This window comes from Molothrus aeneus, chromosome 6, assembly GCF_037042795.1.
Source record: "Molothrus aeneus isolate 106 chromosome 6, BPBGC_Maene_1.0, whole genome shotgun sequence".
Taxonomy (NCBI): domain Eukaryota; kingdom Metazoa; phylum Chordata; class Aves; order Passeriformes; family Icteridae; genus Molothrus; species Molothrus aeneus.
The window spans coordinates 44153061-44297239 of NC_089651.1; positions in this window are offsets into that span (position 1 = coordinate 44153061).

The following is a 144179-nucleotide window of genomic DNA, read 5'->3' on the forward strand; positions in this document are numbered from 1 at the left end:
GGCAACAGGAAACAAAGCAACCATTCTGTTTTCATGTTGTTCTCTTCCTCATCACTCATATTGGCTCCTATTCAGCAGACCTTTGTTCATTTTAGTTCTTAAGGAGAGAGAGTTTTGGGAGGCCTGGGCACCACTAGATGCAGGAGAGGAACTTCCCTGAAATAGCTGTATTAGCTTATGTTCAGCACAATTCAGTGCCTTTCAAGGGGACCTTCCATCTCCTTCAAGCTGATGAGCTCACCTAAGCCAGGCTGTACATCATTAACTCCTGTATAGTGCTTACTGTCTGATCCACCTCTAAGTCACCAGTGCTAATTAATCTCTTGAACTCTGGACATTTGCTTGGCTCAGGGACTCATTCTCTGACAAAACTCACAGGAAATGGCTATTGTATGGCTTTTACATCCTTTCAAAATAGCCCAGAGGCCTGAAAAAACCCATAACATGCAACCATATCCCATAAAGGATGTTTAAAACGGTTTCTAACCTTTAATACCTGTACATTTTAAATTATATGTTTGATACTGACCTCAAAAAGTGGTATAAAAAATAAATAATGAATTATCAGATAACAAAAATATAGGAATGAAAATAACTATGTATAAAAATATCTGTGGCCAGAGAAGAAGAAGAAGCAAAATGAACAAAATTTAAAGAGTTCATGTCTGGATCTCTTTGTTCCTTTCCCTTTGAAGTCAGCATGTGACATGTACATAAAAGAAATGGTCTTAAATTGCATTTTTTTGAGAAATCAAATGAAACAAATTCCCCACTGCTAATGAAAATATCATGAACATGAACAGCCTTAATGTCTCTAGGCTTTCTTTATTTAGCCAAGTGGGAAATAATCATGCTTTTTTTCTGGCTTTTTATGACTTGTAGGAGATAAAAACCTCTTTGTCCTCTAACCTCTTTGGCTTTGAATATTCCATTATACATGAGTTTACTTATGTAGTCCATTAACAGATCATCAATTTTCTATTTTTAGTATTAATAGATACAATTAATTGACATTATTGTTTTGTTATTTTTATATTTTACAGATTCAGATTTTCAAGTTCCTTATGTTCTTGCTAAGAACAAAATTGCCTTCTTATTTCACAGTCCATGAACTGCATCCCAGTAGCTTAATGAATTCTGCAAAGCTGTCATGTTCAACAGGACACTTCAACCCCAAACACTGCCACCTGTACTAGTTACAACATGAGCACTGCTCCATTGAGAACTCACTCTACAAAGAACTGCCACAACTGGCTTCTCAAAAACTCGACCTTCCAAAACAGAGCACAAGATTTAAAGAGCCTTTCAAATCAACTTATAGACATCATGGGTTTCCCCATGACGAAAAAAACAAACACACAAAAGAACAATCAAACAAAAACAAGAACAACAACAAAACATCAAAACAAAATAAATTTCAGAGGTTGGCACTTCAAAAGAATAACAGTTCTTTGAAAGAAAAAAAGATGTTTTGACATGTCTTTCATGTGCAAGAATCAGAGATGTTTCTTTTAAAAAGAGATCACTGTTTCACAACTGTGTTAATTTAATATTGCCTGTTAATATTTCCCATTTTTGTATCTAATTTCTCTATTTTTTTTTTTTAATCTATGCTTCTATAGTATTTATTATTAATTTTTTAATATTCTCTTCCTCATTTTCTTGTCATTTTTATCAAGTGTTAAATAACAAGTGTTGTTGAAAGCATTTTTCAAATTTCAAATATAGAAATTTTAAGATCATGTTTACAATTTAGAAAAAAAAATCCAGGAATTTTTGTGCTTATTAATATTATTATTATCATTAGCCTCAGAATTCCATTTTCAATCCTTTCTTGATTCATGCCTTATATGTGATTTGTATACAAACATATTTAGACAACTGAAATGGTTCATATTATATCTAATACACACAAATACAATATAGTGTTTGCTAATCATCAAATTGAGAGATGTAAAAAATGAAACATTTTTTATTTAAAATCAGTTATATGACTTAAAACCAAGTAGAAGTTTTTAAAATATTTATAAAGCTGGTAATGACAGCAGAGCAGTACTAAATATATGACTCAAAGTTTTTACTAGATTAACAAAGCTAATAAAAAGCCATCCATAATACAGATGGAAAGAATCATAGAACCGTAAAGGTTGGAGAAGCTCTCTAAACACATCAAGTCCAACCCTGAACCTAACACTGCCAGATACACCCTTGGCCCTAAGGGCCACATGCACGAGATCTTTGAGCACTTACAGGTATGATGACTCCACTGCTTCCCTCAGCAGCCTGTTCCAATGCCTGATCATTCAAAGAAATTTTACTTAATTCCAATCTAAACGTTCCCTGGCATAACTTGAGGCCATTTTGTCTTGTCCTATCACTTGGGAGAAGAAGCCAACCTGCACCTCACTATACCCTCCTTTCAAGCAGATGCAGAGAGTAACAAGGTCTCCCCTAAGCCTCCCTTTTTCCAGACTAGGCCTATAAGTCAAGATAAGGACAGAGAGAAATCACTCATCAAATATAGTCATGGGAAAACAAGCTCAAATTAAATATATTAATTGAATTTATTGCTAACAAAATCAGAGCAGGATAATTAGAAGTAAAATAAGACATTAAAACGTCTTCCCCTCACCCCTCTCTCCTTCCCATCTCTGCCTCCTCTCCCAGCACTGTGGAGAGACAGGGAATAGGGGCTACGGTCAGTTCATCACCTGTGGTTTCTCCTGCTGCGGAGGGAGGATTCCTTGCCCTGCTCTACCATGGGGTCCCTCCCACAGGAGACAGTTCTCCATGAACTTTTCCAATGTGAGTCCATCCATGGGCAACAGTACTCCCCAGTCTGCTGCAGCGTGGGTCACTCTTCCACAGGGTGCAATCCTTCAAGGACAGGCTGCTCCAGCCTGGGCTCCTCTCTCCACAGGGCTCCCACAGGTCACAGCCTCCTCTCAGGCATCCACCTGCTCCAGTGTGGGCTCCTCCCTGGGCTGCAGGTGGATCGCTGCGTCCCCCATGGACCCCCACGGGCTGTGAGGCACAGCTGGCTCACCACGGTCTGCACCAGCTCATCGTGGGCTGCAGGGGAATCCCAGCTCCAGCTCCTGGAGGACCTCCTGCCCCTCCTGGATTGGCCTTGGTGTCTGCAGAATTTCTGCAGAGGAACACGTTCTTCTCACATGTTCTCATCCCACTGTTCTCTGGCCACAATTAAAACTGCATAGTAACTTAATTTTCTTAAGTCTGTTATCACAGAGGTTTTATCACAATTTCTAATTGGCCCAGGCTTGGCCACTGGCACATCTGTCTTTGGAACCATTAGGCTCTGCTGGACATGGAAGAAGCTTCCAGCAACTTCTTCCAGAAGCCAACCCTGTAGCCAACTTCTACTACCAAAGCTTGGCCATGCAAACCCAATATAACAAATTAGAACAGATTATGACCTTTTAATAACCTAGCTTTTTTTCTGCATGAAAGAGAAACTTTCAGTTTCAAATTTATTTTGACATTTTGGAAGGATGAAGTAATGTAACTTTCTGAAAGAAATCTTAAAACTTGATTAACTTCTGAAGCTGTAAATAACAAACACTGCTAAACTGTGTTCTATGGAGCTGTAAATAATCTTTTAAAATGTGTACTAAAACATCTCTAATTACATGACAGAAATCAAAGTATCTTTGGTCATGTATCTGCCACCTGGTCTTGATATCTTGGGATTGGAAAATTCAGATAAAACTGGATTAAGATAGACTGGGGTAAAGTAACATTTTAAGAATTTTAACAGCTGTGCAGTGAGGAAATATGACTTTTTTTTCACTGATTATAAGATCTTTCACCCTTGGAAATTTCATAACAGGTGGTTATATCCTCTTAGAAGCAGATACAAGATTATATGTGAATGGTATAATAGTGGTTTGCAGTCTAAAAAGTCTTGAATTCTAAGTAGTCCAACTCTAAGTACTTATAAATAAAAGCTTATCAGTGTCTTTGAAATCACATAGGTGTCTGCATATCCAGAATGAGTTGCTTTGTTTCATGCATAAAAGGAAGCATTAATAATTAAAAAAAAAAAACTATGTAAAATCCAGAACAATTTCTGAGGTACAGGATTCAAATATCTTTAGAAGAGAAAACTATCAATTTGCAGACATTGGTAAGAAAAACGGTTTGTTAAAAGAAGCTGGAAATCTGATAATTTCTTCCATCTAGCTGATCGAGGGTTTTTTGGTTTGTGTTTGGTTTTTCTCATAAAGCTCCATAAGTACTCAAAATTCTCCTCTAAAATGATGGAATGGTTAAAAGAGTAATGGAATGTAGAGAACAGAAAGCTTAATGGCAACTGTCTCCATAATGGAGAGCTAAGTAAGTTCTTCAGGTGTTCTTTTGACATTTTAATTGGGAAGGATGTTTCATTAGACATAATTTGAATATACCCATGAATATTAAAAATTCCCATTAAAAAAAATTCTAATATTGCGGAAAAACACTTTGAGAAAGAGAATAAAATCTGAATGACAATAGGCTTGGTGAGAAATCATAGTTAATTTTTGAGATCATAGAAAAAAATATGGACTCTTCATTAAATGGGCAGAGAATGAGGTTTAATGTAGTAAAATTCACAAAAGAAACCCCAGTAGAAATTTAGAACACAGTGACCATAAAGGCTACAGGACAGTGGTACAAAAGAAATGTAACAAAAGATAATCATGGTTTAACCCCAGCTGGCCAATAAGCACCACAGCTGCTGGCTCAGTCTCTGTCCAGATGGGATGGAAAAGAGAATCAGAAGAGTAAAAGTTAGAAAACTCATAGCTTGAGACAAAGACAATTTGATAAGTAAAGTAAAAACCACATGAGCAAAGTAACAACAAAGTAAACAAAGCAAAACGAGGAATTCCTTCACCTCTCCCCATTGCCAGGTGTTCAGCCATCCCTAGCAAAGCAGGACTCCATCACATCTAATGGTGTTTTTGGAAGACAAACATAATTGCCCTGAACATTCCCCCCTTCCCTCTACTTCACCCTCTCTGGTGAGGTGTTGTGAGAAGCAGGAAAGGCCTTGGTGCTGTGTAAGTACTGCTCAGCAGTGACTAAAATACCCCTGTGTTGTCAATGCTGTTTTCAACACAAACCCAAACCACAGCCCATACTAGCTACTATGAAGAAAATTAACTTTATGACAGCCAAAACCAGCACAATCACTATTAAAATGTCAAGTGGACAGAGGAAAAGGGAGAAGGAGTCTAAAAGACAAAAATTCATGTATCCAATACTCAAAAGAAAACTTGCTCCATGACAACAGTATTTACCCTTAACATATATGTATGTATATAAGGAAGTACATTCATATTAAAAAACTACTATTGCACAAAAAATAAAGATATTGATGTGACAGCAAAACAGAATATATCACGTTCCTATTACTATTAGAATATGTCAGAAATAATACCTGCAATTCCCAGGGAAATTTAAGGCTGAAGGCCATTATCTTGTTATGAGAGAACATTCTTCCTCCAGGTGGAAAAAGTCTTCTGAGGAATTTGAATACTCCTTCACTCCTGACACTAATGATATTGCTACAGAACATGGCTAACAGCTCTGCTAATAGAAGATCAGCCATGGGCTTTTGTGTCATTTCAGCTTTATAATTCTAACAAATATATTTATTCCTATTAATATATATTATAGGAATCAGAAAGACTAGCCACTCATATTATAACATAGTTCCAGCAGTGAAATTCTACATTAATTTCTTCAAAAAAAAGGAAAAGAGAAAAGAGAAGAAGAAGAAAAGGGAAGGGAAAGGAAAGGAAAGGAAAGGAAAGGAAAGGAAAGGAAAGGAAAGGAAAGGAAAGGAAAGGAAAGGAAAGGAAAGGAAAGGAAAGGAAAGGAAAGGAAAGGAAAGGAAAGGAAAGGAGCTATAAAACAGTATGAAGAAGACCAGGTTCACAAGTATTTCGTAATATACCATGTGACTTTTAATATGCTGCTGAGGAAGACTGCAAGGGAGGGAGGCAAGCAACACTGGTTCAAAATAATAGATGCTTCTGCAAGCTGTTTTTTCTGGGGGGTAGGTTTCTTTCTGTAGAGCATGATATGAAAAGAAACAGTTTACTGACAAATTATAGATGCAGATTCTGTGAGAGACATTTTCTGTCTTTTCTTTATTTTCACTTCTGTATAGTGTTTACTTTTGTTTTCTTTGGTACCTTGTTAACTTCTCAAAGAAAAATGTTCCAGTGTTTTTTGTAGGAAAATAAAAGTAGAACAAAGACTAATAAGTATGTTTTACCATTAAATGAACACAAAGTTAATAAAATAAAATAAAATGAAATAAATTAAAATAATAAAATAAATATAAACTCATTCAACCAGCTTTTCCAGGTCTTCTACTTTATGTGCAAGCTGTACTGCCACACAAAGTTCCACATTCATGTGAAGCAAATTGTGGAAAATATTAAAACAGGTAATGCTAAAAAAACCAGCCAATTTTGTGCTACATGATTCCTACAAAAGCATGGATAAATCAGTACTGATCAATAGAGAATCCTTTCAGTTTTACTATTAATAAGGGAGAATGTACAATCTAAAGCACAAGGAAGTAGTGTTTCCTTCCTCCATCATATTGGTTTCTCTTAGAAGAGAGAGAAAAAAAAGATAAAATGGGAAAAAATTAAGTCATCATGGGAACTTCCCAGCTCCTGCAGGATCTGTGGGGTTTTGCCCATATTACAACCTGCCACGGCTTCCATCACCTGGTTTGCCTAGCTGAAACACATTATGACTGCACATGCAGCCTGAATAATTTGAATTATTCATGGATCTAGGCACCAAGGGACATCACAAAGTGCCTGAACCACAAAATCTAGCTGTATCTAAATAAAATGCAATTATGTGTTAGAAACTGGAGGATCCCCATTTGCATTGTAATGACTCAAATATATCTATAGAGTGTATTGTCTACGGATGAATTAATCCAAGGTTAAAAGAAGTACAACAATAAATTGGTTTAAGGAAAAGGATTCTTTTTAACCAATGTTTTTTTGCTTAATTTGCTACAAGTATCTGAATCAAAGGTAAAGTTTTGGTTTTGGATTAAGTATCCAGAATAAAAAAAATTCTCAAAATTTGAAACTTTCCACTTGACAGTTTCAAAATAATTTTTCTTAATATATGTTTTTCACTTTTACTCTTCTGATACTTTCCTCCATCCAACTAGGGGTTGGATGGAGGAGAGTATCAGAAGAGTAAAACAAGATTGAACAAGGTTGAACAAGATGCTATGCTGGGTTTAGTTGCCTACCAGGGTTGATTCACAAGATCTGTGAGGAACATCTTAATACTAGTTCAACTCAATTTAAAATTATTAAACATAGAACTAGAGAAAACTGAGCAATACATAACCTAAAATATATTTTGTCCACTTCAACTGTTGTCTATACTAACTAGAATGAATCAACACCTGAGGATGTAGATTCTATTCTATTAGTTCAGACAAAGCACTTCACTTCTAAATAGTTGATGGAAGATAACATAGATGTATTTCATATGAGAAAATCATGTGTCAATATTAAAAATCATACATGACAGATTATGGTAAATTTCTTCATAAATACTCAGACATCAAGCAGACACACAGTAAGAATATTTTCAAGACAGCAGGAAACAATGTTTATTGACAATGGCTGTATTTCTCTTGTCAAAAGGGAATAATCTTCAGTCTAGAAGCATCCAGTATGATCAAACATGGAGTGTAGCCTGAGGCTTTAACAGATTTCTGCAATTGTCTTCCTTACAGTGTTCAACTAAAAATCAATACTGAAAGAAATCTACTCAAGTTTGCATTTACTGCAAGCACAGAAAGAATGTGGAATTCCTATCCATGTATTAATTAAATGTGATGGCAAGCTTTTGTGTCATAGTGAAGTGACTAAAGGAGCATTAGTAAATTGTTATATTCCTTCTACTTCTTTCATGGATTTTTTTCTAATTTATGAACAAGATACTTTAACATTTCAGAAATATACAGATAAAGAACTTAGTACATTTACCTTAGTACATTTACCTTAGTACATTTACCTCCTCACCAGAGCAGGACAGAATTAATACTTGCCCATGGCACACTCATGGATGAGGGCTGGGTATGTGGTCCAATATGTGAAACATATTGGCCCGTTTGGACTTACAAGACTTTCAGTATTTATATCAACCCACCAAATCATATTCATGTCAAATGCTAGCTGTCCAGAGTCTCTTTGTGATGGCACTTACAAAAGAGATAAATAAATTGTGAATGATGTAGGATTGAATCTAGTTTAAATCAAATAGTCTGATACACTGAAAAGAAGGAGTAATTAAAAAAATCTGGTTCTCTTCTTGAAATTATTTTAAACTGCATAGAAGACCTTCCTTTAGCAGTGAAGGGAAAAACAAAAGAGTTGTTTCCCTGAGCAAAGTAAATACCTTCAGCTGTGCAAATAGGCTTCCCTCTTTTACTGAATCTCCTGAGGGATTTGGGTAGTTGGACATTGGGAGGACTATAATGCAAATACTTTGGCATGCAAATTTGCTCAGCTTAGCTGATCCTGGTGTGCCTGTGATGTTCCCATGTCCATATTCAGCTGAGCGACTATTTAGCTAATTGTATGCACAAGAACTCCACCAAAACTGTGGCCATTAACATGCTTAGTCTGCCAGATGTTATTAGTTTTAGAAAGCATGTGTTATGACCTAAGACCAAAGTCACCAAAGAAAAGAAGCGGATTCGCTTTTGCTGCCGGCTTCAAACCTCCAGTGATCTCAGTGCAGCTGTGACAACTTATCCCAGTGGCCAAATTACTTTTCACGTAAGACTAAAACTCAGCTCAAATACTGAATCCCCGTATTAATATCATCATCACAAGTGAGAGGTGTTATGTTACTACTTACTTATTGCACAACATCTGATAATTTTTAACTTTCTGTCCTGACCTCTTCCTTATCCTGAATCATTTGGAAATGTCACTGTAGAATAGGTAACCTTCTTTATAGCACTGATCTAAAGTCAGTCCAGATGGTGCCAGCTAGCAGTTAGTAACTATTTGTTAGTTTGCAGGAAATAAATGAATGCCACAGCTGCTGATCCCAACCACCAGCAAGCCAGTGCTCACATCACACAAGAAATGCACTAGAAAACCAAAAAGCATAAGTAGCACCTCATTGGAAGTCCTGGCACAAAGACCAAAGGCTGCACATGAAAGGGACATGTTTGAAGTAATAAGATATAGACAGCTTACCCTGTCCCATACTTTCTGTGAAATGAAATTTGTTCCTAATTATTGCAACAATATTCCAGGACTGTGACAGTGTGGTAACCACAGCCCATAGACTCCAACCTGGGTTTGATGAACAGTGGCACATTTCAGCAGTGTCCCTGTTCCAACCCCTATCATAAGTAATTTCCTTCCATAAAGCCATTAAAATGAGAGGAAAGACTATTTATCTCTCCCCCTTTGAGTCTCAGATAAGCAAACAGCTTTAATGTTTGAAAACAGTTTATTAAATGCTGTTACCCACACAGCTTAATAAACACATTGAGAGCATTTCCCTGAGGAGGCTGGGAATTAAAGCACACCTGGCCTTTCCTCAGCCTCTTCAGCATTCTGATAGCAAGAGAGATTAACAAGTCAACATTTCTTCACAGCAAAATCCTGTTTGCCATATATTTAATCAATTGATCCAATTCTAAATCCTCTGTTACATCTTTTCCCTCCTTTGTGATTCAGTAAAACTCCTACAACGATTTGAATTTTCAGTGTCCCAGTTTTAAATACTTTTTATTTTTCCCTTTTCTTTGTAGAAATGAGCACTCTTACTACTCTATGTTATTGCAAATGAGAAGCACATGTTCCTGTTTGAGCTCTTGAGATAAACAGAGGGAACCTACCAGGTCTGCCGATCAAAGCTTGTAGAGGGAAAATATCTTATAATTTAGACTTCTTTTTACAGATAGAAGCTCTGCAAATGGCATATCCAGCAAAAAGTGGGGGGGGGGGGGTCATTATCCAGAAAGACTTATAGAAAATTTTAAAAAAAAGGTCAAAAGGTTTTATCAAATCGTTACTGAAAAATGTAAAATGTAAAAAAAAAAAAAATTTTCTGCTGAGATTTTTTTCATTAACTGAAACTTGTGCTGAAAAAAGCACCTTTAATACTGAAGTGAAACATGGAAGCTGAGTATTAAATAACAGGTGAAGTTAAATATCATGAAGAAGATACTACAAAGACAATATTTAAAAATTGAGTAGAGCCAGGAAAGAGCTTGCAGTGCTTATATCTACTATGCTTAACATTTTATTGAGCAAATTCCTGCAGTGCCAGTCCTCTCTAATAGGAAGGAAGATAGAAATAAAGAGCCAATAAGTGTGTATGCATGACCACAGATGCACACGTACGTGTTATATAGGTAACTGTGTTAATGAAGAGATAGTTTAGTTTACACTAAAATCAAAATATGTATGAAGTTCTATCTACTATCTCAAATATAAATTTGACTTCAGTCTTAGTGAGAGTGAATGTTTTTCTACTTTTTTTTCCTGAGAATTTAAGGAACTTTTTTCTCTGCTTAAAAACTTGCCTTTCTGGAGCCAAATGAAACTTTCTGTTTTCCTTTTTCTTCATATTCTCATACTCAGTACACTGCACAGCCTTGTGAAAGAAATTGCAAGACATTATGGACTACTTCTGTGTTAGCAAGACACTGGTAATACCACATGCCATCTTGTCACACGTCTAAATAATGCTGTCACTCAACTGTCTTGCTGCATAGAAAAGATAAATGACTGAGTAAAAAAAACTCTCCTGGTAAAGTCTTACCTTGACAACATGGGAAAGAAAACAATGTGAAAAGAGAACATTATCACTGAATTAGATGGTGTTCTGGTGTCACCAGCCTCTCCACTCTTTGTACTCATCCTTAGACAAAGTTGTGGTAAAGCCAAAAAATCTTTCCAAGTTCTGCATTTCTTTATGACAGGGCATTATGAAGCCTTTGTTTCTCATTATGATGGAACTGAATAGAAAACACAAAGAAAATGGGTGTCAGTTTCTCTCTCATGTATTTGTTTGCAAGAAAGACTCAAATGTGCCTTGGAAGCATGAGTCCACAGCTCCTCTTGTGCAAAGATTTCTAAAATTCTATAGAAAGAAGCACAGTGTCCAATTTGTCACTTTCTTTGGAAAAAAAAGTAATTGAAAAATATAATTCAACTTAGTATGACAGTTTTGAAAATATTCTGTACGCATCTACATTTTTCTTCTATGACACAATCACTGATCAATGGCTTCCTTCGAACTCTTCCTGATGGAAGCAAATCCTTGGCCTAGCTTTTTCCTGTCTTCCAAATGTGTATTTAAGATGTAAACCTTCTATAAACTACTCGGGTTTAATTTATTATTGCTGTTTTCAATGTTGACTCCTGATGTGCCTCCATGAACTTGAATTTCAAAAAAAGCTGAGGAACACAAAGAGAAAGTTTATTTTATTAGGTACAGTAGATTCAAGCTGATTTTAGTGGATATTTGATAGGTTTTCCACAACTGAAAGACCCCTTTTAGCAAGTTCCACATTTTCATGTAGACATCCTGGAATTCCTTCACTATGCTGAGATGTCCAGTTAAAGGCTGGAGGACTATATAAATAGGTGTATACCAATTTTTGTTCCTATATCCTTCTAAACAATGGGCCTTCTTATACTGTTCCTGTTTCTCAGATGACCCTTTCAGTGTCCACGTGTCAATATCCAGATAAAACATTTAAAAAGCAAACAGTTAAGGAGATGTTCAGCCGACACCTATCTTCTCACCATCTAGCAGCATTGAAAAAGCTCTACAAGACTGGCTATTTACTTCTCTGTAAATCATGGGGCAGAATAAAACTGAAATAGCAGTAATAACTGTCTTGTAAACTTTTGAGAACAATCAAGATAAAACATATACCCAATGTAAACATGACCAAATATGGCCAAACATACATCTGCTTAGAACTGAGATGCTTTTTAAAAGTACATCCAGTCCCAGTTAATTCTTTCTCATATCTTTGGGTTTGCTAGGTTCTGTAGAAAGGAAGTAGTTGGCCATCCCCATATCAGAAATCTTCTCTAATTAGAGACCAAAGGCAAAGGTTTTCTGTGAAAACAAAGCACAAATAGTGAAGGGATTTGTCAAAGATTTCACAGTCTATTAATATTAGACGAAGGTATAGAACACCAATATTTTATTATAAATTTAGCTGGTTCTAGATGACAGCTTATCTGACAGCTGTGTAATAAGCACACATTTTTTACCAGCGGTTGAATGTCCAGATTGAAAATTATGGCTTATTTTGAAGGTCATAAGAGATATTAATTGAAAAAAAAAACAAACCCCACCAAAAAACCAAACAAACAAAAAAACCCCAAACAACAACAAAAAAAACCCCAAAACAAAACAACAAAAAAACCACCAAAAAACACACACAAAAAACCCCAAACATTCTATGAAGTAAAAATCCATATATTACTTGGGTTGAGAATTTTTCCTGGAGAGAGTCTTGCTGGTAACTGTAAGTTATGGTTTTAATATAGTTCTAACCCAAAGACCCATTGTACATTATCTCATCTTTCAATATTTTACTGCTTTAAATAATATGAATTTGACCATAAATATAGAGCAAATCAGACATAAATCTAGGACCATAGGAAAAAAACTCCAGGAACACAAGTTTTATAGATTTTTTTTCAATGTGTTATTTTGCCTTTGCATAGCAAAATGTCTGGAATATATAAAATTAATAGAGACAAAAAATGATAACAAAATTTCCCCCTCCTCTCCTCCTACAAACTGATTTCTCCACAAAGAAATGCACAAGTCAAAATATTGATTATATGTTATCTATTCAGCAACACGTTTCTCTGTCAACCAAATATAAACCATATATAAAAACAAAAAATATGAGTCACATGAGGACTAGATGTAGCAATTCAGGCTTGCCAGGTTAGTGGTAGTGTAGCTGAGTACAAGGGAAATGGTGCTTTCAGCTTCACTGATTTCAGCTGACATCACAAAAATTTCTCTAGCATTATAGAAAATTTACAGTGCATCTAAGAAAAAAACCTGTTTGTGTTTGTATTTTTTTTTCCCCTATGGTATTTTTACTACCCATGTAAAACACAAACCATTAACATGACCAAAAATTTCTAAAAGAAAAGTCATCTCTCATAGTATTTTATGCACTATCACATATGTACTTAGAAAGAAAAGACGAGAGCATCTCACTCCACTTATTTACTTCACCTTAAATCCCCAGGACAGAATAGTGCTAATGTGTATGAGAAAACCAGGATAAAAAACAGACAAAAATCTGAAATGCTCTTGTGTACTTGGCTATTTTATCAGAAAAAAAAAAAATTACACTTGTTCTATGGTTTTGCAGAAGATGTGGCATTTCTAGATATAACTAATGATACTTAACAATTGTTGTTAGTACAACCTTATTAGTCCCCTGCTTCCTCCTTAAATAGATCAGACTTGCTTAAATTATGAAAGAATTTGAGACATCCAAAACCCACTGATGTTGAATGACCCCACAACAGTATTCATACTTAGCAGAGGTCTTCCTGTGTTCTCTTATCTATTTTGGCCCCTCCAGACCTTCTTTTGTTCTCATAGCTGTATGGATTATGTTTTATAAATTATGACAGGCTACCAATAGAAAATCAGTCAGCCAGGAAGGGCATCACCTCTTCTGCCTGCAAAACTCAGATTACTTTGGCAGCTTCATTATCGTCTCCATCTAATCCCACCTAAGAAAGAAAACTTTGGTTTTGCATTTTCCCTGTCCCTGTCTTGGCAATATTTCAAATTTATGCTTGACTTGCTAATTGAAATAAGTTAGTAAGATCTCTGGATGATCACATGGAAGATACCATCTATCAAAAACTAACATCATGTGCCTCACTCTTTGGCTTAATGTCATCATTATAATAATTATTGCTATTAGGGCAACAAGAAATAAAGAGTGTTGATCTGTATGTAATTGTTTTATGAGCACCTGGAGAGACACTGAAGGATATCATGCAAGCCCATGACTTATTCTTCAGCATAAGAAATCTGCAATCTGGGAAAGAAAATAAGGCAAGGGAGAAAACCAAGAAAAAACAAATGAAGATAATGAAAGCTGATACTGGCTCACAATCCCAAGTTTTAATTTTTTTTCCCTTCTGTACTCTGTATTATCCAGACCACACTTAAATGAAAAAAAAATCTGAAATTTTTAGTGGCAACTAATAAAATCTACTTAAGCAAATATCCACTGTTGTAAAATGTCAAGTTAACATATAACTGGTATCACTAGAACTTTATTTTCTGTTTGAAAATGAATAACAGTACATATATTTCCTCCCATTCATTTGGGCAGCAGTTTTATCAGATTAAAAAATTCTCAGCTTTGATCTGTCATTTACTTTCTCTAACATTTTATGACATTAGTTGCTTTTTTTTTTTGCTGCAGTAGAACTAATGGCCAAGTATTGTTCTGATTGCAGGAGACTATGTGATATCCAGTGAAAATCTGTCAGTAGAGCAGGCTGCCCTAAATGCTTTCTGAAAATATGTTTGAACTTTCCCATCATTTTTGCAGAATCAGTTTTGACCCTGTTCGCTGGAAAACAACAGGATGGCAATTGAGAAGGAAATATCTAAACCTAATCTTTCTGGTGTTCTTAATCTGGGCTGACATAGTTCTACAGGAAGCAGGGTAAGCCCATTGCTGGAGTTTTGGAAAGCACACAATAAAAACAGAACTACAAGGAAAAACAGCACAAGCTTTACTAAAAACTATATTGTAGTCAATGACATGTTAGGCAAAAATTAAAGATGATTTCACTTGTTTTTTTAACACCAAAAATCATCATCTTACACATCTGTTGCCAGACAAAAATACATCATATAATAGCAAAAATAATATGCAAAATACTGGTGATCTAAGGACATTCGCATTTTTTCTTATTAAAGAATGAAAAATCAGAAATTTTATTGACATTTTTACAGTTGTCATTACTGAGCTACTTTGAGTTCTTTTATGTGTTGCTTAATGATTGAAAATATATGACATTCAATCTTTGCTAGCTAATCTTCATGCGATGTATAAATCACATGGTGTTTTGGTTTGTTTTTTTTTTGTAGGTATGATTAAATAATGGTGTATGCCCTTCTAAAGGGACCATTTGTATGTTTCAATTAAAAGATATTTTCATCAATATTTATACATGAAATACTAGAAACCATTCTCTTCATAATTAAAATAGCTACAACTTGTTCTCAAGAAAGTCTGTATAAATTAAATGGAAAAAGTTAGGGAACATAACAGCAGTAAATTCTATTTTGAATAATATACATCAAATATTTTGGAAAATATCAGTCTTCTAATGTGTTTATTAGAACAAGTATACAGAAAAGACTTGAAACATCACTGAAATTAGATAAATGAAATTAGAATTTATTGAAATTAGAGAAAACAGCAAAATATTACTTGCTTGAAGGAGAATTTTATGTAAAATAGCAACATAAGAATATAAATCAAGCCAAAATCTCAAAACCACCCTCTCCAGTTGCTTTCAGAATATTTTTAAGTACACACTGCATCTGTACTGCAAATGTCACAATAATGCTTGAGGATGTTCCTCTAATTGAAAGTGCTTAATTCCTTCACTTCACATTACTGAAATTAAGGATAGTTATATTGAGTAACTGTTGTGAATGTGTCTTATTGATGTCAGTGCAGCAGTGAGAAAAGATTAGATGGACAAAGAGGTCCTAACCACCTCTTAAGCAACTAAGTCCATATTTAGATTGAAGAAATGCTTGAAATCCCCCACTCAATTACCAAATAACCTTAGAAGGTTCCTTCCTAGGAGTTTACATTTCTAATCACTGCTATGTTTAAATTACCTAAGTCTTTATAAGCCTAAGCAATTCAGCACCAGACTTATCAGGCATTTTGGAAAAGACTATTTCAATGAAGATATATTTAGGTTTACTGAGTACTTCCAGGAAGCTTAACTTGGAAGGCATACATGACAGGTTTTCTCTGATTGACTCAAAAACTCCAGGAAGAAAGAAATTTTTTGTAGCCAGTAGTCAAGCATACAGAACATGGAACAAGATATAAGAATGATACTCAAAAATGGCATATTCTATTGAATGTATCTCTCATCTCACAGAGCTATGTGCACATCTCCTGATTATTATCTGTCCCAATGCACGTCTCTCTGTTTTCCTTCAAGAAGACTTATTTTTTTTATTAATATTCTATAAAGTATTCACTGAATAACAGAAAGACAGAAAGATAGACTTGATAGTTTGGGAACTGGATCAGTCAGTGTAGCCCTGGTTTCCAACTCCTGCTTCACCTCCAAAGAATCCGGCTTAATCTGTTGAGAAGCAACCCCAGTTAATGTTGGTAATTGATCCAGGGTGCAACGAGTTATAATTCTGACAAGCAAAGTTGATCTAATTTCCTCTCAGCTTTGCAATTTCCTCCCTTTTCCTATCCTATTTTCTCTTGGTTGTCACAATGACAAGGCAATTCCATGGGATGTTAAAGTCTGGAAATGCAATTTACTCAAATGGCTTCAATGTGAAACTAATGTAGCCTTTTGGTGCCATGGGATGTGAAAGGAAGTCATCTTCTTCTAGGCAATCCTCTTCCCTAGCTGTTTAGGACCAGTTTACTAATTTTCAAAGTTTTGCTTTTTCTTTCAATGGGAGGGCAGGAGTTAACTCAATTTTATCACACTTTTTCTATTATTATTATAATATTCTATAATATTATAACATTATGAAACTTGAAGGACTTTGACCACGTAAGAATTTAGCAATATATGTTCACATGTGGTAACAACTGCACTATATTCAGCTGACAATTTCAAACAATTCATTGGGCAATGATTTGCATCTACCTTCCATGCACACTGAATTCATTGTTGTCGGGAAGAAATTATATCTTAAGAATGTTCATTTTAGAGGGAATTGCATGTGGCATACAGCAATGCTGGAAATCCTTTTAGAATGTCCCTATTGCTTCAGTATAGACACATTGCTTTATATCATGTGGGATAGCTCCTGATTCTTCCCCACAGTGAAGCTCATGCAGCACAATAATGATTTTGCTTATGAGCACATGTTGATGAACAGGGAGATAAATTCAATACAATGAGTTTTTCAAATTGTGGTTAGCTCCTGAAACAGCTATTAAAGCTTGCCTGCTCTGAATTTCACTCCAGTGATTTATTTCCTTTTCACTAAACGATCATTGGACCAACCAACAATTTCTCTTGTCATTTGTTCAAGTCAGACTCTAAAATTCCTACCACAGTTACCAATGCTATGGTTCATAGTCTGACGCCATAGGATGTTTATTGATGTTGTCTTTCACATGTCCTGAGGTGGTTTTAGTGGGATGAGAAAATCCCTGACCTAGAATGCTTCAATCTCTGAAAGAATGAAGAAACACACACAGAAAGACATGACTTATTTATACCTGGAAGAAAGACAGTTCCCATCTTAATCCAAGATTGGCTTCTTGCTTTACCTTATCTATACTGCCTTTGATTTAAACTCTAGTAAAAATCTAGAGGAATTGTCACTCTTATATTAGTTATTAGAGATTAAATAAAAAAACCCAAAAAAACAAAACAAAAAACCCACCAAAACCAAAAACAACAACCAAAAAAAATCAAAAACCAAGCAAACAACCCCCCAAAACAAACAAAGCAAAACAAAACCAAACTGAACTAAACCAAGCCAAACCAAATCCCCAAAGAATTAAAAAATAACCCAAACTAACTTGTAGAGAAATATATGGGATCATTAAAACAACATGCCTGCATAGTACCATTGTGAAACTGATTTATTTAACTCATTCAAATGAATTTAATTGCATTTTATAATAATTTTTAAATGCTTTGTATGTCACAGCTATATAATCTTCCCCAAACAGAAAATATAAACCTGACTTTTAATTTAGTCTTCAGGTATTTTAAATAAGAGCTCTACTTAAAACTAAAATTATAGGCATAATAGTTCATGGGATCTAGCCAACTCGATATAGTTAAAGTACCATGGGACTCAGAGTGACTAGTTAGTAAATTAATAAAGCTTCATGAAATGAGAACCACAGAGAAAATTGTGTAAATTTCTGCACAGATAACTGTTACACTGAATAACTACCAAAGAAAGCAGAAAACTCCAGCAATGACATGTTCAACTTATGCTAATTTACATATGTAAATTTCCCTAGGTAACAGTCTCTTCAGCTACAAATTTTTTATAATAACAGCATGTCAAGCAGGTCTCATATCTGCAAAGGAAGATTTTAAGCCTGTTAACTTTTGAACATAAAAAGAATGGAAAGAACCCTGCTGCCACCCTTCTCTAGTTTTTTCCTTCCCTCTTTTCAAATTTGACATTCAAAAGTTGGAAATTAATTTACTTCAATATATTTAGGGTTTATTTTAATATTTCCCCTGAATTTACAGTTTTAGCAGAAAAGTGTATGGTAGCAACAGCAAATTGTATGATTCCTTTCAACAGCTGGATCACCTGACTACAAGCTGAAGAAGTGTGTCCAGGTGGCCAAGAAGGCCAACAGTCTTCTGTTTATATCAGAAATTATGTGGTCAGCAAGAGTGATTGACCACCTGAACTCAGCATTGCTGAGGTCACACCTTGAATAATATGTTCATTTTCGGGGTTCTCCTTACAAGGAAGATATTGAGGTGCTGGACTGTGTCCAGGATGGGCAATGAAGCTAGTGAGGAGTCTAAAGAACAAGTCTTGAAATCAACATCTGAGGGAGCTGGAGTTTAGCTGGAAGAAGTCTTAGGAGAGAACTTACAGCTCTCTACAGCTATCTGAAAGGAGGTTTTAATGATATGGAGGTCAGTTTCTTTTCCTAGGAAACAAGTAATGGGGAAAAGATATCAAAGTTGAACTTGAGGACATTTAGATTGTATATTGGGAAAAATTTCTTCACAGTAAGGGTTGTCAAGAGTTGGAAAGGGCTTCCCTGTAGTGGTGGGGCCACCATCCCTGAAGGTGATATTTTCCATACCAGACATGTAGACATAGCACATGGGGACATGGTTTAGTGGTGGATTTGGCAGTGTTGGGTTAATGGTTGCACCTGATGAACTTAAAGGTCTTTTCTGACCTAACCAATTATATGATTGTGATTCAAGACTTCAGGGCAAGACAAAGAAAGAAATCTATAAATAGAATCTGTCATTCAATTGATAAACCAATCCCTCTTTTCCCATGCTGGGCACAAATGTTGGTCTCCATGTTTAATTTCAGTGCATACTTCCTTTGCGAAGAAAGTAACTGAAATTAATTATTATTTTGAGATTAAAAATAATTAATCTCAAGAATTACTGAAACTAATTCAATTAATTCTGTTCATCTTGCTATTTGAGACCTCACAGCAGAAAGAGGAAGAAGTGGAAAGACCTATTTTAGTTTGCCTCTTCCTTTCATTTTGCTAATATTTTCCCCCAGGTGAACCTTTGTCAATTAGAGGTAGTCAGAGTAGTAGCATCTCTGCCTTTGCAGCCTTTTCTCCAAGGATAACACAAACATTAATGAACAGGTCTCAAGGCTGTCCCCTGACTACCATACACTCCTCTCTTTATGAGGAGTAATTCTAAAGCCCCTTTCTGTGCTACATGACAAAGTAGACTGTGTAGGTCTTGTACTCTGGATTATAGAGGAACATTCTAGAATTTACAGCTTTAATGTTTCTGAGATCAAATGCTTCATATTTTGCCAGAAGTAAGAAATCTGAGTCCCCAGACCTGTCCTCTGAAAGAATTTTATTCTTTCTCTCAAGTATAGATGAAGGCTGAGCAGGAAAGACAAAAGATTTCCAGTCTGATGTTCTGAATGAACGCTGGATAATAGTTGGAAGTTTGAGCACAAACTGGGGGTTACATAATGTGGGCTGTACTGAGCATAACAACTTCCTTTTCAGTTCTGTTGATCTATGACTTTAAGCAAATCACCTTCAAATCTAAGCCCCTCTAGAGAAATGAACTATGTTATATCCCTCAGTTGAAGGAGCTTAGGTCAAAAGTAAGTAGTACTATTATTATAACATTGCAGGCTGACCTGTAAAGGTGAAGAGAGAAAGTAGGTAGAATTTCTTGAATTTTCTTACTCTCTGAAACCCAGATGGCAGCCTAAAAACACTTGACTTCTGAACTACTGACTTCAAGTATTATTAGCAGCCCTTTGGCCTCCCATTAAACTGTAGCCCGAAGACTTCACATTGTTAAGTGAAAAATAAGTGCTCCACTCCAAGCTGGCTCAGCCATGATATAAATATGAAGAAAAAGAAGAGGAGAAAAAGGAAAGAAAATGAAAGCTGCTGTTGCAGAGGAGTGAGAGGGTGGCTGTTCCACAAGTCAAGACAAGCAAAGGACCCAAGGATCACTGCAGGATAGGTGGAACTACAGACAACCAAGATAGTATGTAGGCTCAGAGTCCATCCAGGAAAACCTGTCAGTAATCTACAGCAGCAGAAATAGGACTAGACAGGCTGACCTATGACACTGCTCAGGCTACCCTGGGTGTCCAGGCCTGAGCTGACATGGAGATCCAGATCCAGGGTAGAATGTGTGCATGGGTAAGGATCCTGTGAGGCTAGTCAAGGCAGGTTCTATGGGTGTTCTACGGCCCTTGAAAACTGAGAATAAAATTTCTATATGTGACTTGAAAGAAGGCATTTGTATTCTGTAGTTGTGCAGAAGTATTGGCTGAAAAGTACAGAACAGCCTGCACCAGGAGATGGAAGTCCTGTGCAGGGACCCAGATGTATCAGAGCACAGGTAACTTTCTCCAGCTCCTCTACCCTCACTGCCTGGTTGGAAGGAAAAAGTGCATTAGTTGGGAAGTTCTAACACATATTAAGTCTATCTATAAGAAAGTGACTAAATAACTAAGGATTTCTATATTCTTATAGAAATCTTATAGGCTTCCTCTGATACCTACAAGAAATAATATGTTCCTCAATATTCCTGTGTCTGAACGAACATTATTTTTCATAATGGTTTCTATTATTGTCTCTTTAAACTTTACATAAAGGTTTCAAAAATTCTGTAGCTTATACTCTGAAACGGGAATATTAACTATTCTTTAGGATCCTCTTACAAAAATGCATCTAGTCACACGAATTCAGGTAACTTGGGAAGTTGGTATTTTTTCTAACATGAACAGGGTTTGTCTTGAGATGAAGGCCTCATTTTTGACATCTTTGAAACTTGATGCAATTTTGGTCATTCTTTCTTTAAACTTCAATTGATTTTTACTTTTGGTTATAGACCCAGCCATTTACCCTTTTTTCAGTCAGTAGTGCATCACTCCAAATACCCTATTTATATTAATACTTGAGGCATCTTCAGCCATGAATATCAGGATTGGTCTCAGTAATCCAGACAATTTATAAGCCTATTGGCAAAAGGATTTATATGCTCCCAGGCTTTCCCATTAAAACACTGATGGCAGGTTTTAATCAGGAAAATATGTGTATATATATCTATATCATGTAATTGCAATTCCCTCAAGAACTCCTTTGTATTTGCACAGTCTCACTACTAACATTACAATAGCTAAGGGTCTGCCTGTCACTATTTCCATTGTAAAAACCTGCTCTATTCCCATAATAAAGGGGCAATAACTCAGTCATAAAAAACCACATGGTGCTGAAACATAAATCACTACTAGAAGTAGATCCTGATTCAATTAAATAGTTTAACTGAACAAGCTTTAAAGAATGATTGGGCAAACAGTTTGGATGGAGAAAGCAAGAAAAAGGGCTAATTCAAGCATAGTATGTTGTCTTCATCTGTTGAAGGTCACACACCTAGTCTTTTTCAGGTATTTGTAATGCCCCTTTCTTTTTCTAGACTTCGAATTTGATTCTAGCCTCCTTGTAGAAAGGGAGTTGGGATACTGAAATCTGTGGAGATTAGGAAAGAAACTATTTATTTGCATTTGTAGAGGACCTCTCATCAAGGTCTTAAATGCAGATGACTGAAAGTGATTGGAAATGAGTAAAAATGGAGGATTATTAAAAAGAAATGTACAATGTAAAAATAGATTTGAAAGGACCATGAAAATGTTGTTGAGACATTGCAAGTAGATATATCTCAACTGATTATTTAAAAGAAAAAGTAGCTGGGCAAAGGTACTGTTAGCAAGAAATATAAATGTCTTGAGAGCTTCATGTGCCTTGTACCTTTATTATTTAAATCAAGACTGAGATTTTAGCTGATAGTTTATTGAATAGTCTCGAAGAACATTCACTAACCAGACTAAAAATCAGTGACTTTGCCCATATCACTGAAAGCTCCTCAACTAATCATTCTTTAAAGCTTTGATGAATATTTTTGAATATTGTTCAACAGATGAAATTGCTGCTGCTATTCTAAGGAGACTACTTAAAGCTCCTTAAACTTCAGCCTTATGAAATGGTGTCTAACACTGAGCCTACAATTTATTTGTCTGTTATGTATTGAACTGTTCCTGTTTGTGTTTTCTTTTAACACTGCCCAGATCAAAACACATCATTCCCACATCTTACTACTGTCCATTTTTCTAAGAAATAAAAGTGGTTATTACAGACCTACTTAAGACATGCACATCTTGGAAGCATGTGCCTTTGTTGAATAACCCACAGATGGATTGCATCTCAGCAGCATATAGAGTTATATGGAATTTACTCTATCTGTAATGAAGAGTTAGGAGGGATGAGGTAGAAAAAAGAAGTTCCATGAAAAGCTTTCTGCATGTCTCACTAATTAATTTTACTGAATTAAAGTGCTGTAGTTGCACTTGTTTAAATTGTTCTTATAACTGTTCTCATAGTCAATGATAACTCCTAGCTCATCACCTGCAAGCACACACAGTCCCAACAATTAAGGATTTTATTCCTTTTACTGGTTTTGTACAGAGTATAAAAGCTTTGAATAAAACAATGCCAAGCAAATAAGTAACCTCCTCTCTCTAGGCAACTGTACTTTCAGGGTCAGTGGAAACTATCAACAGTATATATAGAAGAGGAGAATTATGCTACGTGTTCCCTGTTCTTGGCAATCTTAACCCTTTAATTATTTGGTTTATATTCATCCATAAAGGTAGTTAGAAAAAGATATGCTTTTAATTCCCCTGCATTCCTTCTAGTTAGCAATCAGTTGGTAATGCCTATGCTTTCTTTGCCTGCTTTCATTTGCACTGTGGTCTCAGCCTTCAAATATTCAACATTACAAATTGATTTCACACTGACATGTCACTCAGACAGTGCGAAAAGATGTGAAGCTCAAATTAAATCACTTATGCTGAATACCCTGACTTTTTCTAGGTATAAGTTTCAGTTTCATAATGTTGCTGCAATGTAGCTTGTGGTGTGTTAATATCATATATTCCAGCTATTAAGATTTAACATGCATAGCAGGGTTTTTATGGGTGAGGGGTTTTGTACAAGATATGAGGCATTTTAAAGCACCTGCTCTGGCATTTCAAAAAATATTCCCTGAAAAGTAATGAAATACACCCACAGTAAGCTACTAAAAAAATATGTAAGTCTCTATGCTGACCTACTCTCTACTGAATGAGAGTACTGGACTTGCCTGAGAAATAATATGGGATGGGATATTTCAATGTAAAATAAAATGCTTAGCAGTCTTATCCACACGTAGATAAGAAAAGTCATACACATCAGTCTAAACACACCCTCCTTAGTTTCTGCTCCAAAGACATTGAATAACCATTTTACAAATTGCAGTCTAAGTACCGAATTCTTTAGCTGCTTTAGAAAGTGATTTAAAGTTTGATATTCCACCCATTCATATACTCTATATGGAATTTTAATAATAAAAAGAAATTTTTACTGAGTGAAGATAGGTGAACCACAGAAGCTCCCCTCTTAATTCCTATTCCACCTGCCCACACGTTAGATTTCTGGGATCATCTGACTCTGATAATCCTTGTCTAGCTGAAAGACCATAAATTTTCATTCTGTGTATTACAAGCAGTGATATATGAATGTCATATTTTCAGTTGATATTGAAAAATCTGTGTGTTTATCTTCTGAATCCATGGCAACTCAGAGTTTATTAAATTAAGGCTAGAAAGCACAATAGTGAAGTGTGTAAACTATGAACATTATTGATAGCTTCTGCACTGTATTCAGATAGTACAGACTGAACCCCCACGTTCTCCCTTGCAATGAGCTGAGTCAATTAAAGAGAATCTCAGATTGATGATTCACAGATTTGAAAGCCAGAAGGTAGTAGCATTTTAGGGCAGTGTTTAGTCTGTCCACTTGCATAACACATGGCCTGAGATTGTCTTGTATCTTTTTCATACTTGTTACAAATAGTGTCTTGAGTAGAAATATCCTGACTCGAGTTAAATAATTTGGAGATTAATAGCTCCAGTACAATATTTTGTATATCTATATAATATAAATTTGATGTATAATATTTTTTCAAAATATAGAGATATTCAATGGTATTTAATGAAGATAGAGAGATATAGAGATATAAATATAGAGATATTTAATGGTATTAGAGGCACCTGGAAGAATCTTGATATTTGTATTTCATTTGCTCTATGTTCCCTATAATGTTCTGAATCTGTTCTTCAGCCTCAATTTTCTCTTTCACCTTCCCAGCACATACATCACTGAGAGATGTTTGCATTCATAAGTGGTATCATAGAGTCTTTGCAAATGGAAGACCCAGAAAAATACTGACAGGCTCAGAGAAGTTACTGTTTCTCTGTTCTTTTCTCCTCTTTCCCTCCCTTCTGCTCTTCAGGATTAAAAGGTTAAGTACTGATATAATTTTACAAATGTGATATTTCTTGGGGGTTGTAAAGAAATTTTCAGTCCAACAACAGGTGCTTCATTGGCTCCACTCTTCCATTTCAGGCTCTTTTTTCCTTCTTCCAAAGAACTTTCTACATGCTGCTTTGCTTAATCATTTAGTAATAGGCAAATGAGATGCAAATTATTTTACACACTCACTGCTTTTCCATCTGTGTTTCCAATTTAAGGGGGTAGGAATGGCAGGGGAAGACAATTAAAACTAACAGGCTATGCCTATGCTACTCAATTAAAGAAGGTCAGGAACAGTTCTGGCCATGCTGGATTTTTGTCCAAACTTGTGACTAACCTTCTCTTGGACACATTTTTCTTAGAGAAAACAAGACAAAGAGGCATGTAACAGCCTGCTGAGGTTCACTAGACACTGGAGGATTCCCCTACCCACAACATAAACAAGCCCACCCACCATCTCATCTTGACTTGCACTAAGTAACCTTGAAACCTAAAGCCAGTAAGGGTCCCCAGAAGAAAAGAACAATGTAATTTCTCCCAGGTTTCAGCAGGAGCCACACACAACTAATCTGAACACAATGAACTCATTGCAGTGTTAAAGCAAAGGGCAATGTTCATTACACTCTGACCTGCTCTCTCACTCACACTCTGAAATATTTTAGGCAGAGTCAAAATCAGAAAGACAAGTATTTACATTACATTATTAATATTGTTTTTCTAAATTCTGGGTAATTCTGAAGAGTATGCAAACTCTTCAGAAATGAGAAAATGAAGGACATTTATATACAGAAATCTAGATGGAGTAGCCTCTGCTTATCTGTTCTTGAAATGCCTGCTTTTCTGAGTCCTTTAAACAAAAAATGCTTTTATAAATTTTTCCTCCAGTCACATATGATATATGGAAAATCATTAAATTCCTGTCTTTGTTGAAAGACTCATTATTTGATTCAGTCTTATGAACATCCTATAACATGATAAAGCACCAATCCTATCTCAACTTTGTTTTCAATAGGAGCTGATCACAGCATTTGGAGAAAAGATTTTGACAAGATTGGATGACAGAGACTTGTAATTACCAGGTTTTTCACAGTATAACCTCTGGACACTTCTAGTATTTTTCACAATATGTGGCACTGCCGGATCTTGATGTCTCCTTAAATTCCCTTTCTTTTTTCATTCATGGTACTCTGAAATCACTTATAGTTCAGTTTTTTTTGCTTTCCTCTCTTTTTGGAAATGTTTTAGCTTGATGTTATGAATGTGATCATCCTGTGTTTGTTCTGTCCTTATTTGAAAAAGATCCAAAGCAATTCCTAGAAATTATATGAAGCTGAGTTTTGAGAAATTCATTGCTTTGCTCTAAGTAGTACCTCACATTGAAAGATCTTGTTGAGAGTTGTTGATTAGAGCTGAAATGAAATTAAATCCTGCATTGATTTATTAGGAGAGTTTGTTCAGTTCACCTGTTGCATAACTGATGTCTTTAATAGCTTTAATGTTGAAAAGCAGAAACTGAAGCGCTCTGGAAAAGGTGGGATTCCCTACAGAGGCAATGGGCTGCAGTTTCTGAGTGTCCTGATTTCAGGCTGCTTCAGTTGCCCCTGCAAACTGCTTTGAGAAGGGAACACACAGAAAAGTTAAACTATGTCAAAAATTTTATAATTTCTCTTCCAAGAAAGGTTTATGTTTCAGAATGTAGAAGATATGTGCAAAATCTACCAAGGCTGTCAGTCTCTAAGCAAATATAAGTATATGCATATGGCATGGGGGAGGAATTTTAAGTATTATTTTATTTGTACTGTGTAAGCAAAATGCCTAAATAAGCCCGTGGTTAAAATTCAAATATTAAAAAAAGAAGAACAGGGGAAAAAAAACAGGAAAAGGGTCATATATATGTCCCTGTACATATAATTTAAACACATTTCCATCTCTTGCTGGAACTGATGGATGCTCCCCACATAAATTTTTAATTTGGAACCAATTGTGCAGTCTTTATTCTTACCTGGAAAATGTGAATACATAAAACACTACCTACCTTCATCTATAAATGAAGTTATAAAAATGAAGATATGAAGTCCAGCATGTACAGACTGTCTAGAGCAGATGACCATCAATTTGTATTTGTGCATTCCACTCTTAACTTCATGGTGTTTCTCTATTTTCTGGAATACTTTTAGCTTTCTCTGCACAATTGAGATAAGACACTTAAATCTCAGTACAGCCCTGCTAATGAATTTCCAGTGAAACTCTCCATGAAATGGTTCTCTTGATAAAAAAGTTGTGTAAGTTATTTACAAGCATTCATACTTATTTTGTTTGGATTGTAAAAGCACATAGGTGTACACACTTAGTTGACTTCACACTGTAAAGACATGCTGGAGCAGAGTTAGCTTCAGAGGTTACGCATTTATATAAAGCAATTCTGCCACTCACTGCTATTCTCACTGCTTGACACACACCGATTCACACATAAGATGAGCTAAGTTGTTTTTAATGCAAAAATGTCATCTCAAAACAAGGTAAATGTTCTCATTTATTTTTAAAATCCACTCCTATATTTCATGCCTTTTCTAAATTCTACCACTTCGTCAGATATTGAAGACAGCTAAGATGTCAAATCATTAAAGGTACAGAAAAAAATCACAGAAAGAAATCCATGTGATTAGTATTAAAGAGACATACAATTTTTAATTTTGTGATATAATACCCAATGGAATTAATGGAAAAATGTAATGTTAGTTCCATCAACTATTGAATGTCAGCTACGATCTCATGTCACAGATAGATGTCTTGTCTTTGTATTTCTATTATTTCTAAAGTGAACAAACAACCTAAAGAGTGTTATGTATATATATGTAAATATGCAGCATTCTTTTTGCATTTCTATTTTGGATGTAAATTGGTTTTTACACTGACTTTAGCATGGTTGAAACAGCAGGACAAAAGGAAAGAAGCAGCAAACCATAGCTTATTATGTCTACTATAAATGATGATAGAGTATTTCATGTCTTTATATCTCTAATGTCTTAGCTAGTAATCCTTCCTTTTTATTACTGAGGTTTTAAGTGCATCAGGTGTGTTAGAGGAGTGTAATACTTGTATGTGTGTTTTCTCTTAGTCTTTATCTATATGAAATCACATCATCTGATTTGATCTTTTTTACAGGACAAAAAGTTCTTTGTTCATTTGGTAAAGAAATTTTATATTTTCCCCTTTAAATGAAGAATAGGTGATTCATTTAAATAAAAATGTTGCTTTTTCTCAATTATACTCCACTCCTACAGCCATACATGCAAGTTGTAGCATGTATCTGGTGTTTTCTTGGCTTATTAGTTCTTATGTCTCTGTCTACATAACCAATGTAAAAGAAGTAAAATGCCCTGGAAGGTTTTAAAAGGGATAGTCTGACATTATGCCAAATAATACAAAAGCCAGAATTACTTCAGCAAGAACAAAAATATCTGTAAAGTGAATTGAAGCATTTCTGGCCTGTGACAGAAACTGGTCATTTTCTATCACATTAACTTTGAAGCTTCATCTTTATTTCAAACACAGTAGATGTGTATTATTTTTCAAAATACCAGTTAACTTGTCCTATAATGACCTCAATCCCTACTTATTGCAGGAAATATCAAATTAATGCTTGCCCTCACTTGTTTTAATAATAGTTAGAACTGTAAGGTAAGTCAGCAGATATTTTGTATTTTTACAATGAAAATCAGAAAGTTGCAAGTCTGTGCAAAAAAATATGTATCTTTTAATTGAAGGTATATATTTAAAAAAATATTTAAAGATTTTAACCCAGTATCTTGTCATTCTCAGGACATATCATATCAGTGGGTCCAAAGGAAAACTCTGAATGGTGAAAAAGAGGGAAAAGAGATGATCTTACAAACTTCACAAGAAATATGTAACATTTAAAACAAAATAGATGATGTTTCGGTGTTTCGTAAAGAACTTTTGTTAATATTTTCACAGTATATTATTAAATGGACCCATTGGAAATTTTTTTTAAAAATAGAAATCTCTTCATCATAATTTTGAATAAAAATATAAAAAAAACCTTCCTGGGACAGAAAATAGATCAGATTTTTTAATATCTCTTTTTAATTTTATGTTGAAGCTCTTCCTGGTATTTCCTTATCTCACACAGAGCATTTTTGAGGGCTTTCTGTGTTAGGTCACTCATGAACTTTTCAACTCTGTGTACTCAGCTTCCATTCTGAAAGATGCTCATGGCCACTGTAATATAGTCTATATATAACTGGTTGCTGTGCCACTGTGTTCCTAAACAGTCAGCTGCTCACAGCACTGTGGCGTTGCAGAGTCCCTCAGCACACATGACTTACAGTTTATAGGCACACTGCCTTGCTTTTGGGGACACTAACAAATGTGCTGCTCAGAAGTCCAGTTTGCTCCTTAGTTGATGTATGCCATAATCAGTGGATTATGAAAATTTCCATAAGCATAAACAAAGAGTAAACTGCTGACTCTTTGCAGATGCTTGATTCAAAAAGAAGTATTGAAATCTATATATTACAGTTTATAGATGTAATTTGAAGATGTGAATCGACTTTGCTAACAGATAAGAACACTGAGAAACGAAAACTCTGAGATGTTTACTAAAATGTGTACATTTATCATAATTAGTTGTTCTTATCCAATTCCTCCACAGTTAGACATAAAATTGAAACCATTTTGGACATGTTTGGTACAGATGTCAATTGGCAAGTTTTGTCACATTTTTAATGTCATCACTATCATGTACCTGAGTACATTTCTGCATCAAATCTGTAGAAAAAATAAAAAAAATCCTATCAACCGGCCTTCACAGGCATTTCTTACTTCAGGAAAAGCCTGGTATAAATCTGACTGCATGCCATTGCTTAAATTATTTGTTCACCTTATGTCTTAACTATTACAGTAACCTTTGCCAACATTCAGTGAAACATTAGTAATGCCTGGTACCATTGAAGATGCCCTTCAAAAGATGCCTATATCAGGAGGTGGATTTGACTAAGGATATTCTATATTACATGAATCTGGTAGACTACAGGCTTGGTAGAAGCTTCTTTGTTCAACTGCTGGTACTAATAATACTTTTTATTTAAATTGAAATAATGGTAAACATGGGAATTAGTGTTCAGGGGGAAGCAAATGTTTTCCCAATTGGTTAGACTATATGAAATTTGCATGTTTTATGATTGTAGTTAGCAATAAAATAATTTCTTTAACTTGTATGGAATTAATGAGGGCAGAACTTTTTATGGATGATCCTGGTATATTTAGTACTTCAGTAGAAGCATTATTTTTCCACTGATGTTCAATAAGATAAACTCAATATTTACTGGACAGAAGTCTTGATTCAGACAAATTTCATCAGGAATATAACTGCCTTTAATGCAGAAATTTAGACTAGCAAACTTACCAATAAAGAAACATGCTTGGAAGATTTTCTTGACAAAACTTCTTAGAGAAGACAGATATCACAATGAAGAATGGGTTCTGAAAATGAGTTTGAGTTATCAGAAAATATATGTGAAATAATAAAGTAGGACATTTTTAGATAACTCAAACTCATTTTCAGAACTTATTCCTCATTGAATTGTCTTACATATATATCTTGTTTATGTTACTAAATTATTTTTCTTTTGTAAGCCTCTAAACCTTCCAGGACTTTAAAGTGGGATTCAACACAACATGAGAAAAGTAAATCCCAGAAAAGAAGAGGGAATTAAAAAGAAATAATTTTTTTTAGAAAAGCTTTTCCAGCTTTAAAATTAACAAGGTTATGCTATCATGTGTAAATACTAAAGTTCTGAATAGCTATCCAATAAATCTCATTGATAGCACCTAAAGCACAGTTTGTTGGCATAAATTCTGGTATTTGAAGGGGACTTGTCTCCTCTTGCCCATGCTTTATTTTAATTTTTGTTTTTTTCAATAGTATTTACACATACAAAAAGATATTGAGGTAAATAACTGGCAATAGTAATATATTAGATATTATTTTTAAAAGTATTGCATTTTGCTTTTAAATTTTTGAAAACAAAGTAGAAAAATAACCTTGATCTTTTGACCAAAAGACCTATTACTATTTCCCTCTTCGTTATATTTTCTTGAAAACCCCTGCTTTCTCAGCTCTGTTGGATGGATAATCTAATGTTTAGATGTTTAGAATAAGTTCTTTCCCTATTTTTGTCCTTCCTCACATTTACAGCTAATTATGAAACTCCTTAGGATATTCCTCCTTTATGCCACTGCATCCTGCATACCTTCTTCTGCATTACCCGAAGTCTGAGCACTGAGTTAACTCCTGGTCTAAGAAAGTGTTATAATGGAATAAATTAAGCTTGACAGCTTGTTCTGGGTGTTCCAAAGACAGACCATCTACCTTGTCAGGTATGCCACACATCATTAGTTCTTTTTCTTATTAGGATTGGTGGTACTTTGGGACAACATCTTTAAACCTAAGTGGAATATTAAATTCAATAATTATTTCAAATACAGAAGCACACTAGGAAGACATAGAACTGTCAAAATGAGGAGGAGCCACTGAAGAGCTGGAGTACCTCTCCGATTAAGACAGGCTGAGAGTTGGGGTTGCTCATCCTGGAGAAGAGAAGGCTTCAGGAAAACTTTCCAGTACAAGAGTGGCCTACTAGAGGGCTGGAGAGGGACTTTTTACAAGGATGAAATGCATTTAAGTTGAGAATTGAAGATGAAATTCTTCAATTCATCCAGTGAGGATGTGAGACACTGGAACAGGCTGCCCAGAGAAGTTGCGGATACCCCTATCCCTGGAAGGACTCAAGGCCAGGATGGATGGGGCTCTGAGTAACCTGGTCTAGTAAAACGTTTTCCTCCTGATGGCAAGGGAGTTGGAACAAGATTATCTTTAAGGTCCCTTCCATCCCAAACCATTCTGTTTCCATATTTAACAGTTTATTGCAAAAGTTACATGAGGATTCAGTGCATAATTTCAGGTCTTAGAATAGGTTCAAGCTTGGTTTTATGTGTATAGGTGGGTTTTCATTTAACTATATTAAATTCATAGCAGAGACATAGCGTTGTTCACTTTCCTGTTCACTCTACTCAGTTCTAAGACCATAAATTTATATTTATTATTTGGTATTCTTTCCATATTAACTTCAGATTCAAGAATGTACATTTATTCATCAAGAAGATAACTAGAATAAAATTTCCTGTTAACACGTTCTCTTAAGGCTGATTTTACAAAATCAATCAAATCAAATTTAAACCTATGGGAAAATAATATATTCCTAGCTAATATAAGAGATACATGATAAGCAATTAAAAACCTGTAGGGATAGAACAATGTCATTTGGTATAAGATCTTCCTTATCCAGTGTATTACTGTTCTATGAACTCGTCTTCAGTTGTTGATATTCAGCTGGCCACGCCAAGAATATTCTTTTTCACAAAGAGCATTGAATTTATCTCAGCAGACTGTCCAGGCAATTCAATTTTGTTAATAACTGATGAAAATCTATCATTTGGCAATGATGGATGGATATGGCACTTCCTCCAGTCCAATTTAAGTGCCGATATAGGCAGCAATGGTAATTATTTTAAAAGTGAGACACAGTGTGTTGTCTCTTTCCATTAAAGTTAATGTTGAACCACCAACTTGCAGAATGGCACATCCATCAAACAAGAAATCTTAATGCATGAGAAATGTGTCCATCACTGTTTTGAAATGAACAAAGATGTTATCACCACTATGTTTTATATCTATCCAGTACCTTTTATTTCATACCTTAGTCTCTATTCATAACATACATTTGCAGGTGGACATATAAGGAAGATGTTGCTTGGAGAAGTGGAAGATCCCTGAGAGTTTCAAGGCTAGGTTAGATTAGGCTTTAAGAAACCTGATCTAGCGAAAAGGGTCCCTGCTTATGGCAGGATAAGTGGAAGCAAAGCATCTTTAAGATCCCTCCCAGTCCACACCGTTTTACAGTTCTATGATTTTGTGTGCATGGGTACACTCAGTTTTCAGACTACCTTTGGTAGGAAAACCTAAGACCTTTTTATTTATTTTTTTCTAAATGTATGTCTGAACACAAGATAGGAAGAAATACTAAGGGGTGCCTTAATGGCAAACTATCTTGATAGTATTCAGATAAAGAAAACTAACATTAAAAGCCCATACATTTTCCTTTTGATATTGACTCACTCTCATGAGATACAAATATGCCTTTCCAAAGTGCTCAGTCATATTTTTAGGGAGCAATGCATAACTAATGTAAAGATGTAGCTAGCAACCCATCTCACACCAGTTATATTTGAAAAAGCTATATTTAAGAGAATCTGGAGACTATATGAACTATTTGGTCCTGTTTACTTGATATGTAACATGTTGATGAAGGTGGTAGTTACCTACATTGCAGATTTTATCACTATCATACATACTTCCTGCATTGTAATATCCTCAGTATCCAGGATGCAACAACTTTTGGAAAATTAACTTCTTTTCATGCTCTTTCTCCTTTACAGTAGTCTTAAAGTTGAAGTAGATCTATAATGTTGGGACAACTGAGGAATGATACAGCGGAGGATAAAATGAACTAAAGAATGTAATCACCCTTATACCTCAATTTCTACCTGATTCAGAAGGGATGTAAGATTCAGAATGTAAGACTGAACTGTCAGTCTTACATTCTTTAATAATGTTGTTTTTTTTTTCTTTTATTTTAATTGTACATAAGGCAAACACAACTTATAATAATGCAATACCTATCAACATTAGCTATTTCAGTCTAGGAAGAGATTTTTTTTTTAATACTGTCTACCACTATCTCATGAAGACACAATATATGTTTAGATTGCACAGAATAATACTTGGATAGTGTCAGAGTAATTATACCACACTCATTTGACATTTCTTGGCATATGGAGAAGGCAAATTTACATTCAAGTGCTAAATTAACCATTTTCCTTAAAATAGATAAAAAAGGACCCTACTGGTTTTTTATAATTTATTTCATCACTTTTTTAAAACACCTAATTTAGCTGTAATTTTTCTTATCTCTTTAATGCTCTACAATAGCTCTCTGGCTGATGTGACATGGCTATATAACAAGTTCCCTTTCAGTAAAGTATTTTAAGTGTGTCTATGTGCTGAAAAACAGGCCATGTCCTCACTTGCAAGTAGTTTTTTTAAGTCCTATTACATTTGCATTTTGAAGGACAGGGTGGGTTTAAAAGCTTTGAATGATAGAGTTGGACAGCTGAAAAGAGTTGTAAAGAAAGACAATCTTTCATTTTCTTACTTTTCTTACTTAAATACACAGCACTTGATTGTTTGTCACAGTTGAGTTAGCTACCTGATGTACTGCTAAAAGTGATGATAAGCATTGGGAAAGCCTATATCAATCTGTTAATCACATTGGTTTGTTGAAATTCCATCAGGAAATTAATAAAACAGACTCAGACTTTCTATATATTCTGTTGTCCTTCCCTGTGCATGATACACCATGGACACTGCATTACTCTTCATAGTCTGTAGCTACGTCTGGAGCTAAAATATCTCTGTATCATCTGTAAAACCTTTTCTGTTTTCATATGACTTTTTGTCAGCCTATGAAATAAAAATGTGGAGATGAAACTTAGGGGATTTCAGAAACTCTTCATTTGACATTTGAACATTAATGTACCCTTTATTTCAAAGCCAAGAAAAGTTATTACTATTATCCCAGAAATTTATAAAATACAATAATTTCTTCTTGAATGATGTGACACTAAAGTTTTGACTCCATTCCAATTCTGTATTTTAAAATTCTCTTAAAAAGCATGTTGTAGATGACACTGAGATTTAGGACACAATTCATAAAGCTTTAAAGAGCAAAAAATAGGTCACCAGCCATTCATTATATGCTCTTCAGATGCTGGAGTAAAAATCAAACCTTCTTAGAAGATCTTCAGATGAGATTTTTTTTTCACAGAGATTAGTATTGTGCCTTCTGAATTCTGAGCAGTAGAATGCTTTGGGTTTTCTTTTTTTTTTTTGGAGGATGAAGAGGAGCAGGTTGAAATTAGAAATAAAATTCTTGGCTGAAAAAGGAAATCCTCCTGCTACATTCCCTCACTGAACTGCAGATTTTTCTGACCAATAATATATCGGACTATGTCATGGTTTAACCCCAGCCATGCCCCACACAGGTACTCGCTCACCCCCTACCAGCAGCATCAGGGACAGAGTCAGAAGGATGAAAACAAGAAAATTCATGGTTTGAGATAAAAACAGTTTAATAGGGAAAGAAAAAGCCATGCTACCAAGCAAAGAAAAACCAGGAATTAGTTCCCTGCTTCCCATGGCAGGCAAGCATTCACCCATCTCCAGGAGAAAAGGGCCCTGTCACATGTAACAGTGACTTGGGAAGACAAACTCCATCACTCCAAATGCCTCCCCTTTTCCTCCTACTTCCCTCCGCTCTATATCCTGAGCGTGACGTCACATGTTTTGGAATATCCCTTTGGTCATTTTGGGTCACCTGTCCCAGCTGGGTCTCTTCCCAACCTCCCATGCATCTTGAGCTTCCTCACCAGCCTGGCAGTGCAGAAAGGAGCAAAGGCCTTGGCTGTGTGCAAGCCCTGCTCAGCAATGACAAAAACATTTCTCTATTATCAACCTATTTGTGCTCAGCACAAATCCTAAACACTGCTCCATACCAGCCACTGTGAAGAAAATTAACTCTACCCCAGCCCAAACCAGCACAGATTGGAAGAATCAAATAATTATATTAAGTTCTCTGTAAATATACATAAATGGAACTAACAGGATATGCATCATGCAGCTCACCTTGGCATTATTTAAAGTATGATAATAGATTATGATAATATTCCTACTAATTTCTGTCTCCTAATCTTTTTTTAATAAAATTTATTATAATTAACTGAGTATAAAAAACTATTGGCCACTCTTGATTTCTCTGAGCTTTTTTACTGCATGCTAAAACTATGCCAGAAAAGTATAAATACCATGATCAGACATATTTCTAAACAACTATAAACTAAGTAATTTCAAAGAAAATTTAATGGTCAGTCAATCCAACCTAAGCCACTACCACTCACACCACAGAGTCTCACACTAAAGACAGATATATCAGCAGTGAAAATAAAACTTTAGTCCAAGTACAAGTCAACTGCAGAGCCCAGATGTAAAGTGGGCAGAATATTACTTTAAAGGAGAATCTAGTTTTACCCACTGATGGAAAAAATCAAAACAAATTATCATGCACTAAAAACCTAGCTCTAATTTAATAGGCAGCAATGTTAAATAAATTCCAGAGCATTTCACAGTTGCCTCTATTTTTTGAATTAGTGTTAAATTTTTCTTGTCTTTAAACAAGAAACATAGATGACAGTAAAAACTTTCATGAAGAATGCACGAACAGTGCACTGCCTATTGGCAAGGAGTAGAGGACAACTGCTGTGGCATAATTTGAATTCTATTTTAAAGGTGGAAAAAAATCCTACAGAAAAAAAATTCAGTACATTTAAAAAGTAAACAAAAATAACCTAAATTTAATAGACACAGTATAGAGTATACTTTTACAGTTGATTTTATAAGATTTCAGTCATGTTTTATTTTTATAAAGCTAGCAAAAGAAAAAATCAGAAATATATAAATTCTGAAAGTTCAATTCTATAGAAAAAAATCAACAAAACAAAGAATTTTATAGTTACTTTTACAGACTTTGAAAATAGGAACAGATACCTTTTTTTTTAAGAAGCTAATGTAAATTTGTATCATATGCATTGGAATTGTTTTTTTCACATTTTGACTTTCATTATTTTCCATTTTCTTCCAGAGTATCTTCTGAAAAGTTAGAGTAAATGCATAAGAAATAAGAAAAAATGAGTTCTCAAACCAATATAAGGAAAAGGGGGGGCAGGGGGGAGGGGGCAATAATTTTTCAGTGTCAGCAATATATCTTATTTAATTTTTTTTCAGTAAAACAAGATCTTGAAGAAAAAAAATCTGTGTATTAGAAGATATAAAAGTTCTTACTATAATCATATTTGTTCTGCAAAAATAGTAATGCACACCCATGGTTTTGAAATAGCAAAGCTGTCCTTTAGTTGAACAAATAGGACAAAAGAGGGCAATTCCCTCAACTTCAGTAAGAATTAAACTTTGAACACAGTTCATATGTAATACTTAAAGTTCTACCAGAGGAATATTGTTTTGACTGAGCCAGCAGGAGCCATGTTCAACTTATCTCAGCTGCCAAGTGTGCATTTTATGTCCAGAGAGAATTTCTCCCTACTGTAATCTATGGAAAGTTCATGAAGTTTAGTATCTTCTAGAGAAAGCAACAAATTACTGTAATGGATCCAATCAGTTCTGCTCTACTGCACTTAGGAAGGAGATTTACTTCATAAAGATCAGGTAATACCCTAAAATGTGTTTAACTTAAATATCACACAGTACTTTCATCAATAAATGATACAACTCCTCTATTTGCAAAAAAAATGAAAATCAGATCTGTCTTATAAGACTTAGCACTGTATGTATCTGTGCCATATTTTCTAGTAATACTTAAAAAATTTACAAGTGATTTAAAAAGTATTCTATTCTTCACCTGGCTGTAAATCTGTAAAGAATCATTGTGCTTCACAAAAGGATTTGAACACAGAAAGTTTCTAATCACAATTTCAGGTATTCGAAAACTAAGCTTTTATGCTGGACCCTGAACACCAGTAATTTTTTTAAAAGTTGTTATTTACTTCATTTAAAAATTCTACTTGCAATATATCTGTATATATTGTAACCCAAGTACCTTTGTAAGCCTGTCATCATATCCTCAGCCCTCCTTTTTAAGAATATTAACTGCTATTTTTATTTTTAGTAGTTCACACCAGCACATAATGTAAAAGAACAATCAGGCAGCAACAGAGAGACTACTTTATTCTCTGAGCCGTATCAAGACACAAAATACCTTGCTGGTGTGGTATGAGAAATTTACCAAATGTTCATGTTCAAATAATGTGTTAATTCTATTTAGATTTAGCTTTAATTTATTTAGGAATCAAATCTATCCCTGCCTAGAGATTTTCCATCAGAGTTGCATTAATCTCTTAAGAAGGGATTAACAGCTGTAGACAGAAGTGCTCATCAAAGTTAATTTTAAAATACTGTCTATTATATTAGTCAACCTTAGCAAATAGAATTACTGCCATTCATATCCTCCAGAAATCTTTCTCAAAGGATTCCTCATTGTTTAAAGGGTTATTAAAAAAAAAAAAAAAGTACAGAAGGAAAATGTAGGGAGGAAATAAGAGATTGCAATCACCATTTTAATTACTCTATATAATTATGTATTGCTGTAATTGTTTATAAAGTCTGGGTTTTATAGGAAGCAGGACCTTTTTTTTAAATCCAACTCTAGTCTTGTGATAACCATCGTTACTTAAAATCTGAAACATGTGCAACTTGCAATCAGCTTGATCACTTTAGATATATACAAACTCCAGTCTCAGACAGAGAAAGAATTAAATTTCAGCTTTATAGTGATGCATGGTCATAGTTCTTGCTCCAGTGAATTGGTGATATGGATACTAAATTATTCTCTTTACAGTTACAGTCTCATCAATTCCTACATCTTCATCTCTTCTTTCCTGATTTTCCCTCTGAATATCCAACCTCAGACAAGCCACTAGAAAGGGTAATAGCAGTTTACCTTGGTTAGATGTAGACTGAGACAGACAGTGTGCATATTCTGCAGAAGAGAAGTGTTCTCTGACACAACACCAATGCAAATTCATATGGTGTGGGTAGAAATTTAGGCACATTTAAATTCACTTACCATTTCAGAAAGAACAGTGACCTCAGGTAGACACAAGGAGCTGGGGGTTGCTCTAGAAGATCCCAGTTATGGAAACCACGAGGTCTTCAACAGCAAGTGTATCTGACTATAACAGAAACACAACTGGAAAAGTCCTTTTCCAGTTCTTGTGTACTTTTGTAGTGGATTTTGAGAATTTCAGGAGTGCTATTTCAAAGGGATCTTACTATGTGATCCTGGTGTTTGCCCCCCACCTGACCTGACCAAGAAGAGCAAAATATTTGGCATAGTAATATTTTTCTGCCAAAAGGAATAAAGTCTACACATCTATTTTATGTATCTTGATACTCTGATAGTCTACTCAGCTCTCATGTGAACCCATATTGCATTCAGCTCTGGGGCCCCCAAAATAAAAACTGTTGAAATGAGTCCAAAGGAGGCAACAAATGTGATCAAGTGGCTGGAGCACATCTATTATGACATGCTGAGAGAGCTGGGGTTGCTCAGCCTGGTTGTTCAGAAGATAAGGTTCCTTTTAGCAGTCTTCCAGTGCCTCAAGGGGCATACAAGAAAGATAGAGGGGGAGTTTTTATAAGGGTATGTACTGACAGGACATGGGTAGTGGCTTCAAACTGAAGGAGACATTAACATGAAATTATTTATTTTCAAGGTGGTAAGGCACTGGAGGAGGTTGCCCAGAAATGTTGAGAGAAATGCCCCTGGCCATGGGAGGGGCTTTGGAATGAAATGATCTTTAATGTCCCTTCCTACCCAAACTATTCTATGATGCTATGATTTCCAATTCTTGTTATATATTTACAGGTTTGTATAGACAAACTCCTCAAATTAGAGGGTCTCATACATCCCTTCGTTGTTTGTTGATACCATGTTGAAAACCATGAAATCTTCAACAGCAACTGTATCTGACTGTAACAGAAACACAGTCAGAAAAGTCCTTTTCCATTCAAGCAACAAGTCAAACAGGATACTGTTGGCTTTCTTGTTCTTTGGGATGGCTAATGTGTAGTGCTCAGCATCCAAATATAAAATTCAGGGTCTTAATCTCAAAATAGAAGTAATTTTAAAACATTTTGACAGCTTTGGAAACTTAACCACTTACAGTGGAACCTCTATAAACAAAAGTTCATTTTAACAGATAGATAATTATGAGTAGAATTTAGTTACCTACACACAGAATTGATCGAGTTTTCCTTATGCTAGCAAAAATATTTATGTGCAGACCTGGTACATACACACAGGAAAGATGTTCTTTAGAACTTAGAAAACGCCACAGCACATTCTTAATCTTCTGTCTCTCCTGTTCATGCTTCTGAAATAGTTCTTTATAATCATTCATGCTACTATTATTTTTTTCAAATTCTGCCTGTAGGAACTGCCACTTATTCTAGTTGTTTAATGACTTCAATTTCAGTTAATTATCCAGTGTATTCAATATATTCCTTAGTCTATTACCTCTTGAATGAGATTAAGGCCTTGTAACAACTGGCAGAGGGATTGAAAAGTAATCACTCAATTTCATTTCTACAGGATAAAAAGAAGAAAACTTAAGACATGATTGTTACATAAAAAAATGCCATTTCAGAACAATCTCTTAGAAAACATATGCAGAAAGAACCACAATTAAAATAGTATTTATTTTCTTTTCATGTGACTGTTCTTAAAAAGGGGTGTATGTCATTTTGTCAGAGAACTGAATATCTGAACTGTTCCACTTTATGATGAAGTCTTTTTTTGTAGTATCAACTCAAAGTCACAGCCACAAAATTTCCATTGCTTCTCTTTGCTCTTGAATATTTACAGTCATTCACTCCAGCAAAAGCCCATATGCAGTTTTTTTATGGGAAGTGTACACTGCTACTCTACATGTTTCACCTAATCCCAGCCAGTGATCAAATGTATAGAATGAAGAGAGTTGTACATATGAAATGAATTTGGCCTGATGATTCATGCGCTATTGGTTAACACTGAACAGAATCATTTGAAGGAAATTGCTCTGGTGGCACCAGGCCATTCAGACCATGGCTGTTGTATTTCATACGTCTCACCCTCTAAGGATTACTTATACCTTACAGGGAAAACAACAGCTGTGTAACACATTTAGCTTCCCCTCTATAGAAATATCATTGATGTTTTCCTCTTTACTGCCTACCCATAAACCATTTGTGCCAACAGTTCCCAAACCCAGTAACACCAGGGGGGTCAGAATGCATCTCAGGCTGCAGAGGGAAAGTGAGAATGATAAATTTAGACTGACCTGGTTGCATTCAGGTAGGACAGAATGAGAAATAATTTTAAGCCCTTCTTTCTCAGGTCTTCTGCTCTTCCATCTGGGTTTGTTTATATTTCAGGATGGACCATCACTATATTTTATATACTATACTATATAAGCAGAGATATAAAAAACGGATTCTAGAGTAGGACTATCATTCACACACTCTGGGAACTGACTTTTCTACAGCTTATCCCCACTTACTGAAATGAAAACAAGCTCAGAATGAAAAGTCAGATCTATAGCTATTAAGTATTACAAAACTAATTGACTTCAATGAAAGTGGGTGGTGGTCAGAGAGTTCCAAAAACTGTAACACTCACCTGAGAAAAAACTGGTATCACCTTAGAAATCTGCTTTTCTGAAATGCCCTGTTTATTCCTACCAAGTAGTCGAAAAAAAAGATACTCTTCCCTATCATAAGTAGCCTAAAACTAACCAGAAGCATAACACATTTCTGAAGAGGTAGGCGTGGCAGAAAACAGTTACACAATAGCACAGAAGAAAGACAAATTTTACATGACTTTCCATAGAGGAAATTTGTTAAACCGGGAGAACACTGAATGCATCCCACATGTACTGTAAGTGAATACTTTCAGAGCCATCCAGGAGATGCTTAGCTTGATTCACCATTTCTTGTCATTGGTTACTGTGACAAGCTGCTGGGTGCTGCTACAAAGCTGTCAGGTTCCATGCAGGCAGGGCTGTACTTCATGGATAAAAGAATGTTTAAGGGTTCTACCATCCCACACATAACATGAACCCATATCAAGAATAGTAGATTTATTTTAGGGATGAGAACAATTAGGGGAAAAGAGACAAAGGAAAAGGTTTTGAAAAAGTGAAACAAAACAATCACACTAAAATACAACGTATGGTGATTTGGGTTTGATTTTACTGATTTGAGTTTTTTTCCAATTCTCAGTTTTAATAAAAAGTTCACTTGCTTCACAACTGTTTTTTCTATAGCCTCCAAATGCAAATATTGGATCTTATTGGTTCAGGTGACCTTACTTCTTCATTAAGGACATTTTTGTAGTTGACAATTAGCCCTTTTAGTCAGCAGAAAACCACTCTGCCATACTTACACACTAGTTATTTTAAATAAATTCACCTTTTTCTTCCCTTGAGATCATGTTAAACTTGCTCAGCAATCAGCCTTCTAGGCATGCACACATAGAGCCCTAAGACACAGGGAAAAGACTGGGATGGGTGTGTACTGAGTCTGGCACAAAAACAGAAGCACATAAAAATTATCTGTATTGTAATGCCACATGAAAAGGAGCCACCCGTCTGACTAGCCAACATGTTTCTGCATCTCTGCAGACAGTCAAGATTAGTAAATGTTTAACCACCACATTTTCAACAATGAGTCTATTCATTAGAATTAGGAGGCAAGGCATAACTTCACCACAAAAGACTGTTGCACCAAGGCTATTAAAACACATATCAATTTACAAGGTACTGGCAGAGATTGGTTGAAAAGACAGGTACATTTTCATGCCACCACAGGGCTGGAAGGCCTTCTCAAAGAAGAAAATTTGACAGTGACTGACAAACAGTACAAGTATAATTAATAAGAACAAGGAAACCTAAGTATTGTCAAAAAATCTAGCTTTGATGCTACCAATGAAATCTGTAACAAAAATTCTTGTGTCCTTTCTTTACAAGCAGTGACAAGTCTATTTTCATTTATACTTGAGAAGATACTAGTTCAATGCTTGTGTGAGTATGGCAACTTTTTTCCCCATTGCAGAAGATTATTCTAAATAAAATTTTTAAAAAACCCAAAAAAATGCATCAAAACAAAATCTCAAAAGACTAGATTTCATAGATTGAGGTACAAGTTAAAATTTGAGGTACTATTCTTTATTAAAACAGCCAAAATGAAAGAAAAAAATACAAAAAGAAAAAAATCCTCTTTCCTGTTTATCTCTGAACTTGTAGCTGTGCAAGTACAGTTCTGAGTTGGTGATGCCATCGAGTTGGACAAGACCTTTTTACCTTCTTATAAATAGTCTTTCTATTGTGCTTCTGATGGGAAATTGTGGAGAAATTAGTAACCAGTTTTCTGATAGAAATATCATATAATTGAAGCAATTTCACAAATGCAAACTGCAGATGCTAATGGCAAAGTGCACAAACAAATCCTGGAATGAATACCCTCTGGCACAATTTCTGTTCTCTCGAAACAGTCACTGTGTTAGTCTGCCCTTGCGGCTACTTCTGTGGGCAATATAAATCTGTACATGGGTCTGAATTAAAGAGACAAGGGAAAAACACATTGACTTAGATGTTTCAACAAGTTAAAGGTGTTAAATTCAGTGTGGAGATTCTACATTTTTTGACAATATCTGCAGATTTGAAAGCAAATTTTCATGGAAAGATACAATAATCTCTTTGCACTAGTGTGTTACTCTGTTTTGGGTGTGTTTCCTTCCTGTCATACTCTTCTTTTTCATAGAAACATGACATGACTTGTCACCATACCAATAGTATTGCAAATATAAACACAATATAGTTATAGATTTATATGTGCATATATGTACCTGCCTCCGTAATATGGTGAAATATTTACACAACCACCCTGCTGCCTTCAGGGAATCAAAAATATAACAAAAAAGAAAAAAGTTTAAAAAAGAACTCTGTACTTTTTAAACAATGGTTTTAAAGAGAAACCATTTTTAAAATGGTTTTAAAGAGCAGATTTTGAACTTTGTGATATATATCAGTTTCCTATTGATCATGATGTGCAAATCATCCTGCTGGCAATCTTGCTTAGATTACTGTCTGGGGTGGAGAAGCATCATCCTTATTGAAGTTTTTTCTGCAATGGCATCTTATGGAAAAAGAATGTCCATCCACATTCTTGAAGCTTTGTGTTGTTCCCTCTTGTGGAGAACCCTAATGTCCATTTGATTACACATACATATAACACTCTTTCCAACACATTTGTGCCGACTCCATAATATCACAGAGACATTTGCTGACAAATATTTAATGCCTGTAGATACAGACACTCTTCCCCCTCCAAAAGGCAAAACCCCATTGTCACATATTTTTTATAATTCATCCTTCTGGTCACCTCTACCTGTCAGCTCCTAAGACAAGAGCAAAACCAAAAATAATGTATCCAATCTGAAGTCCCTCATTATGAGAAAGATGTCAATAAACAGAAGATCATCAAATCCTCCCGAGATGACTGAAAGAGCTTATTAGGAGCACTTATCCTGTGAAGAGAGACCGAGTGTCTAGGGCATATTCAGTCTGTGGAAGAGGCAGCTTTGAGGGAACTTAATACTTGAAGGATATGGAGAAGATGGAACCAGACTCTTCACCAGGGTGTGTGATAGCAAGATGAAAGATAGGCCTAAATTGAAACAAGAATGGTTACAACTATCTCTAAGAGTAATTTTTTCTTTGTGAGGACAAACAACTGTCGGAAGTAGTTTCCATTCATTGAAGTTAAGCAGTATTTATGCTTGGGAGCTCTGAAGATCAAACTAGATGCAAGTGCTAATTTCATACCCACTGCTTTGAGCAGGGGCTTCACCTAGAGATCAGCTGAGCTCCGTCCCAGCATTTATTATCACAAGATCTTGTTATCACTACTAAATGTGACTTAGATGTTGATATTTCAAGCATAAAGAAAACAAAAGAGTTTTGGTCTCTTAATTTTAGGTAAACCTCTCTTATTTTCAAAGCTTGAACAACATGATAATATGTAAACTCAAAAGCTTGAACAACATGATAATATGTAAACCCAAAAAAACCTGAGCAACTGAATAGCTGAGGTTTTTTGTTAAAATCAATGTTAACTACCAGAAAAACAAACACATCTATAATAAAATCCTAGCATGCTTCCTCTTGCCTTTTAGCTTTCTGTGGCAGACGTACAGCCGTGCTATTTGTTCTGTGAGAGGTTTCTTGGATATAATCTGGAGAATGGTTGATTGATGTATTGATTATTTCAATTTGAATGTTGTTTTCATATTTAATTAAAATGAATTATTAAAATAAGTATTAGGCCTTTTATTCAATGACTGCTGAAGTCCATCATGTTCTACTAAACTTTTCACTTGGGTAGCTCTTTTTTCTTCTTTCTCCCAGTAGTGATAAATTTTAGATTTCAAGAGTACTACATGTGTGGCTAACACCTGATCTTCAGCTTGAAAAGAAATGCTGACATTTTAATAATGCATTTAGTGTTCTGAAACAGAAGGAAGGTAAGAATAATTAATAAACTCCAAAAATTGTACTGCGAAGAAAAAAAGCAGGATTAAAATTTCTCTTTTTGAATTGGCATGTGTGACTCTTGTATTTTACATAGAAAGATCACATGGAAAAGAAATGGAAATATAATTTTGAGTTTGAAGATCTTTGAAAAAAGGTCTGAATATTTCTAGCAAAATCATCTTGGCACAAACTAATTGATATTACTTATGCATCTTTCGTAAGTGAGATGCTGACATTTGGAACCCTAAACAACAAATAAACTATTTTACTTTTTATCACTCAAACGGCACATATCTGGATAAGAGGCTCTGAAATTCAGTTCTTGAGCAAGTGAGAGCAAGAAAATCCACAATTGCTGTTTTTTGTCAATATAAGACATGATGTTTACCATAGTAAAAGAATTTTTGTCCTATGTTATTTAAGGTCTTCTACTTGTTCACAGTCCTTAGTTAACTAAAATGCTCCCCAAAAGTGATGACACAGAGCTACACAAATTCAGACTGAGATCATGCTACACATGTTTAATGAAGAAGGTATTAAACCTTTGAGACATCTTAGACAGAGCTGCAGTAAATCCTTTATGCCATGGAATGAGGGGGTTTCAACACTTAAAATGAAGTCTGAGTATGTTTGGTTGCCTCTTTCTATGTTACAAAATTGTGGTTGCCACTCTGGATCACTTAGTGAAATTGATTGTCCTGTAGTCTGTTAGTCATTAGGTTAAGATGTAAATGCCCTTTTTTGGCCTTAAAATATACTGATCTCAAAAGCAGTACAAGCAATTTGGAGAGTAGTGGTGCAAATCTCTTCAGAATAACAGTCTGAACTATTTCCTTCAATAGGCCAGTATTCAGCTCTTTTATTCAAACTACATTTGCCAATGTATGCCAATTATTTCCTGTCTTACAAATAATTTGATGTTCATATTACTTCTCAAACCATTTCCAGTTCTCTATGCTGTTCTCCTCTTCTGAATAAGGAAAGCACTATTCATATAATATAGCCTAACAAACAGTTAATAATACCAATCTGAAAAGTGACTCTTTAATAGCTCCTATTAAGGAAGGAAAAACAAAGTGATATAATCCTGCTATTCATGACCTGTTCATGAATAGCCAATGAGGGTGATTGTAAGAGAAACTGTAAGCTGATGACTCGTGGCTGGGGCTCATCATAAGTAAATAAATATACAGTGTATGTGGCTCTAACACACTTTCCCCTTCATGACTTTGGACTGTAGTACATTTTTCTCTCTTTCTTAATCCTCAGTGACTTAAAAACAACAACCACATATGCAATGAACAGCAACTCATTGTAAATGCAGGTGATGGTGTGAGCCAGGTTTGTGTAATGTCATTGATTCTGCTATTAGGATAGCAGTTATATAAAACTTAGGAACTTGCACTCCACCATTCATCTGAAAGCAGACTTGCAAGCTAACGTTTCTATCGAGTCACCAGGAATGGAAGATCTTCTTAGAAATGACTGGTGTAAAATATCTTCATGAAAGAATAAACTGTTTTGAAAGAGGTTTTGCATACTTTCTTAAGAGTTTTACCTTTTCCTATTTCTACTTTTAGGTATTTTTATTTTCCTCATTTTAAACAAAGACTTTTCCATGACAGTTTATTGGGTTTAAAGCATAAAGAATGTTAAAATCTTTGAACTGACATTACAAGCTCATTCTTCTTTCATTATTTCCCCACTCACTGGGCCTTTATTTAATGGAAGATATTAAAAAATACAAATTCTTAACTTACAAGGAGTTGGTTCAGACAAATGTTTAATGCTCAAACAGCCACCAGGCATTGGAACGCATACCATCTGTTTTCTTCCATTCCCTGTGTTTGTATAGTCAGCTTTCCTAAAGTAATCAACTTATTCACTAGGAAAATAAACTGTGATCCCTATCTGCCAATTCTATTTGTCCATCTGTCTACTTATCTGTCAGACTATATCTGCAAGAAGGACTTAGAAGGGTAAAAGTTTTCTGAATAATTTTGAATACACACAAATAGAAAAATCTTTCCATGATTACCATGGTGTTTTTTTCTTTTCCCAATTAAAAGTCACCAAAAAATCCTTGCAAGAATTTTACAATATAGAAGAAGAAAATATGTGTAAATAACCATACTGTAATCTAGAAATATTGAAGTCCTGAGCAAGTATTTATATTCATATTTTGTCAACATTTGTTGCCAATTAACAGGAATAGAGAAAGCTGAATTGGTCCATTACTTTCTAAAATGAGTATGACCAAACTAAGAATTAGGGTCTGAACTACATGAACAGTTATTTTGATTTCTTTGGAATGCTTTTTGTTCAAAATTAGTCATTTGATTTACTGCAAAGACAAAAAAATTCAAATGCTTATTTTTAAGTAAATTAATTTAATCCAGAATAATTTATGGACTTTATCTCTTGTGATAGAATCTAATTATGAAAGCAATTCAGCAAAAATTTTAGAAGTTGCACAAAACAATGTAAGACACTAGACTGGATGATTCACAAGTAATTACTTATTAGTGCTACCCACAAACATATATGCATGAAAATACATGGGTTTGCTTTTTCTATAATTGTAATGATATAGAAAGATTAAAAATTTCGTAACTAAAAATCATTGTTTACTATGCAACTAATAGAAAAGAGCAATAAACAGCAGCTTAAAGTAGACTCAGACTTATTACTTGAAAATAACAGTGGCTCATTTCTGCAGAATATTAAATCTTAAAGCACAAAACCAAAAAGATAAAGATATTTCAATATTATATACTTGATTTTAAAGACTGTAGGTCCATCTATACGTCAAACTAATTTATGCTATAGTTTATTTAAAGCAGACCATAACCCATAGTACCAGACTTTGATTTTTACTGCAATCAGCATTATAAAACACTTCTGACTGTTGCTGTGGTAATTTCTGTGTGCATTTTGCATTATTTCAGTACACTTTCTTATTTTGAATAAACTGCAGCTGATATCTCTCAGACTAAATCTAAGGGCAAAATACATTTTTAGTATTATTTTATTTAATTTGTATATTTTTAACAGTATTTAATTATAGGCTAGTAGCTAGACTTCAGTTCTTCATTTTAGCTTCATGTCTAGAGGGATTTGTAAGTACCTGATAAATATGAGGACATTCCGTCTCTGGGGAAGTATTAATCCTCAAACCAGGATACTCATGGAAAACTTAATGTATTATTACAGTTATTATAGTCCTGTGAGATACAGAAGATTTATTGTCAGTAGTTTTGAGGGTGTGTGGACTTGCTTGGCAAACGATGAAACATTTTCCATTGTCTTCCATTACTCCCTTCTGTACTTTAGCAAGACAGTAAAGGCTGGAATCCTTGAATCACATGGATCTTGAGTGAGACTGTAAAGCCTGGGTTTAAATACATACATTTAAAATAATGTTAATTAATATTTCTTTTGATATCAGATTTTTATTTTTTTAATGTTAGTGTTTCTGAAGTAGTGAGGGATGGGTTAAAGAAAAAAAAATTAAATAAAGTTGAAATATATAACCATAGACTTGCTCTGCTAGGACTAGATACCTCTTAAAAAGGTGTACAGGTACTAACTGCCTTCAAGACCAGTTAGAGCTTATTATAACTAAGTATAATAACTAAAGAGGGATTTTTTTAGTTTCCTTTTTTTGTGTAATTAAGCCTTTCAAAAACCTGCTCTTAGATGTTGGTGAGCATGAAAATAAACATTACACTACAAGACCTCCAAAAACAGCTTCTTTCTGTAGAGCTAGCAAGTCCACATCTGTAAAGGTAAATATAAGTTTCTGTTTAAATATGTAACATATATTGTAAATTATATTCCTTGTTAATAATAGCTTCAAGAGAAGTCTCTTTACTTATTAGCATATTGCTGCTCTTGGATGAGAGCAAAAGGAGCATGGATGTAACCCTCAGAAGAAAGCAAGCAAGAAATTAAGTCCAGATTGTGTGACATACGGCATGGCAGTCATTGTCGATATCAATATAACCTCAGATATCAGCATTGACTAAGCATCTTAATATTTATTCATTTTCCCAGACAGATTTCACAGCCTGACTCTGCTCAGTGCTGCCACAACTACTATCCAGCCTGCTAGTTCACACACATCTGAAGCAGTGTTGGTGCCTTGGGGAAGGATGGTTTCTATTTTCACAATAGAGAACTAGCTTTTCCCTTGGGGGAGATAGAGTTTTTGATTGGATTGAATTGTCAGAATCTATGAAATTCGAACATTATTTGGAGGAATCCAGTGCAGGCAGGCAGACCTAACACTGTTGGCCACACAGAAAAATAAAAGAAAAACAAAGGCAGAGAAGAGCTTCAGAAATCTATGTTATTCGTTATTTCATCTCTGATATTTAAAACAATGAGATGATTCAAAGGCATGATCATATATTTAGGGCACATGATGAACTACAGAAAGTCACTTTTTGAAATCAATGTCAACTTAACAAATGATCCCTCAGATGTTCAAAATTCCTTTCAGTCCCATATACTTTTTTCCTTCTGATCATTTCAATGATATAGGAAATATTATAAAAACATAGATTATTAGATTAAAAATCCATCTCAACAACCATGACTCAGGTGCTTAATTCAGTGATAACAATGAACCTATTGAGTAATCCTAAATAATAAATTGCTTAACTAACAATCAGATAGTGACCTTGGTTATGTCATAGCTAATGAAAATTTGGGGCAAAGCAACTATTTGGAATGTGTCTTGCATGGGCCAAATATAAAACTCTTTTGCCATCAAAATTGACTATTTGAAATGTAACAGTGAAATAATGAAGGCTCTGCAAAGGTTTTAGAAGTCAGCTCATGTGATATGAAAAATAGGACTGAAAATAGAAATCTATGCTCACCTCTCAAATTGTTATGTTTCTGTTCGTACATAATGGCTCTACAGAGTAAAAAACATATCTGGTTTATATCTCAGCAGCTTTTAATGGAAGATTATTAAAATGCAAGGTCTAATTAGTGTCACTGATAAGCTAAGTCTATGAAATTTAAAATTTACTCATTCTTTTCCAGGAAAAATTAATTTCAATTAATTATTCCATTTTGCACAGGTTTTTTTTTTTGCCCATTGTAATTATGTGATTATCTAATTAAGTCATTAGGTACCAAGGCAGTTATCACAACAGAATTGTATGTTATCTAAAACTCAAAAATTCATCCACAAAGATGCCTTTGTTATGTGGTGGAAAGAAGGAGGAGGTAAATGCCCTTCTAGTGAAAAAAAGAAAAAGAAAAATGTCTATGAAGTCCTAATTGAGACAAGACTAACTCTATTCTTATACTAGTGTCAGAGTGAGGAAAAATTTTAATAAAATCAGAAATGTCCACTATCATTTTTAAAATTGGGCAACAGTGTTTTGTGCAAACCCAGTTACCTTGTCAGTACATGGGAACATTAATCTTGCAAAACTCCCTGTCTTAGTTGTAGGCCTCATTTGAACTCTGTTAACTGAGTAGGAGGAACTCCAGAGAGATGAATGGCACCTACAGGCACTGGGTTCTGTCAGCTGAATGTACCTGCAAGATCTGAAACTCCCAAACACTGAGGAAGGCAGTACAGGGCACATTGTACTGGATGTGAAACAGAAGTTTGCCCACGTGCACACATACATTCTCAAGTAATTTTTTGGTTATATCAGTACCATTCAAATAAAACACACAAATCAAAGGCTGTACCTGACCTATATTATGCAACCAAAATGACTGAAATAAATGGAATAATGTGTGAGAAAATGTTATTTGCATGAACAAATGTAGAAACCCAGTCTAGGGGGTTTTTCCCCCTTTTTCTCCTTTGACAAAGATTCAATACTGAACTGAGGAAACTTGAAATGTAAGTAATGAATACCTTTAATGGAAACTGACATTCATTTTTCCACACTTTTTTGCAACCTGTAAAGAAAAATATAATAAATATTATTTTGGGTGTTTTAAGAAAAGAATGATGCAGCAGTATGAAGTTAGCACTATAAGGACTCCAAGAAATTTGAGAGCTACAGTCTGTCCTAAAGTTCTGTACAAATTTGTTTAACACGGGAAAAAAGAGTAGAAAAGAGAAACAAACTGAAGTAAAGAATATTAATGTTTTCCAGTGATGAAACAGTGCAAAAGGTTTCCTAATGACCCCCAGAAAAGGAACAAAACTCCATAGCTTATGCAATTTAGGACTGGACTGATAAAAACATTACTGAATATATTAAGAAAAAATATTCTATACAAATTCATGAGAGACAGAACTTTGTTTTGTAATCCAAGATACATTTTCTCATTCTGATTACCACTAGCCCTTGTTATTGAAGAAGAGCCTTTCTAGGGTGAATACAGGTGTATATATACACATGTGTATGTATACATATCTATGTATATATATATATACATATACACCTATATATCCCTCTATACAGAGAGAGATATCAAGGCACTACAGCTTTTCAGCCTTAATTATCTTGTGGGTGTTTTTTTTAATTACAGAAATTTATCAGATATTTTATGCTTTATTAAAAGACATAGATTAAATAAATAGCAAACAAAACCAAACAGAAATCAATGTCAGAATCTTAAATAAGTAATTGTTATATCATGTCTGCTCTTACCCCCTTTTCTGACCTAGAGTGTGTGTCAAGCCAGTAACAGAACACAGACTGAATCCAAATAAAACCTGATCTTCATCTGAAACATTAAATTCTCCCATATGCACATATTCCATTCCTCTCTGCCCAATTCATATGGTACAGCTTATCCTAATTTTTGTCCTACGTTGTGCTTATCTTCTGCATAGAAATGGTTCACTGTAATATAAGTCAATGTGCCCAAAATATAATTAAATATTATATTAAATTTATTAAATATTCTAGACTAGACTGATTTATTAAATATTCTAGACTAAACTGGTCAGATGAAATCATATTCTCTTTACAGAAAAGCAATCCATTCATTTGTTTTAATGACACCTGCCCAACCTTTTCCATTTATCTTAAAGACAATATTAATCTCATTCTTCAATAGTTTGAAAATCTGGTACAAACCAAAGAGAAACTCTGTTTCTCTATTGTATTTAGGAAAGTGGTTGATGTGTTAAAAAAAAAAGGCAGAAAATGAAAGGCACATGCAACTCTTTTTGTCAAATTAAATGTCATTCAAAAATCTAGTGTGTCAAACAAGGATATGTAGGGCCAGGATCAGCATGCTGCAGCAATCATCTCTAATACCCACCATATGCCTTTAAGGATGGAAAATGTGACATGTGACAGATCACTGGAGATGAACAGGGAGGGATAATGGCTGTTGGAAGATGTTCTCCACAGATCCCTCCTGCTCCTCTTTGCAGAACAGGACTGTGGGAGAAGTCAGAGAAAGAGAGTGACATAAGAAACTTCTTTCACAGGCTGCATTTTTCTATTGCTAGTGTGACATTTTCACTAATATTAGTTCAATTACTCCTGATCTGCAGCAGAAAAAAAATTTATGACTGACATCCAACATTTTATCCTAAGCAGTTTTTAAAATGAGAAAGAGAGCCATTTCTTTAAGAAAAACACTATTTAAGAAAAAAAATTCCTCTCTTTTAAATCTTTAGTTTTTACATATTCATAAAAGAAAAAAAACTACTGTAGGGGGACAAGAGATAAGAAACAGAACAAGAATGTATGCATGATACTTGTTCACAGTTTTTTAATTTCTATAAATGCTGTGTGACTGTTGTGCTTTATGAAGACAATAGAATTCCTCTACACTTCACAGCAAAAAATCAGCTCTCCACTCCCTGCCCATATCTAAAGCTACACATCTATGTAATTTTTATTTTAAAGTTACATTCCTTGAAGAAAGATTAGAATCTTGCCTTCAAAAATGCTTCAAAACCCCAAAATTTTAGAGCTGTCAAGGTCTGGTATGAGATTTAATTAATTTTGAGCACCACTGAAGAAGAACTAATTCATAAGAGTTTATATATTGATGGAATCTCCCTACTGTTATACTGACAAGATTTCTTTGTGCTTCTCCTAGGACTTAGGGGTTTTTTTGACCCAGATCTCCTCTGGGAAATTAACCTTTATCAATACTGTGTGTTGTCTAAATATCATGCTTTAATGGTTTCTCTAGAGGTGTTTAAGAGCAGCTGTGAGCTTGCACTTATAACAGCACTTCATGTTCTGCCCTGAAAGCATATTCTCCCCAGGAGTCATAGCAGACCTTGCATCTAGGAGCTCCAGTACCATTTCTCAACCTTTTCATGACAATTAACCCATCGGAGCTGTACCCTGAGATCTATGACTTAACGCTGCACGCAGAATTTGTCTTAAAGACCAGAACAAAAGACAAGCCTCAAAATGGAAAGAGTGTTGATGAATGCAACATTTCTAAGCATTCATTTTCTTCCAATCTGCATATAAATATGCATTGTTTTTGAGGTTAACAATATACAGCACTAAACAGCATAAAGACTGGGAATGCGTCAAACAGGAAAAATACGTATTTACAGTGAATGCATTGCCTTTTAAAGAAGCACATGCTTATGAGCACATGCAGTGGCAGTCTTTTTTGCCAAAGTAGTAAACATATTGCTTCTCATTTGAAATTGGGATAAAAAGGGTGACTGAAGGTAAGGTCTTCAGGTGATGTAACTTGTAAAAATATAAATACCTGTCCATAAAGTGGTCAAAAAGAAAATCTCAGCCTAGGGAGGAAATGGAGGCAAAAAGAAAACTGGGTGAATTACTTCATATTGGTGCAGGCTTTTTTGGGTTGGAAAGGATCTATAATCATCTAGTTAGCTTCAATCTCCTACAGTTGACAAGGAAAATGCATCAAGCAACACTGAGTGATGAGAACAAAGTGTTGCTCTTAACAAGAGAACTGATCCTAACAGGATTACCTCAAAAATAAAGGCCATATCAGCGATGGTTCAGCAGAACTTTCTTTCAACATTTTAAGTATTTGAATTAGTAATGCAACATTTTCTCAGGATTTTTCACAAATGAATTAAAACTACCAGCAATATTTTGTAATATTATATAGTAATATAATAATAATAATAATGATAATTATAATGATGATGATGATGATGATGATGATGATGAGGATGATGATATTGATGATAATTCATCTAGAAAGGAAAAAACCAAACAATAATCAAGGAATAGGAAGTTCTAGGAATAGGAAGTTCACAATCTCTGTGGGAAAATAAGGAAAAAAACCCCAACCACTCCAATTTTTTCATCCTGTGTTAATAGGAGAGGTGTTTTAGTCCTGCGACCAAGTCAGTGGCTCTCCTCTGGACTCAATCCAACAGGTCTCCATCTTTCTTGTCTTGGAGGCCCCAGAGCTGCTTGCAGCACTTCAGGCAGGGTCTCACCAGAGCAGAGCAGAAGGGCAGAATTAATCCCTCAACCTGTTGACCATGCTGCTTGCAGCAGCCCAGGATGTGGCTGGCTTTCTGAGCTGCAAATCCCCATTACTGAGTCATATTGAGTTTGTCATCCACGGATATCATGTCTTTTATCCCAGGGCTAATTTTGATCCAATCTCCTCCCTGCCTGTACTTGTGTGTGGGATTGCCCTGACCCAGGCACAGGAGCAAACCACTGAGACAGCTGGTAAACTAATTGCATCAATAATAATAGGCTTTCAATAAGTACTATTAGTCAAACCATGAAATTTTTGCTTTTGTCTTGTATCTGCCACAGGAGTATGACTATAACACAGAGAATATGTGATCTACATCTTACCCATTTCCCATTAAAAGTCTGAGGAATTACTTGTATTTGCTTCAGAACAAGTTATGCTCGTCTGGACTAATCCCATAAAATCAACACCCATGAACTTAAACAGACAGATGTCTGAAAGGCCGAAATATTGCTCTTTTGAGAAAGTGATAAATGCCAGAAAATGACAGAACATTACTTACTCTCTTTTTCAATGACAATCTTGCTGCTAGACATTAGTTTCTAAAGCAGAAGTTCTCTCTGCACAAGGGACCAGATCAGTCTAATGTTCCTTGTGAAATAACCTGCTTGTGATCAATGAAAAGGAATTCTATGGCATCTGCCCTATATTGCAGGGGACTGGGGATGTATAAACACACAATACAAATTCAGAAAGAAAATTCTACATCCAGAAATGATGTAGGAAAAAAAAAAATAAAAAAAAAAGGTTTCCGTCCTCTAGTTTAGTGTCTTTTTTTCTCCAGCTTTCTTTTTTTTTTTATTGCTAACTTTTCAGATTTGATCATATATCCAGATCACACTACCAGAATATCAAATGCAGAACTCAAAAATGAGAAATGATCTTTTGTATCATGTCTGAGAACTACATTTCCTTTGGGTTTGTGATCTCCTTTGGCTCTGGGAAGTGAATTTTTATGCATGGGGGAGACTCGTAGCAGCCCTGGAAGCCCACAAATATTTCTAGACATAATTCTGCCTCCAGACACATTCATACAGCATTAAATCTAGACCTGTTCCAGATTTACAGGGAAAAATTGAATTTTATTTTTTTCTCATTATAGATTCTGTTGCTTTGGCAGTAGAATGGGCCATAGTGTGCTAACAAATCCACAGACAAAGGAAAGGAAAAGTTCACTCTTTCTATCCATATTGGGTAGAAAATATCATTCAATAGTTATATTCACAGGGGAAAAGAGAACAGATGTAGAAGAGACATTTTATATCTTTGTTGCTCTGAAAGTTATGGTGATAACAGTGCCACTTATACATATATTTATCCCCAGTGCTTACAACTGTGATTCAGTCTAACTTTCCAACTGTTCAGGCATGTGGGTATTTGTTACAGTAGTGCAAGCCCATTGCTGCTTGGATTTAAACCACACATTTCTTTTTTATTTCTTTTCTGGCTAACAGCCCAAATCCACCCAGCAGGTGCTGTCTTAGGAATGTCACCGTCTAATAAAAGTACTGTAACATAACACAGAACCAATAAAAATTTCTTTGCATAGACTTTGCTTTTCCTGACAGACTGGACTCCTAATAAGACAATGTCTACAAAATCTAAGGAAGATGAAAATATAAGCTTTATTGTTGAGTAGATAATTTTTCTCCCTTGTTTAGACAATGAACTCAGATATCAGGTGACAGAAGCTGTGTGAGATTTGTGCAAACCTTTCTCTGTCAGGAAAACAGGCAGGGAAATGGGGAACCCTGGCATTGCATGCTGTTTTCATTATTTCTGGGTGAGCACTGAGACTCCATTCATGGTTGGACAAAGGATTTAATCAAGGAAAATACAATTAAAACAAGAGGACTGGGGTAATCAGCAATTGTTTGGTAAAAGATTTGCAGATTCATTTCATCTGTAGGATGTGGATGCGTGTAATTCACAAAGTTTGAGTTTGTTAGGATGCTGCTTTTATTTATCTATTTTGTAATGCAGAACATTTCCAGGCAGATTTAATCTGAGATATGATTTAAACACCCAGTACTTCATAAATCCCATATACGCAAAACTAATTAGCAGTTCAAACAAAGGAAAGATTTCAGCTTTCAGCAGTATTTTAGAAGCCCTGAAAGTGGGAACAAAAGTCATTAGACATCAGACTGAAATGCTGAAGTGCAGACACAACAGTATTTTCAAGCTGGATGAACAGAGAGTGGCATTACATCCCTGATGACTGTTTACTTCAACTGTAGCTGCTATTCTAATTGACTTTTTTATTTTTTTCAAAGACAGACTTTCAAAACAAGGTTCAGAGGTGGAATATGTTTAAGTTACATTCAACATAATAGGATACATAAGATATGTTTGTTCTTCTTTTAAAACTCTTTCTACCTGTCTTGCTCAGAAAGTCTTTCAGCTCTCAATCTATTTTGGCTGTGTGAGATACCTAAAAAATATCACAAGGTAAAAAAGTTGATTTTTGGTGCACAGAGGTAGATAATGTTAAACTAATCACTTAACATGAAGTATAGTTTTCAGTGTAGTAGAACAGGTCATGTTCAAGTGCATGGTGGTTAATTTTGAGAATTTCTAATAGAATGTGCTCCTTCCCAGTGCAATTCAAGTGCTTATGCAAACCAGAAAATTCACTTTTGCAACATGAACATACAGGCTATTTTCTCTATAAAATTATAATTTATCTTTTTAATTTTATATTAAAATTGTGTTTCAAAATTTGCACCAAGATTTCCAACCAATTTAGAAACAGAAAAAAAAAAACATAACCACAAATAAAGATGAAAATACTGTAATAGATTGATTTGCTATCTGGGAGTACCCTCGCTCAAGACAACAATCTAAAAATAAATATGTCACTACCAGAAATCAGCAGGGTTAAGCACAGTTAAAAACTAAAAACGTACTTAAAATTTTCCTGACTCAGGGCCAGATCAATTAAGTAGTATCACCAGATTTTCACAGTGACCCATACACTCTATTAACAGGCTTTTCTTCAAATTGTAACAAAAATCTGATAATATATTGGGCACATTTGCATACATGGGGTCTACAGGGAAGAAACGCAATTGTTGCCATGCAAGACAGCACAGACCGGTGATCTTAAATTAAAATATTAGCTGCCTTTGAAAGCTGCTATTATTTACCCACCTGAGCTAGTACTCATCTTAAACATATCAGAAAACATTACACTGGAAATCATTTCAAATATAAACCTGCATCAGCACTTAGCAGTTGTGTTTTTTTGGATGGAAATGAAGAATCATAATTGTTAGAGCAAAAGTACTGATTAATTCTGCTTTTCTTTGAGGTGTGTGTTTTCACTGGCATTAACTCTGAAATTTACAGTATATTCTTACACACAGCGTGCTTGATGGGGCACCCTTTTACTCATTTCCTTTCTTCTTGGCAGAAGCAAGCAGTGTAAAAAGGAGACAAAAGTAACTTTCCAAAGACTAAGTGGAAATTGCTAAGACAGTTCCATTTTTCCATTTATTTCACACTCACTCTTTTTGTTTGTTGCTTTTTTATCTTCACTCAGACAACATAGAGCTTTTTCTGTGCTACTTGTAATTAATGGAAAACATTTCAGAGGGAGAAAATGCCTTCAGGGAAGGGTTTACTTTCTAGAAAAGACTTTGCATTGCAAGGAGATGACAAAGGATTTTGTTTCCTGGTGGTACCAGAAAATTAAAAACTTCAGTTCTGAAACACATATATCTACTGAAAAGTATTCTTCACATAAGATAAACAGAATTAATTGCTGCACTAGCTTTGCATAGAAGCTACATTTCTCTCTCCATAATGTTGTTATTCCTACTATGATGAGACTTAAACAATGTATCAGGATTGTGCTAAGTCTATATTGTGTGTCATTGTGCTAAATCTATATATACCTGCAACTAAATCTAGTATCCTGTCAATTGATTTGACAAAAAAAATTAAATCTTTCCTTTTTAAAAGAATTGTTCGAAAGAAGTTGATAGAAGAATCAATTAACAGTAGCAGAAATCTTCTCTATGTGAGGGAGCTTAAGGATACACCATATAATCTCCATCCCTTATAACAAAACACATAATGCATAATTTTTAATGCGTTATTGCAGATAAATAAGTCTGCCTTATTATTTAATTCTGACCTATGCTTTTACAAGTGGTCTGACCAGGCTGCAAAACATGTGACTTTGCTGAGTGAAGCAGATGGGCAGAATTACAACGTAGACCTATAAACTTAGAGGTTAATGTAACACTCAGTCAAATATTAATGTAAAAATACCTTTACATGCTACTCAATATCAAATCATCTGAGCACCTCATACTGCACTGCTCTGATACAAGGAATTTTTATTTACCCCTTTCATAAGTAAAATTAAAATCAACAGAATCTGGGCAATGGCTAGCTGAGTTAAATTCCTGAAGGACTGATCATCTTTCCCATCTACAGTTATCATACATTTAAGAGATATATTCTCCTGAATTTTATCTGATGAATATACTACTGTTATATATATTATACTACTGAAAAATGGATATATCTCTGAGAGAACATTTTTCCGAGACCTTCCATTGTCATTTTATAAGCAAGTGGGAGTTGAAAAGAATCTTGAAAAAATGGAAAAAAAAAAATCAGTTTGGAAGAAACATTCCTTGTTAAATGTATATGTGTGTCTGTATGGCTTTGTGTGGCAAGGATTTGGTAGCCAGAGGTCTATAAGGGTGGTTTCTGCAAGGAGCTGTCAGAAGCTTCCTGCACCTGTGACAGGGCTGATGCAAGTTGGCTGCAAGACAGATCCTCCCCTGGGTCAGGGCTGAGCCCATCAGCAGCAGCAGCAGCACCTCTGGAGTGACATGTTTAGATCAGGGAGAAAAAATGCGCACCAGCAATTGCAGTGGGAGAAAGGAGTGAGAATATGAGAGAAACTACTCTGCTGACATCAAAATCAGTGAATGCAGATGTGGAGGAGGACCTCCAAGTGCCAGAGCAGAGATTCTCCTGTAGCCCAGGGTGAAGATCACAGGGAGGAAGCTGTCCCCTTGTCACCCTGTGTGATATCTGCACTGGAACAGATTTTCTGGCAGGACCTGTAGCACCATGGGGGACTGTGCTGGGCAGCCTGTTTCTCAAGGACTGCACATCCTGGAAGTGACCCACACTGGAGCAGGAGGAAGAATGAAGGGAGTGGAAGAAATAATATTTGATAAGCTAGCCACAAACCTATTCCACATCCATCTCTGATGCTGGCAGGAGAGGAAATAGAGGAAATCAGGAGTGGAGTCCAAGAAAAGGGGAGGTGTGGGAGGAAGGTGTTTTAAGATGTAGTTTTTAATTCTCATTACCATACCCAGATTTGATTTTTAATAAATTAAAATAATTTCCCCAAGTCAAGTATTTTGCCTATGATGGTAATTGGTGAGGGATCTTTCTCCACCCTTGGCTCTACCCATGAGTCTTTCTTTATGTGTTCTCTCCCCTGTGCAGCTGAGAAGAAGAGTGATGGAGCAACTTTGGTGGGCACCTGGCATTCAGTCAGGGTCAGTCCAAAACAGGGTCTATACCGTATTTAAGAAATAAGTCACTTCCCTGTTTATCACCCACAGAACAGGCAGGTATTTAGTGGAAATTTAGTATGAAGTGTACTTGGAATGTTACTAGTTTAAATAATCCACTGTTTTGGTATGGGAAAAGAAAATATTTTCTTTGAAAATCTGAACAATCAGCATCAAGAATGTTTGTTCTAAAGTAGTTCACTTCATTAAAAGTTTTCTCCTTAAGTTAATTTTTCTTCATATTTTTAGTAAGTAATATTTAAGTATTTGTTACATGTTTGTAATTTTTGTCATCTTTTGAAAAACAAAGGAGATTTTTGAAACCTTGTAAAAGGAAGATTTTTTGCAAATGTTTATCAACCTGCTCATTGAAGTAAAAAAAATTTAGGCAAAAATCTTGACAATATTTGGTTTTACTAAATCATTTTCTTATAAAATTAATAGAGAATTGTATAAAATGTTAAGTAAAGGGGATAAGAGGACAAAAAGGAAAATGAATGAACAAAAGGAAAAAAAAGAGGAAGAAAATAAGAAAGGAGAAAATAATGAATTTTGAATTAGCACAGGATATTAGGGAAAAACACCCTTAATTTCCTAATGTTTTTCTGCAGAAATCTAGAATGTAACTGTAAAATATATGTACAGAGCAGCTGTGGTAATTCAGGTTGTTTGCTTTTCTTAGTGCCCAGGTTTATGTTTATGTTTGTGTATAAACAATGTGAGTATCCTCCAGCAGTTCAGAAACACACCCATCGGGCTTTTTTCTCTCTCTTGGGGAGTCAGGAGGGTTTGTGGAATTTTTACAGGCTGCTACTAAGAGGTGGGACTGTGGTGGTATGTGAGCATTTTTCCATCTGTTCCATTGTGATTTACCCAAATTCCACACAGATAAAGAAGAGCTGTTACATCTGACAGACCTCCCTAGGCTGCACTATAAACAGCAGGAAAGACCACCTGCTACACAGAAACTCATGTTACATCAAAGCAGTAATGATGGCCCAATCCCAATCAGATGGCAGCAGAACTTCTAACCACAGCATTTGTTGGGTAAATTAGAAAAATTTAAAAAGAGACCTGCAGACTAGATGTAAAAAACCCTTTCAAGGATTCTCCAGAGAGGTGTAAATATTTTTCATGAAACAAAATGTGTTTATATTTGGTCTTGCCTGCTGTTCATCATTTGTTTATGTGTGTATTGCCCCCAGATTTCTTTCACTTATATATCATGGATTCATCAACCTCCAAACTAAAGACCAGATTAACTAGAATCAAAGACCAGATTCTCTCAGGCCATTGGAAAATGAGGTAATTCACCCTACTCCTTAAAAAAATCCTTACAAAGGAAAAGAAAATATAAAAGTCTTGATGACGAGCAGAAACTGGGCCTTTCTTGATGTAAGGTTTTGTGCCTTGAAATATTTTTTTACTGCCTTAAAGTGGAGTGACAGCGAGAATAATGGTGATGTGTAATACAGTTTAGTACTGAAAGCAATGCTGAAGATGGTAGAATAAAAGCATTAGAAAATAATCCCCTTCACATTCAGCTACTGAAAGAGTAAATTTAGAGCATCATCTCTGCATGCTTCTCAATATATCACAAACATGAATCACTGAAAAGAAATCAGTCTTTATTTCTGTTTTTATTGCTCATCCCATTTATCTGTAAATACCAGGATAGTGTTCAGAAACGTTGTGAGCTATAAACTTGGGAATAAGAGTGCAAGTACCTAGGCATATCTCCAGAGTTACAGAACAGTCATTAGAGAGTAACTCAAAAGCTTCTAACTCTTGGCCTACATTGGATTCACACCAACAACTTAGTGCAGAAAAACTCCATATGCCCTTACCAGTCCTTTGAGCAATCAAATCCCTCATATTTTACACCTGGACTTTTTAATGAATTTTTGCGATAACAGCAGGTTTGGGCAAATTGTGTTCTAATTAATATAATGTTGCACAATTTCAAACAGCTGCGTACAAAATGAACAAAACCAGAAGTGTGTTTTAATTTGTTCTTACAAAGGAATCAAACAAATAAGATTTACTAATTAGTTTTTTACTCCTCCCTCCCCAGCTGAATGTCTAATAACTGAAGTGTGGGCACTCTGAGTTTTACTTTTTTTGAAACAGAAACTTTTAAAGGAAAGCAAGGTAAAACTATCTAGACCTAATAGAGTGGGAATGTAAATTTCAATACCATATTCAAAATTTGGCAATGCATTCAAATAAGCTTAAATAAGAAGAGGAATCATGAAATTCTAATTGCTATTGAAGTGCATGTGTTAGTCCACCCTCTATTTTGAGCTAGAAGTATTGCACAACAGAATAGACATGAGAAACCTTAACAAAGTTGTCTGTTTGATGCCACAAATGAAGTATCTGAAACACTGCTGCTAAAAATGTGAATTCTGAGAGAAGACTGAAGAAGTCTCTTTAACAATTCCTGAGAATTCTCATGGTTTTGTCATTTTGTCACTTTCACTTCTTTATACACATATGTAGGGCACACAGAAATGAGTAAATCCAATTCACCCATGCAAAGAGCTGCTTTTCTGAAACTGTGTCATTCCAGCACCTAAGATCATGTTCTCATTCAAATGAAATATATTTTCATCTTCTAAAATCTGTATGAAATATATATATTTATTATGCTTTCCAGATTAAAAATACCTAACCATTGAAGAACCAGGAATAAATGAACATAACTCTTATGGTCTTATTAAAATTATTGTAATCTTATTTCTTATAGCTAGTGGAGAACAAAAGAAGACATCTGTGTCTTACTGGCCAAGTGCAGAGTAAACAGATGCTCTTTTTTCCTATACATTTAACTTTCAATTTCATTACAAATAGCCTAACCAAAACAACCCCCAACAAAACAAAGCAAACCAAAACAAAACCAAAATCCTGTAAGTACTTAAGGCAGTATCAATAAGGTTCAAAATATGGGCAATAGAGAATCAGGTCTGCCCCTGGGGGATCATGATTCAAGTTACATTAAATTTGATATCCTTGTAAATGGAATAATCTTAAGGTCTCTGAGTTCAGACCACATGTGAATTGCAACATTTGATACAACTTTTACTTTGCCTTGGAAATACCTAACAAATGATCTAGCAATTAATGAGGTTATTTCCCCTCACAAGGAGGAAAGCAAGGAAACCAAGACTTAATTTTTGTCTCTCACATATGCATAAATTAGGGGTAATATCATTTAAGTCATGTTGCAGCTAGGTACCTGTGGTAGCTTCTAAAATAATAGTCTATATATTTTCCCTTATGGTTTCAGGAAGTTTGTGTTAGAAAAACACTATTTTTGGATGAGATATGAAACAAATCCCAACTGCTTATATTTTTTCAAGATTGCATAACATTTTTCAGAGGAGTCAATTGTGTTAATTACAGTGTTCTGGCCAAATTTAACTGCACGTATAGTTGAAATCTCTCAATCTGATATTTCCTCCAACTAGCTCTGGTTGGCTATGAACTTTTTGCCCTATGTATTTGGGCACTATTGAGAGCTGAAGGCAACAGCAGAGCAGAATGTTTGTGGTAGATACAATGATTTTGCTCTCTGTTTACTTTGGAAAGCAACTTGTGATCCCACATAAATATTTGGTTAATATATGCAGAGATTTAAACCACTCTCTACAAAGATCACTGCCCGTGATCAAGGTAGGCATGCCTTGGTTGCAGATGTTTCTTAGCAAGATAGCCCAGATACTTTGGTCTGTTTGTGAAGTTATCTTACCTTGCAGAGAGAAGGGTTCCTGGATCTATATTAAGCTTTTTTTACTCAGAGGCCATTGGCCAGAAACATTAATTGGAATATTCTCTCTTACACACGTGAAGGACTCCTACGTTCTCTCATACAGATCTTATTGCTTGTTACACAAAATCTGCTCACATTGATCTAACAGTTGATTAAGAGCAACCTATAAAATGTTCATATATGCACAAGTAGGATCCACTACAGCCTCGTATTATTCACTGATGCAAAGTCTGTAGCCAAGAATATTTGCACTGCAGATAACCAGGTACCTTTGTGATCACCCTGAGGCATACAGCTTAAGAGGCACTCTAATATGTATTAAATCCTTTTTGTGCCTTTTGAACAATAAGATTCTCTATTGGCATCTAAATTGTTCCACATCAATTAAACTTTACTCCTTTCTGTATGATCCTCATGCTAGTCATATATATATTTCAGACATAAACATTAATTAGATAAAAAATAAACAATAATAACTGGGCTACTTGTTGAGTTCTTTAAAAATTTTGTTGATTAGAAAAATTATCAACAACCACTTTGTTTTGAAGTATTTCCAATTTTTCATGAGCTTTTCAAGTGCTTAAAATTATACTGATTGATATTAACAGATGTTATTCCATATGATCACTAGTATTATCTGATGATTAACTTCTAAACAATGCAACAATATGTTACATTAAGTATTCTTTTGCAGATGCTACAGAAGACCATTAAAGTTCCTGACTATTCAAAAGACTACATGAGTACTGATATTAAATAGAAACACCTGCTGCATAAACATTCTAAAGCAGTCATTCCCAATTTGTCCCGTATGTGATTGAAAATTCTTAAATAATGAAGTTCAAGATGATTGAACATAAATACCAAGAATTAGAGAGCTGTAGTCTAATCCTAAAATGAAGCTGATGGCTGATTTGCAAACCATCTTATAAAAAATTGACACAAATTTGCTTATAAACAGAGTGATGTGTAAACTGCTTTCACCCTACTAAGCAAAAAATTCTATTTGGGAAATATAATATTACTGAAAAAGTAATTTTAAAAAATCAAATTTTAAATGTGATTGCTTTTCTGATAATTATAATTTTGGAACTTGAAAATTTTGTCTAAACTGCATTCTTTTCCTTGCTTGTGCTCAAATATTTTTGGTGTTCAGAAAAGTGAAAGCCAGTTATCCCTAAAACAAATAAGCTAGTAAGGCCTTTCTTAAGATTAGATCTTTACATGTCAACAAGAAAATAGTTTAAATATATTTTATCATTTAGAAATTATCCCATAATCTCATCTAGTTAGTGTTTAGATTGTGAACCAAATGACAGAGGTGGTTGGAAATAAATCCTGATCAAAACAGTGGGATACAGCCTGAACAATTACCAAAACTAAGATGTGACATATATTTATTTTCTAAATTCACCTTCAGATGTCTTCACCTTCTTCTTTGTGTTTCCTTACCTCCTTATCTTGCAGAGAATATAAAAAAATTCTGTCCTGAACTATTTTCTTACTGTTGTTTCAGTTGGGTTCCGAAAGTAAACCAAACCTGCTCTTTGCCTTGGGAAAACCAGTGTCTGCTTCCTTTTTCTCATTTACATAGTACCTTGATGCTCATGTAAGTTCAACTGCAAGTCAGCATTTATTACAAATGAATATTTGAAGTTGCTTAAATAATCATCAACAAGGGTATCAGCAAAAGGCAGATTTAATGTTTAGTGACTGCACGACAAAGTTCATTGACAAGATTCACTCTGCTACTAACATGACAGTTAGAGCACACCAAGGAAAAACAAGCAACAGCAAAACCAAACAAAATCTAAACAATCAAAACAGAAATTAACCAAGGACTATCTAGGGGTGTATGTGTGTGGGTTTGGGTGTGTTTTTAAGTGCCTGTGAAAAAGGATAGTGAGCACTCAATGGTACTTTAACTCAACTTTTATCTTAAACCTAACAATTTAACAAATGAACAACACTTAATTTATATCTAACTTAATTTATACCTTAAACTTAATTTATAACTTAATTTAAACTATTTAACAGAGGAGTAACACTTAACAGCATTTAACCTAACATAACTTCAAAGTTGTACTTAGCAATTTAGCAAAAGAACAGCACTTAGCAACACAGCTTATAATTTAGGTTGAACTTAATCTCTTAACAAAGAATAATACGTAGCAGCATTTAAGTCATAAGGCACAAGCTTACTTACAGGTCTAACTTTCTTCAATATCCAAGTTATTTAAATGTTCCAGAAAGTAGCATTTCTCCCAGATTTACTATAGCATATGCACACATTTATGCACCCAGACAGAAAGAGTCAGTGCGAGCAAAGTACCTGTGAGAAATTCCCCTCAGATGTCAATGAAATATTCACTTTGGATGCTTTTGCATCTCCAGATGGCTGAAGGCCTCAAGGAGTCAGGATACCAGCCCAGGATTCGTACCTGCAGGTACAGCAGACCTGAGGGCTTGCTAGCTCTGAGAGGTGTGCCCCTCAGAAGGAGGTTGCTGGATGCAGCCCTCTGCAGTCCAGGAGAACTCGAGGGGTCTCACTTTGGACCACTGTTTATAGGGTTGAAAGAGAGTGGGCTTTAGTCAAAATAAGGTCACATCCCGACCACACTTTGGGTCGGCATGTTGTGCAAAATGCCATTCCATTCAGGCAATAACAATTTTCCAAGGCTGTTAAAAAGGAAAACAGGAGCTTTTTAGCAGTTCTTGGGAGCAGACAGTGTTTCTGATAAGCTTGGGAAGAGCTGAGCCCAGGTACTAGTTTTCAAGGCCAAGGCCTAATGAGCATTTCTGAGCATTTCTCAAGCCTCAGTGCAGCCTGGACAGGGGAGTGGGGACCCACAGCATTAACTGGTGGGTTTTCATTCTTTCAAAGTAATATTGCAATAATTATATAATTTTAAAATATGACTACAGTAACAAATTGCTTATTATTGACCATTTTACAAAGTCTACTTCAGAAATTATTTTCAGTTACCATCCCTTAAACTGAATGGTTAGAGATAGACTTCCTACAAAAGAGAGAACATCAAACAAGACTTTTGGAGTTGCATAATTTTAACACTGTTTAAAGATTGAGATCCTGCTGCTGAACAAAATAAGCCTCTGAATAATTTTACATATTTGAGTAATATGTATTCAATCCACTAGACATCAAGAAAATCACAAACTGGAAATTGTCAGGATTGTGGCATTATGTAAGGATGTAAGAATGTTCAGTGATTTTACTTTTCTGATATCTCTTTTTCATTGGAATTAATATGTTCTCTTAGACTAATGCATAGCACACCACTAAGTGTTTCAATGATACATTGCTCTCATAGACATAAATATATAATTTGGCTATTCCAGATTTTAATAGCTATGTTTCATCACAAATTTAAAAGGAAAAAAAAAAAAGAACAAAAAGAGGTGAAAATGAAAGTTTTAACATTTGGCAAAATCTTATTCAAAACAGCTTTCTTAACATTCTGCTGCTTGCCCTACCATTAAGTACAATATGTTCTTATATAGTTTATAACATCAAAGCATAACATGTTGCATAAACATTTAAGCAAATTGTGTTATCAAAACTTTAAATGCCTCAATAAATCTCAGCGTACATTGGTTAAATGAACTGCATCTACAGGGCTAAGCAATAACTCACTGACAGATCCAGGAATGGAAGGGAAACCAGCATTAAATGTTGGTTTGTCTAGTAGTATTTTTCTGTTGATTCCCTTTGAAAAAAATATTAAATATATTTATTGCATGACTGGTAGAAGACAGTGTGGTTAAGTGTCAGTGAACAAGAGCTTTTCTATTCAGCTACTTTTGCCATGTCTGAAAGAAAAAAATATATTTCTTTGCATCAGTGAACTGTTCAATATTCTAAACAACACCAGTGACCCATTAACTCCAAACCCTGGGAGTTGTTATGAGGGAAGATTGTAAGAATGTTATTTTCCTTTCCTTATGTTAAAAAAAAAAAAAAGCACGAAGTTTAGTACCATAATCAGAAAGTACACAGTCTAGTGCCCAAGCCACAAAAACAAATTGAAGTTTCCCTGCAAGAAGAAATTTAGAGAAAGAGAGGCAAATAGATTTTCCTAATTAACTGAAACCCTTATTAAATGTTGACAAGAAGCTCTACGTGACCCGGAAATCTGTGCATCTCAGAAATCCAGCTGTATCCAGGGCCACTCCAAAAGAAGCATGGCCAGCAGGTCAAGGACAGGGATTCTCCCCCTCTGCTATCTTATTGTGAGTGCTGCATCCAGCTCTGAGATATCAATGTAAGAGGGATGCTGACCTGATGGAGCGAGTCCAGAGGAGAGCCATGAAGATGATCAGAGAGCTTGAGCACCTCTCCTATGTGAAGACAGGCTGAGAAGGTTGGGATTGTTCAGCCTAGAGAAGAGAAGGATCCAGGGAGTTATTGTAGCCTTCCAGTACCTAAAGGGGCCTATAACAAGGCTGGAGAGGGACTTTTGACCAGGGTGTGTAGTAATAGGACAATGGAAAATGGATTTAAGCTAAAAGGGGGTATGTTTAGATTAGATATTTGAAAGAAATTCTTTACTTTGAGGGTGTTGAGGCACTGAAACAGGTTGCCCAAAGAAGATGTGGGTGCCTCATCCTTGCAGGTGCTCCCATCCATCCAAGTTGGATGGGACTCTGAGCAACCTGGTCTAGTGGAGACTGTCCCTGCCAGTGACAGGGGTATTGGAACCTGGTGATCTTCATGGCCCTTTCCAGCTCAAATGATTACATGATTCATGTTCATCGATACCAAAGAGAATTTGAAAACCAAGATACGAATGCATGGAAGTATTTATGCAAAATAATCTGCATGCAAATGAGCTAGAAAGTTATTTATCTATCTAAACAGATAAGTGCACAGATAACTGAGATATCTGCTGTTTTATGGGACTGTACCACTTCGAAAATCAAGCTATAAATTCTGATAATGAGTCAGTTTAGAAGCATGTGCTGAAGATGTCCTCAAATAGTCAATGATTCTGATCATAAAATCCAGCTTCATTTATGCAACATCTTTCAAATCTGTGGTTACTAATTTGCCATAATTTATATGATAAAATGCTTCTCTGCATGATAAAGAAATGGAAACAATTTTATGGGCTGATAGCTGTAAAGATGCATTCAACACATTTTTATACACTATTTTTCACTCTGTTCTTCAAAAAAACCACAATTTTAGGTTTAGAGGCACTAAGCCTATGAAAATGTGGTGGTGAGATCCACGTATCTTGATATAAGCACTCATAGACAGGGAAATAAGGTGTTAGTAGGTCAATCGAGAGAAAAGCTCAAACTAACTGGCCTGAAAAAAGAGATTTTCAGGTGATATTATGACTTAATGAGGCAAAGAAATTCAGGAATACTATTCAAAAAGACAGAAGCAGTAGAGTAGGAATATTTTGCCCTATGTGTAGCAGCATCATTTGGAGGGAAAATGGAGATAGGTATGAATATGTGATCAGGGAGATAGAAAGAGAGAAAGAAGATCATACTCTTATCATCCATTATTAATTAATTAAGACAAACTGAGCACTGTGGCATGATGTCTGTTTTGGCCCTGTCCAGGCAAGAGGCCAGAACCAGCCCCTGAAGCTGTTCACCACACGTTTCCACTTTTATCTTTGTCTTACTCCTTGCTAGAAACATGCTGATACATACTTGTTTTGATTTGCAGCGCTCCTAGATATTGACTTTTGTACAGTTTTTGGGTTAAGAAAGGCAAAAATGTAGCATTTACAGCCTGGAAAAATTAATTATCTAGATCACCCCCTCAAAGCCCTTGCATGTCCATTCTTTATCTTATTCTCATGCCTCTCTTACCATAATGCTAATTGATTTAATCCTAACACAGGATATAGGAATATTCTTTATGTATTAAAAAACTTTCAGTAATAATGGTCTCATAGGTTACTTCATCACTAAAATGTTAGTTTTCCTTTTGTTCTTCTGGGGATATACTGACATAGTTACCTACTTATATTGGTAGGGCATATTGTATTCCTTTGCTTACATATTTTAACATAGTTATTTTTATTTTAACTTTATTTCATTTGCAAATATTGAAAGGGGGTTGTCATTCTGACTTAGACAACAGTCTCCAAAAATGTCACATCAGTACTCTGCCTGTTTCTGAATCTAAATCTAAGTGCTGAAGTAGTGCACAAACCAATTTCACCTCTGAACTTCTCAGGTGTAAGGAAGAAAGTCTCCATGTGGTGGTATGGAATAATCTGCACTTCTTTGTGATTTGTTATGTACTGTGAATGATTTCTAAAATTGCCTCTGAAAGGGGTTTGAGAGCTCCACACTGTTTCAAAGTCTGATCCTGCTTCTTTGAGAAGGTTGAAAATCCAGCTTAAACAAGAAGGAAAAATGTCATCAGAAATCCAAAACTACCTAACCCAGGCTTAATTCAGGTTGTATACTATTTCCAGATGTAGAAATATACTATTTGCTTGTTAAGACACTAAACTTTTGCTATTGGCGTATAGTTGTTTCCTCACTGATACTTCTGAAATCTGGCTGTTGAACAGTCCCACCACCTATATACTCATATTTATAGAGATCATGCATTTGCACTTGCTGATTTATATATACATGCAAAGTTCTTTGCCTTAAAATACTTACCTGTCAGAAGTTAAAGATTTAAAATATTCTCCAAATGGTCCTGTTTTCAATAGGGTCTGCTGTAACTATCTAGACATGTCTAGAGCAAATTACGATTTTCTTTTTATTGTCAATGTCTGTGACTTAATCATGTGTTCATTTTATGCTGGCTATTCATAACATCATCAGCAGTGGTGTGAATTACCTAATGTGGGATCATAAAACCTAGCAGAGTCCAATGCAGAAGTTAGAGCCTTAGCCATAAGTTACCATGCACCTGAAGTCTAGAATCAGAAACAGAGCAAAGTGTAGCCAAACTGCAAAATGAATAGCATATGAACACTGGTTAGAAATAAGAAAAGTACTGTTGTATTGTACTAATGACAAACCAAACGTCTGTAGTACACAATTCCCAGTTATTCAAATCCCTTATGGCTAACAGGAGAATTGCTGAAAAAGCAGTTTCGTGTTTAGCATGCCAGTTCTGTTCTGTGTGCCAGATCGCGTTCAGAGTACTTACAGGTATTTCAGATAGGCTGTTAGGGGGTTAGGATGTTTTACAGACTGTTTGGGTTATTATGTTATCCTGAATAAAATATATACATTATATAACAAATTCAAAGATGAAAGATTTGTATAACAGGCAGCTAATTCATCAACAAGGATTCATAGATTTTTTTTTTGTCCATATTCTTGATTATTATCAATTTAAAAGTATGCCTTTGAAATTAGGTATTTCATTCAATATCCTTGGATTTTTCAGTAGGATTATTTAAATTTTTGACAGTATTTTTGACTAGATTTTTGACTAGATAAGGAACCTGTCCATTTTTCAAACCTCCAGAATTACTAGGGGTGACTCTAGTGATGGTCCAGGAAAGCTGCTCTGCCAAATAGGCAAACCAGAAATATCTGCTATATACCAAGAGCAAGAGGACCAAGAGAGTCCTTTCATCTCTCTTTTTTCTATTTTCTGCCTTGGGCATAAATATGGAAGCCTTACTCTCTGTATTTCTTTAAGTTCTTAAATACTTAATATTTTCAAGACCTGCCTCTCTTATATCAATAGAAAACCTTCCTCATATATACATAGTATTTCATAGTTGTAATCTCTAAATGAAAACATTTTAGAAACATATAGAGAAGGCATGTCAGATACAGACAGGGTAATTAGAGACACTGTACTCGAAAAGCTTGAAAATATTGATTGTGCTTTTAAGTAAAACACAAATTTGTCAAAATAAAGAGAAAAAAATTAGATTAAATTGTATCTTTTTTGAAATGAAAATATAAATTTTGGGTTGACCACATAGATGTGATGGTTCCTTTTCTCTGAAGGTAGAACTGGGACAGTTTTATAGATATAAATATTCTGCTGTATTCATCTTTAAATGTTCACAAAGAAAAATTTTTATTTATGTATTACATTGGCTCTTTCATGTTAAAATAGCCTCTTTAGAGAGGCTGTCTAGTAACAGAAACAGTACAGAAGCAAATGTTCTTCTGTAGGGCACAACTAAGGCTAAGGGATTTTCTGTGCAGGTATCTACCTTTGTAGAAGTGACTCAAGTGGCCCACAGAGGAAATAGATATTGGGGCAGAACTCAGAGTATGTCAGGTACTTTACACCTTGCACAGGATAAGAAGGAAAGGCAGCCACACATCATGTCTGCATGGAAAAAGAAAAAAAAAAAGCGGTATCAATTAAAATGTGCATGGCAGAAATAAAAGAAATCCAATGTAATGTACTTGGTGGACATTTATTACTCTGAGAAAGGATGATATCTCTGGTGTACTAGAGATAGATATGAATGAAAAGAAAGCAAGAAATTATCTTCCAAGATAGAAAAGGCACTAAAGGTCTACCAGACTTAAAGAGCTTGAGGAAAGAGAAATAAAACTATCACACAGATGGAAGGTTTGAGTTGTTTACACAGCAGTTTTGAACAGGAAGGAAAGACCTGCCTAAACTGAATGTAATTTCCTATATTACATACACATGAAATAGTTTTTTAAACAATTATCTAGGTCCAGATACCAGACTAAACCACTGAGGAAGAAAAATATGTTCTTCAGGAGCTGTAAAATGCAGACAATCAAGGAAAAAGAAATAAAAAGATCTGGTGATAGACTGGTCTGAAATAAAGCATGGAAATCACCACAATAATTTTGTGTTCAGTTATTTTCATATAAGGCAAATTCTACCTTTCATTTGTCTTCTTTGAGAGGCAAACACTTTGCCTCCAAGTTTCAAAAAATCATGAGCTGTTAAACTGAGTCATGCTCTTGACAAAGACCCTGAAAAGATTGTATGATTCCTTGTGGTTCTGAGCACATTCAATGGCTAAAACAGTAGTTCCCCATATTTTTCAGTTTATGTATAATTTTTTTCCAATGATGGTTCAATATGGAGTCATTCAAAATGCTATAATTTTTCAGCCTTCCTCACAGATGAAATAACTTTGGTTTTTCAGGCATAGTTAATGAAGACCTAAAAAGAAGTCCAGGAAATCTGAGATCCATGTTACCCCAGGTCAGCTGTCAGATAAGAACTAGATAAAGGCTGAAAACCACAGAAACAACCAAAAGATATGAGTCAGTTGGAAGGGAAAGAACTTAGATCCTGTGGTTCTCTCTTGATAGATGTGAGCAGTTTGAGCTTTGAATTCATTGTCCTCTCCAAAAAACCCTCATTTCTCATGTCAAAATGTGAATGTGATGATGCTTACTTCCTATTTTTTTTGGGGGGGGAGGTGGGGAGGTGGGGGAGTGGGGGAGAAGGGAGGGGGGCATTGGGTGTTAAGAACCAGCTTCCTTTGTTTCCTTAATCAACATCTCCACGGAATTTCAAAACATAACCTCTTCACCTTTTCCAATAGGTAGCACAACAACAGCAGCAGAGGGTAATCATTTGCTGACATGATGTAAACAGCCTTCTGCTTGAGGAATGAGAAATGAAGGGCCTGATGAATGCTTCCTTTTCTTTAACTGCACTGGAGATGCAAGCACTGGTGACTGGTGCTACGTCTCCCATCTGTCAGCAAGATGTGGCACAAGTGCTCAGATGCCTTGCTACCCTTCTTTGCAATTTGTCTGTTTCCATTTCAAGGCTGCCAGACACATTTTCTTGTGCAACCGAATTCAGTGTCAGAAGGATGACTTGAGAAGTGAATAATTTGTGCTGCCAGGAAGAATTGAATTTGCAGTCACCTTGAATGCGAAACGGCGCATTGTTATGGATTGTAACCTAAACTCTTGCTCTGCCCATCAGAAGGAGGAATGACAACCAGCCACAGATCAGCATACTGCTTGTTGCTTATTTTACACTTTTATAAAAATTGCATTTCTTATTATCAGTAATTTGCTTTAACAACAGAAGACTCGTTGATCCTGTAATAGTAGAAGGATGTACCTACTGCCGCTCTCATGATTGGTGTCTCTGGCATTAATACCCCTCGAAAGTAAAAATGCAGTATTGAATATGTCAATGATGATAGTAACTGGAATATGGATATTTAATAAGTAGTTAAAAAAAAGGATTTAGGATGGCATCATACATTAGTAATGCACCAAATACTAAAAAATAAATGGGGATGGAATGAGTGACAGAATACCTGTTTGAAGAAAATGATATTTTGGTAAAAGAGTTCCTAAATATACCTGGTGCTCTGCTGCAGATCTCCAGGATATTGTTTAGCTATGGGAGACTATGCTGTGCAATATGCCATATGATATGATTATGTGTTTGAGAACAAAGCTTAAAGACACAAAAGGCAAAAATAAAGTTATTGTCCACCTGACTGCATAATGAATCGTATTGGTTTGATCAACTCTCTGCTAGCTATTTTCAAATGTTGAGGTTTTTATATAACCAAAATGTTTATAGTCAGATAATCAGACTGATTTTTTTTTCTAATATACGTACTTTGTAAGTTTGAATTCTGATAAAAACCATCAGAAGTAAAGCTAAAGTAAATGGACAATAACAAAAAGAAATAATTTTTCTTATTTCCTTATTTACATGGGTACACAGACACAGAAAAGGTTTAGAACCCTAATTTCCTAGATAGATATGGATTCTGATCCTCATATCAAACCTCACTGTCTTTGCGGGGTTATTTTATTTTTTGCTAAAAACTCAATATTTCTTCTCAAGAGAAAGAAACCAACAAAATCAGAGATTCAAATGGGATAGTTGTAATTCTGACAAAAGTATTCTTGAACATTTTTTCACATGAATAGACATTTCTTTGGCATTTTAAATTAGTTGAATTAAAAGTAATGTGTGGTAACATAGAATTTTGAAACATTCCTTTATGTGTGTTCTACATCACTGTATGATGAGAAGCTGAGATTTGAAATAGACTGGCTATATATATGTCGAAAATTCAGTGTAGTTCAAAAAGGATTAATGGTCCAAAGATATCTGCTAATTGAAGTTTACAACTGAGCTAAAGGATATTTCCCTAACAGTGGTCTGCAACACATACAAAGAATTTCTGTGAGCCATTTTTGAGATTTAATATGTCTGGGACCCCACCTGTGCTGATTTTTACATCCCTCATTAATAACACTCAGAGGCCACATTTCAAATATGTGTGTCTTTTCCCTAGAAAAATCTGAAAAGGACACTAAAGAAAAAAAAAAGAAATAATAAAATGAAAGAGAATGGGAGTTTCTATGAGTACCCTACAATTCTAGAAGTGTCAGTACCCTGAGGGAAGACATATATGATTTACTACAGATTTAAACAGGGCAGAAAATTAGTGTAGTTTGATTTTGAATTAATTTTATTAAACTGTTCATGTAGTCAACAATTCTATGCGCCATTACATGACTTATAATTTCTGTGAATAAAGTTCCAACAACATTTTCAGCTGAAAATATTGGGATCTTTCTTCCATAAGATGTATCATGGTGAATGGAGAATAAATAAGAAGTAATGTGAATGAAAATCAGGAATTTTATTTCAATTTCAATTTCCACTGTGCTGGATCACATTTTTAATCAGTTCACACTCCAAAAACAAACCTCAAAAGTATTTATTACTGGTTTTTAGTTCCCTATATTTGCAGCAGAGCTACTTGTCATCTCTTTAGATGGCCTAATACTTTATCATTTTCCTCAAGAGGAAAAAAAGTAGGTGTCATTTTGAGGAGTTGATCCCTGTGGTGTAAAAACAACTAGTTCTTTGGCATCCTCAGTGCTTAAACACAAATTTCATTATCACACCTCAGCAAAAATGTATAATAACTACATAGAGAGAAAGGATTTGTCAAAATTCTTTAGAAGGTTGAGAGGAAAACCAGAAGTAGGTGTTTTTTTAAAATATTATCCTGAAGCTTTTAAGCTAAGCTAAAATGCAAGAATTTAAGACATTTTCATTGTTAAAATTTTCTGTCACTTAATAGTATTTACATTAATAAGCCCCATACTTCACCTTTGCTTTCCTCTTGAATACATGGAACTACTAACGAGTAAGTGGGCAGTTTATTTGTGTGTGCATACATATCCACACACACACAGCCCTCAGTAAGTTTAGGGAACTGTCCATGTAATTCTAAATAAGATTGTTGAAGTAAAATTCCCAGTCAGGATACGTAGATTGTTTGGGGATATTTAAAAATTTTATTTCAAACCCTTCTTTTATTGTAGATTATGTCTCCATTTATATGATTTAATACATGCAAGTACTCTAAACTATTTGGGGAGATACTGAAAGGTCTGTGGGGAAACTGACATGAAATTGGTTCCCTAATTGCTTCACTCTGTTTTTTTGGGTTTTTTTTCATTTAGATGTCTAGACAAAGGTGTAATAGATGGGGACAGTGATTCTTATGATTATGTGTAGTCTTTTTTTTTGTATTTAAAAGTGAAGTTTTGGGCTTCTGAATGTTAATGCCAGGATCTATCCCAGGAGGTGGATGTGAATTGTCAGCTCTGTTCACTCAGAACAATGGTGGAAAGAGCCATGGTGTTCTAAGCACATGTAGATATTCCCAGTGGTATTCTTGACAGCAGCATTCCTCTACTCAGAAACAACATTTTTCCCTGCACGTGACATTTACATAACTTACAAATTTTACCTATGGTGTCCTGGTTTAATTTTGTTCCATCCTCATGAGGTTATCACAGAAATGAAACCACTCAGACATGAACTGAAAACATAATGTACAAACAGGTGTTGTCAGAACTGCTTTAGGATTCAGGGGGTGCAATTCCACACAAGGAGAGGAGACTGGGGGTACACCTGCAATGCACCTTCTCAGACTTTGACCCTTTGCAATACACTTTCCAGCTAAATGTCTATGTACTGTTTGAAAGCAGAGCTTAAGCCCTTAGTGGATGAAATAAGGTAATATTCCCCTGACAATTCTGATCACAATAGTCATTAGAACTTCATGCTATTGTAAGATTTCTTTTCATTATGTTTTTTATTAATATATTTGGGTTGTCTTTAACATGATTTAAAGTAAATTGATATATGAATTACAAAATCCTTAAAAAATAATGCTTTTCTCTTGAGTTTGTAGGAATGTAGATTAAGGGGTAACTTTGTTAAAGTGCAGGTCAGCCCTAGCCTTCTATTTAAAGAAAATTTTTTTTTAATTGTCAGTTCTTAATAGATCTATATATTTCATCTGAATTTCATAAAATATTATTAAAAAATAACCTCTAACTAAAAGAGTTCAGACAAAGCAATTTTCTTTAAGACAAGAATTGCTTTCCTAAGTGGCAAAAGTATGCTGTCAGATCAAAAATCATGCCATTCCAGAAATATATGTCCCACAGAGTCCACTCGGGAGCACATAAAAATATCATTTTCTTCTTTCTGAACTTCTGATATACTGTAATTTCTGTTTCTTCCTTGAGTTTTCGATTGACAATAATTTATTTCAGCTTCATGACATCAGTTCAGTGCTGCTTCAAAGTTCCACCTTAAACTATGCTCTTAGACACCCACTCCTTAAAACACACACAATTGTGTGAATATGATATCTTTATATTATACTTAATTTCTTTTGGGTCATCTAGAAGTTTTTTTCTACCTCATGGGCAACTATTAGAAACAAAATTTGCAGTTTGACCAAAGACAAGCTCCACAGACCTGAATCTAGAAAAGTTATTGCTAGTATAGATCAGCCACTTTTCCTTTGATTATCACTCCATGTTAATATTTATATATGTCGGGAATGAATTGAAACCTATTACTACAGTTACCTATTACTACTACTATTCTGTTTTCTTTGATTGTATAAGAATCAAATGTATTTATTTGGAAAGCTAATTTCTTAATTGAATGCTTTTTTCAGCAGAATTATTTCTACTGTACCGTCTGCTGCTTTGGGAGTGAGGCCTGTCTAAAGCTGTGGATATAAGCAATCTACTTTTCAGGAATGATATTCCTCTGTTAAATAGCTGGATTTATTTACTTGTATAGGTGAAACACTGGGACATGTTTGCACAAGGGCAAAACAGCAATATGTTCTGTTACAGTCAAAGTTTTCAGTTCATTCCTTAAAAAAGGTGCAGGAATAGAAAGCCACTAAATTCACTATTCACTGTGCAGAGGTATGCAGTAGAGCACACCAGACAGATGAGAAGAGCAAGGTGTCAGCCTCACCAGATCAGCACAATTCCTGTATAAAACAGCCCTAGAGGATTCCTGCATAAAACAGCCTAAATAACCCAACCATTCCAAGAATAGCCTTTGTGTACATGACTCTTTTATCTCTTGAAGCAGAGAGAAACAGCATGGCAATAGCATAGAGGGAGGTAAAGAATTACATCTTAGCAGTTTGTTACTTGGTGCTGTTTTTACCAAAACCACAGAATTTGCTGCACAAAAAAATTACTATTTTCCTAGGTACAGAATTACCTTCAATGAAGATTTCAATTGGCTTCTGTGCCTGTCTGTATATTTACAGCTCACATCTGAATAATTTTCACAGATATGCTGTTACATATGTAAACATCATTAAAATAAGTGGGTTTATTATGTTGTATTTATTTCCATGCACTGCAGTAATCCACGCCATGCTCTTAAATCTTCTGGGGTTTATTTTTTAAAGAAAAAGGCACTCATTTTGTATCTTGGGGTACAGAAATGAGTGGTTAGTTGGCTTAAGGTATGCAGACAATTCAATAAAGGGTTCATCTCCCTACAGTTTAACAATTGTTAACAGAATTACTGTTAAAGTGTATATTATTCAGAATAGCCTGATAGAATCAAAATAAATTGCTTTAAAATTAAAAAGAAAAAAGAAAAAGAATTTATTCTCATAGTAGAAAAAAAGAAGCAACTTCTCATAAGTTTATGTTTCTGATCTTGGTTTCTATTAGTTAATGTGAAATATAGCAAAAAATCATAATTAATTTTCCTTTTCTGCAAAAGTGTCTATTAGGTTTATCTTGACTTATCAAACACTGAAGCAATGTATTTTCTTTTTAAATAAAAAACATACATCCTTTAAAATTTTAGGACTTATGAAAGTCCTAGAAGATAAAAAAATGTACCTACATTTTATGCAGATCTATAAGCATCTAAGGTATAGCTTTCGGAAGTTATATTTAACGTTGCATGGTCATATGTCTGTGTTTTCAAAAAATTTAAATATGTGTTGACTATAAGCAGAAAATGAGAGTCTAACCTCCATGAATAAAAGCTGAATTGTAAAAAAAGAATAAAAAACAAACACAAAGGAAAAAAAGCAACAGCAATGTGTGAGGAAATTTAAAACCATAATTTTCGTATCATTTTTTCAGGTCATTGTATGCTAGCATTGTCCTTGCTATCATTTGTCTACAATATCTCAAGTGTTTAAAAGACAAAAATATCTTTCAAGTCTCAATTTAATACTCGCAAAATAAATAAATACTCTCAAAAAAAAGTAAAGAAGCATTAAAGTGAATGTATAGCATTTATTTTACTTTCTTGAGTGTTTAATCTTTTCAGGTGATTTTTGGCTTAATTTTTAAATAGGAATATTGTATTTTTCAGAAGTAGATTTGGTTCTATTTGAAGTTTAAGAAAGATAGGAGGTGTCCTAAAAGCATTTTAATACCATCTTATAAAATATCTAAAGACTAATCGAATAAGGATTTCATTATATGAAGTCATTTACAGAGACATTCAGTAAGTTTAAATAGGTATAAGATTCTGCACTTTTCAACAGAAGTACCCCTTTACACATCATTTTAAGGGAGATCAGAAGAACATAAAAATGTGATCTCAGATGTTTTGGTATGTCAGCAGTCTGCATAATGTCATCTTAAAAGAACAATGTAATTACATAATTTTTCCTAGTATAGCCTGATAACTTGTTCTGTTACATTTTTATCTCTATCATGTCAACAATATTGTACAAGGAATTGTTGTGCATGAGCACAGATCCAGCAACATGAGGAAAGTCTGGGAGTTCAATGTTCTTTTCAGTAGTGAAGACTTCACTCAGATTCTAATCTACATTACATCCAGGTAAAATACTGAAACATAGAAAAGATGTACTGGGGTAATGAAGGGCTGAGTGAGGCCTGCCTTTAGCAAAGTGAGTTATAGATGACAGGGTAGCAGAGGATTAATGTGATTTAAAAGGTTAGGAAAGACTAGGCTATAGAGGCACAAATCCTTGTCTATGGCTGAGTACTGCCCTGAAGGCAGGGTGGGAAGGTAGGTTTTTATATCCTGGTCCCAAAGCATGCTGTGAGACAAAGTCACAAAATGAAATTTAGAGTACTCATCAATACATTTTAATAGAAAATTATCTATATCAAGAATTCAAACTAAAGATTAATGAAAGCTTTTTCTGGTTACTTAGCTCAGGGATAGTAAATATGACAATCTTTCCTTTGTTTGATTTAATTTTTGGAAACAGAAAGTAAAAATTTTTGAAACCCTTCTCTTTTATCTGTACAGGTCAACTTTAAAACCCATAAACTGTAATGAGCAGCTGTCATCTATAAGCACCAGCATTGAAAAGGCATTATTTACACTTAGGTTTTTCTTAGCTACATCTTACTACTCTCCTTCTGCAATGCAGTGCTTTATGAAGGTATTGCTCCATTAAAAGCAGTTGATTGCTTGCTATACTCTTTTCTTATTCTTAACCAGAAAGCTAATTTCAGGAGCATCAATGTACCTATAGTAATTTATTCATCTGACAGAATTTGTCACAACATCAGTGAATAAATTATTTTATGCTGACATTTGTTCCAACCCCACTGCTCAAGCACTGGAAGATGAGGGAATAAAGCAAGAGGAGACAAAATTGATTTTTTACCCTTTCTGCTAGGTGATAATACTGAACATCCATCTTAACTTTTAAGATCAAGGCTAGAAGTTAATATACAGCTGAAGGCAGGGAGGGATAAAGAATCCTCCAGATCAATATTATGCATTATAAACCACCTGCATGCAGACAGTGTCAAAACTAATACTGTAGCTACAGTATGAAACTGGAACATCAATTCAGCACTACCTTTTTTGGAGTTCACATGAGAATGTTACATTGCAAACTGCCAAACTGCTCTTTTACTGAATTAGTGATATTTTAGTCAAATAAAGTCCAGTGGAACCTTAACTAGGATGTTGATTCACGTGTTTGCATCAAACTTGCAGTAAACAGCATTTCCTTGCAAATCTTTGTACCTGTTTGCAGTCAATGTTTATAAAAAAACATTTCTCTCTAAAATAAACCCTCTGCTTTAGCAGCTTCTGCCTAAAACCAGGCTCAAAACTAGATACTGCACCTATTACTTTTAAGAGGTTCTCATTTCCAAAGCACATTTTTTTTATTGCAAACTACTTTCATCAAGGCACATGAAGCATCTTGGCACAGTACAGTAGATTGATAATGTCATCCCAGGGTGATGGCACGATGAAAGGCTTTCTCAGCATAGCCTTTCCCTGTTGTCCATTGCGTTGGCAAAAATGCATGAACTGTCAGCTGTCTCTCTTTTTTACCCTGCCCATGTGTCAGATGAGGTTACATGTCTTGTTAAAGAAGGTGACAATGATTCAGCAGTCAAAAGCAACAAACTCTGAGCATCTGTGACCACATTTAGTTAATGCATTTCTCGCATCCTGCTGCTTTCCTTGTTTGTGTAAGGTTTACTGACAGGTAAATGTTGCTGAAATACAAGTTATGGCAAAGCTCTTGCCTATTCCCAGGCAAGAATCTGAGATGCTTACCCAAAGCCCTTGATCTCTGCTTAGCAAGTTTACTTGTTATTCACCATCTGTCACAAATCACTCAGGGCAAAACTGTGGCCTCAGGCCTCTTCTGAGTCAAATAGGAACCACAAGTGTGCACCCAAATCCAGATGCAGGTAAACCCTTAGACTTCAATGTGCAATCTGCCTTCACACTTCCTTCATTTAAAAAAATAAAAAAACCCTGAATTATTAAAAATTGAATGAAATGTCCTTTATGATAGGAAAGATATCAAGCATTTTTATAATAGTTTAAGATTTTACTTTCCTTATTTTAGCTAGTCCTGTAATTCAGAACTTGGCCCTGTTTGAAGCATTCTAAAGCAGCTGCTTTGTTTATTTACTTAGTCTTTTGACTTCAGCTGAATTTCCTGCTGTGCCTGGCGGTAGCAAGAGCTGGAAAATGAAGACATAAAAAACAAACCAAATGAGCACACAATCTGATAAAAAGACTGATTTTCAGCTATGATATTTTTGTCAGTTCTCTAAACAACTGTAAAAATGTAAACTGGTGCTGGCAGCTAATATAAATTGCTTTTCTCTATTTGGCCTATAGCTGTAAGCACACCAAGTTGAAAAATAATTTATATATTATTTATGTGTCTGCAGGAAATGTATATTGTCTCTGAGGGCAATATGCTAACTAGAAATGATCAGGAAGTTTGTGAATAAATTTATTTTCAATTAATTGTGATGATTTATAAACAGAAAAACTTTGGAGGAATCTGCTTTTTAGCAAGTAGTGATCTGAGGCATTAATATAGGATATTAACGTAAAAGAAACTGTTTTATATTTGAGAAAAACAGAAGATTTGAGAAAGACAGAAGAATTTCACATTACTTCACCAAACAATTCAAAACAAGCCTTAATAGGGGCTAGAATTGTCTTGCTCATTTGACTGAAGCATTTTTGACAATGCAGGGCAATTTTGGGCTAACAATTATGGAAGAAGTTGCAAACTCTGTAGCTATGAAAAAGTAAAATCTAATGCCATGTCCCCGTGAAAATAATAAATTAAGGAATCAGTAGTATTTTTTAAATGAAAAAGATAATAGTACAGATTTTTCATTACAAAAATAATAAATTTTCTAAATTCTAATATCTTCATTTAAGTTTGCAATTTATTCATTTCTGCCATGCAATTCCAGATGGGAATTGAGGAAAATAAAAAAAAAAAAAGGAATTATCAGGATGACTCTGTGTCTATTGTATTTTAAACATGATGAAAACAAAAGAAGAGAATATTTTAATCTTTATTTACAGCTGAAGAATCTTAGCTGCAGAATTTGAAGTGACCGGTCTATAACATGACTCAGAGTTGATCAATGGCAAAGCTTAGGATATCTCACTTTCAGACCATTGTCATATGACTTGACCATTTTGGCACATAATGAAAAATACCATTACCTATCATTTAGCATGAAGTGGCAAGACATTTAGTCTTTGTCCCTTTCCTTGTACACTCATAGGTCTCAAGTTTCTAATTATTCTTTGTGTGGCCCTTCATTTTCCCGTATCTGACATTTGTCCCTTCTGTTACCTACATGATTTCACAAAGTTTGTTGGTAATGAATTTCCTGCCCAGTTGGACCAGGTTCTTGGTTTAGGAGTTTCTCCATGCACCTCTCTAGTTAGGGGCATCCTTGCCTTACTGAAGAGAAGTTTTGTGCCGGAGGGTTGGGGAGTTGCATCCAGAGAGGGATCTTCTCAGTATAAACTTGCTATTTTTCTTGAACTGATTTCTCTTTTGAGATGTTACCATTTCTTCAACTTCCTGATCTTTTAACTGTAGCTTAGCAAAAGGGAAAGAGAAAAAATTATACCAACTTTTATTTGGAAGGTCAAGCAATGGTTTCATCTCAAAGTAGAAGTCCATTATTGTCCTTTTGAAACAGTGCCGAGGGTGACTCACATGTCACTGCAAAGGCATCAGAAAGATTAGATCATAAGCGAACAATTACCTACTGCTAAAACAGTGCAGAACCATTTTCATATTAAAAATTAAGGCATTTACAACAGCCTGGGAAAAAAAACACAACAAAACAAAAGCAACAACACATTTAGAACAGTTCATTAATCCATTAATCTTTTCTCAGTATCCTATGCATGATACTTGCAGACTGTTGCAAGTGGATTAAGTATTATAATCAGTTTCAATTACTCCATTATTTCCACCAGAGCAGCTACAAATCCTCTCTTCTCTAGTGACATCTAATGTGGTTGAGAGGATGTCTAAATTAATGTGTGTTCTCACAAATTATATCCGATTAAAAAAAAAACCAAAAAAAGCTGAATACATGGCAAGCAGAAAAGTGACTGGGCATATTTTTTTAGAACTAGGTAGCAAAAAAGACAACATATTTCTGTTGCAAAATTACAAGCAGAGACAATATTCCTGTGACCACTTTAGTCCAGTAACTCAGTTGCAGGACATTTTCTACTAATTGGAAACAAATTAGCACTGTCTGGAGAAAACAGTGAGAACATTGAACTCTAATCTCCTACTAGAACATGTCATGCATATTATCTAGAAGGTTTGGAACATTTTTGTGTACAGCTATTATTTTTTTCTTAGCCTCTCATTATTTCATTTTGCCTCTGGGGTTCCACTTTTAGTCAGACATTAGTCCTATTTGAAAATCTTGAACAGTTGTGAATAAATTAAGAATGTTAATTACTGTACAAGTAATGTCATATTTGATAACTGCAGGACTATGATTTGGAAGCATATTAGATTTTTTTTTTCAGTCCTTGTTGTCTCTGTTGATTGTGTAATGTAAGAGAAGTGTTTGATCTGTGCACATCTCATGAGTTCAATATTTTGTAAATAACCTGACTGGATCTCTACCCACTTTAATTCAAATTTTTATATGGGTGGGTAGAAGACATTTGTATAAAATCTGGGATTCTATTTTGTAAATGTAAATAGATAAATATTAAAAACAAAAACAAAAAAATAACCTGTTAAATTCTTATGCAAGGTGATAACGTGGGTGTAACCATGTGTGTTTTAGCATTGTGAAGGTGTTTGAAGGGTAAAGTCAGATATTTACAAAACACTTAAATATGATCAACACCTAAGTCTTTCATCCTTAGAGGTACTGCACTTTAAGCAGAGGTGGTACAGAGATGTTGGATAGGCGAACTGGAAGGCAAAAATATTTTAATTCATATAGTGATGGAAACACTGTTCTCTAAATACATTTATTATACTTTTGCACATTGTAGAAACCTTTTATCTAGGTTTGTCTAGCTATTCACTACAGAAATTCACATGTTCATCAGAGTTGAGCTGTCTTGCAGAGTAGGAGATATCAAAACAAAGCATTATTGGAATATTCGTAGCAAAATCAGGTATTTTGGCGATTTAACAGTGTACAAAACAATTTATTAGGAGTCTTTTAAGGCTTTTCACATGTGGACATGTGTGGACATGCACTGATGTTCACATGTCTTTGTGATCTTACATGCTAAATGTTCATAATCTCAAAAAATATGTTTGATGATGAATTGAAACAAGTCCTCTATTACATTAGGACTTAATTTTAAATTTTTCTTCACTGTTTTAAGATGAGAATCTTGCTGGTGTCAGTATTTTTCTTAAAATTTGCAAAGAAATGTCTCAAGCTATTCACTATTGCAAAAAATATCTAAAAATAAAACAAACATTCCTTTATCTTTTGATATTTAACATCAGACAACAGAGATAAAAACGTATCTGAAATGTGATGCATGAAAAGTCAGAAACCCTCTTTGTAAAGTTGTTCTCAATGCACATACAACTGGATTTCAGCATCCTATTTTATTGTTATGCCATAACATAATTTAAATATAAATTCTTAAAGGTAAATTATATAACTTACATTTAACAGTGAGTGCCAGAAGATGCCTTTCTGTTTTACACCTGTGAGATCATTACTGACATATCTTCAGACAAAATGTCTGGTGTTGAAAACCCCATTCAAATGCTGAAAACTTCTTGTCATTTACTATGCAACCAAGTAAAATGCCAAGTTAGACAGCTACATCGATGTGAATGTATCAGTACTATACAGAAAGAATGAATACAATAAAACTTCTTTCCCTGCTTGGGGCCAGATTCACCACTGAACGTAATTCCTTTGTCAAGAACAAAAACTTTCATTAGGTAAAGGCAGGAAATTTAAGCTTTAAGATATTTTGTTTTAGATCTTAACTATGCTAAAAGCTTTCACTTCAGAGCTTCTACATTAGGTTTTATAACTGAAGGATTTTTGCTGTCAAAGATTTTATCTTTACAGCATAAGGTGCATCATCACCAGCAAATTTGTGAAATCCCATATTAAAATCTTGTTAGAAAGTCAAGATTAAAAAGGTTAGAAAGATTTTTTTAAGGACATCAAAAAAATTTTTTGTAAAGAAAATACATTTGTGGATTCTGTCTAAATATTCTGCTCAAAAAAAGACTGAAAAAAATAATCACTATTGTATGCCATAAATCCTCATCTTCTTTTCCTTTTATTAGATATGGTGTTTTACCAAAGAACTAAGTCTTAGTCCAGAAAAGAGTGGATTCCTTACTAAGATTTTACATAAAATTTCAAATTAATACCTGTTTTGAAATCAGATTACTGAAGAGCAGCAATTTTGTGGCTTCACACTGAATAAAGGCTATTATACAAAAATAAAAATACATTAGAGAAACAATTGCATGGTAAGTTTCTAAAGTCTAGCACTGTAATACAATTGCACAGTAGATGCAAAATATTTTCTGCAGCTTTTCTTGTTTTATTTCTTGCATTTTTTCAATTATAAGAAGGATGAGTCCTTAAGTAATGAAGAACCACAGTAATAGCTTTGAATTTGTGGTTCTTCTGTAGTCATGATTTTTCTTAGCACAGTGTACAGCTCTGTGCTTCTCACTTCCTAACCACTGTATCCCCCACCTCTGCTGGAATCAATGGATCTCACACTGACAAGTGCTGGAGTTTCAAACATTTTATTTTCTTTCCCACGAGTTTTGTGACTGCTGTTGTGTTTACTCATATGCTTCCCAACAGCAAGGGAGCATTTTTGATAGACACTGTCTCCTCTCTCCCCAGCAGTGCTGGCGTGGATTCCCTCTCTCTCCATCTTTTATATCCCTTTTCATGTCTTCCTCTGAGCTAATCAGGTCTGTCAAAGAAGAAGTTCATGTCAACTTAAACCTCACTTAAAAAAGGGCATTACAAGTATTACTACTTCCACATCAGATGCAATAATAACTTTCAGAGTCTTAATACTAATCATAATATTTTTGGGGAAGATTTCTGGTACTAATCTCCAAAAATTAATAAATACTGGTTGGGGGTTTTATTTTGTTTGAAAACGATAAACTGTCCACGTGAGATAAGAGTAAATCTTAAGATCCAGAATACTGAAAATATCATGGCCACCATCAGGAACAAAAAGGATGCAAAGGTTGGTGAACATTACATTAGATAAATGCTTCTTCTTCTCCAAAAAGAACATTTAACCACACCAACAAATTTTCCATTTCCCAAGTGCAACAAAAAATTTTGATCAAGACCCAAAGTTAAACAATTAATTACAAATTAAGGAGGGAAAGATAGCAAAAACTCTTCCAAGAATCAGAACTAAGATTTTTATTTCCATTCCTATACCTAAAAATCTAAACCCATTCTTTGACATTAACAGTTCCTTTCCCATAGCCCATACGACTGAAAAACATAAAAAAAAAAAAAATAGAATTCAATGGCAGGGACTATGAAAATGAATGATTGCAGAGCATAGAAGAAAATACAGCTCATGATCATCTAAAGAACCTGAATGTGAACAAGTCCGTGGGATCTGGTGAAATGCAACTGAAGGTCCTGAGGGAACCAATACCTTAAGTTGCTAATCCACTGTCCATCATGTTATAAAAGTAATGGTGGACTGGTGAAGTTCACACTGACTGGAAAACAGAAAACATAAACACCATTTTTAGAAAAAGGAAGACCCTGAAAATTACAGGCTGATCAGTCTCACCTTGGTGGTCAACAAGATCACAGAGCAGATTCTCCTGGGAACTGTGCAAATGCACATGGAAAATAAGGAGGTAATTTGTGAAAGCAAATATGGCTTCACTAAGGCCATATCATACCTGACCAATTTGATAGTTTTCTGAAACAGGTGTAAAGTTGGTGGATAAGGGAATGATGTCACCTACCTGAATTTGTATAAAACATTTGCCATTGTACTACACATTCTTTTCCCCCGAATGGATTTTGGAATGGATTTGACAGGTAGACTGCACATTTGCTAAGAAATTGGCTGTGTGGTTGTAGCCAGAGCTGTGATCAATATTTTGATGGCCAGGTGGAAAGCAGTGACAAAGACCATTCCTCAGGGGCTGTTATTGGCCCTGGCACGTCTCAGCACCTTTTGTCAGCGACATGGACAGTGGTATCATGTACATCCTCAGCACTGATGACACTGAGCTGTGTGGTGCAGTTGACTTGCTGGAGTGAAGGGATGCCATCCGGAGGCTTGAGACAGTGACCTGTGGGAACCTCATGAAGTTCACTGTGACCAAGTGCAAGGTTCTGCACCTAGGTCAGAGCAATCCCAAACACAAATCCCCAACACAGACTGGGTGATGAGTGGAATGATGGGCAGCCTTGAGAAGAAGGACTTGGGGGTGTTGGGGGATAAAAAGCTGGACATGATCCAGCAAAGTTTATTTACAGCATAGAAAGCCAACTGTATCCTGGGTGCATCAAAAGAAGCCTGTCCTGCAGATTGAAGGTGGGGATTGTCCCCCTCTGCTCTGCCCTGGTGTGGCCCCACAGGGGGTGCTGCAGTAATTCAGTTATATTGATATGAATTAAATATAAAGAAAAAAATTGCTCATTATAGTACATTATTCATCCTTGGCAGTGACAGGCAGTATGGGATCATGAAATCCAAAACTGGTCAGATGTATATGCCTAAGTAGGTGGAATTAAAATTGCATTTTCTTATTTTAGATACCTTGAGTTTGCAAAAGCTTTTGTAAACAGCTTTTAACAGAACCTAAACATAGAAATATGTTTGTATATGCTCTTGAATTAATATATATACCCCTGGCAGTATTAGTAATGAAAGCTGCTGAAGATTATAGCTAAACATCATTGTTGAAAATGGGTTATTAGAGATATTAATTAAAGTGCTATATTTTCTTCTTTTGTGGGAATGGCAAATATCACATAATCTATGCAAAGACCTCTCAGTTTGTAACTACATACTTACATCATAATTACATAAAGGCAGTTTCTCTTTATCCTCTCTTTATCCTGGCCTTTCTTTGTCTGTCATTCTTTGCCTCTTTCATAAATTAGAAAACATACATCTTAACTTATTCCAGGTCTTAAAAGCACTCCAACTGTGGGATTTGGCTTTAGCTCACTCTGATTCTCAGTTTTAAAGTGAAAGCACTAGCTCTGCAGGAAGGAAATAAAATAAAAATAAAATAAATAGAAAAAAAAGAAAGTGGATTGTTTGATTTCTGTGAACTCTTGAGTGGAGAGGCAAGAGATGAAAATTTCTGGTGTCTAAATGCTATATAGAATTGCACATGCATAAACTTCGTATATAAATGCATAGATGATAAATGGGATCCCTAGCATGATGAGTATTTAAAATACTTTCAGTGAGTCTGAAAGTAGAAAGTCTGTTTTTTATGTCTTCAACACAAATACAGACTTTTCAGATGGGATGAGGCAACATTCCAGAGCAGATTAGCACATTTGGTCTGCAGTGCTTCATGATCTTGACTTATGAACTCAGTGAACTCAAATTCTGCTAACACTGCCACAGAATCACAATGAAGGCAAAATAACTCCATTACCAGAAGCTTAAATATTGTGGTTTTAAATAATGTTCATTTTAACCAAAAAACTCCCTACTGGAGTATTCCATGTATTTTATTCATGGTGAACCAAATGGGTTGGAAGTATTGCCATTGTGGTTAGGCAGTAAGAAATTATTTTATTTTAAAAACACTGTGATTAGCTTTGTGGGTGGGTGAAATTGTGGGTGTGAGCAGCTCTAGATGAGTGCATGCCTATGTAGACACAACAATGTAGTAGCCAAAGCCAAGAAAATTAAATGTCACTTTTTTCTATCCTTAGGATTTTTATTAAAGGTGGAGGCAAAAAATGTTGCTCAAACCAAAAGAAAAACAAAACAAAACCAACCAACTAAATAAACAAACAAAAAAATCCCCAAAAACAAAACAAAGAAATTAAAAAGAAAAAGCAACTACATTAGACAAAATTGCTATTATGTATATCAGTTTCCTCAGGGTAGGTATTGTATGCACTTTATTGTATAGTGCCTGAAGGAAAATGTTGCAATACAATGATAAAAATATATGAAAGGTTTAAATGCTTTGATAATATTTAACTGATGCATTAGTGGTATGATTTTAGAATCAAAGAAAGAGCCTCTATTCTACCACAGAAATAGCCCTGATGGATCACACTGACAAAGCAGCGTGTGGGAGGCTGAGGGCTATCCTATGCCTGTCGTCCTTAACACTTTCAATCCACCAACTTATATTAGTATATAATTCATAAAACATGCAAAGGCTTTAAACTTTCACATCTTTATAATCTGTTATATAGGATCAGCCTGGACGTTTTCAAGATATACTGAAGTTCTAATTTTTAAATAATAACAATAATAATAATAATAATAATAATAATAATAATAATAATAATAATAATAATAATAATAATAATAATAATAATAAATAATGATGATAATAATAATAATAACAGCCGACAAGAGGTAAAATTATCAGAATTTTAAAAATATACAAAATAAATATTTACTTTAATGCTACATTGAAAAGTGATATGTTTTACTGTGCACTTATTTTAGAAATACTTCAAACACTTCTCACAAATCAGGAATCCAAAAGTGATTTCATTTTAAGATGTTTTGAAATTTTAGCTAGTAATTGTAAGATTAAAAAACCAAAAGAATACTTTTTGACATAAAATTTATGGTCATGGGACTTCTAAAGAGAAAAATAAGGTCTTCTGAAGCTAAGCCAAAAAAAGCTAGGAGAAACTAAAGAAAACAGGCAACAATTCCTTGTACCCTGAGGCTCTTTGGAAAACCCTAGTTTAAGACACCTCTGAGGGGATTTAACATAATACCATCTTAAAGATATCAAGGCAGTGTGTATGAAATACCCTGGCACTTTCTACTGAACTCTGACATATTTGGAATTTTATTTTTTTGTTGGATATATATTCAATGACTCAGCTATCTGTATTGGGAACTGAACTGGAAACATAATGTGATAAAAACTCTCTTGTGAGAGATCTTGCATCTATTTGTTCTTATAAAATGTAATAGCTGTAAACACACTGAAACCAAAACCAGTGACAACCAGCCAACTAAAAATCTCTGAAACCCGGAGATAAATTTCAGTTTGAATGATTAATTTATTATAAGGGAAAAATACAAATGGAAATAAGAACAAAGATAATGTCTCTATTAGGGAAGACAGTGCATAGTTCTTTGGAACATGCTGAATGAAGTCTGGCTCGCAAATCCCCTAGAGTCAGTAAAATAAATATGTGTACATAGAGGGAAAATGTAGACCTGCCACCTCATCGACAGTTTCATAGCTGTATGAATCTCAAGAAAGTTGTATTAGAGTCAAGACATGTTTAATTTACTTGGTGGATTTTTCCTCATTGACTTCACTGGTGCCAAGGTCTTATGAGAATTGTATTCACAATATTTTCTAATGCTTACAATACTAGTTAAAAACATATGTCTTTGTCACTTCAAAATAGAAAACTGATTTGACTTCTTGGAAAGGTTTGAGTGATCCAGCCTCATTATATTGCCTTGATTTGGTCACTTGTTTATAGTACAAGTGTCAAGCCAGTCTAATGATCATCTACAGACAACAGCTGCAATCAACAGAAATCCAGAAATATTGCTTGTTATATTGAAACTGTGAAATGAAAGGAAACCAGCAAATATTAAGAGCTTTTAAAGACAGTTTGTTGTTTAGGGACTGTCTCAACATAAGCTCTAAAGTTCTTGATGGATAGAAAGCTACTTTAGGCAACATATTGTATCTTGAATTAAAAAAAATATTCTTACCTATGCCCTCATCCCACAAGGTGAAGAACTCAAACATTTTGTTTACTGATGACATTGTATAAATAATAAACAGCACATCACTGAAGTAAAGTCTTTCAAATAGCTGTAACTAATTCAGTAGATGACATTTACAAAAAAAAAAACTGATTAAAATAATTATACTCTAACTTTATTTCTTGAGAAACAATTCCAACATGTAAAGAAAAAGTTTTTATTTGTACTATTTTCAAAAGTATTTAGTAGATAATATTTCAGCTCATTCTAGGCATTTTTAATCTATTATTCATCAGAATCACAATATCTGTTACAGCTATTTTGCTATAAATTTTTTCTCTAATCTCACTAGAATAAACACTGCTATTATCATAAGTCACTTGAGCTTAAAAATGTCTCTGTGGACAAAGGCCTTTTGATCCTTAGACCTTTGCAACTTTAAAATTTACTGCAAATGTGATTTGGATAACAATGTTTTTAGACAACAGTTGGTAATGAAAAAGTGAATTTTTGAATGCACATGTGAATTTCACTTCATCTGGTGTGGGAGATCTGATAGAAATTTGGACCGTGATGTATCCTTATGTCCATGATTAATGAACTGTTAATCCTGAAGATACAAGACTGATAATAAAAAATACCATTGGGGAAAAAAAAATATTTTACCGACTCCTTTTCCCATCTATCAGATGGCAACAGATGCAAAATGGATTTTTCCCCGCTAGCTCAGTCTCTGTAATTTAGTGCATACCTGCTTGGCCACCACTTCACAGATAACACATTCTTTACCTAGGATTTTCATCTAAGCTAGCACATGCAATACACAGTAAAGAAGCTCATCATTTGACTGATGAGTTAGAATTCCAGACCCAGTAGTAATTAACTTTATTGTGATTTCAGGTGTCTGTGCTCTTTACAAAAACCTACGATACAGTTTGCTGGATTTTTTTCAGTATGTTACCTTACATGGAATGCCCCTGTTAGACATACAAAGAGGAAGTGTTGGATCCCTGCAGAAATGTGTCTTCTTAACAAATCAGAAAACTGATTTGTTTCTTTTACCTGTTTTTTTTGGTTTTTTTTACAGTGGACTTCAGCCTGCAAGTTCAGCACCTTTTCATCAGCTGACAAGTTAATTAAAAAAACCACCCAAACAACAACATGACGTGAATAAATCATTTAAATGAAAGTAGCCCATAGTCAATCTTTCCACTGTGCAATGGCATAGCAAGTCAATAATAGTTTAATTGGATTGCTGAATTATCTTTTATACTAAAGACACTAACCTTTCCTAAATAAATGGAAAACTAAACTGTTGCATATGAAGTTTTTCTTCAAATCTCTCACTTTATTTTTTTGAAATACAGTATGCAAGTTTAAAATACAAATAATGGGGGCAGGAACTATAAATGTGTTTTATTACATAATAACAAAAAAAAATTGTTAGGCCCTTTTTCACTGTAGGTAGGTTACAGATGTTTTTGCTTTATGCTTGTAGAAAAGCAGGTGGGAGGTACATATTCGTAGTAGAAAAAGAAAAGATCATTCCAAATATTATGGGAGACCTGGACAAGAATGTAAGAGGGAACCAAGGAAAGTCACATGAAGCAGGAGTTGTTTTCTGCTATTCTTTGAAGAGCTTACAGAGCTTGCTAAAGTGCAGATGATGCTCCCTGGCTTTAATACACGATCTCCTGAGCAGCCGCTGGAGCTCAGTGGCCTCGTGTGGCTGGCCCAGGTCCTGCTGAGCCAAGCAGCACCTCCACCTGGAACTGCATCACTCCTACTGTGGCAAAAGCTCACTGCAGAGAAAGGGAATGAAGGCACTAGGGGGGCAGAAAACCTGGGGTTTATCCTCAGATTTAGCACCCATGAGAAGAGAGAGGAAGGAAGGAATTCTTTATCTTGGTTTCCACGTCTACTGTTTATCAAATGCATAAACTCTTAAAATGAGAACTTTTTTTGATTGGAGGAGCACAGACTGTCATTTGCTGAATTCTTTCAGATTTTTTTTTGTAACAAATAACAAAAATATAATGCTAATCTACCATATATTGCTAATACTATGCAATATGTATGTAAAATACATCCAATTAGAAAATATGAATTTCTGAATTTTTTGCTTATGTCTCCATGTTCGTACAACTATATCTTAAGTTAGCACAAAATAATGATGATCTTAAATGTTTTAACCTTCTTTTTTTTTCCATTTTTTACTTCTTTTTATTATCAGCTGTACTATAATTTTTTGTCAATGCCATGTTTGTAATCAGAGAGAAGGATAGTCAGTAAGAAAAATATGTTTTAGCTTAGTAGTGTGTGCCTATATGTATATATGTACATATATATATAATTGATATTAAAATAAGTTTAATGGAAATACAAATAATTATAAAACATGACAATTACATAAAGTCTAGGTTCAATACATCAGCAGACTGTGCCTCATGGTCCATGTAGACATGAGCAAGTTGCCTCCATCTTCTATTCCATAATGTTTCTCAAGAAAGGCCAGAAAAAATGAGAGCATGCACAATTGCAGGCTGAATGAAATTATTTATTCAGGTTAACAATGTAGAAATAAAATCAAATCAGAGGTCAGACCAATAAAAGGACCAGCTTTCATAAGAAGTCAGATCTACCTATGCTTTTCTATGAGCAAAATTGATAGCTTTTCAATATTGTATCCTGAAAATGTGTCACTGAGTGACATGGCTTTTCACCTTTAAATCTGAGGTGAAAATAAGGAGGTCTGTCTTTCATTAATTTTGCAAACATATTTTGGATCTTTTCCTATGTTTTGGCTGGCTGAACTTTCCCAAATTCCAGAAGGAAAGCTCCCTTTCCTGTCTTCTGCCATAAATAACATCTTTTTCTTAATGTATTTCACTATTCAGAACAGTTTCTAAGCCTGTTCACAAAGCTGTCAGGTCAAATGAATCGCTCTCCCCTGATGTTTGTTATTAACAGATTGTATACTGATAGGATAATAACCTCTTTCTTCATACATGAAAGGCATTCTTGTGAGCTGGATTACAACTTGAGATATAAAAGACGTGCTCTGTGGATAACTTCCAGGCTACTTTGCACCACATTGCTCTCCCATAATTTTCTGTTTGTTATCTTGAACGAGTGACAGTAACCACCGATCAGAAACTGAAATTTATGTGAAATGAGTACCACATGTATGATGTTTACTTCAGTCTGGCCAAAGCAGGGACAGATCATTATAGCCCACAGAACTATGTGTTTTAGACAGTGTATGCAATTTGATATCAAGTGCCATAACTTGAATATGCAATAAAAAAAAAGAGACTGGTTTGAAAAATAAACCTCTTGTCATATCATGTGTTAGTTTCCAGCAAGGTTTTGGGGTGGTTTTGTCAAACAAGTACTTATTTGGTTTTTTTTAATATGTTAAAATGATCATTTGTCTTCTTTGGTGGATAACTGTACATGTTTTTAGTGTATGTAAGCTATTGGTACTTGATTGAAGATTTGAAGGAGAGTGGCAAAGGTTTTGCTAATAAAAAAATAAACTCCCTAAGATCATTAGAAAGGGCAAGTGAAGATGTGAATGACAAATAGCTTCAGCTAAAAGTGAGGTATTTCAGTACCTCAAGACCATTCATTACAAGCTGGAAAGGACCAAAATTCAGAGTTCATTTGCACTTCTGCAATACCACTGAAATATTAAGTACAAGACAGAGTGTGTCCCTTCATTCTTGTAAATTGTTAGTCTTGTGTTGAGATTTATAAAACCTTGATTTGAGTACCTAGAGGGAATATTTAAATTAACAACTTAAATTCCTTTTGCAGTCAGTCTAACACAATAGACAATTCACCCCAAATTTGAATTACAGATTTAGAGTGCCCATTTCTCTAAAATAACTGGAGTTTTATGGCATTTGGACTCAGTTAAAGTGACCAAAATTATGCATGGACCCCTTCCTGAGCTAAATAGCTGTTGCTGTTGCCTTAGTCAGTTGAAGGACCAGAAATCAAAATTTGAGACAGCATACAGTAAAAAAAAAAGGTGTGAAGGCTGATCATACTTTTTCTAACATTTCTTAAGGGGAATACTAATAACTAACTGAAAATGTTTCAAATATATGAAACTTATGGGTTTGTTAATTTTTGTGTTAGTTCTTTGAATGTTGCAACACTAGAATACTTCAGTAAAAATAGAAATATTTATAAATATGCTGTCCCAGAGCATATTGAGAATTGTAATACAATTATTTGAATTTCCATTTCCATTCTGTGTTAGCTTGAATAAAATATTACCTGTGATATATTTTGTTTTTTGCAATACAATTCCAGATGTAATATAGTTCACATTAAAGCAAAGAAATTTTTCCATCACATATATTTTTTTAAGACAAACTACAGTAAATCCAAAGATGAGGTTTTTTTATATGTTTTCAGGATATATTCTGAATCTGTTGGAAGTCCAGCTGGAAAATATCACAAATTTGATATCTTATTAGTCTCCTAATGTCATGTCTCTGTCAATTATGGGATGTGAATGCAAACCTGAGGGATTTTTGCTCTGTGCTCCATTACTCATTAAAAACATCATCCTATGACACACGCTCCTATTGATTCTTGCTGCTCTTCTCTGAAATTCAGCTTTGGTTGACAAAATGTTTGAATTCCAATTTCAGCAATTTAAGAAAACAATAAGGATTAGCTTTTGTTGTCTTGTTATATGTTGTTTTGCAGCTATAAATTTGGAACACTGAATGTATATTCTGATGGGTTCCAGTTCAGTAGCTTTCTTATATTAACCTTGATATAAATTGAATATGTGATTAACTGACTTCTTGAATGCAGCAATACAGAAAGTTTGCCTTAATCATTTATACAGACTATATTCTTCACTGATACATGAAAATAGAAGTCCATTAACATCAATGAAAATTTTCACAGAATTTTCCTCATAGGTTTATTTTTAAATTCTGTGTTTTCATTGCAGGTATGCATATGCACACAGATACACCATATATATATATATATATAAAATACACATATATTTTTATGCATCTGCATATATATATATTCATATCAATATAAAATACAGTAATTTCACTGAGAACTTGAAAAATAACACATAATTTCAGATATATTTCTCTTTCATTTACCTCTCAGAGTATGATGTGATTTTATATGAAGTACAAACCCAGAAGTCTTCATCTGCTTGCTTTGACCTGTCAAATGATAATATTTAGATAATATTTACTTGCTTATAGTTTTGTCTCAGTGACCTTAATGTTTTTGTGAGCAGTTTCAAGACTGCATGTGCATGAAAAAGATTTTATATTAAAATAAACAAAAAAACAACAATAAAAAATTCCTTTACGTTTCACTGGTTGTTTAAGATGTTTTTCCTTGAGGAGAAAAAATCTTCAAAAGCACATACCCAAGAATGTGCTTCAAAGTTCTAATTTAGCTCTTTTCACATTTGCTCCCAGAAGGGTAGAGATTAATGTATAAATTATTCTACTTTCTCCTGAGGTTTCAAGAATTATGACCAAATAATTAATCCAAAACTGTCTGCACATAGTTTTTCATTTTTTTAATGGGGGACATTCAGTTTGGGAGACCATTCTGTAGTCTAATTTCAGCTACAGCTGAAAGACAGCCACAGTCTAATCTATAGCTCCCATTTTCATAATTTTTCCACAAATTTTTAAAATTTTTATTTTGAGAAAGATTTTAATTGGTAGCCAGGTTCATTGTCTCTGCTGTATAAAGCATCAATATCTTCCTTACTGAAGATTTCATAAATACGATCAATGTATAAGATATGCATTTTGTTGTTTGATAATTCATGTAGTAAAATCATTTTTGAGGGCTGGATTAATGGATAGATGAATTTGAAAGGAGAATTTGGGTTTTGCTTTTAAAATCATCAACATAAAATTATAAAAAAATCTGACAACATGTGTCAGAGGAAGAAGCATAAACAGCTAGAAAGAAGAGTCCTCATTTCTTTTAATGAAGATTGACTCTCTCTCACTCTCTGCATACTCAGAGATGATGAAACTAATACCCATCAACACAGATTTCCTGCTTTAGCTCAATTGTGAAACTCATACAAAGAAACTGATGAGGAGCTAGGTGGAAGTCTTAGCGTTACAAAAAGGAATCTTTATAGGGATGTGAAGAGTGTAAGTACTATGTGAGTCATCCACTACATCTGTGACTTAACCAAGGTCATCTTATATTAAGAAAATTATCACTATGCCAACAACATTCCCATAGATAGATAGCTTTCAAGAGACCGAATCAGTACTGGCAGTGCACGTGACATGAGGAAACTTTATGCAGACTGATAAACTATGTCTTGTTAAGCATATTTTCAGAACTCCATAACGCACTGAACTTCCCCAAATAGTGATTGCCTGTTACAGAGGAATAAAATCTGCACTGTAGAGTAGAAGGGGCTTTGTCACACCAACAATTGCAGCAACTAATAAATCAAACAATTCTGACAAGTCTTCCAGCATAGGGTGTGGACAGAGTTGAACAGTGCAAGGGGATAGGACAGCCCCTACATAGAGTTTACTCTGAATTACTTGCCCTGAAGGTCTTACTACACAAAACACACTGCTTCAAGCAACAATTCAAATTGCATTAAGCCTGAACCGTGCTCATAGTGAATCATGAGGGCTGGGCAATATCATTTGCATGTAGAAGCCAAACAGTTGGAGTTACACCCTATTTTCCTGCACTCGCCACTCCTCTAGGCAAAGACGATGTGGTAATGTGATGTCTGCATAAAATTCTTGGTTGCTCCACAGGCAAGGTTTATTTCAGTTAAAGTCCTTCTCCTGGGTGTCATGATCATTTATGCATAGCCAGGGGACAAGCTCATATATAATTACATATCTTAAGTCCATCCACCACAGTGATAGCTGCACATCAAATTCCAACTGAATGTAGATCTGAGCACTTGCTCTTAAAAGTCAAGAGTACTTTGACAGGATTTGAGACAGAAAATGAGCTATCTTAACATTTTTTAGATTTACAAGCAGAAAGGCATTTTAGCCAACCAAGTCTGTCTTCATGGATAATTTACAGTTCACAATTTAAAAATTTGCCTCTGCTACAAGAATCTTTTTTTATTATATTATGAATATAAGCAGAGGATAAAAGGTTTTGTTATTTACCAACATAAGAGGGCCAAATACAAGTTAGAAATGTTGAAGTCCTAAGGGTTCAGTCTTGAAGGCTCAAAGCATTAGTTATTTGAAAGGACAAAAATTATACAATACTTTTGAGTGGTATTTTTGATCATTAAAAATAATTCCCTTTGTCATAACTGCCTAAAAAACTCACATGTATCACTCTTCATACTAATAAATTATGATTTTTAAATAGGTGTGCATATATTGTTTCAAACCTATCTCTCTTCAGACGTTCAAAAGCTGCCTCCTTCTCACAGAGCATTTGTTTAAAATCAGTCTGGCTTGCATGGATTATGTTAACTTTACAAAGAAAAAATTAATCTCAAACATGTCTAAAATATCTAATCTCAAAATTTCAACCCAAACAATAATTAATTTTCATCCTGAAAATGTGAAGAAAAAAAGAAGAAATAATGAGTCCTAATTAGAATTTAATTCTTATCACTGTAAACATGTAAGACTTCATTTACTGTCAGTGGAGTTCTGCTATGTGCAGAAATTAGGAGTCCATCTCAGTGCATCTCCATCTGAACATTCTTATGTATTGGAAGAATTGTCCCCTAAATATTCTTCATTTTTCTCCTCAGTTTCAGTGAAGTTTTCATAGTTTGAGTTTCTGTAACCCTTGACCACAGGCTGCTAACCTCTCCCTCAAGCTAGCCCATTCTTTCCCTTGTCCCACCCCGTGTCTTCACATTTTTCTGGCAGCGATCCCAGGTACAGGGAAATATTCTGCCAAATCCAAGTTCAGAGTGAGGACACATCTCAGTTTCCAAAGAAGAAGAACATTTCACAGAGGAGAGTATTACATATGAGGAACTTCATCTTTACAAAAACAAAGATGCTTGCATATGATTAGTTACAGTAATAAGTCTTTCCAATTCAAACCACCTGCTTTGGAGGATCCATGTAAATAATTTCTAAATCCTTACACCACTTCAGGTTTTTAACGGAAAAAAAAAAAATGGGAGAAAATCATGTTCCTGTTGTCATTCTTGTTTCTATACTAAACAAATTGTTTAACGATATCTCATGAAATAAAACACTGTGGTTTTAGAGATAAATTATTTAATATTCTAAAATCTGCATAAGCAACACCCACAGCAGTATTAAATGCCCACACTTTGATTTAGCCAACTAGATTTGTCAGGCTTATGTCCTTTTCACATTGTAGTAACAATGTTTGTTGTGACAGACTTTCTTCAGCCATGTTTTCCCTCAGGTTTCTTTATAAAGATCAGTTCCCCTTGTTTAAAAAATGCTAAATTATACAGACATGGTGGAATGAAGTTTTATTGCAATGAATATCACTATTATTTACATAGAAACACTCTTCCTTCATGCCTTAAACCAATTAATCAGAAATAGTGCAATGCAACAATTATGTTTTATATTCTTGCCAGTAATGACAGCTTATGCAGATAACACATTTGTGACTAGTTACAGGCTGCATTTAAACCTGTGTGTGCCTGCTTAATCCTCTTCTGCCTAAAGTGTCCCACTGCTGAGAGGCTAAAGATAGAGCCTTACTGAGCTGCACAATATGATGTGCTGGAGCAGGTGGAAACAAGGATTAGATGACTTTCAGCAACCCTGTGAAAGGCCCAAATTTGAGGCATGTCCAGGCAATATCTGCAAAAGATTTTATTTCCCTTCTCTTCAGAGAATCCATGGAAAACCCCAGCTACTGGTGGAGCTGAATTTACCAGACCACCATGGAATTTTTAAAGTATGAATCAGCATGTTGTGGCATCCACTTGTTTGGTTTCCTCTGCTTCTTTTCAGCTTTCCTCTGTTGATGCTCGAAATATTGGTTCTAGTACAAGCAAACCATCTCCTGAGAGACTCAGAAAGGAGTGGTATTAGAGAGTCTAAAGAGATCAGCAGTTATCCCAAGCATTGCACATAGACTGGCCTTACCCTAATCCAGAATCCTCTTTCCCTTGTGCTCTAGTTGCTGATGTGGCTCGGAATACATATGATCTTTCTGCCTTGTGGACAATAATGTAGTGGGAATGAATAAGACCTAATAAGCATTTCTGAAAAAAATGTTCTGCCTTGCACTAGCCTGAGCTGGATTCCTTCTCTACCCTTTTAAGTCATTGCAAACATGTTAAAGTCCACTTGTTTCAAGTTTAATATTGAGCAAGCTCCCTGCCTGATATTTAGACCTGTATTTATTCTGTGTTGAAGGATAGGCAGCTACATGATGCAGATGCTCGTTTGGACTTTTTAAATGCATTACATTATTTGGGACTTTTGCCACGAGCTGCTGTTTTGACTGGATACAGGATCATTGAGAGAGAGAAAGAAACTGCCACACCTAGTGCTTCTGAATGAATAGTTAGATGTCTTGTACCCTTTTGAAGAGATAAACATTTAATTCTCCCGGTGTCATTTCCTTGTTGAGTCATTCTCCTGTTGCTGAGACAGCTTCTTTTACCTTTGAACTGCCTAGCCTACATTTTTTCTTGATAGATGTGGTGTGCAAAATGCAAGAGAAAGAGGAAGCATGCCACCCCAATGTCTTCATATGCACAAGGATAGAAGGTACATGCTGATCAATGCGCTATTCATCTGCTATAGACTGGTGACAGGCATCTGAGGGTTGGATGAGGGCAGATTAATCTTTCTCCAAATCATTCTTCATGACTGCTCCTAGGTCAGCAGTCATGAAAGGAAATGCAGTCTGGATTTCTGAACCAAGAGTCAAGATTCTAAGGCCTGCTTGCTGTGGCACTCAGACTTCCCAGGGAATAGTGACACCCCAAGAAATGTAGATGGTTTCTTCAGAGGAATGCAATGGTGCTGTTCAGTGTTGAGAGGGATCTGTTTTCTCTTTGCTCTTTCAAGAATAGCTTTAGTATCAGATTTCTCACCCTAAAAAATGTGTTTTCTCTGTTTTTTTCCTAAGTAAATATTTTTTTCCTACATAAATAAATGTTCACACTTTTGATATATTTTTTATATATTTTCAGGTACAAGGATGGACACAGAGGGGATTAAAAGGCAGGAAACAACTGCTTGCCTCATATAGCTCCACAGGGTAGGTACTAGAGCTGTCATCAGAAAATGCCATTTCCTCCATTTCCTTCAGCATGCTGGAAATGGAATCAGTAATTTTCAACATATATTCTGCATCCAAAATCATAATTTGTAGGCATTATATTGAATGTTTGAATTCCAGTGAAGCATTATAGTTCTGAAAGCCTGTTGTCAAACCATGACAACAAATGTCCATTTTCTTCCAGAGTGGTTAGGGCTCCCAGCTGCTGTGGCTTAGTGGACTCTCATGATGTAAATTGCTGTGCAAACCTCGAATTTGATAGGACTAGGAGTTCAAAGGAGAGGATGGTCATAGGGTTTCCGTCTCCATTTTGTCAAAAACTCTGGAAATCATGGGAATACAAATTCAACCAGGACTTAACAATGACCTTTGTGGTTTTACACAGCTCTGATCTTTAAAAATTCCTTAACTACTCCTTACTTTTTTGCCTTTCCCATCCATATTTCTTACTTCTAAATAAGTATGCAACAAGACTCAGAATTCTGATTTTAGGAACACAGATTCTAAGCAGAATCCCCACCTTATTTCTGATTATTGTAAAAGAGACTTCCAAACCAGAAATACATCGTTAGTAGTAGAAAAGCAAACACATTCTGGAGACCTCTTACTTTACTTACATCTAACTGCTTCAAAGACGACCATGAGTTAGGTCTAGGTGACCATTTATCACCCTCGGTCTTGATACAGGAACCATAGGTAAACTAGGTAAGGACTACTGAGGAGGAAACTAGAGTGCAGGGAAGCATACACATTTTGTCTGAACAGGGAGATGACAGTCATAGAGCAAGATTTGAAGTTCCACCTTTCAGGCAGTACCTTCTATACTCTCCCTTATCTTTTTTTTTCTTCCTAAAAGACAAAAATGAGGAAGGCCATTGTTAAGGAAGTCATAGGAAAAGAAAAAAAAACTTCTTTCAAGATGTCTAAAAGAACAGATATTTGGTTTACAGAGCAGAATTTCTGGCAATTCTTGTTTACTTTTGAGTATGTATCATTTAACCACAGTGAGAGGGTGGTGACTCACATACAGTGGGATTCTTCCAACCAGACTTCATGAGAAATACCAGAACTTCTGTCAGGCTTGCAATATAAACATACTAAAACTTTTCTGAACACCCATGAGTCTAATAATTGTACTTTGACTAATACTTTATTAGTATCTGATCTTTATTATCAGCATCTGTGACAAACATAATCTTCATCGTTTCCAGGTTAAAAATAATATAAGTAGATATATCCTTTTGTTTCTGGTATAATGAATTTGCAAGTCTAACATTTAAAAATTAATTCCTGTGATTCTATTTTGGGCTGTGAATTATGGACAATTTGTAATCAGTTGCAAAAGATTAAACCCTAGGCATAGCTAATGGGGATGTTTTAATAGTGCAGATGGCAAAACAGCCTGTGAAAGCAGGTCTGGTGGGCATTCTGCAAAAGCTAATTCAGTCAAAATTTATCCAAGATGACATAATGTACAATTGCTACACTGGGAAAGTCTATTAAAATTTCACACATTTAAATCTCTCCCTTCTCTTTTAATTAGAATTTTCCAAGATAAAATAGAAGATGTGTACCTCTCTGAACCCAGCAGGAAAGGTCAAGGATAAACAGCATGATGCATGAAGCTCCTTTGTGCCCAACATGTTCAGGTTAGAAAGAATGTGTTAAAATGATTGTGTGGAAAAGACATGTCTGGGAATGAATTTTCATTGTGAAGCAACAGTGGCAGTGAGATGTTCTGCCTGCACATGCACACCCACCCACTCCGCCTGTTACATTATTCAGTGTGTGTGCTGCTTTCCTAAGCACTGCAAGGGAAGTGAATTCCTCTTTTTCTCAGGACTAAGTATTCATTTTCCAAAAGACTTCAAAGTTTTAACCTCATTTACCACTGAATTTTCCAGGGAATTCAAATTATATTCTTGAAAGAATCCATAGAGAAGATTACTCTGGATTCTCATTCTGATGCAAAGTCACATTTATGGATGTTATTGTACTGAAAAATCAAGAAGCAATCCCTTTTTATTATAATATAAAGTCAAGGTAATTTTTTTCCTTTTTTCTTTTTTTTTTTTTTTTTTCCTTTCTGGCCCTGTGAATGCTGTATTCCTTGCCATGAAAGGAGCTAGCTTGACAAGGGAATTGGGAAGTGTGTTCAGAAAACTCTTTTGAAAACTGCTCTGGAAGAAAATGCAGTGACTGTAGTGGAAAACATGGGTTTCAGCTTTTTAATTGTGAGAAGGCAACCCAAGTTTAGTACTTCCTATATAACCTCTGCTGTTGTAATTGCATTATCCAAGAGACCTTGGCCTACTTATGGACAGCAATTTTTGAATGAATTTTCCATATATGTAAATGCTTGCCGGGTTAGGCTGTGCAGGGATGGCAACTTTACGAACAAGATATCTATGCATCTCAAGACTCCTGAACAATTAAGCAAGGTTTGTAAATAACTGTTAGATCTGAGCACTTAAATTGCATATGAAGTGTCTCTGACCTCCTATATTTCTCAGAGAAAAGTATTATATGACATTGATGCATTTGATGATCTACTGAACAAACGTACTGAACATACGTATTCCAAGGCCCAAAGATTCTTACATTGGCGGTAAGAAACCACAAGATATTTTATGTAGGACTCATTCATGAATTTTTATCTGTAAATGAAGTAACACTTTTTAGGAGTTCTATAGAGCAAAATCATCCTAGTCAATAATCAACCCCAAAGACTAGAACAGGGTTCAGAACACACCATAACATTTTTCTGATGAATGAGACTAGACCTTTTTCTTTTTCTTTTTTTTTTAATTTTTAACATTTTAGTAAAAAGTACCTAGCATACCATAACACATAAAAAAATAAAGGAAAAATATTTTATGATTTCATGTTTAATATAAAATCTTTCTTGGATGGTTTCAGAATAGTACAACTAAAATCCGAAAGGTCAAACATTTTATGCTATTTCTTTGATTAAAACTTCATTGCACTGTGCAGCTGAAACAGTGCACATGTGTCTACAAACTTACCTTCTCCTATCCAAATTCAATCACTACAAAATTTCCATTAAAAGCAATACACTTAATAGGCATTATTTAATCGAAGGGTACCAGCTGTGGTATTTAAAATAGCAGCTCCATATTTAAGTAAGATGACAGACTTCTTTTCTATCTTTTTAAAGACTGTGTTCCATTTATTGTAAATGTTTTACAGTTACTAAGCTGTTAAATTGCCAATACAGAAGTTACTTTTAGCTAAAGGTCTTCATGCTAAAAATTAAAATGAACTATTCACAAATTCATCAGGTTAAACTTGATCAAATTCAGTATTATTGTAACTTCAACAGGAAAAATCTATTCAAAACTACAGAAATATTATTGTTACTTGAAGAAACAGTAAGATGTTGGTTTAAAAACATATTATTTCAGAAAATATTATGCCCTTGTCAGTGAAGTTTTACAGCATACTTCGTCACTGTAATTTAACCACTAGAAGTGTGCTTTGGATTGCAGTAAAAAAAAAAATTACTATTTTCCTATGACTGCTAGTTTGTTTATTAGTAACAAGAGTTTTACTTGACCAGATACAAAATCAGTCAGTTCACTCTAACATTTTCCACATATATGTTAGAAAACTGAGACCAAAGAGGGTATAATATGCATTTTAGTTGAGAACTCCACTGTCAATTGAGAATGTAATTTCCATTTCCTTCTTCAGCCAATTGCTTCTGTTGGGTTCTATCCTTTAATTTTGTGCTTGTAGTAAAATCAGAGATCATCCTGTTTGGTAACTTTCCTTGCTTTGCATGAACTTGTAGAATCACAGTCAAAGCTGTAGAATGTGCAGCACAGAAAGGATAACAAAGAGTGGGGAATATCCTGTCTTTATGGGCATGTTCTACCCATCAATCTGTCAGGCTGAAAAATTTCTACAGCTGTGTGAATAATTCACAGTGAATCATTCTGCAATGATCTAATTTTTCCTGGTCATGAGAGACTTCTTACCATTACTAATATTTTTATTAGATATCTACTTTAAGTTATCCAATTAATTATTATTCCCTAATTTTTATAGCTTGGTCATGAAAATCTCTCATCTTGTACCAAATGCAGATTAGCCATCAGTCAGTAGTCTTACTCACCCTGAATATTGGCTTTCTGTGGGAGCCTAAGTGTAGTGAACAAAAGAGCCATTCAAACATGTCAAAATCTGTCCCATGTTGATTTTCTATTTAACTGTTAGATGTGACTGGTCAATTAATTTGCACAAAATTGCTACCAATCTCTGATCGGCTGTCTGTGATAACACTGCCAGAAGTGAATGTTCATTTTGCATAAATGTTAAATGCAGTTTTCACAAAGTCCAGCCAGCTAAACCTATTCACAAAAACTGCTGCACAGAATGAACATTTAGAGAATTGTGGTGACTTTATATAAAGAATATAAAGGAAGCATAAGCTTGGTTCTTGTAAACTGGCTTTAAAATGGGAAAGCATATCTGAAGAGATACAGTTCTACCTCAGTTTCGCACGGTGAAATTGTTACAATTGTTAAGTTGTAACACTCATTTACTGCTTTGTTTTAAAAATAAGCTTCCAAAAATAAAATAAATAAATTAAAACCATGACATCCCTACTAATGCAGTACATAATTGCTATATTTAGGAAAAATTAAGCACACAATATTTTGAAGTGATTTATGTTGTTGAAGGTCGTATAAAGCCAGTGAAAGATTAGGAAAGAAAATCCTTGAAAAAGAACACAAGAGGGTTTTCTCACACATCTGAAGCTTGGACCTATTTTCTCAATCTGCTCCAGAAGTATCAAAACCTCATCCAAGTTTTATATGCCAGAGAAGGATTCAGATGAAATCTGGCAAAATTTTGCTCTGCATTTTTCAAGTTCAGTCAAGCTTGAAGCTCCAAACAGTTTTCATGACAGAACTTTTTTTTATGATGACAATAAATGTTAAAAGTGTTCCAATAATGTTTGCTTTTAATAAAATCAATATCTTCTGTAGAGATACACATAGTTAATGTTACTCTTAAGCAAACCATTTATCTTAAGAAATTCATAACATCTTGGATTGTTTTCTTTGTTCCTTTGTTGGCACTTAAACTATATGGAAAATGGTTGGCAAAAGCTGATTTAGATAGTGAAATAGAAATAGAAATAGAAATAGAAATAGAAAGAGAAGAGAAGAGAAGAGAAGAGAAGAGAAGAGAAGAGAAGAGAAGAGAAGAGAAGAGAAGAGAAGAGAAGAGAAAGCTTCAAAAAACACAATCATGAATAAAAATGAAATTTCTCTGGTCAGATCCGGTTTCTTTGCATTGGCCAATCTGAACAAGTATTTGGTAGAATTAAATCCCTTTTCCTCATCAATGTATTCATTTCTATTGATTAACATCCCTCAAGGGTTCACTGGTTTCAGAACAGGTTTTCTAACAAAGTGACAGTATAAAAATCACACATAAAACATTCTAAATATGTCATGGTATTGCTGAAAACAGAAAGACATACACACTTGCCAAGTTCCAAACTAGCATGCTCCAGATACAGGTTAACTGGAATTTTGCTTTTTGAAACAGGATTCAATTTACCCAGGTCTCCTAGAAAATAGCATCCAGTTATGAAGCATTTGTCATTCAAACACTGGCTTGTCTCACAGGCTGGAATGCATCAAGAGGAAACGAGGAAATTGGATGGATATTCAGTGACTTGGTAGATCATTCCACCAAACAGAGACTGCTTTATCTGTTACCATTTATTTCAAAACTGTAACTTTTTTTTCTTTTTGAATTACATTATATTTATGCAAGACACACAATATTTTCCTGATATTATAATCTGTAGGGCTTTTGTTCTGCTTGCTTTTCTGCTTGTTTTCTGAGGGTTTTATAACAACAGTCTGGACTATAACTGTAAATTATTAATATATTTCAATTTGGTGCAGATACTGGCATAGAAAAGATGACTGTTAAATTCTTTAAAGATTAGCTGTAACATGGTCATGCATGAACACGGTGGTCTGCAAGGCCACGTTCTAGCAAGCCAGATTATACTGTAAAAAAAAAAGTGAAAAAGGGAACAAGGCACTTTTGCAATTTTAATAGACTCATCTGAAAACATTAAAACTGCACATCTGTGATTTTAATCTCAGACAAACAGAGACACATTTGCCTTATACAGCTTTAGGTAAAATAGTGTTTATCTACAAGACTCAGGAGTGCTCCTCAGCTCCAGGGTTTGAGTCCTAAATCATTCCTTAATCATGTCCCAGCCTGGTCCTGGGATGAGATCATCTCTGAGATCACTTCTGTTCCTGCATGTTTTCCATGGAAAGGAAATTTTGGCTTTTAAACTGACTGAAGTTACCACAGATGACTGCTATAACTGAAGGAAGAACAAGTAGCTGATATACGCATACCACTAGATAACCCACCAGCTGATCTCTTGCCTTTTCTCTAAAAGGGGAGCATCCACAGACATCATATTCTATGTTTGTTTAGGTTAGCAACAAAAAAGTCTCACAAGTTTTATCATTATCTGAAAAGCTCAGTGCACCACCATTTGTTCAAGCAGGGGTGATATTTAAAGAAAGGTATAGTACACAATGACTAATAGTTTGTGAAATTCATCCCAATAGCTGTGGTTTCTTTTCTGATCATGGGTAAGTTTAGTTAATTACCAAATCAATTAATAAAGAGGCTTTTTAGCCACCTTCTGAGCTATAAAAACTTCAGATATCTACCTTCTTTTACATTCTTACTAATGTGAATCTAATCTTTATCTGAATCGTACTAAGGCACATTTGTACAAATTTTTTTCCCATGACATGGAAGTGAGCAGCAATAGTGTGATTTATGCCATTTTGTATTTTATTTTCAAAAAATTGTGTTACCACAAATTCCTTATGCTGCAAAAGAAAGGTATTAAAAAAATACCTCAAGTAATCTTTCCTGTGTGTTTGTATCTTTTGTCTTGTCTCTTCCAAATGTATTTACAATCATTTTGTGCTCCCTATTTCATGAACATTTTTTGACACTTGTGTGGCAGAGCAACACATTATTGATTACAAAGCAACCTAATTTAACTTGATTAATTATATTTCAGAACAATTAAAGAAGTATGTAAGAGCTATGAATATTAAATGATAGTGAAATGGAAATTTCTTTAATAATCAATTTTATTAAAGTTATGTTCAATAGTCAACTGAATAAATTTACTATTTATATTTAGCAGAACAAATCTTGTATGTGATCTGATTGCTATTCAGTTACTTAAGGTGCATTTCCTCAGGGCAGGGGGTGGAGTTTGATGTTTGATCTGGTTTTGTTATATTAAATTCATAAAAATTTGAATAAGGATGAACTTCTGCTTTGTCTGTCAGAGGCTACTGGCTATTTCAGGTCCCAGATCCTCACCAGAAAAGGGAGTCTCCATAAATAACAGGGATAAATCCACTCCACTGAAATCATTGGGAACATTTGTTATTCCTCCATTGTGAGACACAATTCAGTCACACATGTCAAAAAATATCAACTGATTTTTTTTTACAGTTCTACTTTATTACTGCAGATTACCTATTTCATTATTTATTCCTGGATGCAGGAGAATCTAAAAATAAAGAATAGATTTTATTTGACTTATCTCCACAACCCCACAGAGAACAATACAGATGATAAGGTGAGGTTGTCCATTGAGTCCACTGGTGTGGGATGGAGGGTGCCTGCCCAAGGAGACAGATGCAGCCGTGCTAAGGAGCATAATCCTAGGAACAGCCTGCAGCAATCTCCCCTTGTGCTGCAGCAATGTGGGCTCTGAGAAAGATTCTGAGGTCTCAGACATGGTAGAGGCTGAAGGATGATAAATCTCTTTTATTTATAAAGGACTGCTTGGAGAACCTGCAGAGGCAGCTGGCAAAATGTGAAAAATGCTGGCAAAAATTGAAGCAGGGTAGATATTGCTCAGAAGCTCCTGGTTAAGTCATGCCTGAGCAGGGGTGGATTCAGTGCCACAAAGAAGAAAGGACAAGTAAGAACCCTTGGCAGTGTCCTGCATAAAGCCACGGGTTTGGGTTCCCCAACATTCAATACATATTGAGCCACTGGTTCAAGCCCAGCAGGGATATGGTTTTATGATTCATAAGGACAGTGTGAATGAGTGAAGCTGGCTTGATTAAAGGGGATCTCATCGGAGTATTCAACTACATAGAGGGGGATTGTAGGAGATGTTGAGACAGGCAATTCTTTCTGCAAGCTGTGTATTGAAACAAGGGAAATTCTGATCAGGTACAAGTGGGGAAAAAAATCCCAAGAAGCATGCCCAGAAACGCTATAGTCTCTTCAAACCTGAATATATTCAAAATTCGGTAAGACCCAGAACATTCAGGTCTAACTTTGAAGTTAGTCTTATGCCTCTCATCAGGGTATGGATTAGAGATCTCTGGAGGGCCCTACCAACCCAAATCATTCTGTGGTTCAGCACCAAGTGGTAGTAATTGGGCCACGAGTTCCCTTATGCCACCTCTCTGAAAGCAGATGGGAAAATCAGCAAATAACTTTCTTCAAACCAAGTGGCATTGTAAAGATTCTTTGTTATTATATGCAAAAGAAAAAAGCTGAGCCTGCACAATAATGCAGTTCTACTTGCTAAAACAATAAGATCATTAGATGTGTTTAGTGTTTGATACACTGCTACTTTTAAGAAAATCAGATTTATTTTTTCTAACGGGCATATTAAAGATATTGTGAAATTGCTATTTGGAAAACTGGTACTCCCTCAAGACTTTTTTCCAGAATACTGCCAGGGATTTAACTTATGAATTGTTGTTATATGGCTCCCAGTTTGCCAGATTTGACACTCTAAAAGACACCTTCTTTCCAACAGCCATTTAAAAACTTTAGGAAATCATAGAGAAACAAAAAGAAAAAGAATGCTATATTATATGTAAACAACAGTTTAAAGCTCTGAACCACCATCCACAGTAAAGATCCAACCCATTCAGATACAATCATTTATTAGAATACTCAAAAAAAGTTTAAAGTAGAGTGAAAATATGGATTAAATTGTACATTGTGTATACTATGGGGCAATAGAATATTAAATTTCTATTCAATACAACATATATATTTTAATGATAAATATTTACAACAAACTTGATTATTAGAGATCCTTTAAATATTGGGGTATCTCTGAAAATTTACAGGTCTTGCAGGCAAATTTCTCAGCTGTTTTTGAAAATTTTGGTAAATCAAAAACATTGGTAGTATTTTCCCTCTGAAAAGATCACATTTTTTCATTTTCAATTGAAAAATAAAACAATCCACAAGCCAAATAAATGCTACCACTTCCGTTCAGACTTAAAGGGTTTTTTAAACATGTTTTTCCAAGGAGAAATAAACCCATATAATTCTAGTTTTCTTGATATTTTAGATGACAAAATATTAATAGCATGCCAGTGAAAAGTTAGTCTATTTTATGGGCTATCAACTCTGTCCATTTCATGGACACAGAAGTCAAGGAAGAGGACATCTTTAACTTCAAGGTTGAGCAAATAAAATAAGTTTTCAATCAAGCAATTTAAACTTCACTCGTCCTAAGAGAGTAGTTGGCAGAAAGAATGTGAACCACTTAAAAATTTCTTCCTGCCACTCTCCCTCACTCAGAATCTCTGGTGTATGAAGCCAAACTTTAGCTATTGGCTGTGCGCGTTGAATTGGGCAATGGATAAAGCATTCTAAAAAAATAAGTTTGACCTGATTTTGACTAGTGTGTGAGATCTCTGCTTTCAAACTTGTCATTCATTTGGCAATTGTTGGCATCTAGTCCAACTATCAGCATCACAAATAATTATTGTCAATAATTATGAATTAGGGATCTTAAGTTATTTTAGAAAATTTTTGTCTTGCATTCCATTGAGCAGCAATGTTCTTTATATATTTGTTTTAGTCATGATCCTTTCAAAGGCAAAAATATCTAATAATAACTAATTACCACATAAAGGAAATGGCAGTATGCAGCATAGCTGCTATTTATATCTTTGAAATCACTACTTTAAAATATCACTTTAAAATGCCTGTAAAACCTTCCTCTATGATGTCAATCTTAAATCTTCATTCACTATAATTCTATCATCTATTTTTCTCCAAGGAGTTTCTTTATTTGCACTCCTCAAAAGTATATCAATATTATTATTACATATGTTAAAGTACTGCCTGGAGCATGAACCAAGATTTGGGCTTCACAGCCTTATATTCTCCACAAGCACCAATAAATAAGAGTTCCTTTACTAGAAATTTTCACAGATTAGAGAAATAAATGTTGAAGAGAAATGTAATATTATCATATTTGGGGAAGAAAAAAAGGATTTGCTGTAGATCACACCAGAAGAATGAAATACAAACCTTTGCAGTCTTCAGAAATCATCCAAGTTCTCCTAATCTATTTTATTACCTCTAAATTTAAAGCAAACCACATGGTAGGATCTTTAGTTCTCATTACCCTCAAACCAAGGGACAGACTTGTGTGTTCATATAGATCACTGTGTGATTACACAGAAAAAACAAGGATAGGGCATTCATATCAGATATATTTGGCAGCTTTTCATGTTCACTTTAAAACAGCAGTGTCCACTCTTCCTCAAACTGCTTGCCTCTGTGTTAATTGCCTGTGTGATTTTTGAACCTGAGTGAACCTCAACCCTTCTTTCTGGCCTCGAACAGCAAACACAAGTGTAGAATGCATTTATCTAAATCAAAACACACAGGACCTCTCTCTCTGACTGGGCCTCACAAGTTTAGTCCAGAAGGCAGCTACCAAACCACTTGCAGAAGACAAAGGTACTGGTGAACCGATGATAGCAGCTTTTATCTGGTATGTACAAAAGTAGATCCATCTCTACTATGTAGGAAATGGCTGAGTTTCCCTCACCCTTCAACGATGAGTTATGCTGCAAGGCAGGTGGTGCCTTCAAGTCACGTTGCCTCTGGGGACAAGCTCCATCATGGTCCTGCCTTTCTCTGGCACAGTGCTGCTGGAAGCACCACCACTGCTTCTGAAAGATGCAATTAGGAGATGAAACTTTTCCCACAGACAGCTGCCAACTCATCCCCCACCACACAGTATCTTACAGTGTGACATTTCAGTACCACCTTTCTTCACATTTCTTCCAGTAGCCAAATAACTGAAGCAAGTTTAATGAGTTATCCAACAATAAAAATTATTTTTATTTTCATAGCACTCCAAATTTAAAATTGTTTTTCTAATCAGTTATTTCAGAAATGGTGGACAAACATTCAGTAGTTACAACACAGTGCTCTGATAGCAGGATGAGATTCATCATGTGCTGGACTCTCCTGTATTGAACTCTAAAAACAATTAAAAGAAAGCATAAAATTTGAGGAGAGATTTCTTCTTCTTATCATTTACTCTCTCCAAATTCCCCATGGTATTATCATAATTCCCTGTGTCAAAGTAGGTCAAAACTTCTCAGACAATTATACAAACCATTTTTAGAACTGTAGAGCTGGCCAGTCATAAAGGGAGCACAATATGAAAGAAAATAAGAAAAGAAAATTTATAAGAGGTACATATTTCTTGCAGTACAGTTCACACCTAAGACAGTTTCTTTATATTCATCCTTGCAGGAGGTGGATCTGTGCATCCTAAAACTGATAGAAACTGTGCATTTCTACTCTAACCCACTAAACAGAGCTGGACAGGGTTTCAGGCATACTTATTATTAAAAATAACTGCAGATTGTACATTATTATATTTTATCTCTTTCAAGGTTCAAGATAAATTTTGGGGAAATTTCTTAGTTGTTATGTGCATTCATAGGAGTTCTTGACTGTAAACTTCACCTGTCAAAATAATATGCATCAGGATATGTCTAGCAATGCTTAGATCTGGAGAATTAGCCAATCTTATAAAAGGGAAAACATTGTGTTTTTCTTAAAAAAAATTAAAAGAAGTTCAAATATTTTTTCCTTCTGAGAATTTGAAAAATTTTTTTAAGCCTTCTGGGAGATTGGCACCATGTACTAACTTGTAGCCCATGAGGGTTTTGTTTTCCTTCATTTCACTTTGCCTGTGTTATGAACTACTGCTTTTATTACAGAATCTTGGCAGTTACCTACTTCTAGCAGCTTTTGCTGCTCTGTAATAAGAGATTTTCCCTAAGGGATACCACTTTCAGCTGGTTAATATTTTCTCAAGAGTTGTTTATCTAGGGAGACTAGAAAAGTACTTGTTCCTAAATGCTGTAAAGATCAGTTGGAGAGCAAATCAAAGTGTTTCAAGATTCATTCAGCAGGCTTCATATGCTGCTTACATGATTTATTTCTTTTGGTTTCTAATCAACAGGCAGGGAAGAGAAGCTATTATTTCAGTTGATAATTGCTACATTATCCTAATGTGCCCAAGAAGTGGGTACATATTAAAATAACCTTTGTAGCACTTGTTTCAAGTTCTTGCTATTTTTATACAAGAAGGTTGCTAAAAAATGAGTTCATGGTATCTTCTTCAGGAAAAAAATTTACATGATGTCCTTGCACACAAGAGGGATGTCACTTCAGGAAGAAGAGGCTGACATTACCTTAGTTCCTGTGGAATAATAGAGTCAAGCTATTCAAGGTCTACCAAGGACAAGAAATTTAATTACAGAATTCCAGACAACCACACAGTACTGTAGGAATTCAAAGGTATCAGGAATAGGGCAGAGCATGATGATATATTAGCCTTTTCATTGTCTTTTAAGAGAGATAATTTACATTTCCATAAGCACAATACAGGATAAAGTATAAAAATTTCAGTATTAATTTCTTAAATCTCCATTCACTTCTTTTTCCTCTGTTGGTGGATCTTAATGGATTAATCTGATTCCAGTGTCCCCACCAGAATTTGCACCACCTGCCAAGCATAAAAGTCACATCTCTTCTTTAGTTTGACAACAAAGTTTTCTTTGCTGCCCACTGTTCTCATAAACTCCATATAGCTGTTTGAGGCAGTTTGAAAAAGATTAGGATCCTTCTACTTTCAGGATATTTAACTACTGGTGATATAAACTGTTGAGCTTTAATCCTTCCCCAGGCAAAGTACAGAGGATCATTTCTACCTAGTCCTTTCCACTACTCAGCAAGGCCTTTGATAACACATCTTGACAAATATGTGTCATTTTAAAGATGAGAGACCGTATATTTTCCAAGGCTATATAGGACAAATGACTGCATACATTTCTTCTTTGTTTTTCTGTGTTCCTAGGCAACATGCTGAGGACACAATATAATCTGAGCATTCACATTTATCTTTCTTCCATTCATCCATGACGTAAGGCACTTACTGTCCACTTTGTTATTTCTAAGATATTAAAAATGTAGTAAGATAACAGAGCATTAATCTACATATATTCAGTTTGCTCTCTTGGGTAGCACTGCCATTTATTTTATACCACTTTAATTAAAACTGTCATTGCTGGGATTCTTTTTTTAATCTGCAAGGTTTTGGGCAAGGTAAATATTCATGTTTTTTAAAAAAAGGAGTGGGGAGAGAGAGAGACAGTCCCATCACTTGCATTTAATCACACTAAACAAGCTCTTTAGACAATTTGTTCTGAAATTCCTCTAATTAGAGCTTGCCCTCCAGGTAATGCTCTGATCTGATTTACCAGTGAGTATAAATTAGGGACATTATGTAATTAGCTCTAAAACCACAAATAGAAGGAACAGCTGGGTGGCTCAGAGGGGAAGCAAATAAACAGCTCCCATCAGATTTCTTAATAAAAAATTACAGTAAAAGTCCCTTCTTCTAGATACAGTCATCAGTGACTGCTTTTCTAGCCTTATGTACAAAGGGATCCTATATTTAAATTTTCTCTGAGAGTTGGCACTTGGCATTCTTCATTAACTTAGCACCTCTTCAGACACTGACACTCTGTGAAGGGTAGCTGGAGATTCATATCACACAGGAGCCATCTTATTCAGGAGAGATTAATATTTTAGGTAACTGACAAAAATATCTTCGTGGATTAGCAATGGTTCTATCATCCATTCCCCATGAGTAATGCATAAAGCCAGCTGTGACTTCTTTGCAATTTCTGTTTTCATTTTGGTTCCTGCCTATCTCTAACCTGAAGTGTTACCTTTTCACTTGGGACAAGGCTTAAAGAACAACCTAGTTACAATGTCCCCACCCGAATTTTAATGTACTATAAAATATAGACTGTTGAAATAGTGGCTTAAAAATATTTTAGGGTCTTTATTTCCTGACAGTAACCAACAGTAATCCACAAAAGCCCCATTCATGACTTGTCTGAATTTTGCTTTTCCTGATGATGGTGACATCATCTCTAAAATTTTCATTAAATAATCAGAGTCAAAAATTAATTTACCACATATTTACATGCTTAAATGCCTAATATCTTTATTTTTCCACTTTCAAGTGTCGCTTACTTCACTGTAATGAATGCAGTATAGTCTTGATAAATGCATCAAAATTCCCAGAAATAGTTACAGGACCTAAGCTAGGATGTAACTGTTCCCTCCTCCTTTTCTCAACAAATAAAAAAAAGATTTTGAATTGAAAGAGGAATAAAAATTGATCTGAAAGAGGCTAGAGTGGTCACTGGGTAAACTGGCTGATGTGATCTCAGCATATTTTTTCTGGATTATCTTCTCACTGTTTGCCATTTGATCTTAGAGAATGATCACAAGTCAGAACTGTACCCGTGTGCTGCTCAGCTGTACTGAGATGAACCCTGTTGTAGTTCCCAAGTGCAGTGTCCTCCTCACACAGCAATCCCTGCAAAGTTTTTACCGTTGTGGATGAAAGTTAAAATGCCAAAGTATGGCTTTCTCACATCTCCTGTTCCACAAATACTGATGGTTACAATGAGAGAAAAACTCAGAGGGGAAACAGTGAAGCTACATTATTGGATGCTATATACAGTAATCCATAGGCTTTTTATATGGTTTGTAGTATAAAATACCTAAAGAAAAAAAAATCAATAAATCATGACACCAGAATACTCTCACAATATTTTTCACAGATGGTTACATAGCCATAACTGCTCATTGGGCCGCCCTAATCCACAGACATTTCAGCCAAGGTGACTAATTAAAAGGCATAACTCTAAATTCTCTACTCAGATAAGTGGCGATTAAACCCTTAGGCAGTATCTTACTCACCAGTTTAAAATCAGATGTGAAGATTTACTCACTGGTTAAAAAAATACAGTGATGAATTGGATGCAATAAACTATGGGAAGAAAGGTGTTTGGCTAAATAACTTATGTGAGAGGAAAGATTCACTGCTTCTATCTATCAACAAATATTTCTGAATTCTAAATTAGATCCCAGACCCCTGATAGACGCAATTACTCCCTTCCTTGTCACTATGTATTTGTCTCCCTAAGAAAAACGATAAGATTTATGTGAGGAGGAAATAGGCAATGTTTCTCTCTCATACATTACATGGTGCAGTTGACTCAGGTCAGTAAATGTTGTAATTTGCCATTACTATTGCACTGTGTCCTAAGACCCAGAAATTCCTCTTGCTACCCATAAGCTTCTTGAGTTTATGCATAATTTGTCCTAAAGTTGCCAGTCATAAAAGAAATTTCCCATTATTTCCATACAAAACAGAAAAATTATTCTAAATTGTACCAAATAATTTTTTTTCATTAGGTACGTTATTTAGCATTTATAGCAAATCCCTTTGTAAAAACATTGTCACTAGCAGGAAACTACCAGTAAGTTGTGAGGTATGCTATATTACACATCATCATAACACTAAGGGCATGTATCATGCTCTGAATATTTGACTGTGTAGAAAGTGTCAATAATAGAATATTTTCTCTGTGTGTTTATCACATCTAATTAGATCCACTCACTGGAAAAAAAAGGTACTGTGTTTACATGTATAAGTACATGCATTACATGTATGTTTGTGCGTGATATATATAAATATATCTTACCAACTTCTCTAAATATTCTAGGATTTGAAAGAGAGTATGGATTTCTTTCCCAGTTCAAAGCAAATCATGTGGCCCTCTTGGCAGCAGGGCATTGTATTTGCCTTCTACTCAAGTCATTAATAGTCACCAGTAATTCACTTAGATACATTTATTTTAAAAATACTCCTTTGCATTGGAGTGGAGATTGCAATGCTCTGTGCCCTGCTTAGGTTTTATTTTGATTTTTTTTTCAAATGGTTCTTAGCCAAGAAAGTATTCATTCAAGCCATCAAATGAGAACCTTACATTTCTACTTCATTTGAATCAGTCCTCATGCTTTTCCCCCCCTCTACACGTTTTTATATACTATAAAAGCATGCTAATTTCAAATTCAAAATGCTTTACTTAAATAAGTGAATAAATGACTCATTTCTCTATTCTTTGAATTGCAAAGACTTACTCTCATCAGTGTAGGATAAATATAAACCAGTACCACTCTTGTTGAGAAAAAAATACCAAAGATCAGAAAGACAAACAGAGGCTAGTTTTTCCACAGGAAAACATATGTTTTTGAGTGATCAATTAACCTCCTCCTCTACCCCAGTTTTTGTAAAGATTGGTTAGTACTATTTTATAAAATCGCAAACTCACATTCTATTCCTTTTCTGGACCACCAGTTTTTGATTCATTGTTTGGCTTTTATTTATTAGACCTCTAACACAAACTACCTCCATGAAAAGAATTTTGCTATTTTTAGGTTCATAGAACTTGGGGTTGTTAAAAAATATTAATATATGGATATGAATAAAACATATACAGATAAAGCCTTGAAGTTTCAAGAGAACACAGGCGACTCCTTGCCTCAATTTCTTTAAGCACTAGTCATTATTTATGAGTTCTGGCTTAAACTCCCTGTTTGCTACTCTATCAATGGAAAGAAATTAAGAAAGTCAATTAAAATTAAGATATTTGCACCTTATTTTAAAAACCAGTTACTACAAAATTCACCTTGAATGGAAGCATAATTTTTGTGTTTAATCTAAATCAGATTTTGAACTCTTTCCAATGCTGCTACGTCTCAAAGGAAGCTGTTGAGATGTTCACCACAGAACACCTGTGCTTCAGACAGCTGTGCTGTACCTCTGATTTTTGAAAAATCTGGTGTCCTTCCAATGAATGGGTTGAGACCTGAGTTGACCTCAGAGTGCCCTTAGAAAAGGCCAGTCAGAAATAAAGCAAATATAAAGACGTTTTCTTTCTGGGACACACAGAATTCAAGCCTGAGAGAATCTTGTTTAAAAGCAATGATTTTGTTAGAGAAGTCTTCATTATAGTAAGATTTGCCTACAACTAAGGGAACTGGCTTTCATAATGTTTTTTACATTTTTACCCCAGGAATATCTCCTTAGGCTATCATTTCAAAAAGAAAACATGACAGTAGACTTCTAAATCTGGAAGTTAAGTAAATCCTGCGTAGATATGAATAATTTTATTTATAATCATGTTGGCCTCCACAATTTATGCCATATATTTCAGGAACTTTACTGCACAGTAATTTGAATTTCAATAAAATAAGTGGGCCTGCACATGTAGCTTTCATTAATTATTGTATAGAATAGCAAAATAGAATTCTGGCAGTTGGTAATCAACCTGAAATATCAACTATGTGCTTTAGCACATCATGAAGAGTAAAGTCACACCAGTGATTGATTATATGTCTACACAACCAGAATTCAATCAGCAGTAATCAAGGGTGAGTACCTAAAAAATGAAAATTTTACTTTAATTAGTATCTTATATGCACTAGTTGTTGACAAGGAAATAGCTACAGCACCATTTAAATAGTATAAGCTTCACCTGCATTCATTATATCAAGGACTAGAAAAACCCCAACTTGTTATTCTGGATCTGCATCCAATTGTAGCTCTACTTTTTAGGGAGATCTCACACACAAAAAACTAATGTCCAGCTTGTAAACTTGAGCTTCAGTGAGGAGGAAAAAACCCAGGAAATATCTTATTTTGCTTGATAGAATTAAGAATCTACAATTTTTTTGAAATTGTGTTTTTCATTCTGTCTTTATGTGATGAATGGTGAGTAACAGCAAGGTCATAATGAACACAGCATTGGCTTTTTATTTCTTTTTAACTAGGTAAATATATATTTATATACTTATCCTATATAGATTTACAGTAAGGGACTATATATTAGTGCACTCTACTACAGGGATGTTATAGAATTGAATAAGCAATACACCCACGGATATTTGGGATACATTAATTCCTTACTACAAATTAATTATAGCAATACTTTCATCAAAGAACTAATAAAACATTAGGCATTCTGTTCCTATTTTATAAAAATCTATTAAAAATATTTAGACTGTTTTGAAAATGGTTTTGCCATTTTTATCTTCAGCTATTAGGATACATTACTAATATCACCTGAAGAATATTTCTGAGATGAGATACAAAAAAGAACAGAAAAAATAAGAGGAAAAATATTTTAGAAACTTTAGAAGTGACTTGCTGTATCTCAATGTTGCTCTTTTATGTAAAGTTCTTCTAGTAACAAAGCAGTAATCATTCTGGTTCTGGGAAAAATATTTCACTGTCAGTACTTCTAATGGGAAATTTGCTTTGCTAGAAAAGTAAGATTTGCTGGGAAGAAAAATAAATTGTTTGATAGTCACAAATGCAGTAAACAATTTCAGTATTATAAAAATAATTTTTATTGTACTGAATAACAATCTTTCAACTGATGAGATCTCTTTTTTGTTAGGAGATTAATAACACCTGTGAAATGTTCCAATTAAGTAATGCTTGAAAATGTGAGCATTTGTTTGCATGGAATAAATCTTTTGCAAGTGAAAAGATATCTGAAAGTTGATCTAATCTTCATTCAGAAGTATTCTGAATAGGACTCCAGATCTGAATTTAAAAAAAAAGAATTAATAACAATGTTAATTTTTTAATCCAAAATCTAGAAATATAAGCTTTGAAGAAAATTTTATTATCTGGATACAATGAGATAAAGGGCTGGGTTAGTTTAGTTTTTTAACTCCCCCACAAAGTGTTACAAACAGTGACTTCTAGTTCATGCCTTCAATCAAGCAATCCCTTCACGTTCTGAGTCAATGTATGAAATTATTTGTTATGATAATAGTATTGGAGTGTCTAGCTCTGATTAAAAATGACATTTGAAAACTAAGCTGATAATTGGTAAGTATAAAATTAAACTAGTCTTTAAGCAAATAGTTTTGAATTTTTAGAAGAACAAAATAAATTCAACTAGTGCCATTAACTTATTAACTGTCCTGGTTAAAATGAATTTCCATTATCAACATCATCAACATCATCAACATGAAAATAATGCATATTTTTGCTTAATAACCTGTGCTTAATAACCTGCATGAAAGATAATGTTTCTTTTTGCAAGCTGGAGAGAGGTTTTCTGAATGTGTTTTTCAGAGACTATATTAGAGTATTATCCTTTTTGCCTCTGTAGAAAGTTTTATTTCTGCTCCTAGAAGATATTAAGATATGCACCTAAAAGATTTATTGAAAATGGGTGATAGAAATCTGCATGAGGGACATAGGTCTAGACAATAGGAATTTAAACATCCCACAGAAGCATCACACTGGGGAAAAAAAGTAGTGAGTTCATTCACAAATGGCTCAGAGATTTAAGTGGAAGGAGTTTAGCTTCTCAGTTAAATGTTAGTTGATCTAGTCAAAGCTTATGAACTCACTAGGAAGAGGAAAACACCTCTGCTGAGAATTTTCATTGGAAATGATTTAAAGATAAAATGTGAAAACTTTACTGAATTCAATTACCCAAATAAAGTAAAACATATATAGGAAACATTCAAGTCATTTGAAGAAGCAAAAAGGATCCATAATACATGTTTAGATATTATGGTGGCAATGTTTCAGAAAGATACAAAAGAATGACTTATCAATGTAAATATATATATATATATGTAAATATAATAGATATACACATGTACATTTTAATGCTGCTTAATGCTGCTCCTCAACCCTCTGAATCCATCTGTCATTGCTGTAAAAGGCATACTATTATACCAGGAGTGTGAATGTCATTTAACAGAGATAAAAACCCCACTTTTCCTTTAATTCCTATTGCAAATAAGCTCAGGCTATGAATTATATGCATCTCTGTCCTTACAGAAGTTCTTTTGCACACAATATTTGTACACAATTATTCTCTAGTTCTGCCAGAGAAATTGAAGTAAGATAGTGATAAATCTTACATGTTTCCTCTAAAGGTTTAAATTCCATAGGTTTCATAAGATTTTTTGCAATGGATGTTTTGAAAATTTTTATGACTTCTACCAACAGCTTTCTGAAAATATTGCCCTTCATAAGCTTCATGAAGACTTTTTAAAAACAGTTGATGTGACATTTCTCAAACCTACAGTACCTTTAAACCTAATCCAAGCTCCACTTAATGTAGAAAGTGAAATATATTTTACAAGGCCTTGGATCAGAGTTCAGGCTACACCTATTCTTAAGTGTTCACTTTAGTGAACCTGTCCATGATAATATTTTTGAGTAGAGATCGAATCTTAGTCATGAAGTGATTGAAAAAATACTTTATTTCTATACACAATTAAAAGACTCATTCTTAGCCAAGGACATTATTTTGTTTATACCTGTCACTGAGTGAATTTTGCAAACACTTCTACACACAAAATGGTGTAAGGCTTTCATTTAAAATTTATTGATTTATGAAAGCTTGCATAAACTTTTACCTCACAGAGGTGTGAAAAGCCTTCAGCTTATTTAATGGCTATAGTTTGATGTTTTCTTCAGGTTTCTGCTTTTAAAACAAGCTGTGCTGACTTAAGAAATGTTCTGAACAGATGTTTGTAACTGAAGCGACATTGGTATTACTGCAATTTATAATAGAGCACGTCTTTGAACTTTAAAAAGTATATTATTCAGGAGCCAGTATTTATTGGCAATATTTGTCTAACTTACAATAAGGGCCTTTATAGCACTGTATGTTTCAGTAAGTTCGTAGTTCAGCAATACATGGATAAACCTTTTGAATTGAATGAATTCTCTGTTTGCCTTCTAATAATTTCTTAGTTAAATAAGCTGAACAAATTGTGTGCAAGTATAACAAAAAATATTAGAGTTTGTCTTCAGAAAAGGAGCTGCTACATGCTCTAAATCAAGGACAATTTATGGAACCAATTTTTTTAATTTGATTGGTTGGTTGGTTGGTGTTGGGGGAGAGCTTTTATTGTGAACATTCATGCAGATCTGCAAGAAACCATTTAGTTCTTCAAGGTATCATCAGAAATAAACTGTAGATAATGATACCAGCTTTTCCATATTTCTACTGTCTAAACAAAAATGCAGTCCAGATGTCCCTCATGCACAGGTCCTTTACTAAAAATTTACTATGTAAAAAGAGAGGACATATGATCCAATGAATATATAAAAGACATGCCATGCCCTTTTATAACCTTTTTCTGATGTTACAAGGTGACTTTAGCTCAGACTGAGGAAGAGCTTAATATGGATTTTCCAAACTTTCAACTTCCGAATTTATTTGCATTTACAAAGCTTAATTATGTATCTGCAAACAGTAGATCAGATGTTTAAGTATTTTTCAGAGAATCATAAAATGGTTTGTGTTGGAAGGAACCTTAAAGATCATCAAGTTCCACCTCCTCTACCATGAACAGGCACAATTTCCACTAGACCAGGTTGCTCAGAGCCCCATCCAACTTGGCCTTGAACACTTCCAGGATGGGGCATTTCTCTGGGAAACCTGCTCCTGTGCCTCACCACGCTCAGAATTAAGAATTTATTTCTAATGTCTAATCTAAATCTACTATCTTTCAGTTTGAAGCTATTCCCCTTTGTCCTATTACTATATGCCCTTGTAAAATGCCCCTCTCCAGCTTTCTTGTCAGTTCCCTTTAGCTCAAAGGCTGCTATAAGTTCTCCCTGGAGACTTTTCTTCAGACTGAACAACCCCAGCTCTCTCAGCCTGTCTTCATAAGAGGTGCTCCAGCTCTCTGATCACCTTCATAGCCCTCTTGTGGATTTGCTTCAACGTATTCATGACCTTCTCATGTATGAGGCACCAGAGCTGGATGCAGCACTGCAGGTGGGGTCTCACCAGAGCAGAGTAGAGGCACAGAATCCCTCCTCTCACCCTCCTGGCCGTGCGGCTTTGGATGCAGCCGGGGACACAATTTTCTTTCCGGGCTGTGAGCACACATTGCTGAGTCAAGGTGAGGTTCACCAGCACACTCAAGCCCTCCTGAAGACATTCTGAATCTATTCTCTGACCAGCCTGTATTTGTGCTTTGGATCACCCTGACCCAAGCTGCAGCATCTTGCACTTGGCCTTGTTGAACTTTATGAGGTTCACACAGGCCCACCTGTCAAGCCTGAAAAGGTCCTTGATGAAGCCACGTTGTCTGTCACTATTCACCTAATTTTCTACACACATAGATAGATTCAAGGATGATCTGCTCCATGGTCTTGTCAGACACTGAGGTGAGACTGACTGGCCTGTAATTTATTAGGCCTTCCTTATTTCCTTTTTCAAAAGTGTGAGTTATGCTTCCCCTTTTCCAGTCAATGGAAACTTCACCAGACTACAAAGACTTCTCAAATATGCAGTGTCTTTGCCACTTCCTACACCAGTTCTCTCAGAACTTTCAGATGCATCTTAGCAAGTCACAAGGACTTTTACATCTCCAGTTCCTTGGATGGTCTCAGAACTGATCCTATCCTACAACAGATGGTCCTTCATTGTCCTAGTCCTCGGTTTTGCTCTCTGCAACTTGGTGGGTGTGGCAGGAATACTTGATGGTGAAGACTGAGGCAAAAAAGTTGTTGAGCACCCCAGCCATCTCCCTCTTCTGGGTAACCAAGTCTCTCATTTTCTTTTGAGAGGGCCTATATTCTCCCTGGTCTTCTTTTTATCACCAGCATATCTATAGTACCTTTTCTTATTGCCCTTGGTGTTCCAGAGCAAATTTAATTCTATCAGAGCTTTAGCTTTTCTAACCTGATCCCTGGCTATTTAGATAATCTCTCTGTATTCCTGTTGTGCTACCTGTCCTTGCTTCTACCTCCTGTAAGCTTTCATATTTTGGATCATTAAAATGAAATTAACAATAACCACCTTGTTGAGCAGGGTAGGAAGCAGTGAGTAATGCTAACAAAAGGAAACTATTTCAAACCTGGACTTTTCCCTTGCTTTGGGTTTCTAATGACAGGCAGCATTAAACACCTCTGGATTCACAGCCTGGATCTATGTGCAATGTTATGTGACATACATGTGTCAAAACCAGCCAAACCTGTCAGAACATGCCCAAGTAAGAGTAAACCAGAGACCAGCTCTAAGACAGCTTTAGCACAGTGACATTCAGCTCTGGCAGGATGACTGCATTCTTAGCTTACAAATTTGCAGCATATATAAATGAAAATTCATCCCTATAAACCTCAGGAGTCTACTCAGAAGCCTATTCACCCTTTGCTCCCTCTGTGAGGGTATTTCAGTAACTGCTAAAAGGCAATTCAGACCCTCAGCAAGATGACAGACAGAGAGAGCTCATCTCCACTTTTATGTGATGTTAGGAAGCTAAAATCGACATTTGTTCTTTAATGCCTACAGTTAGGTAGGGTAGTTGCTCCAGGTGTCTAAAGACTTTCCTTACAAATGCTTTTGTGCAGATGTCATGAGTTACTTCCTCATACTTATGCAGAGTTTTAATATACAAGAACTCTTCTTCTTCTGCTATCCTCTAAGCAGCCCTGGCACTAAAATTTTTATTGCCTAATTTGCTAGGATCTGGAAGAGCTAAGTGAAATAGAAAAATGATGGATATTAAGTCAGTCTCAAAACTGATCAATGGAAATCAAACCTACTCCAAATACAGCCATATAAAAATGAAATAAAAACCTGTCCATATTTCTTTATTAGTCAGAAATGAGAGCAGCAGAAAAAATCTTATGCTTTGTATGTCTTCAGTTTAGACAGGTGTAACTCTTGCTTATAATAACCTCACTTCTGTAGGAAGTTTCTTCCCAGGGTTCCCAACATAATAGAGAACCCAGATTTAATAAAATATTTATAGAACTCTGTTAAAATAAGTAGCACTCTTTGCTCAGAAATCTCAGGTACTTTCCATTCTGTTTCTGGTAAAGCTATTAGAGAAGAGTAGCCAGAAGAGTATCACCCCGTTCCAGAGATGGGGTGGGAGCAGAGCTGGTGATGGAGAGTTGGAGGCCTCCCAGGGCAGCCTCCTGCCTTGGATCCAGAGAAGAGAAGGGGCCCTGGGAAGGTGTGAGATCATCCAGAGGACAGTGGCTGATGTGGACCCTGCAGCAGGACCAAACACAGCTGAGACAGGAGTTTCCCCCAGTCTCTTCCCCTGGACTCTTCTGATGTAGTAGTATACACTGAAAAGAGAGATGGCAGGCCAATAATGTTCAGCATCACTATTCTAAAAAGCCCATCTGATCTTCTTTTTTTAAACATATTTTTTTTTTACACAGATTCAGTGAAAGGAATACATATAGTACCATTTTTTCAGAAATTACCATAAAGGAAGAGAAATAAACGACAGGTGTGCTATTTCAAATCCATATAGTTGGTACAACATAGAAATAGGTTAAAATATATAAATCAAAATCTGAAGCTGATTAGAGATGAGACATTAATAATTTCTATTTTGATTGTAACAACATAAGTATTGTAACAACATTAGTTTAATATCTTCCCTTTATAAGGTGAATTAAACCCTATAAACAAATTGAAAAGAGATGTATTATCTTTAAAATAAAGGTAATAATTTGACAGATAAAATAACTTCCTTCGTTTCTTTGAAGCTTGATACAGTCCATAACACTGTGGTATAGACAAGTTACACTAATATATTCCAGAAATGCAGAGTAATGAAATTTGAGCTGTCACTATCCCAAAGCACTGTGACAACCGTGTAGAGCAACCCCTTTTGTCCTCTTGTATGTGTCCCTGAAACTGTGACAAGAAGCTGTGCTGTCACACTACATGGCAGCACACAATTCCATGACAGAAGTAGAACTTGGAAGCCAAGAAAGTGAATTATAGCTTCATGAAGACTTTTTAAAAACAGTTGATGTGACATTTCTCAAACCTACAGTACCTTTAAACCTAATCCAAGCTCCACTTAATGTAGAAAGTGAAATATATTTTACAAGGCCTTGGATCAGAGTTCAGGCTACACCTATTCTTAAGTGTTCACTTTAGTGAACCTGTCCATGCCCCATAAAAGGTACCAATTGAATTTCATGTCCTAGCAGAAGCTGAAAAAGTGGATGGGAAATAAAACATGGTCATTCTTTCATGTATGTAATTACGTATCTTAATAGACAAGAAGAAAAGTGGAATTATTTGCAGCACATCAATCCTATAACTTCTTTTCCCATTTCCCCCTAGTCAGTTTGCCATTCCCTAACAACTCAATTCATAAAGCTTGAAACACACACCACAGAGAGGAAGCTGATTCCTCTAGTAAATATTTCCTATACGCTAATCGGATCAGCACCTCTCAAATGAACCCAAATCCAAAAGCATTTCTGATCAGGTGTTTCAGATAAAATGATTAGAAAAACAATCTTTTGGTAACAGACCACTCATCAATAACCTATTCCCAGAGATAGAATGTGCAACTATGTAATCTCTTTAATCAGAGTAGTTACAGAAGAAGAGTTAAATATTCATATATACCCTCTTATTTCAATATACTGTAATATCTTATGGCAGATTATAAATTTACATCTAACTATCTTCTCCCTCTCCCCCACAATTTCTTTACAGGTTCACCCATAAAATATTATTGTGCATAATTTGGGGTCACTGAGATGTTACTGTAAAGTATTTATTACTTTAACTGAACTTTTTCTTCCCATGCAGTGATATAAATAAGAACATCAATGCTCTTTCCAGTAAGTAACATTATGTTCTCACATTTCTTCTATATATCTAGGCCATATTAAGAGCATGAATAGCATAGAGGCAAGTGAGTTTATACATAACAGCCTAAAAAGGCTCAAATCAAAACAAACAACAAAAGCAAAGTTATTGATGGTAGTGTTGAGATAGAAGCCTGAAGAACAGATTTTACCTAACAAATTATTCTTTGTTCCAGGGCTGAGATCTGATGCATAAATAAGTTTAAAGGAGAATAAAGTGATGCAAGTTACATCTTCTGTCACTCTCTCAGCCCATAAATTATTCCAACCTACCCTCTCACAACCTAACAACCAGTATGGAAATATTTACTGCATTGTCCCCTTTTTGTTTGTTGCCTGTCACATCCATTTTGAAACACTGTAAATATAGTGAGAAAAATTCACATGTATGAAAAAGTGTGCATAATTCTAACATAAACCTACCCTTTCTCTAGAAACTCAGTTTAACTATTAGTTTCTTTGAAACTATTGCATAGTGTAAAACTTGAGTGTTAACAACTGCAAAGCTTACATAATTCTCATACTTCCCAGTCAGTATGTAAAGAGGGGGTACTTAGTATATTCAGTCAGAAAGACATTTAACTATCCATGTGAAATATCGTAAATGTTCCAAAAGCACATAATTTTCTAATATCCTGAATTTCCTCTAAGAAAAAGCTAAGTCAATATTTTTTATCCACTCCCCATAAACCCTTTCACTTTGTTACTCATCCAAAAAATATAAATACTTACTTGAAATGCAACATTCACAGCTCTGCACTACAACATGCACGGCTCTGTAGTGTGTACACACAAACATTCCCTCTTATCATTTTCTTTCATGCATGATTTATCAGATGTCTATAATACAAGCATTTTGCCAGCATAGACAAGTAGAACTTTATCCCACACAAGCAAAAACTTTTTTGAAAGCTGCATGTTATGACCCACCCTAAATTTTCCCCACTCCTCAGTGAAACTCTCAGTGTTGACAAAACAGTTTTTATCTTCACAGCTAAGTTAATTAGTGATTACAAATGTTCATAACCCCCAGCAAAATACACTTGAAGTCTGTATTACAGGCAAGTTCCAGCTTTTTTTAGCGTAGCTGTAGGATTTGGTTTTTGTTCTTGTGGTTCTTCAGAACTAGAAAAGAAGGGTAGTCTCCCACTTTATTTTTTTCCCTCCAAACAGCCAAATCTTGTCAGCAATCAATCTGGAGCCTGTGTAACCAGCAGCAGGTTAATAGGTGACTGCTCCTTAGCTCAAGCAGTAATTTGTAGCACGTACCAAAAGTCATACACATAACAGCCTAAAAGGTATCACTTACTCTTATCTTACAAAGCTCTAAATGTAGAGACCTTATCTTTACCATGTAAACCCAGTGAAGGCAGTGAAGAATTAATAAACCTTCACCTCAGTGACTTATGCTGCTGCTTTTCTGTTAGCAAAGGCACAGCTCCAGCTCAGAGCTAATAGCTAGACTCAGTTTTGCAGCCTCAATAGCCTTGAGACTTAAAGTCTACTTCTCTCCTGTCTTATCCCCTGTAAGTCCATAAAATATGCAAGTGCAGACAAAGCATTAGATAATAAAGGACTGCCTTCATAAAAAAACACTGAAATAACAGCTACCCATTTTCAAGTGGCATGCAATGGATTCTAACCCCCTCCTACAATACCTGATATGATTGTGCTTTGATCTAAACCAAAATGCACAGAACTATTTTCCATTACTACAAGCACAGCTGTAGTTGTAACAACTGCTTTTGCTCTGGGGGCAGCTCTAGAACAGTGAAAAAGAAGGCTTTGTTCAGGGGTGAGACCAAAACATTACTTAAGCTTGGACAGTTTTTACCAGTCCAAATAACTACTAGGAGCTTACAAGAGAGAACTATATGTATTTTTAAATTTATTTTTCCTAAAGTCTAATAAAAAAGCAAAATATTTCAATAAGTGTTAAAAGTAAATGTTCTAAATTTTCCAATTTCTATGAACACATAATGTGATGAAGCCAAGTTCAAAACATGTTTCAGAGTGACTGATTGCATTTTCTTAAAAAAAAACTCCAAAAACACAAACAAGCAAAATAACCCCAAATGAACAAACCAAAAAGCACAGCCCAAATTCACACCCGCCCCACCCCCAAATAAAAAAATAAAAATAATGTAGTCAACACTTTGGTCAAAATATTTTACTTCAGTTTATTTAAAATCTTCTTTAACTCTGATAAATTTTTCTATCACGTGTGTGGAAAATATCTTTTCCATGATGTAAGCCTCCTACATAGGTTCACAAATTTTATTTGGGAATCTTGTAAGTGATATTTTTAATGTTTGAGAACTTCTGTGATCTTCTACCTAAACCACTAGATTAGGGCTTCAGGTTATTTACAAAAGTACAGAATATTCCAGCTAAAATTTATTTTAGTATTATTCCCTTTTCCTGGATGGTTTCTAACATTGGTTAGAAATACATTTGCTGTATGTTTTTGCAATGTTATTGCAGTAACATTGGTTACTGCAATACATTTGCTGTAATGTATTTTTTATCCAGACAGCAAATCTATGACTCATTATAGCAATAATATTACTTTCCTTTTTTTTAAGAGTAAAACTAAAATCTAATATTAAGATTATTTTCAAGCATATTTACTCTAATTATTTTCTGAATAAAAGATATTTTATCCTAAAACCCCATGTTTCACTTAGAGAACCATTATGCATCATTTAAATAACAAGGAAAATAACCCAAATTTTGAACATATGTACTTTAAGGCATGAAGTAATTCAACTGACACTTCTTAACTACTTATTGATCTATTGATCTGACATTTAGGTCCTTTTTTAACCTATTTTTATTCTGGTTCACTGTCTTTGGTTTATTTGGCAAGGTTTTGATAGCACTGAGGCTGCAAGGGTGGTTTCTATGAGAAAATCCCAGTTTTTCCTATGTCTGACAGAACCAGTCCAGTCAGCCCCAAAGGGACCCACCACTGGCCAAAGCTGAGCCCCTCAGACAGACAAAGAGTTGTGAGAACAGGTTCATGAAGGGCTAAAAATACACTGTGCAAAGCAGAGCAGGGAGAGGAGTGAATATGAGAGAGAAACAACTCTGCAGACACCAGGATCGGTGCAAAAGGATGGGGAGAGGGTGCTCCAGGTGCCACAGAAGAGGTTCCCCAGCAGCCCATGGAGGACCCCACACTGGAGAATGTGACTATGCACAGAAGGAAGCTGTGACCCTGTAGGAGGTCCTGTGCTGGAGCAGGACAGTCCCTGGCAGGACCCTGAAGAGAAGTCAAGAGTGAAGCTGAGCCCAAGAGGAAAGGAGGTGATTTTAGACTTGCTGCTATTTCTCATTATCCTACTCTGAATGTGATTTGCAATAAATTAAATTAATTTCCTCAAACAGAGTTTTTTTGTTCCACAAAGGTAATTAGTGAGCCATCTCTCTTTGCTCTTAACTTGACCTATGAGCTTTTCACTGTATTTTTCTCCCCCTGTGTTTTTGATGGAGAAGGGGGTGACAGAGTAGTTTGGTAGGCAGCTGACAACCAGAAAAGGTCAATCCAGCATACTCACTCTCTGCCTTTCTAATCTATTGGAACTTTGGAATTCCTTCCAACATGGTCCAAATACACCAAGACAAGAGAAGAGTATAACCTTCTTTTAGTCAGCATAGGCCACTGCTTGAAGACTTTTTTGATTCTAGTATAAAGCCCAACACAGAAAGTAAAACTAAAACCTAAATTATTTAATTATTGCCACTTCTGGGTAATAAATAGCAAGTTGCAGAAAAAAAATTATGAAAGAAACACAATAATATTGGGGTTTTCTAAATTTTATTTCATTTGAATGATCTTGGCTATTGTGCTGAATCATGTGAGTGCAAGATATAGTTTAAAATATGTGTTTATAAGGTTTAGTCTCACTGACAGCACAGAGAATTTATGAGGTATGTTAGCCTCTCGATGTCAGTAGAGCTGAGGCAGACACTTTGGCACTAGGGGTATTAAAAATCTTTGCTCAAAATTAAACTTTAATATATAGACTATTTGCAGTTACCAGGATTGAGTGCTTCTGGATCATAGCTCTGAACAGCATGCCTAGATTGGGCATTGTGCTCTTCAGTCATGTAATTCTTAATTTACATCAGCTCTGAGGTGACTGAAAGTAACTTGTAGCTGTATGTGTTCACAAAGCCCAGCTCCACTTACCCACATTAACTACTAAGAACCCACTGGTCCCACCTTTGTGGCCACCTTCAAAGCCTTCCTCAGAACAATCGAGATTGTTTCATTGTTCTAATATTGGCATATATGCAAATCTCCTGTTTCCAGTTCAAGAAAGTTCAAAAGACACCTTCACATCACAAGGAAAAAAACAAACCACATAGGTTTTTCCTTGGCATGCTCACTAGTTTGGCCTGAACCTATGTCATAGAACCTTCAGAACAGTAGATCTTACATTGAAAGATTTGTTAAAATATTGTTTAGGAATAGCATAAGGCATTTCTTTAGCTCTCGCACCAATAGTTCAACTTCAGGGTTTACAATTCTAGAATACAGACTAAAACACTGAAGTTCTTAGGCACAGCTGAGCTTTTCCTTTAAGACTGAGTAAAAGAATTTTGTCACTTCAAGAAGAAACAACAGCACAGGAAGCAATACTTGGCATAATAAATGAGATCACCCATCTTTTTGCTGTTATCTAGCGTTCTGATGCTAAAATTGTTCAGATGCATTAGAAGTTTAAAGGGAAGAAAAATCCTATTGTCCATGAATGAAAATTACCTATACTTCCTTATCTCTCTAGACAGTTTTCTTAGATCCTAAAACACCATTACAATTAACTTTTGACTATTATCATTTTAGTGATGCTCCAAAAGTATTGGAAAACTGGAAGAAAAATACATAAGAAGACATAAGACAAATAATTTTGATTATATTATTTTTTTTATTTCCTTATTCTATAAATCCCTTCCTGAGATGAAAAGATTATCCCACTTGGTTAACCATGTCTGAAGTAGGTTATGGGATTATGGAAACTTTATGGGATTAGAATTAGCATATAATTGTTCAAAAGGTATTAAACCCTTTCCATAGTTGTGGTTCAGAAAAGCCTTGTATGCCCTATTATTGTCTATGTTCTTTTGTGCATTTTCCTAAAGTGGAATTTGGAATTCAAGAAACAATAGTATTAAGTGGGTTTTTTGCATTGTTTTTTCCCAATAACACCATTTTGGGCAAAAAATTACAAAGAATTTCTGAAGGGATTAGTAAGTGATCTCTAAAGAATGAACAAACAATTCAAAGTGAATAAATATCCTGGAAGAGAGGAAACGGATGGTGTTGGTTTCTTAGACAATTTGGCCTTAGTGACACTCAACACACTCCATTCCAAAGTCAGAGGTTTCTGTTGCATTTGTTCTATTTGATTCGGTTGCGTAGATTTTCCAAAAGAGAGAAAAACAGCTTATAAAATCTCTAACATCTGCAAATCTCAGTTGCCTAAATCTTCATCCTGTTGCCCCAGTCCAAACCCTAGCTCAAGAACATAGTGGGATGGTGGTGGGTTTTCCTCCTATGGGAATAGTGTAATTAGGCCCAGTATGAAAAACTGACATGAGTGTATGAAGTTGCTTTAGTGACCTTTATTGCCAAAGGAGACTGCAATCTGCAGTACAGCATTTAAAATTATCTTCTAACTTTGTAGAATTTGTTTATGCCATTATTTGACACCCCAAAAGCAAGGTTTCTAACAGTTTTATGGTTGTTGGCATTAGAATTATTAGGAACATTAATCCAAGCTCACTAAAGCCTAAATCAAGGAATGTACATAAGTTAAAATGTGTAATAGTCCTTGCATTTGTTAACATTCGGAATCAAAGTGCTAGCTAGTCCCACAGAGATCTTTTCATTTCTGAATGCAAGTATAAGGTGCATGCAGGGATAAGATGGATGCAGATTCACTCACATTGTAAAGTATTTTGAATGTCTTCACATGAACAAACCCATAGTTGCTTTGTGTGCATGACTACTTTTCCTCTAGCTCAGTAGGATACTAATAGAACTAGTATTTCAAAATGCAGGGGAAAAAAAAAAAAAACAGAACAAAAACATTATTATATCAACTGTTTCTTTTTTTTTTACTTGCATACACTACTTATGTCATACATTTGTTCTCTTTCCCCAGTGCGCATTTTGGGTACTTTGGGACAGAGAACCATTTTTACTCTGTGGAGTTAGAAAAGATCTCCAACATTGATTGAAGGAGCAGATGAAACATAGTATGGGTGTCTGCCCTATAGTTAGCCATGCAAAGTGACAGTCTTTGCCAGCACTAGATCACACAGGACACACAGGGCAGGGAATGCAGCCCCAGGTGTATTGTTGGGAACTAGTGCCTGGCTGTACAGCAGCAACACTTAAAAAGGCAGCTTTGTTCTGCTACAAAAGCCCCTGTATGATATAGGCACGGGTATCATGATGATCAGCTGGAACTATATCTGAGAAGCTGGAGAGTAGCAGTGACACCAGGCTCACTTAATACCTTTGAGAAATTTTTACACTGGCTAGCCTGGTATGGGCTCAAGATAAGAGATCCAAGGAAATGCAAGGGAAGCAAAGTAACACTGAAATACCCATTTAACAGTACTATGAAATGCCTCTAGTATTTTCCAGCCTCTCAAAGGCACACCATTCTACCTAAAAAATGTATAGCAAAAAAATAATGTCCTTCTATCTCTTCTCAACAGCATAGTCGATACGTTCAGTTCTTTCTGAAAATACAAAATAAAACAAACCGCAGCTGTATTCTTTACGATTCTCTAAAATTTTTAGTTTTAGTTCTTTCTGCATAAGCTTTAGTGTTCTTCTAGACATGAAGATAAATGACAATTATTTTCAGCCAAAAATATAACAAAGGTTATAACTTTTGGGAAATCTTGTTTTTGAAAAACTGAGAAAAATATTTAGTCACTAAAAGACAACATCTCTCAAGAATTTATAATTCATTTTTCCTTTGCCTGGCCCAGCTTGTGATTGAGGTACATGATGAGAAACTACAAGCTAGGATCAGAATTAGTTGTGGTGACTGTATCAATGCAGTAGACTTTTTTTTTATGCCCCCAGTTTTCCCACTCCCACACACACTTTCACTGTAAGCAGTGTTTTGCCAAGGTCTTAATGGCAAAGACTGTCAGCTCAGACACAGCTGGTGGTATTGAGAGGAAGATGCTGAAAGTTCTTCATTTTTCTGATAAATTACTATAGCTAAGACAAGTCATTATAATGTTGTCATTTGAAGCTGACTCCCTCTTCTCCTTTCAAGTCTAGTTGCTCTTATTCCTTTGCTGTCCTGTGACCAACAAAGACTTGAAACACAGAAGTAAGATGCAGGTGACTCAGATATTACCCCTGTGGGCAAAGTATCAGGTATCTACAAAGGACTCTGTCCCAGTCTCTGATATACCAAAATATTCCATGTCTTTCATCTGTAACATGCAATGAGAACACTTGATCCTTGGATGTCGCTTTGCTTTCTACATTAATATTGAAAGCCTGGTTTATTGTGCTTAGCTTGTTGATTGTTGTAGTTGAATGTCTACTTCTGTGTATAGCTTTGAATGCATGACATAGGAGTCATTGGATTCCTTTGGGAAACAGAAGTCAAATATACTGGCAGCCTTGCACATCCATGGAGACAGATGTATGTAAGGAAAGTAAATTAAAGAAATACATTCTTAGCTAAGGAAAGAGTATCTTGAGACTCAATATATTTGTGAGTTTATTGTGCTACCCCAAGACTTTATTGGTTTGAAATTCTCCATGATATGGACTTGCATACATAGAGTTGAACATATATCCTGTACATGTAATTCTAGTAAAGAATTACATTTTTTTTTCAACTGGAAAGGAGCTAGACAATTTTAACTATTTAATCTTGTTTTATGATAAATGTCACATTAAAAAAAAAGAGTGTGAGTACTCTCTTCTTCATTAAGACTGCTTTATATGTCCAGAGATGCAACTATATTGCATTATATTTACTGAGTAATAAAAAATTAATATCCCCACAACTATATAAATCAATATTCTACATTAAGTTTTTAGCAGTTTAGCAAAAACTAATTCTATATATCATCTTTTTTCTCAGTCATTATGATTGATCTTCATGTGAAATAAAAGAGATCACAGGTATTGCTTTCTTCTTTTTAAGGGGGGAAAAAGTCCTTGATGATATTCTTGGCAGCATCTTCCATATATTCTATGGGAGTGTAGAAGCCCTTCTCTTCAGATAGATAAAATAGTCTAAGCACCAGCACACTGTTCTCATGCAGAGGGAAAGGATACAGAGGATCACTTCCATACTATGTGAGAAAACAAATCTACTTCCCTGCATTCCTTTCAAGGAAGAAGTATAGCACAGCCGTCCCTAAGCTATTTGAAGTCTTTCTTTTGTGGAGGAGACAAACATGCAAAGCACTACATCCAATTCCCCCTGCCCAGCTGCATTCTCCAGAGTGAACAGTGCCATCTGATTTTGCCTTGCTCCTACCTTGACCATCTTCTTTATCATTCAAGAGATCCAGCTGCTCTGTCTGACCCAGTTCTGGACTAGACCTGACCTCTCTGTCCTCCCCTCTGGTCCTTGCTCAGGCACTCCAGTGACCAACAGTGCCTTACCAGGACATGCCCCCTTGAGAACCTTTGCTGTTCTGCGTTGGTTTACAGCAGCAGAATGTCAATCACACACAGGCTGGAGCAGCTTCTAGTGTTTACATTCATGCAGCCTTGTGAATCAGAGCTTTAGGAGGGCCTTTAAAGTCTGGAGCCAAGTCATTTCATGATATGCAGCTGGTAGGTGGAAGAGCCACAATTAAAAAGTAGGTAATGTGATTTCAGACCAATTATTGCATGCTTTTACCATGCAACCTTGAATTCCTCTTTCTATCAGATAAGATATCTCCTCATGGCTCTAGTACACAAGCTGGGGTGTCTCATGTCCCCTAGACATGTGATAGAGAGGTATTTTTATTAACTAGTACATATAACATAGATAAGATACACTTAAAAGTGGGAAAAAACCCTGTCATGTTTGTATGGATCTGAAAAAAAAAAAAGAGAATTAATTCTATGAAAGATTAATCCTACTTGAGCATTTTCTAGTTTTCCAGAGAACATAGATTAAAAAAATGCATGATTTAATTAGTATTAATACTAAAAAATCTGAACTGAAATCCATATATAAAAGTATTCCTAGAGATTATTAAAACTATATTTGCAATAAAAAATGAGATTATTTAAAATATGGGAGAAGAAAAATGTTTCTGACAAGAGTATTTTTTCTTCACGGGCATTTTGGGGGAGGTTTTTTTTATTTTGTTTTCTTTTCAGTTAATTGCTTCCTTATTGTTCTATCATCTTCTTAAACTAATACTCAAATCCACACATTTATTTGGATGCATATTACTTATTCATATTACTATTATTATAATTTGTTTGTCTTTTTATTAAACAGCACTTCTGACTAATATGTGAGCATATCTAGTTTCTTACTTTCCCAAGTGTCTGGAAGTTCAGATTCAGCCTGAGCTTCAGAAGTTTAAACAGATTTTCAGTATCAAGAGTTTTACTGAGTGCACTAGATATAACTTGCAGGATTTGGAAATGTCCAGTTGAACTATTTTTTTCTGATAACTAGCCACCTATTTTTCTGACGTGAATTTCAGAAAGCAAATAGGTGTGTTGCTAAAAGGATTGACTTTGTGATACTGATTATTTTTCATAAATTATGATAAAAAAGTAGTCGTACCAAATGCAAATGACTGCAGCTTTTCCAAGACTTAGCATAGCTAGAGAGGCTTTGAATAGAACAAGCTTCTTAAGCTCTCAAAAGCAATTGATACCTCTAAGATGTTATAATCCAACTGATGAAGATTTAATTTAATAATATTGATGATACTGAGTTCTGTGAGACATATTACACAATTTGAGTCCCAAAGTAAATATGTCTTTATTGTTGATATATATTTAGATGATATTCTACTCTGGCCATATTTGATAGTTCCTTTTCTCACTGCCAGTATTTAATACTTACTATAACTTTCCACCAAATTCCTCCATTTTCTCTTCAACTTGCAGGCAGATAAAGAACAAAGCACATATATGAAGAATTTGTAAGAAATTACACAGCAGAACATGCTAGAACTAAAAATGGATATGCTCAGCTATCAACATTTTCTAACAGTGCTTGAGTTTGGGCAAAGTTTCCATTTCTCACACCTCTAATAGGCAGCAATAAAATTGCAAACTCTGGCTCTAGACAAACATTTACAATATTCCTACTTCCTAATGACTTCCCTGGGACTGCTTCTTTTATACAGAGAATAAGCTATGGAACATAAATTGACAAGAGACGAAGATGACATGCAACACTGAGATTTTTTGTTAAGAAGGAAATCTCTCAGAACAAAGATTTTTTTTCATCTTGTTAGCTTGACAATTTGTACAGGCTTTCAAGATATAAATGTTAACATAACTGTGTTAATTCCTACGTTACAAGATTAATGCTAGTGACTTCTGTGGAAGTTTTCTTTAAGCAAAGACAGCCTGAACCCTGGATACAAAAGGATTATCAAGCATTAACCTGGATCTCTCCCAGGAGGGAAATATACTCAGAGCAAATAACATTCTTCCCCAGTTACTTGTTAGATTTGTAGTTCAGATACCAGCTGAGATTGATGCATCTCATTTAATAAGGACTATAGAATATGACTAGAGAACAATGGTACTCTGATAGGCTTGGAGTCTGACCATGTATTTTTAGTCTGTCAGAACTCTCTCAGAAAGAGGTGCTGCCCATTCTGTGGTAGGTCTGAGCACTTGCTTCTTAAAATTAAATTAGAAATGAAGCTCAAATCATTTATATATATATATATATATATATATATATATATATGTGTGTGTGTGTGTGTCTGTGTGTGTATATGTATATATATATACACTTATATATATATATATGTAACACATTTTACTTTTTAATAATCTGATCTTTAAGGTGTTGTTAAAGGTTTAATTTGAAGAACAAAGTTCCAGTTAAAATAATATATTTTGCCTTAAGATTGCAGCATTAAACAGTTTCCTGGAGAGCCTCTTGGCACACAGGCCCTTAAAAACAAATGGGACAGTCTCAGTAAAAGGCATTTTTGCATTCCACATTGCAGGGTTGGTATCATACCATAATAGTCATTCTCATGATGAGACTTGATGGCTAACCTGCCAGAAAATAGCTGACTTTTTTTGGCTTTCTTCCTCCATTTTTCGCCCGCCCCCCTCTGCTCTTTATAATATATTTAAATAGAGAAAAAAATCACACATTTTTGACAAGTAGGAACTGGGGTCAGAACCAACCCCCATCTCCTTCCCAGCTTTCATCTGCCTGAAGCAACATGGCTTGTTTCATCTCTTACCTAGGAAACAAGCCAAATGGAGCATGCCCTTTGCAAGAGCTGCCTCTCGTATGAAGAGCCTGTCTTTTCTGAAGGACAGGCTGCTCCTCCCCTTCTCCTTAACTCAAAATCACTTCCTATAAGGTTCTCAAAAAAAAATTGAAAACTTTTAATACTCCACTAAATATCAATATTTCCGTCAAAGTACATGAAATTTGGATTCTTGTGGACTAAAAGATGTAGAAACAATAATCTTTCTTTCCTCTGGAACAGAAAGAGGCCATAAGTGCAATGCTAGTATGAAATGGGCAACTTCATGAAAAGTTTGCCTGTGCTATGAACAAAAGCACATAAAGCCTCAAAAACACTAAGTGATTCATAAAGAAGTCAAAATAGCAAGTGCAATTTCGGTTTAAAAGTCAAAGAGCTGTGGGTGCAGTTTGGTTTAGGTTCTGGGTTTTTTTCAGGTTGAAATTGTTTCGCTGTCTTCACAAAAGTGCAAAAGAAAGCATCATTCGTACCTTGTATACACATTTCAGCCAATCACCTATTGCACTGACCTGAATTTCAGGTGTGCAGTGAAATTAAAGATCTCATTATTCTATGAAGGATCTTAGCATTGTTCACAAATTGTACATGATAATTGGAAAAGGGTGGAATGGACTATTTTGACAATGACTTTGACACTTCTGGACAGAAAAGAGCTGTCTAAACAAAAACATGTGCACAATATTCTTGTTACAGCAGTGTAACAGAGCTTCCTGTCTGATCATTTCTTAGCTTAGTCCTGAGGAATTTGACTGATGTAACCACACCTTAGCATGCATGTGTAAAATACTAAGGGAAAAGAAATATATTTTGCATATATTCCAAATATTCCCCCCTTTTGGTTGGAATTTGGAGGGTTTTTGTTTTTTTTTTGTTTCTGGAGATCTGCTTCTATTGTATTCCATATGCTACTTTTTATGTGAGAAATAGTAGATAAATTTCCAGGGAAGAAGGTTTCACAGAAGCCAAAGAGTGACACAGGGAGTTCTCATGTATAGTGTGGACCACGAGTTTTAGGAGGGAAATTGTTGTTGAGTTAATGATTTAACATTGTAGTCAAATAGGTTCATACAAACCCAAAGCTTTCAGATGCTTCCAATTTTAGTAACTGGTCTAACAAAAGACAACTGATGAAGCAGAGTTGCAAGCAAGAAACTGTTCACTTAACAAAATCAACAAAATAAAATACATGAAAAAAGAAGAAATAAACACTTAAAGTTTGATCTCTTAAGTATTGTACTAACAACGGTCTTTAACAGGGAGTTACCACTATACAGATTGGCAAAGGGGTGACATAAGAAAACTGAAATACGACATTCTACAATACTTCCACACTTCTGTAGGCTATTAGGCTAAAGGTCTGGATGCTGAGAGAAGAACTCTTTCAACTATTAAGCCTATGTCAAAGAATTTACAGTCTACCCTACGTACCAGTTTGATGTCTGGAAAACTAATATTGGTAGGAAAAAATTAAGAAGAAAGCAAAAGAAACATGGTCCAGGTTGCTTCAACTATAATATAGAATAATTTTTAGAGAAAAGTTGCCTAATCTCTACCCACTAAGACTCTTAAAAGCAGACTGGAAAAAAAGCAAACAAATTTCAAATATTCTGCTTGTAAAAAAATCCTGTTCAAGCTGGAAGATGTTTAGTTTCTTTAATTCCAGTACTGCTTAGTGAACAATGAAAAATAAAGTGGTTGGAATAATACATTTGGAAAGAGGAAAATCATACCATTCATTAAAATTTGTCATCTTCATTGCAGCTCAAATTAACAAAGGCATCATTATTTAGGAATGCATTTACATTTGTATTTAAATTTATACTTTTGCTGAGACAGACGAATTACAAACTCTGTGGTTTTGCTTAGCTTCCTGCATTTAGATGCAATTCTAGCATAATACTGCCCAAAGGCCACTGTGAATTACATTTCAAAAGTGGGCAAAAGTCTGTTTTCTAATTCCTGTAAGTAGCACTGAAAAGTAATTGGATCACCAATGTTGATGGAGTGATTAAACAAATTCATTCCTCTAGCAGTTGCTCATGAACCCATTACCTAAATCATGGTAAATTATGGAGTAAGAGTCAGGTGATAAACTGGTTTTGAGCTGGCCCTTTCTAGTGCCATCAGAACTTAAATCTAGAACACTTTAGTTTAGTTGAGGATTTTTGCCAAGGTAAGTGGTGGTCTTTGGACATTTTCCCTAAGCTATCTGTATGAGAAAAGCCAATATCAGAAATACTCCAAGGAGTGAAAATCAGGTTTTCCCATTACTTTGTACTCCATTGATTCAGTTAAATACTATTACTTATATGTTATCTATTCCTTTAAAAAGTTATTTCATTTTCAAATACTTCAATAGACACTGAAGCTTGTAATCAATATTAAAATGCACACACACTTATTTATAATACACATGCCCTGTAATGTGTACGAAACCCAGCTTTTGCTGCTAAGATGATCCAAACACCTTTTATCACAGAAATACAGTAAAGTGTCTCAAAAACTTCAAAAACATAATTTCTTGAACACTAGTAGTAAAAAAGGTCCCCTTCAGTAACGTCTTTACAACTTTCTACATGATTTAATATAATGGAAGGTACCTAATCCCTGAAAACCATTATTTAAAATTATCCCAAATCTATTTTACAGCTCAAGGTGAAATCAGGGAAATAAATGCAGCTCTTCCACAGGTGTAAAATATGGGAAACAGGTTTGCACTGTCTTTACTTTCCTTATTCTTTCAATTTATCCTATTACAAACTGAACTGTCAACCTGTTCCTTGAGTTTTCATGTTTTCCCCACTGCTTTTTTTTTGCCCTTTTCCACCTGTATCTGGACAAATTAATCAGTCATATCAGGGCTTTGTAATGAGCTCTTCTAGAGAATCAAAAGTTTCTTCAACTCTTTCAAAGAGTGTGGGGGTAAGGGTGAGCTCAACACTAACCTCCACAAGGAAGAAATCAGCAGAAATTCTTCTGTTAGAAAAAAAGAGGATGAAGAAGAAGAACATGGAGGCTCAAGTTATTGTTCTTTATTTATTTTGAAGCAGCATATAAAAGTCTTGATTTTTGACATCTGTTTGCCCTGTGCAGTTGTTCCCATTCAGAACCACCTTCTGAATTTCTTACTAACAAGTTTTGAAGAAAATGCTGTTTCCTTATCCCCTCTGAAAATGTGTTTTGGAAAACTTATTCTGTTTTTCGAAACATGCTTTGTATTAATGATTTAGTAAACATTGTGTTCATGAGATTGCAAAGGTACTCTTTGAGCCCTACTGAAATGGAAAAGAACTCACTGGAATGAAAAATACATGGAAACTACTGTTAAGAGTGTAGAAAACCTGATTTCCTGCAGTCATGTCAAAACCTGATTTAACATATGTATAATTAATATGTTATGAAAAAAACCCTTAGTCTTCAGAAAACATTGGACTGAGCCTGTTTTGTCGGCAAAAGATGCATCTAGAGGTAATCTAAATGAGAGAAATTGCTTATCTGATTCTTTTAATTTAAGCCTTTGCATGGAATTTCTAAGTATAAATAAATAAGCAGAAATACAATTTCTAAAATGCCTACTCTATATATAATGTGTAAGTAGAAGTGGGTGGCTCTCATAGGTGGACCTATGATATATAGTAACCTTCAGAGGCTATACTTGACAATTAAGGCTTATACAAACTCTTTGGAAAACACTATCTTAGCTAAGGATTGCAAGCTGAAGACAAGAGAATTTTAGTTAGAAATGAAGTACACAATTCTTGGAGAGAAAGTGAAAAAGCACTGGAAGAAATTTGGAAATAAGCAACTAAAGGAAGCGATGTGATTCTTCTGATTCAGGCCCAAATTTTTTTCATCCAGGTTCAAGTCCTTTAATAATGTAATCACCATAAAAAAAGCCTTCATTCTTCCAGTAGCCAATTGAGAGGAGAAGGCATCCTGCAAGGGTGGTTCTGGATCTCAGTGTCTTTACAGATGTCACTTACACAAGACACCAAGTTCAGTTCAGGGGAAACTTGGTGAACTTAAGTTTTCATATGGAATATCAGAACAGACAGTTCAGTTGTCTCAGATGGTATTAAATTTCTTTGTTCTACCTTTTCCATATTACACTGCAGCATCTCATTTCTGCTTTGAAAGAGCTGCTTCTAGGGCTGACAGAGCAGCTCTATCCTCCATTCCAGTCAGGTCTCTGTTTCTACTGCAGCAATGAGCAGCTATGCCAAAGGCGGCCTGCCATGGCAGTTATTTTAAGTAGTCCATTCACTAAAACAAATATAGAATAACAATTCAGAGACCACAGAAGAGTCATCAGCTAGTGATGATTTACCAGAATAAAGTTCAGTATATACAAACTGTTGACCTAGAAATGATTGTATAAGCCATTACTAATTTTCTGAGTCACCTAGTCAGATCTCCATTGGGTCTTAGATAATATCTTGTAGCTGAACTCAGAACTGCTAACACAAAGCTATAGCAACTTCTCACCTAACAATTACTCA